The 113,950-nt window shown below is 39.0% G+C and overlaps 7 protein-coding genes across 12 annotated transcripts; 5 read left to right on the forward strand and 2 right to left on the reverse strand.

Annotated features, from left to right (window-relative positions):
• The first annotated feature begins 4,477 nt into the window (after window positions 1-4,477).
• On the forward strand, window positions 4,478-27,430 carry col17a1b (collagen, type XVII, alpha 1b). The gene is made up of 55 exons (XM_026937794.3): window positions 4,478-4,700; window positions 6,106-6,166; window positions 6,529-6,576; window positions 6,754-6,861; window positions 7,623-7,886; window positions 8,057-8,104; window positions 8,568-8,597; window positions 8,804-8,851; window positions 9,414-9,560; window positions 10,511-10,687; window positions 10,890-10,964; window positions 11,075-11,152; window positions 11,277-11,432; window positions 12,196-12,285; window positions 12,497-12,541; window positions 12,669-12,815; window positions 13,088-13,339; window positions 15,119-15,169; window positions 15,313-15,339; window positions 15,509-15,535; window positions 15,640-15,702; window positions 15,825-15,929; window positions 16,428-16,490; window positions 16,698-16,733; window positions 16,893-16,946; window positions 17,097-17,132; window positions 17,239-17,274; window positions 17,395-17,457; window positions 17,636-17,671; window positions 17,758-17,829; window positions 18,091-18,117; window positions 18,250-18,285; window positions 18,475-18,510; window positions 18,602-18,682; window positions 18,783-18,818; window positions 19,322-19,402; window positions 19,499-19,564; window positions 19,886-19,957; window positions 20,082-20,141; window positions 20,296-20,322; window positions 20,419-20,472; window positions 20,732-20,800; window positions 20,884-20,931; window positions 21,034-21,150; window positions 21,265-21,372; window positions 21,958-22,047; window positions 22,172-22,300; window positions 22,424-22,519; window positions 22,676-22,816; window positions 22,918-23,058; window positions 24,435-24,632; window positions 24,738-24,899; window positions 25,563-25,643; window positions 25,809-25,889; window positions 26,866-27,430. Exons 2-55 carry the CDS (start codon window positions 6,112-6,114, stop codon window positions 26,907-26,909), a joined length of 4,518 nt encoding a protein of 1,505 aa, XP_026793595.3. The 5' UTR covers window positions 4,478-4,700; window positions 6,106-6,111; the 3' UTR covers window positions 26,910-27,430.
• A 162-nt stretch (window positions 27,431-27,592) lies between these two features.
• Window positions 27,593-53,043, reverse strand: slka (STE20-like kinase a). Of its 3 annotated transcripts, none has more exons than XM_026937810.3 (19): window positions 52,066-53,043; window positions 46,157-46,321; window positions 45,024-45,072; window positions 43,822-43,971; window positions 43,500-43,572; window positions 43,106-43,300; window positions 42,566-42,647; window positions 42,338-42,469; window positions 41,030-42,205; window positions 40,819-40,949; window positions 40,095-40,218; window positions 39,511-39,690; window positions 36,011-36,082; window positions 34,087-34,216; window positions 32,914-33,038; window positions 32,208-32,396; window positions 31,984-32,109; window positions 29,736-29,849; window positions 27,593-29,589 (listed from the first exon to the last, which is right to left on the reverse strand). In XM_026937810.3, exons 1-19 carry the CDS (start codon window positions 52,213-52,215, stop codon window positions 29,443-29,445), a joined length of 3,510 nt encoding a protein of 1,169 aa, XP_026793611.1. In that variant the 5' UTR covers window positions 52,216-53,043; the 3' UTR covers window positions 27,593-29,442. The 3 variants fall into 3 exon arrangements, with proteins under 3 accessions (XP_026793611.1, XP_026793605.1, XP_026793619.1); XM_026937804.3 differs by lacking the exon at window positions 36,011-36,082 and adding an exon at window positions 37,435-37,527 and having other exon boundaries at window positions 52,066-53,042; XM_026937818.3 differs by lacking the exon at window positions 36,011-36,082 and having other exon boundaries at window positions 52,066-53,041.
• Window positions 53,044-53,874: 831 nt separating this feature from the next.
• On the forward strand, window positions 53,875-56,377 carry si:ch211-223p8.8 (dual specificity protein phosphatase 13A family protein). 2 transcript variants are annotated; one of them, XM_053232367.1, is made up of 4 exons: window positions 53,875-54,287; window positions 54,378-54,463; window positions 54,565-54,595; window positions 55,044-56,377. In XM_053232367.1, exons 1-4 carry the CDS (start codon window positions 54,136-54,138, stop codon window positions 55,252-55,254), a joined length of 480 nt encoding a protein of 159 aa, XP_053088342.1. In that variant the 5' UTR covers window positions 53,875-54,135; the 3' UTR covers window positions 55,255-56,377. The 2 variants fall into 2 exon arrangements, with proteins under 2 accessions (XP_053088342.1, XP_034158932.2); XM_034303041.2 differs by having other exon boundaries at window positions 53,879-54,287; window positions 54,378-54,595; window positions 55,040-56,377.
• Window positions 56,378-56,579: 202 nt separating this feature from the next.
• Window positions 56,580-61,164, forward strand: zgc:153981 (dual specificity protein phosphatase family protein). The gene is made up of 3 exons (XM_026941889.3): window positions 56,580-56,860; window positions 57,323-57,540; window positions 59,107-61,164. The coding sequence occupies exons 1-3, from the start codon at window positions 56,736-56,738 to the stop codon at window positions 59,316-59,318; spliced, it is 555 nt and encodes a 184-aa protein (XP_026797690.1). The 5' UTR covers window positions 56,580-56,735; the 3' UTR covers window positions 59,319-61,164.
• A 2,828-nt stretch (window positions 61,165-63,992) lies between these two features.
• On the forward strand, window positions 63,993-67,134 carry dusp13a (dual specificity phosphatase 13a). The gene is made up of 4 exons (XM_026943937.3): window positions 63,993-64,942; window positions 65,505-65,633; window positions 65,984-66,201; window positions 66,354-67,134. Coding segments are annotated over exons 1-4 (570 nt in total). The 5' UTR covers window positions 63,993-64,940; the 3' UTR covers window positions 66,575-67,134.
• Window positions 67,135-72,643: 5,509 nt separating this feature from the next.
• On the forward strand, window positions 72,644-76,829 carry LOC128318004 (dual specificity phosphatase 29-like). The gene is made up of 4 exons (XM_053232366.1): window positions 72,644-72,856; window positions 75,448-75,677; window positions 75,905-76,128; window positions 76,494-76,829. The coding sequence occupies exons 2-4, from the start codon at window positions 75,496-75,498 to the stop codon at window positions 76,721-76,723; spliced, it is 636 nt and encodes a 211-aa protein (XP_053088341.1). The 5' UTR covers window positions 72,644-72,856; window positions 75,448-75,495; the 3' UTR covers window positions 76,724-76,829.
• A 150-nt stretch (window positions 76,830-76,979) lies between these two features.
• kat6b (K(lysine) acetyltransferase 6B) lies at window positions 76,980-113,726 on the reverse strand. 3 transcript variants are annotated; one of them, XM_026943905.3, is made up of 17 exons: window positions 113,508-113,726; window positions 105,778-106,654; window positions 91,378-91,486; window positions 90,507-90,622; window positions 90,317-90,398; window positions 89,644-89,776; window positions 87,902-88,830; window positions 87,518-87,639; window positions 87,313-87,419; window positions 87,081-87,222; window positions 86,257-86,418; window positions 85,886-85,979; window positions 84,970-85,201; window positions 84,598-84,760; window positions 83,609-83,830; window positions 81,017-81,311; window positions 76,980-80,905 (listed from the first exon to the last, which is right to left on the reverse strand). In XM_026943905.3, the coding sequence occupies exons 2-17, from the start codon at window positions 106,396-106,398 to the stop codon at window positions 78,246-78,248; spliced, it is 6,189 nt and encodes a 2,062-aa protein (XP_026799706.2). In that variant the 5' UTR covers window positions 106,399-106,654; window positions 113,508-113,726; the 3' UTR covers window positions 76,980-78,245. The 3 variants fall into 3 exon arrangements, with proteins under 3 accessions (XP_026799706.2, XP_026799716.2, XP_026799701.2); XM_026943915.3 differs by lacking the exon at window positions 113,508-113,726 and adding an exon at window positions 112,379-113,489 and having other exon boundaries at window positions 84,598-84,757; XM_026943900.3 differs by lacking the exon at window positions 113,508-113,726 and adding an exon at window positions 112,379-113,489.
• Window positions 113,727-113,950: the final 224 nt, after the last annotated feature.

The following is a 113,950-nucleotide window of genomic DNA, read 5'->3' on the forward strand; positions in this document are numbered from 1 at the left end:
ATGTATAATCTGGTCCGCACCTGGGAGGGCGATGAGTGGAAAGTGGCCTTTAGCACCACCTCTGGTCACTGCAAGTATTGGGTCATGCCATATGGGCTCTCTTGCGCCCCCTCAGTTTTCCAATGTCTAATCAATGATGTCCTGAAGGACATGCTTGGAAGATTTGCATAGCATATATTAATTTGATTTACTCCCTTTACCTAGAAACCCATGTTCTCCATGTCTAACAAGTTCTCAAATGACTGCTACAGAACCAATTATTTGTCAAAAGGGAGAAGTGCGAATTTCATGTGCGCAAGATTTACTTGCTGGGGTTACCTACCCCAGAAGGGGTAACCATGGATCAAACCAAGGTGTCTGCTATGACTGAGTGGGCCACACCCAAAACAGTGAAGGATCTGCAGAGGTTTCTCAGATTTGCGAATTCATATTGATGATTCATCCGAGGCATTAGCTCCATTGCCCATCCTTTGACATCTCTCCTTAAAAAAGGGACTAAACATCTGGCATGGAAGAGCACTGCTAAGGAGGCCTTCTGCAAGCTCAAAAGATCATTCACCATGGCCCCAATCCAAAAGCATCCAGATCCTTCTAAACCATTTGTAGTGGAAGTAAAGCCTCTGAGATGGGAGTGCGAGCCGTCCTGTCACAGAGGTTTAAGGACAAGGCTAAGCTTCACCCCAATGTCTTCAAAACAGCCAAACGTCTTAACCCTAGCCAAGCCCATTGCGCTTTGTTCTTTGCATGTTTTAACTTCACTCTCTCCTATAGTCCCGGCTCCAAGAACACCAAAGCTGATTCTCTATCCCGTTTGTGTCCAGCTAGTCCTAGAGAATGAAGCGAGGAGCACATCCTCCCTCCTTCCTGCTTCATGGGTGCTGTCACTTGGGACATTGACCAATTCCATTGTCCATTAGCATGGACACTGACTCAGCAAATTCCCTATTCCCATCCACCAAGTGAGAAGTTTGTGCCCAAAGGTCACCCAAGTTACATTTAATGTTGTGGAATTAAGGTGAAACAAGTTAGTTTGTGTTATTACTTACATTATTGCAACTATAAACAGTCTTCAGGTCGAAGTGATCTGTGGTTCCTTTGTAGCATGACAATCTGTAATTCCTATCTTGAATTTAAGGGAGTGAAGAAAGAGACAGTGATAACAGGAACTAAATTGTTAGTGTTAAGAGTTGCGTGGAATAAGAGGGATAAAACAATTAAGGCCATGTTGTTATAGGACAATAATCAAATTCAGGGTAATAACAACCCTCCACATTCACACAACTCTATCACAGCTTATTGTCTTATAACAGTGTTGTAAAGTTGAGATTAACAAGTGGAGAAGCAGAAATTAGAACAAACATTATTATTGATAACCCATGTCACCTAAATCTAGCCTAAGCTTTATTTTATGCACATAGTCAAGAGTCAAAAAGTGACTGAATTTAAATAGTAAACCATGGCCCAGTTTGTCCTGCATTGTCTTAATGCTGAAACTATTACATTTAAAATAGTTCATTAAACTATTTTCTCTTATGCTCACCACTTACACGTCAGTAGAAATTGTAAGGACTATGCTAAAAAATTCATTTCCCAGAACGAGAGAACAAGGGGCTTCTAGTAGCAGCCAATTTATCTGTTAATATGATACTGCTTTTGTCAAGTCAAGTCAAGTCAAGTGGAGTTTATTATCATTTCAGCCATATACAAGTACATAGTGAAATGAAACAACGTTTCTCCAGGACCAAGGTGCTACATAAGACAACACAACAACACAGAGCTACGGGGACTACATAAATTAAACATAAATTAAACGTAAAGTGCACAAGTGCAAACGTGCGGACGCACAAGACTGTGTCTTCTTCAGGCACAAATAAGAGCAGGGATTAACATTACAACATGCTATGACTTGCCTATCAGATATTCACTGCCTGGAGGTTTTATAGTGCTTATGGTTTCTTCCAAAGCTACTATTAGAAAAAAAGTTTTCACTGCTGCTTGATGTACAGACAGTTGCCCCACATATGAATGTGTCTGTAGCTTATAGGAAAACACCCATATGGTAATATGAGAATGTGTATATATTTATTTAATTAACTAGTGTAAGATCGCAGTGGCAGAACACTGTTCCTTCTGCTGTATTGTGAATGCAGTCTCTGTGTATTTCTCTCTAGCAGAGTGAAAGAAAAGTTCTTTGGTGTCAGACTACAGCAACGGGTTGGTGTACACAATAGCCTAGATACAATGTCACCCCTAATGTTTATTACATAATGGATGCTGGGTGTGTCTTCAGCTTTATAGGCAGGACTTTGAAGTAGATAAAAAGGATTTTTGAGGATTGCAGAGGACACTCTGAAGGGAAAGTTAACCATCGATTCAAAACAGTTCATAGTGTTTTCTCATAAGTTTTATAGCAAGTGAAGTATGTTACATGATTTTTAAAAATATTTTTTATAATCCCCTCACAGTAATTATCCTTATCTTTTATCCTGATGTATGAAGTCAGTTTTACTAAAGAAGCAGTCATGGTAGGAAGTTTTGTCAGGTATGGCAACTTTTCTGCCAAAATTCACGTTGAGACTTTTATTTTTCTTCTGCATGTTTGCTGCTGTTCAAGCATTTACTTGCTCTCAGGAGATTCCATTGATGTTAGTTGTACTTCTCTGAATCACCTCCTGACTCCATTGTAGCAACAAACACATAAAATCTGGTCTCTCAATGCTTTTACACGTGACAAGGTGGTGCTTAGGCTCTTTCTGTGAGTCATGTGCACTCTGTGTCTAGTAGGTGTGGTGGGGTGGGTGTAGGTGATGATGGGGAAAGTGTATGACTAGAGAGGAACAATGCCTGCATTGCTTTGTGTATCATGTGTTTATCTGGTTGCCATTATAAATGTAATCCTGAAGCTGTTTTCAGATATGGTGATTAATTTTGACAGTATGTTTATTATTTTAATATGCATTAATGTTGGGGCAAGCAAGTTCTGATTCATGATTTTTACCTTCTAAATCTAATCTAAATTCCATTTAGCTCAAAGGAAATGCATGTAATAAAAATGTGTATTATCTTATCTATGTAAGGATCAGGTATTTTATAGCATCTGTAAACAGTCAATTTTCACCAGTCTCTCTTTTTTTCTCTCTCTTGAAGTTAATAAGACAAAAAAACACAGCTTGTTACTTTCTTGTTACCAAGATGTGTTACCAAGAAGTACTCCTGAAGTCCTCTGTCTGGAAGACTCTCTCCTGTCTGAAAACCTTTGCGCTATTGTGACTTTTGCAAAGTACTGACGCTAGAGACTCCTTCTAAAAAAGTTCAACAAATATCTCCTTACAGACACATCACCATATTAACAATTACAGGCTTTTTAACATCTATTTATGTGTTGTTACTATACAAACCTTAACATATTAGAGCAAGTGCAGTAATATAAACCTGTGATTTGAATTATAGCCGGCACTACTGTCAAAGTTTTAATTGCTGCTGTTTTAATTTAATTATAGCCGGCACTACTGTCAAAGTTTTAATTGCTGCTGTTTTAATTTCTTAAAAATTAATAAACACATTCTTACCAATCAGATTTGAGGACTGTGGTATAATTTACGATAAAATGTGCATTAATGTTGAGACAAGCCAGTTCTGATTCATATTTTTACCTCATATCTTAGTCCCTTTAGGCAAAAGAGGATGCAGGCAGTAAAAATCTGTTCTCTAATCTGTGGAAGCGTATGAGCCGACCCTGAGGGTATAGGAAGAGTTCACCTTAAATTACCCCAAATATCTTGATTATTTAAGTTTCTTTGAGCACCATTTTTTTTAATTTCTCAAAGTGACTTACCAGAGTCAAATTAAATAAATTAAATAAAAATCAGTTAAATGAAATAAAAAGTTTTGCTTGCGTGAAGATAATGTTGCAGTTATAAACACTGATAATATCAACAAAATGTTGATCACATCGTTAGAAACTCATGTGTGACAGTGTTCAAATCAGCGTCTTGCAATATGCACATTATTTATTCTTTAATTCATATTGTACAGTACTTAAGTAGAGGATTATATGCAGAGAAAATGTGAGATAGACCTTAAATAACTGCACTTTGGTTACATCCAATTTGTGAACAGTGTATTCACACTGATGGACTTATCAGTACCTGCATATCCCTAAATTAATGTAACGACACATTGAAAATCAGACTAATTCACTAACTTGAGTAAAAAAGGCTTGTTTTGTACCAGTTTACCTGTCTACCCAGACTAAATAAACTGTATAAAATTTAATATGTGAATCTCACCAAAGGAAGGTGCTGAGACATATAATATATTCAGCTCCACCTCTCTCATCTGAACATGCCTAGAGGCAGTGTTTCATATGATTATAAAGGCTGAAATTGCAACTCCCCAAGGTATTGTTTTTTTTTTTTTTTTTCAAAAGTTTGCCAGTCGGTGTGTGTGCCTGCCAAACACTTGGGAGTGGCTCGGAGTAAAACCCAGCCCAGGAGTCCTGCAGAGGCTTGTTGGTGAAAGTGGGAAGAAGATTAAAAAAAAGTTGTAGATGGAACAAAGATAAATACTTGATATCTGTGTGGCAGGAGTGAACTTCACACTTAACTCAACCACCAACTCCTATCTGGTCTTCTCAAGGAACATTTTACATTTATTTGTGCAAAATCAAAACTTTCGCCTGAGTTTCACCTGGACTTCAGGTAAAGTATTGCATATTTGTTTACTTCTATTTACATTAGTAAAACAAAAATCCTAACTGAAATGCAAAACTACATTTGTGCATAAAATATAACTGGTATGATTTAACATTTTATTAACACCAGATAAGATTTCCAACTTTTTGTGGCTGTGTTCCTATTACTGAAAGCCATGAATAGTCAAAACAGCTTTGGCACCATCTCTGGGTTAGATTTAGAAGACCTAGTTAAAATTTATGTTTTAATGATCATCATTTATGTTTTAAGTTACAGCAGCACTAGCCTTCTGGTTGTTTAAAGCCTCTCTGGCTGGATGACTTTACTGTGCAAGAAAACGAATGTGTAATGAGTAACTGCTGCGTGTGCAAGGTGTTTTTCTTATGTAATCCTTTCTAATGTTATTGCACAAGATTATACCTATTTGAATGTTTTGGAGTTACTTCCATAACTGTTACAAACCAGCAAGACTGACATTCACCATATAACATGGTGATATACAGTAATGTTTTTGTTATGAGAATTTAGCTTCTTAGGGTTCAAACTCTGTGAACGTTTTTTTTTTTTTTCAAGAGAGAAGAAAAACATCTGTGAGTCTATGGGACTAAATTTGTAGGCAGGTGGTATAGTGGGTGTGGTGGGCAAAATGTACAGCACTTTCAGAAGTCTTTTGTTTTCTTTCAAGCTATTGTGCACATAACATAACAGGTGCCTTTAAAATGTCTTCTACTCTACCTCTGAGTATGATTAAGGCTGTTTAAAAAAAAGATAATATTGTATTGTATGTTTATCTTATGTTCTTGTTAAAAACCTATCTCTCAATGAAACATGGGACCTTCTCCCTTTTATTTTCAAGAATTCAGACTCATATTGCACACTTACCTAATATTCTGGCAGATTGAAATTTCATTCTCTATATAAAACATGAGCTCCAGAAACATGTTGGCCTTATCTTTATATTATTAATATAGAGTAGTTGTGTATGGGTGAGTTTCTCATTTAGTGCAATATGTGTGAAAGTCCTTACAGTAAGCAGCCGTTTTATGTCTGCTGTTTATCACTAGTTTATCAACAGATTTTCTGCCAAAGTAAATGATAATCAATGACAAATAAGTGCTGCAGTGGATTTACAATATTATGAATTCCACTATTGTGTTTATTAAGTATATGTATATAAGAAGACAATTTACAATCAGTACAGTCAGGATGGTTTGTGAACAAAATGGCGTACAGGTTCATTATTATTATTATTATTATTATTATTATTTATTTATTTATTTATTTTTTTTATATTTATTTATTTATTTTCCAAAATAAAATTTGAATTTTCTGAAACTGACTTTTCCACAGCCTGTATGATATTTAAATATGGAGAGTTAGCTTAAATCTTTTTGTAATTTATCCTAATTAGCATGGAATGGATGTCTTAACGAGGCAAACAGACGATTCAGGAGGCAGTTCAGGAGAGAGAGGTAAGGAAGGCCAAATGCAAACGTCCAAAAACATATAATAGGGCAGGTTGCTAAATGATAGTAGACCTACTCTACTATATGTAACGTGGGCTACTATTCTGACATATATTTAGAGATGGGTTTTAATGAGTAAATGACCGAGTTCTCCTTTTATTCGCTCCCTGAGGACGCTGCAGTCTTCAGGTTTGTTTGTCAGTAAGTGAGTCGGCCATCTTGTGGCGGTGTAGTGTCACTGCATTACATCTATTATAAATGAGCCCAGTGGTTATTTAATAAATGTAGCTCTAATGCTAATGTGGTCCGTGTTCAACCGAAATTAAAACAAAAACCAGAAAGTATTTACAAAACATTTCTTCCTACAGTTATAACTGAAACAATTTCGACAACCAGACTCACATCATTACCACCAAGTAAGTAACATCATTTATTTTGACCCCCCAACCCCCCATTAAAGGTTTGGTACTAAGCAGTTTTCATAATTGAATGTATACAGAAACTCTGCGCACAAAGATAGTGTATAGTAAAGTGTATAGTAAAGAGTAGTGATGTGTGTGTGTGTGTGTGTGTGTTTGTTCTCTCTCCATCAGAGGGCTTCAGTGGATCTAGCAGTAAGAGCATGAGTAACAGCTCTTGGGGAAGCGGCTTCGAGAAGAATATTCTAAACCAAAACAGCAGCACCTCCTACTTGCCATCCTGTAAGACATTACACTAGTCTTTCCCGGTCTTAAATGAAGTCTTACTGTGTGTATAATAATGCAACGACACACTGGAGGAGATGACTCAGTACTGAGGGTGTTTATTTATTATTATTATTATTATTATTGTTATTATTAAAAACATTTTAACAGTAACTAGAGTTTTTAACACACCCTTATCTACTGTTCTTGACATTACCTGTGATGGAATCTGAACTTTGAGGGTGTTGAGTTTCCAAAATGTTCTGGAAACTGTGAAATTGTGTGTTATACTAAACTTTTACCACCTATAAGTGGAATTTTTATTTTACTGCTTTAAAAAAACTACATATAATTGCAAAAGGTCTATCTGGATCACTCTAAGCAATTCTGGAACACAACATATATTTGTCTGACAGCTGATTAATGCATAGTGTTAACACTTACATTATGAACTCTAAGGCAAATATGGACCTACAGTAGCCTAATAAAGACCTAATTTAGAGTCCCATCAAAATCTGAGAGTGTACAATAAATAAGTCCTTACATACAATAATTTAGGTACTTGATGGAACATTGGTGTATTTTTTTTTTTTACATTTGCAGTGTATTAATATTAGTATTAGTATGAGATTAATAACTGCATTCAGTGATAAAACGTTCAATACTGTACTATAGATAATATAGACTACAAATTCTATAGTCTATACAATACTTTAATACTATAAACTAATGTTTGGCATGTAGATTAGTTCCTAAAGTGAATTTCTCCTCTCCGTCAGCCTCAGTGGGTGTGAATGCAGGAGGATCAGAGTTAGACTATGCCCTGTTTCTGGGAGATGACTCCACTGGGACTAGAAGAAGTGGAGTGGGACGTGGAGGCACTGCAGGATTTGAAAGTGTATCTGGAAAAGACTCTGGGTCAAAGAGCAGGTCCAGCTCCTCAGGGGGCTTGAGACGGACACAAGGTTCATCCTCCTCCATTAGCCACTCCCCCATTTTCTTGGAGAGAAAAACTACCATCAGTCACTCAGGAGGTTATGACGGTGAGTGTAGCAAATTAAATTACACAGTGTACAGTCATGTTAAGATGTGAATTCAGTTTACACAAAACCATGAATTGGGGGAGGGGGGAATTGTCATTTTTCAGTGCAGAACAGAGATGTGTCACCTTTCTTTGAAAGTAAGTCCATTCTGATGATTTTATTATCTACAGGAAGTTCAAGCGCCAACTCATCACCAGAGCTCACGAGGAAGGACTATGGTTAGAAGCCTTTTATGAGTAATACATATTTTAATAATTAATAAATCATTAGTGGGGGCACACCCAGATTGCTGTAAGGGCACACTCAGTAAAGGCCTGGGTTAGAGTACAGTGGAGACTCAATCCCATTGTTCTCAGTACAAGCTTTATGGCCAGTGATTCATATGAACATAACTGAGAGTGTTCTCGTTGGGAGAAGAAGATAATACCATCCAAATATCTTCTGTTGCCATGTTACATACCAGCCAGATGGGCACTATCATAGTCAGTAATAAGCTTTATGGCCAGTGCTGTTGCATGGCCAGTATATTAAAAATGTGTGTGTAACATTTATGCATTTAGACTGGTGCTACAGTAAATTCATAAATGAGAATGCACTATACTGATTGGAACTGGTGGTAATAAATAAACAAATAAAAACATTATATCAAATAACTTTAAAATTGTCATGTCTTTTCCATAGGCTCATCTAGAGGAAGGTCCCAAACCAGAGGTAATTTTCCAGCATAAGTGACCACCATTACTGAATATCTTAGGCTAAATTTATTTACCTCTACAATGCAGTTTAACTAAATTGTATTTCTTTTTTAATTTGTCTGTTTAGATGCACTATTAGATGAGCAATAAAAGAAAAGGGACATAAAGAAATGAGTCTAATTTTCTGTCTGTACCTAATCCAATGATTGTCTTTTTCAACAGAGAGTGAAATCAGGGTCAGATTACAGAGTGCATCTCCATCAACCAAATGTAAGTTTATTTCCAAAATGTACGTGTTGCCGTTACAAAATTAGCAAGTTGTTTGACTCTTCTTTGTCAGTTTCACACCAAACAATTAATCTCTAAGTGTCTCAGACTTGATTGTTCCATTATTAGTCATTAGCCATTAGCCATTGGTACTTATGTTAACAGTACACACACACATATATATATATATATATATGTGTGTGTGTGTGTGTGTGTGTGTACTGTTAACATAAGTTTTTATATATTATATATTATATTATATATTATATATTATATATATTATATATATATACAGTATATATATAAATTGCATTTGCATTAAGTCTAAAGCTAAGTAAAGTTATACTCTATTCTATCCTGTAGTATTGTGGTTCTAAATCCCTACTGTTATTAAGACAATCATATTTAATTGTACAATTTTAAATATTGTTTTCTTTGGAAAAAAATCTCACTGTAAATTTCTACCCCATCATAACTCACAATGTGTAATGGGATCCCTGCTTAGTTATTTTAGAAGTTATTGACAGTAATATGGAGGTATTGGCTTTACACTGTGATGTTACAGGGACAGAGCTGGATGATGTGAAGAAACTTGTGAAGAGTGGACGATCGTCAAGTGTCAGCCCCACCCGCTCCACAGCCTCCTCCACCCTGCCTGTTCCACGCAAAGCTAAAGTCGAGACCAAAATCATTAAACAAGGCAGTCAGACTGGTATATTATCCCACATGACTCCAACTGATACCTACAGCATGCATTAGTGGAAAAGTAAATGCACAAGAATTAGATTTGGGAGAAAAAATTTGCAGTAGTACGTTTAGTTAACTCGACCTGTGTTTGAATTTGAAGACATCACAGTCCATCCATACGATATGCTGCATTAGGTGTTCATCAAGTGATGAATGAATGGTGAAACACTTTTCATCAGTTCAGTCAGTTGACCTTACAACAGAAGTAATCCAAAATGACCTGGATGTCTGAAAAACATTTTGTTCAGTTTATGATATATAGATATTTTCCACCACATAGCTATCAGTTCTATTTAATTTTATTTGTAGAACACTTTTAACAAAAGACAGTGTCACATAGCACCTTTACAGGAATCCAGATGTAGATTTAGATCCCAAGTGAGCAAGTGAGAGGTGACAGTGGCAAGAAAAAAACTTCCTGAGATGACATGAGAAAGAAACCAGACATGAGAAAGGAACCAGACTCAGAAAGGATCCCATCTTCTTCTGGGTGACACCGGATAGTGGGATTATAAATCATTATTCTTCTACAACTACATACTTTAAGGTCAAACAGTATTAAGTGTGTTGAAAGGATGTCCAGTATGAGCATATTTTGAATGAGCAAGGGACATCAATATATTCCAGTTTACTGAAACTCTCTATACTCATAAACCCCCAGATCTGCGACTTTACCTAAGAGAAAAGCTATTTAATAAAATGCCCTAACGAACAAATAGGTTTTCAGCATACATTTAACGTTTGAGCCCATGTCTGAGTCACAAACAGTTTGTAGGGCTTTGTAGGAAAAGTAGTTTTCATTATTCTAGGTACTGATAACCTGAACTAACACACTACCCTATCACACGTTGTCTTAAGTTAAAGATGCTTTATCTTATATTATACACACTTGTGCATAAAACTTGTATTTTTCAGTCTCAGGGCAGTATGACACCACTATTCTGGACTCGGCTCTTCCGTCGTATACATGGACCAGCTCCACACTGCCCTCTAATGCTTCCAGCACTACTGCTTTTGCTTATCAAAGCAGCACCAATAACATGTCACCAGGATCTTCTCTTTTAAACACCACTTCACCTTCCTCACTGTCAGGTCAGCATGAGTTACTCCTGTCTTCTTTATGTTTAATGATTGCTGACAGCAGGTGGCACCAGAAACCTAATCAAAACAGTAAAAGCCAAATCTAGTTGTAGGATTCCTGCAATTTGAATTGAATTAGCATTACCATTAATAATTAATTTTTTTCTTCTAACACAATACAAGTAACATGGATAAAATCTTTTTTTTTTCATAGTGTATGGCTTCCAGAATAATCTTGCCACGCCATCTAGTACACTTCTCACATCAAATACAGTTAACACACATTCGGGTATGGCACTACAATCAGTATCCTATCATAAGCAACTGTTATTAAAACACAGTAAACATACAAACTCAGCATATAGCACCTCTAATGATTTGAGTTTGTGTGTTCTACAGGATACGGTGTGCAGAAAAACATTTCTCAGAGCATCGGTAGCTCTGGTCTTGTTAGTACAGGAGTTTCTACTTCTACAGGTACTCATAATACTATTTATTGAATATTCTTAGACCAGATGTTTTTCACATAAAGTAGACATATATTGATAGATATGCTTTGGACCGGGTGCTGATTGCTAAATGAACCCTTTCCTCTATTCAGGCACAACTACACGTTCTGTTAATGATGACATGCCACGAAAATATATTATACTTGAGAAGGAGAATATTCCTTCAAAAAAGGAAACAGAAGTGCTCATTCTGTCAAAGGACAGTGGGAAGCAGTTCTCCAGCAGCAGCACATCTAATGGAAAAGGAGGTAAATGTGGGGATTTCATAGAGTTGGATTTGGACATTCAAAGAGTATTTAAGAATCAATTTAACTATGCAAGTGTGTATGTTATTGTAAATTCAGAACATGAGTACGAGTGTGGCTTGATAAATACTTTCAATGAACAAAATGCTCTATTTTTCATGAAGGCACAAATTGCTAATTTGGTTGGCCATAAGCCAAGTTTTGTTCATTTCACCAAGTTGATATATTTTTAGGCAGAAATGAATGCATCTGCACAGACGTGAGTAGAGCAGCACAACAGTGGGAGTAACATCCATAATCCGCTAACCCACTTTGGTCCAAAATTAAATGTTACTGCCTCTCAAGACCCTCTTTTACTGCAAATACAAGGCTAAAATTGTATTTGACTTTAAGCACAGGATTTCAATTCCTGTCCCATTTTATACAGCCAAGGTTTTTTTATGTATACTTTGTATGTCACCCCATGGGCTTCTTCACCCCACTACTAACTAAATACTGAATTATTTTACCTGTTACTAATTAGAATTGTTTTGGGGTAGAACAATTAGATGTTGCTGCTAAATGTAAATTAAATCACTGATGCATTATGAACAAGCCATCATATAACTGACCCCTTAAACTTCAAGGACATGGTCATAGAATATATGACAGCACAATATTATCTTTATTTGTCTGCTTGTACCATGATCATGAAAATGGGAGCCTAAAGTCATATATACAATAATGTAAACACAAATGTGGTCACATCAAATGATTTTCTTTAAAGGGTCTGTTTCGGATGTCTCACTGAAGAAGGAGACCATGGCAAGCAGCTACACTGAGACAGCTCCTGTCAAATTAAGTTCAAGCTCCTACTGTAAGCATTTCGTTTCAACCTGTCTGACAGTAATGCCTTTACTTAAATGTGTTTCCATTTTGAATTTTTCAAAGATAAGGCTAACTGTGAGTCTAGTCTTAGACAGTACTGTGATGAAAGAGTATGCCTGATAAGATTTATTGCATTGTGACATTTAATTTAAAAAAAAACAAAAACAAGTATTTGTTTTTCTCATTTTTCCATTTTGAAGATGGAGCTTCATCAGTCCCTACCAAAGATAAGGCTACATACGCAGGTAATGTCTCTCCTCTACCAGTTCTCTGTTTCCTCTAAAAAATAGGCTGTTGTAAAAACAAAAACTAAACTGTATGACGATGTGTTGCTTGAAACACTTTTGTTTTTCTTTGTGTGTGTCTTGTTAGAGATCTATAAGGAGAAGGGTGATGGAAAAGGAGGAGATGGCTGCTTTGGCTGTGGTCCGAGCTGCTGCTCCTGGTGGAAGTGGCTGCTTGGACTGCTACTCAGTCTTCTGTTGCTCCTCGGCCTCCTTTTTGGACTCATCGCTCTCGGTATGCTACTTCACTATCATGGAGGCTTTGCCTATCTTTCCTCGTTAGTTCTCCCATGTTAGATTCTCAACCACAAATTCATCCATATTTGTATTCATAAAATATCACTGGTGATGTTTTCTTAGGGTGAGCGGGGCAGCATGGGTTTTCTCATTGTCAGAACAGCAACGCTATTTATCAGAATTACACTCGATATATTTATTTGTGTATACAAATTAAGATGACCCAACTAATAATCAGTGCTCTGCAATGCTCTTTTTTTCCCTTTAAAGCGGAGGAGGTGAGGAAGCTGAAAGAACGCGTGGATACTCTTCACGACCTGGTTCAATCCAGCAGGGCTCACACTAGTCGACTGACTGGAAATAACCTTCACAATCAAAGGTCATCAGCATACATGGACAATGGTCTGGCTACTTCTGATAACACATTGAACCTGGGAGCTACTTCTTTCTCAGACTCTGCGGCCCTGCAGAGAACAATACATAGCCTCCTGCAAAGCGAGCTGCAGTCTGAGACATTCCGAGGTACCAGAACACATGCGCACACACACACACACACACACACACACACACACACACACACACTGGTATCCAAAGAACAGATAACTTTTATGAAGCATCATTTGGTCACATAAAAGCCTAGTGTTTAAAAACTAGTGTTAAACTGTGTGACTTAACATCATAGAAATCCATCCAAATCCAAAAATAACATCACTCTATAAAAATAACCAATTTATTTAGATCAGCAATATCAATGCCGTTATAGAATACCAGTCGCATTATCACTTCTTCTTTTCACACATGGTCAGAACTCCTCTCTTGTACATTTGCTGCACTTTCACTTTCTCTGTCTCATACACCTTTTGATATGCTCAGAAGATAATCTCAACATTATCAAAAGATCCAATGATATGGGAGTCAATTTACCCAAGGTATGTTGATATTTTGAAAATAGATGTGGCAGAGATTGCATTTTGCAAAGAAGCTATTTTTCGGACTATTAAACATGTGTTAGTTTGCAATGCCTATCATTAGCATTCAGTTCCGCTGATCAAATCACAAGAAGTAAGCATTTGAAAGAGTTTAACAGGTTTTGGCTTTTGCTTTGCGTTAGTCAGTCAAGCCCCCAAAGAACTCCATGTTCTGTATCTTGGTCTGGAAGTTATAGTCTGTCTAGTAGAACTCCTGCTGAATTTGCAATATTGATGAGTCGAATTCTTTCATAGATGGGATCAATATTTCTTTAACTTCCAGTATGACTCTGGGTAAAAGAGGATGATTTTTCATGTTGGATAATCAAGATGTAGTGGGAACTTGTTACTCTTGGTGGGCTTAGGGAGGGATGAATTTTTGATCCCATGAGTGGCTCTCATGGGATCAAAAAGCTGTATACAGAGGGTAAACGTCAGGAGTAGTGTATACTTGACTGTCTATTTAGGAACTTGAAAGACTGAGATGTGGTATGTCACAGTGCAGGAGCTATGGAGAGCCGGTGGAGTGAAAGTTGAGAGGGGCTGACATGAACAAGGAAGAGGCTGAGGTGAATAGGGGAAGGGGTTAGGATATGTGAAGAGGGATGTGATGTGTGAGGAAGGGGTTGGTATGAATGGGGAGGAGATTATGAAAAGATGCAAAGATGTCAAAAGTATATGAGACATATCCATTATATGTAACATATCCATTATTCCACTCATTTTAGGAGTTTGTATGGATCCACACCATCAGTAAGACTGATTGCATCCACATATCATTGCCTAGCATGATCCGCTGGAGTTTGTTGTGATATAACCCCTTCTCCTTTGACCAAGGCCCTATCATGCAAAAACCCTGTCATGGGTAGAGAAGGTGATAGATAAGAATTTATAGGAAGAAGATCGAACAAAATAGAAAGAAGGTGGAGTTTTCTCCCATTCCTCTCAAACTTCTCCCAAACTGCCCAAACATATTTTTTATTTTACTTTTTTCCAAATATCTGAATATTGTTTTCTAACCATTTGATTATTATTATTATTGTTGTTGTTGTTGTCGAATATTAATATCTTGTCCAAAGTATTGGTAATACCATTATATAACATCAAAACAGTGTAATTAGATTAACTTTAATGAACATTTGTTGAAACCTTTTTGTGTGCAAGCATGCTGTATTCTTAGACATAATAAATGTCCACAATATGATTACTTTTGTAATGCCTTTTTAAAATGTGGTGAAAATTATATTTATCTCAAATAACGTAAAATCACATGCATAAAAAGTGCCTCATGTAGGAATCTGCTTTATTCTTTCTTTTCTTTTCTTTTTTGTAGCTAGCCTTGCTTCCTCACTCAAAGGAGAAAGAGGACAGCCAGGGCCTAAAGGTAAGGCAGAGAAGCATGTCTCAGTAACATGCCTACAGTATAGTTATCTACATGGCATGTGAGTCTCCTATTCATAATAAGCCTTTTTTTAGTTTGTCATTGTCTTGTAAATCTTTACATATGATATTACTTGTCATTTTCAGGTGACGCTGGAGCTCAAGGACCCAAAGGTCTGTAGAAATTCGGGCTTATTGTAGGCTTCTTCTGTACTGTAAGAAATCAGTGGTTGAAATCACAGAGATGATTAAATTGAGGCAGTTTTAGTGTATGCTGTTGCCAGTATACTGTTTCTACAAGCAGTGTGTGCACCATGACTAAAATTATTTAAATGCTTTTCAGGGGATAGTGGTTTCCCAGGGATACCAGGTAGGAAATGTGATAAAATGAGAATTGTTTGAATTTCTTAACTGTTGTCATTTCGTAAATGTCTGTCATGGCATCAAATCTGGTCATGTAATATGTGCCTGTAGGTTCTCCAGGAGCAATAGGGCCCCCAGGACTTGAAGGACCAAAAGGACAAAAAGGAAATGCAGGTAAGTTCCCTATGTTCTCAAGAAAGAAATCCAATTGGTCATATTATCCCTCATATTGAATCACTGCATTGGCTCTGATATTTAGAAATAAGATTTTAAGCATTTTACTCTGTACTTTGCAGGCGAGCATGGTGCAGAGGGGGCACCAGGATTCAGGGGCCGAGATGGGTCACCAGGGCCGCGGGGAGAGCCAGGTCCTGCAGGCATTGGAGAAAAGGGTGAAAGAGGTCAGACTCCATGTGTATTAGTAATTTGGGCTGTTTTTATACTTGCATTATTTTTACAGATCCAACTCAGAGAGTTTGGTACATTCAGAACAGTTTCATGACCTGCTTGTGGTCCCGAGAACAAATTTGTTTTCACCTGAAAACAGTGGTTTGGGGTTCACTTCAGGATCGCACTTTGTGTGAAAGTGACCCACTGAGCAGTGATTAATGTGATTGGTTGGGCTTGTCATATTTATGGCAGTAAATGGCATTTTACAGCTGAGCACAGCTGAGCACAGAACTATACTAGTGAACAGACTTAAGTATCCAAATATTAAAAAGGCCTTTAGTGTAAACATATATTTGGTTGCTGGTTTCTGTAAATCAAATATAGTGCAGTCTGTAATTGTTTTGGCAGTGACAGTTTTTTGACTCTTTTGTATTGTAGTGCATTTGAAATTGGATTTGGATTTGACAAAATTTTAAATTATTTAATTATTCAATTTTTGTTTCTTTCAGGCTCTCCAGGAGAACCAGGAGTTCGTGGCCCTCCTGGCCCAGCTGGTCCACCGGGTCCAAAAGGTTTAGTCAGATTTTATATAGCATGATCGTACATTGATACTTGGCTGGCATATACTTATTCATTATTCATTATATTTATTGTTTTATGGGTTTCCGTATGACGTTGTAAAATGAATAATATGCTAAGGTCGATATGCATTTGTCTTAACATATATATGTCAGTAAAGTAAAATTGATTTTATTAATAATATCACATTTGCTCCTCAGGTTCAGCAGGTCTTAATGGTTTGTTGGGACCACCAGGTATGTAATATAACTAATATATATATATATATATATATATATATATATATATATATATATATATATATATATATATATATATATATATATATATATAAAAATTTCAGTTACTGAGATTTAAAAGAATAAAAATGATGAGCTGTACTTTGGCCTGCTCAGGTGAACCAGGTCCACAGGGTTTCAGAGGAGAACCAGGCCCTGCAGGACCTAAAGGTAAGCTACATGGCTGTGATCTAGTTTCAATTTAAGTTTAATTAGACTGAGTTATGAAAAGTCAGTTCAGTTTAATAAAATAAAACCAATTATAAAGTGGCTAATTATTGAAAGATAAACGTAATTTGATTCCTCTTTATTTTCTGCTAGGGGACAGAGGACCTCATGGACCACAGGGAATTAAGGGTCTGTATCTAATAATATTTCTACAATTTGCACAGTTCATAGAATAACATTTCTAATTCAAATTCAAGGACTTATAATGTATCCATGGATATTTGTTTTATTATAGGTGATCATGGTGAAAAGGGAGACCCAGGTGTACCAGGTGTGTGTTTGTGTCCGTACAGCCTGACTTTCAAGAAAATAGTATATTCGGAAATCAGTTTATTAACATCACTCTGCTTAAGCTCATGCGATGCTTTTTTTCCCCCGACTATTCCTCCAGGTTTCCCAGGGGCTCCAGGAAAACCAGGACTCAATGGTGAGAAAGGAACCAAAGGATCAACAGGTGAGCAACAGATATAGAGACAAACCACAACTGCACTGTTATACATGGCTCATTATTTGTCTGTAAATTTATGCCATTGTTGTGGATTAATCCTACCATGTTTACTCAAGTATAATCATGTTTAAATAGACTGTCAGAGCATCATGCAGTATTTATTAATATATTTTCACATTATTAGGGGCTTCAGGTGCAGATGGTGAAAAGGGCCAGAGAGGTGAGTGAAATACTAGCAAATTACTATTTAAACAGATGGACAACAAACACTTCATCATATTCATTTTCTTTTATTCTAAACTTAAGGTGACCAAGGTCCAATCGGGATGCCAGGAATCAGAGGCCCAGCTGGACCACCTGGTGATGCTGGACCTCAAGGTAATACATTATGCCAGTGCACTCATTGTCTTTCTCTGTCTTTCACTGTCAACGAGTCTTTCTCATTGAAATTAACTTTTTTCATTTAAAATGTGTTGTCTTATTGGGCAGGTCATTTCCGTTGTAACAAAAGCAAAAGGTTTTTTTAGCAGTAATACCAGATGGACGCTTTCACTGAAATCCACTTTTAAAAAGTGTTTACATTCAAATTGATTTTGATAGTCTTGGTTTAAACTGTTTCTACTATTTTTCTTTTATTAGGAGCTCCAGGGCTTCAAGGACCTCCAGGTAACTCAATAATAAAATCATTTTAATCAATAATAAAATCATTTTAATTAGCATTTTTGTTTCATGAATATTAATAATGCTATCTTAAAATGTGGATCTTGAATGTTAATGACAGTATTCTCCTTCCTATAGGCATTGCAGGACTTCCTGGACAACCAGGAGTTAAAGGTTTGCATTGATGCATTATACCTTTATACTACACATGTAATGAACAAAGCAGATATGTTGTGCATTATTGTATTTTATTGTTTCGTACCTTTCTATATGTGCATGCTATCACAAATTGTGCACTACATTTATATGTCACGATGCTTCAAACGATGTCATGGGTGTCCTAAATCTCAAAATGTTTTACAGGTGAACATGGTGAACCTGGCAGAGTTATCAATGCAGGTGAAGCCTTAACCTTATTGTATCATATGCTTGATTTACATTTTTACACCTTTAAGACTAATTCTATACTTTACATAATTTCAATCTACAGCAGGCTCCAGCTCTGTGGCAATTCCTGGACCACCAGGGCCGCCTGGACCACCTGGACCTGCTGGACCTCCAGGACTGTCAGGTGGGTCACAGAACACACTTTCTTCCTGCTTACAGTTAAAGTACAGTATATGATTCAAAAATAGTTAATTGGATTAATCCAATTTCTTCTATCACTACAGGCCCTGTTGGTCCTGCTGGAATTCCTGGACAACCAGGTAAATGACCATAGTATCTGCTATAGAAGATGGTTTGTAATGTTTATAGCCATATAGTGAATATGGGCAGTTTCAGATTTTTCTGCCCTGAAATTAGTGCCACCCATGGCAGGAGCAAAGCTGCTTATCCTTAGGCAAGGATACATATGGATTTTATTTTATTGTATTTCATTTCATTTCATTTTGTTTCATTTCATTTCATTATTATTTTATTTTACCTATTTCATTTCAATGTATTTCAATAAATCTTTAAAGATTACTACTTTAAAGATAGTGGTGCAACTATGTACCCACCCCTTAATCCCTCCAAAACCTTACCTACCACAAAAGAGAGTAAGAAGTATGAAGAAAGAAAGAATAGTAGAAAATGGTTTCTCTCTCTGCTTTTCACATACTACAGTGTGCCATGTAGCACTTGCCTACACAACCTTTTCCTGGGTGAGTATTGACTAAAGTCATCTTTCCAACAATCATGTCATCTGCACTTCCATTTGTCTGTGCAGGTCCTAAAGGTGATAAGGGTGATCAAGGAGAGGCTGGGATCACAGTGGAAAGATCAGAGAAAATTACCTCAGCTAGAGAAAGTAAGAAACTCTTCAAAAATGGATTTATAAAGAACATGATGTATTACTCTGAGAAGAATGCTAACATTTGTATGATGTACCTCTTTGGTTCTTTAGATTCTAATCAAGTTATTCAGGGACCACCTGGACCACCTGGTCCCCCGGGGCCTCCTGGAGCTCAAGGTATATGACTATCATCTGTGAATGCAAGATGACAAAGAAGTGCACTTTGATCATCATGGTTTCCTGTTGGTATTTAACTATTCCCCATAGATAAACCTGACACATCACAGTAGAGGCAGTATCATGGTAAAAATATGCAGATTGAAATTGTCAAATATTTTCTAGACCATCATATAGAATTTTTGATCTAGAATATTCAAAATCCATGTGAATTTAGAGATTGGGACAACATGATGAGTTGCTCTATAAATGTCCTTGCAATGACACTTTGTGCTGTCATTATCTATTCCTTACACTCATACTTTCAGTGTTGTTTTGTAGGATATGGCACACCTGGTCCAAGAGGAGAGAAAGGAGAGAGGGGAGAGCCAGGGAGCTTTGTGCCCAACTCAGGTCAGCTTTACTACTGTTTAGTCAGATTATGGCAATGTGGTGCTAATTTATGTAGTGTAGTGTAGCCTAAATAATGTAATGTTTTAATACATTTCTAACATTTGTGTTCGTAAACCCATTGCAGGAACATTTTTCGCTGGACCACCAGGACCACCTGGACCTGCAGGTCCTAAAGGAGACACAGGTGAATCTTTAGGATTGTTGTCAGGATTGTTTGTTGATTTAGACTGTACTTAATACACTCTTATGGTTTCCTTAAGTGTTCTTTGGATTTTTGATGATCCTAGCTTTCTAAGGGCATTCTAACATTTTATCATAACATTTTATCATTGTTTTAGGACCACAAGGACCTAGAGGATACCAAGGTATGTAGCCCTGTTAGCATAATCAGTAGTGGACAAAAATGCCCCATGCTCACTCATGGGCTTACACCATCCCTGTTTGTTATTTGTCCTCTGTAGGGGCTCCAGGTCAGCCCGGACTACCTGGAAGACCAGGGGGATCAGAAGTCAGATGTAAGTTTAGAACAATTTATTTCAGTTGTTAGTGTTAATCCTTAGCTATGTAGATCCATTATTCCAGAATATTCCATGAATGTAGATTATTCATAATCTGGGCATAATGCTGTCACCCATAACTAATGACCCCCAATAGATTTTTCCCTGTTACTGTTAATCATCACGAACTATCATCACTGTTGCAGCTTTATACATATTTTTGTTATTTCAATTATTGTGTATGTAGGTCTAAATGCATGCATGTGATATTTTATAGTGTCTGAGTATAGTGGTGCTCAAGGTCCTCCAGGGCCACCTGGACCTCCAGGTCAACAGGGCGCTAAAGGTAACATATCTATTCAAGTTTTTCTAATTGTATGAAAGTAACAGAAGATCATTACTAACCTATTGACACTTTGTGTTTCACAGGGGACAGTGGCATTCCAGGTGCTCCAGGGATCCCAGGAACCTCAAGAGGTACAATCTTTACTATAAATAAGCTTGACAAAACTCAGATTTACAGTATTTTCAAGTATTGCTTGCCATAACTGTAGAATTGTGTTCTTTGCCTATGTTCAGGATCTGTCGGGGCTCCAGGGCAGCCTGGACCCCCTGGACCTCCTGGACCACGGGGTTCTCCTGGACACTCTGGATCTACAGACGATTATCGCCGTTTCATTATTGACTACATGCAAAGTAAGTTAGATAGCCCAAAATCCCATATGAAATTTACATTTGGAGGAGGTGTTCTGTACTGTATGTACAATCGGGACTATCTTTATATATAAACAAATTGTGTTTGGCCTTCAGGTGACAGCATGAGACAGCATTTGTCTGGTTTCCAAGGGCCTCCTGGTCCTCCAGGGGCCTCAGTGTCTGTTGAGGAGGTGGCATCTCGGGTTATCGCGTACATTCAGCGTAAGTCCAGAACTTCTAAAAAATCTCACGTGACGCTGGAGAAAAACTTATTTAAAGCATTTATGGTGTGTTTTTTATTCATTTTTATTTTTATTCATTTCTCATCAATGTCCAAAAAATACTCTATAGTGGAACTTTATTTAATAAAAAATTTTAATATCAATTTTATGCAAGTATTCAGACCTTTTCACCTGTGGTACATTCTGGACATGATTTGGAAAGGCACAACTATGTCTAAACTCTGTACATTAGCATAAAAGATAAGCAAGGAGGTCAAAGAAAGTCCTAAACATTGACTGGATAACTTGGAAGAGACATGAACATATTGTTCTAGCAAAACTCTTTAACCAAAATGATATAGCATGAGAGGTTTTTATAGAGAGGAATGGCAGAAGAACCCCAAAATAAAGTAAATGTGATAGTCCCATTTTTTCAATAGAAAAAAACTGTATATGCTTTTTTTGTTAGAGTATTTGCTTGCAGATTAACGAGAAAAATCTTTATTCCACTTTAGAGTAATATAAGACTCTGTGTACACACAATAATATTCTCAATATTAATATTGTATAAAATAATTTGTTCCAGGCTCTGGATTAAGTGGAGCCCCTGGTCCACAAGGTCCTCCTGGCCATGCTGGCACTGTATCTGTTAGTGACATTATTGCATTATTACAAAGTAAGTGTTTTATGTCAGATTCTGTCTATGTCTAGGGCATATACTAAAGTAAAACTACATATAGCGTTCATAACTGTATTATAAACCTTGCTGAAAAACAACTGTTTTTTGATGTTTTTTTCAGGAGATGATGTTAGACGGTATGTAATTGGCCCTCCAGGACCACCAGGACCACCTGGCCCTTCAGGAAGTGTAAATCTAGCCAACTTTGACACACAGGAAGTGGCAAACTATGTTCTGAGAATAATGAATGGTATGTCATAGGATAAAAAGGATCTAACCGCCTAACTGCAACTGTCCTCAGTTATTCCTAAGGTCTTCTTTTCAATAATTACTAATCAGGTAAATATTAGAAAATGTTTCTCTTTTTATTTAGATCGAGGGTTGACAAGTAGACCTGGACCTCCTGGTCCTCCTGGCCCACCTGGCCAACCAGGTTCCACCTACAGTGACATCACTGCTTTGATTGAGAGTAAGTCTGGATTTTTATGGACTGTGCTCATGATTCTGTAGTGTTTAATAGTAATGTTTGTTTACAGCTTGACGCTGATGTTTATTCACTTCCTTGTTTTTTTTCTTTTACATTTGTTGTCCTAACTTTACATTTGAATCATATCTTTCCCTGAAGGGTCAGGACTTAGAGCAGGTCTTCAAGGTCCTCCTGGTCCTCCAGGAAGACAGGGCCCACCTGGTCCAATTGGTCCCCCAGGAGCCCCAGGCCCTATAAGCTCAGAATACAGAATTGAAGACATCCAGGCTTACATACAAAGTGAGTTCCTCCTTTTACCTACCCTTTGCCCTTGAAAAATATAAACATGTAATAATCATGCAAAATACTTGTTTGTTTGTTTGTTTGTTTTTAAATTCCAGATTCTGGCTTACGGGGTCCCCCAGGGCCACCTGGCCCTCCAGGACCTCAGTGGCCTGCAGGGGACTCCAGGGCACTTGCATCCTATGACAGAGCCAGTCAGAGAGCACACATTCGTGCTGAGCTTCAGGAGTATCTCAGTAGTGAGTCCATCAGCTGCCATATAGTCAGCTTATTATCTTTGTTCCTGGGTAGTGTAGGAAAGGAAATGATGATGAAGTGCAGTAGGAAATGATCTGTCAATATTAACCCTGAGAAACATTTCAGTAATTAAACCATATATCAGTGGCTATCTAAGACCCCATTTACACCTGATTATTCAGTGTTTCTCATATCTAAGATTTGCACTTACATTTACACTTGTGGGCAAATGTGTCTCTGATTAGCCAGACTGAAATCTAACTGTTCTATCAACCGTAATACGCAAATCATCACAAAACACTTGACGACCAACTGCTTCTGTTGTTTCTTGTTTCCAGTTAACATTAGCAAAATTCTAAGTAGTTCTATCCAGCTAAAGATGGGTGACAAATTACAGGTAAAGCATAAAGTGTTGTAGTAAAGTTTTGGTTCAACACAAGCTGCCAGAACAGCTTTAATGCATCTTTGGAACTGTACTGGAGGGATAAACACCATTGTTCCAAAAGATACTCCCTCAATTACTGTTTTGATGATGTGAGGTAGAGAGTGCCGTCTAACGCCAAAATACTGTAGGTGTTCAGTTGAGTTTAGAGCTGGTGATTGTGAAGGCCATTTTATATGCTGTACATCATTTTCATCCTCATTAAACAATTCAGTGAGCCCCTGTATCCGTTGGATTGGGACAGTGTCATCCTGGAAGAGACCACTCCTATCAGGATAGAAATGTTTTATCATAGGGTAAAGGGGATCAGTCAGATGTATCTTTGTATTAATTTACAGTGATGCTTCCTTCTAATTGGAATTGGACAAGTAGAACCAAATCATGTCACAGCATAACAGAGCCACTGGTTTGTCCTTTAATTTGTCACCTGTCTGTAGTTCTTAGTAAATATGAAAGATAGAACTTATTGTATTTTTACTAATAGTGGCAATAACAGATGTGGAAAAAAACTGTCACAAAAGAGGTATAAAAGTAGGTTAGCTACAAATGAGAGTGTGATCAATTATGCTAGAGGTAGTTAGCCAGTAACCTAGTACCCAGCTAATAGCAATACAAGTACCAGCTAGCTAACATTGTATATTCACTTTTCACTACAAAAGTAACATAATCTGCATGAGTCAACTGAGCCAGCTAGTTATTCTTTCTTACTGGATATAATACTGATACTCAAGGTGCATGAAACAACCCAGTTGGATAATAGACCAAAGATCCTAGTGGTATAATCTTGAAGACACTATTTCAAGGGTTTCATCAGTTCAGTCACGTGAGGTTCATTCAGATTAAGGATTATATCAGTGTGATCGTGTGATATAACTTTGTGAGGCTAGTCTTTTCAAATTATTTGAATGACTAAATTCTTGACATGGGACTTTTCAGGTGATGCTATGCGGCGGTTCACCTCAGGTCTTCCTGGACCCCCTGGTCCTCCAGGACCCCGTGGTGAAAAAGGGGACCGTGGTGATTCTGGATACAGTGCAGGAGGTGGCTACTACTATGCTACTGACCGTAATGGAGTCAGGTTGGCTGAAGCAGACTACTCCAGTGTTGCTCTGAGAGTCACTGACTATATTCGGAGTGAGTGAAGTCAACTTGCTCTTCAGAAAGATTTTACAATATATATGAATTCTGCATCACTGTGTCATTTCCTCAATGAACTAAACATTCCATTTTTCCCACCAGGTCAAGGTCTACTGCAGGAAATTAATGATAATTATTGGAGATCTCATTCCATGGGAATCCAAGGCCCTCCTGGTCCTCCTGGTCCACCTGGCCACCCTGGATACAGCCGTGTTTTTGCTGCCTATGGGAACGTCACTGCAGATCTCATGGACTTCTTCAGAAGTGAGCACGTTTACTGTAGTTATAACAAATAACAGACACTTTATGACTGAAGTTGTCAGGTCAGACAAGACCACACATATAAAACATCTTATGTGAGATGGGAAGTGTGGGAAGATCACAAGTTTGAATCCTGATGATGTCATAGTCATCCATGGCCAATAGTCCAAGAGAGCAAAAGTGTACTCACTGGGTGGGAGGGATGGCATTACTGTCTATCAGAGCAACACTTGAGTGTTGAGCTCATGACTACAGAAGACGGTAGTTACTGCTTTCTTCAGAGTGGGTTACGCTGCCCTGTGATGTAGCATGAGTAGCAGTTCGAAAAGATGTGGTGGCTGCCTTTATGTGTCTTGGAGAAAGGACATTAGCCCAAACACTCTTAAGTTGGTAACTGTCATGTGATAGAAGACAGCTAGCTAGAAGAAAGCTAAAAGAAGAAAAAACCCTGCCTGAAACTGCAAATATTTTGACTGAATTTTTCACAATAAGTATTAATGTGCACTAAGGAATCAGACTGTAGTCTCCATGTTCCGCTTGCATACTCTGCTGCATGCAATGATTAAATACTTTGGAGAAAGAAAGGCAAAAGGCACATGTCGGCAAGCTGTCTGTATTTATTGTCCATTTAGTACAGTGTTCTTAAACTACCTTTTATTTTTCCAGCACACGGTACTATTCCAGGTCCACCTGGTAGGGAAGGGCATAAAGGAGAAAGAGGATACCCTGGACCCAAAGGAGAAAAAGGTACATCAGAATAATATTGTCATGTTACTCTTATCTTTAGGCACTCACAGAGATGAGACAAATAAATCTGAAAAAAAAAAAAACCTTACTGGAGGACACAGAAATCCCTGCTTATCATGAGATATAATTGATTTAGGGAATTTTAATGTTATTTTTAATTCACAGGGGAGATGGGAAGACAAGGAATACCTGGTGTTCAGGGACCAAGAGGTCCAGAAGGGCCAAGGGGACAAAAGGGTGAGAAAGGTGAGGTATAGTTTTTGCAGCTGTTACTGTGTATACAGCAATTCTCTATCACGCATTTGATTAGAAGATTAGATGAACAGACAGAAACAACAGCATGTCAGTCATACATGCATGTGCCCCTTGTTCAAAATGATGTCACGGTCCTTGACTCACAACTAAATGCCATTACATAACATATGGAAATACACTTGCAACGGGACATTCCTTTTCTTTAAACTCGGCCATAACCAAACTAAGCAATAATACAGTAAAAAAGTAATTGTTATATTTTTCATAAAATTTGCTGGAGTTGCCCTGTTAATATTTCGGTTATTGGCTGCTGTTATGATATTGCTGTTCTCTTCAGTTGGAAATATTGCGTTTGGATAAAGGCATTGGCTTAAATGGCAGAATAATATAGTCACAAAACATGGTTGTGTGATGGTTGGGAGTAAATTAATTGAATATAGCAACATGCATTGTATGATGACCTTTACAAGTGTACACTTTATGGCCAAAACTTTGTGGACACCTGACTATTACACCCGTATGTGGCCTTTCTCCAAACTGTTGCCACAAAGTTGGAAGCACACAACTGTATAGGATGTCTCGGAATGCTGTAGCATTAGTTTCCCTTTACTTTTAACTAAGGGGCTCAAACCCAGGACAGTGTGGGTTCATCAGGACAGTATCACTGTGCACAAAGCGAGATCCATAAAACCTGGTTTGCCAAGGTTGGAGTGGAAGAATTTGAGTGGTGTTCTGCTTCATTTGTTCTTATTGTATACTGGTGTTATGTACTCCTGTGTACATAGCTCTGGTTTTGTTTTGTATATTATACCGTGCTCCTTGAGGCCCACCAACTTGTTGCATGTGAAGGGGTTCCAATTAAAATAAATTGTGTATTTCTGGGCTGGTATAACTCAAGTTTCAAGATACATGTATGATATCACAGTCATTTTGACTTATTGTTCTAATGTGTATCCATTTTACACAGGTGAAATCCAGATTGGACGCCGAAGAAGGAGTATTGGCGTGTAAAGGCTTATGTTTCTGTTTTGGTCATCTTTTTCTCTTCATGGTGGCTCTCAAGTATATAGTGAAGCAATTTAGAAGGAGAAAGCATGTGACATGTATCTTAGCCAAAGTCTGTTCAGCAGGCCTGATGTAGTGCAGTTTCTCAAATAATACACATTATGTAACTTTCAGCATGATATCGAATCCATATTACCCACATTTTCAGTCTTCCTAATTACAGATAAAACATTTTGTATTTTTCATAAATATTTTTGTTGTTTGTTTAATGTGGATGTAGTTGTACACTTTATTAGCCTACACATTTGGAACACTTAATATTCTTCAGCACTTTTTGAATTGTGTAGCATAAAAATGTTCTTGCACTCCTAACAAATAAGAATGTAATGCAATTTGGCACAATATAAAAGAGCTAACTTTCACAGGACTTTAATGTTTCAAAAAAATTTTATTCAAAAGTTTAATATGAACTAAATTTGGAACTTGTTTACCAAATTTAATAAAATATTCCATGATTTAAATGTTTAGCAGTTGGTGCTGTGATGTGATTGTCCTCTACCCACTGCCATTTGCTGATGAAACAGGTGAAATTGCATGCCTTAAGACTGGTATGATTAACCAGTAAACTGGAAACGAATGTACATAAATGCAAAAAAATACATTTACACAAAACACAAAAAAGAAATGGATAAAATACAATGGTAAGATTTTATTTACAGCATAACATGAGCTATTCAGTATATCAGCCAAATCAATTTTAAAAATGCTTTAGACCACCTAAGTGCCACAAGGTTTAAATTCCACTGTCCAGTCAAATAAAATCCCCAGGATAACTTGTTGCTATCCCAGTGGCAAAGATCCTGATCTGTGACGCATCATATGCAGCTCTAGGGTTTCAACCGAAGCCGTTACTAGCATAAAATGGGACTTAAAGAGAGTAAAGTCCATAGAGCTCCAGTTCTTAGTCAAATCCAGCATTCAGGATTCAGCATGCAAGAGTAGTATGGACACATATGCCAGCATTGTAAATGTTGTACAGAAAATGCACTGAATATGTATTTCTGACAAAAAAAAAAAAAAATCAGAAAAGAACAAAACAATAAAATAAGATGCATCTGCTAAAAGCACTGTTTCTCAGTGCAGATGTGCTCCTGCTGCTGGGAGTCTGGTACCAGTTGTTGGCTGCACACAGAGCATGCTGGGAACTCATTTTGTCGTCACTCTCCCCGTTGCTAAGCAGAAAACCGTCTAAAGCAGCCTTCTTGATCCCTAAATCGGAAGAGCTGTGTCAAGTCTGCATGACATGTAACTTGAAATGATGCAGGATTAGGCCACATATGCATGAGCCGCATAGCAGAATTTATGCACTAGTGGCATTCTTGCATGACAGAAATAGATACAAAGAAATAGTTATTCAAAAAAAAACAAAACAATGGAAGGCAATGAACATTCTCACACTGCTATACATCCAAATACCAGAGCCATCCCCATCAACAAAAAGTTCAAACGAACCATAGTAAACAGAGTAATATGTGCAAGTTTACACTTTGTATAATTAATTCTTCATAAAGAAAGCACTGGACATAACACATAGGTAATTATACAGTCACCCTCTTCTTCCTTTCTCAAACAGTGAAAAATTACATTCTCAGTTAACCTGCAACCTCAAGTTTCCTTTTGAGGCTATAACATAAGTAACCCACTTCCTTTCTTGTATACTTAGAAACTGCACAGCTGCTAGTTTAGAGACAGGTTTAATATTGTGCGCATATGAGAAGTTGCTTCTGATATTTCACAACATCTAGTAGAACTTGTACAATATGCTTTTATATCTGTATGTAGAGAAAAAGGTAGCCCTCATTAACATCTCACCTTCCCTCAGTTATGGCTGTTGTAAGGTCTAATGTTTATTATACTGGAGTTATGACAGGCCATAAAAATGCATTTGCTGAAACAACACAGAAACAATAAGAAACTGAAGACTCTCAAACAGTGGAAAACAGTGAAAAGCAAGTTATCCGAGACGTAAGAAAAGGCAGCTCAATTTGATACAAGGCATACATCTGTGCGTCATATACACACACAGACACACATACACACACTGACAAGGTTGTTGGTCTTCTACAGTTTCAATGATTCAGGGGATACATTACCAAGTTAGACCATAATCGTAGTGGAAATCATACATCATAGACCTTGTACAGACTTTAGTCAGCTGATGCTTTTTCCCAATTTCCCAAGACAAAAGTGTGTGTGTGTCTAATCTCTTCTAGTGCCATAGCCATGCAAAACTCCCAGCAGCCTACAGAAAAAGAAATAAAATATTAATCCATTGGATTCATAGTTTAAGAGTGGGCAATTTACTAATTAACTCGTTTTCCATTGCTGAAATGCTGTTTAGTCCCCTCCATATTCAGGTGAACTTCATTAACTTCAATCCAATGTTCCTCCAGTCACATACAGTGGAAGTTCAGACAGAGAAGGCGCACCAGGCTGATGTTGCACCTACAGAGCCTTCTGCTGCCTCATATGATCTGGGTTATGAACCAGAGGAATGGACACTAGGAATAGGGTAGAATTTAGAAACTCTGCTTTGGGCAGTGGGGTTCAGGCATTCTGATTCCCCACTCATTTTAAAGAAGACCTCCTGTTCTTGCATCTTCCGAGTGAACTCTTCTTCAAGAGCCTGGAGGACACATGAAAAGTACCACACGTGCATTACAGAGATATCCAAAAATGATCAAAGGCTTAATAGTGGATTTTTTTCCCAATATTAAGTGGTATTTCCACAGCATCTGTAAAAACATCTGTAAATCTCTACTTGGGCAGTACCTTCTTCCTGGGACGAAGTTTCTCTCTCCAGTCTTTAAGCTCTTGACTGTGCTCCTCATCCAGCTCCTTCAGCTTCTGAGTCTCATGCTCAATTAGCACATGGCACTTCTCATTCTAGATTCACAAATGAAAGAATATCAGTTATTTTGAATGTTCACACTGAGACACATAGCTCAGGACTATTAAGTCATTTTAATAATGAGTCTGCTTATGATACAGATAACGAAACCTGCTGTTTGCACAAATGAGAATGAGAGGGAAAAAAAAAGTCTTGGCTGTTTAACCCAGACTATCAATAGGTATCCATATTACTCAGTAGTCAGCACCCCCCCCAAAAAAAACAAAAAAAACACCACCCCACACAATCAATTATTAAATCGATATTTACAATGAGCAGACAGACAGGCACATGTTTTGTTTTTGTTTTTTTGCAATTCAATAACCAAAGGGTATCCTTTGAAGCAAAATTATCTTGGGAACTTTATATTGGCGTTGGAATGCAAGAATGAAAACATCAAAATACTGGTTCTGCTCAGGGTGAACTGACTGAATTTTTTTATTTTGTTTCTAAGCCCTGCTGAAGGCTACTAATAAGTTCTGGCAAAGCAGCATGTCTGCAGATATTGTTAAGTTCAATGCATTATTTTTCTGAAAGACCTTTTAAATGTCATTTAGGAATAAATTTGCAGTAATGATGCACCAATTACAAAAAAAAATAAAATTAATAATAATTAAAAACCTTCACTTACAGGTATTTAGAAAAGAATGAATAAAATGCTCTTACAATACGTGCCTATAATGGACGCCTTGACAGCTGCTACCCTAAGACCATGTCCTAACAGCAAGCACAGCAGGCGACAGGTGCACTTTTTTTTTTTTTTTTGATGGATGCCTGTTTCTATTTTGAGCTGAGCTGGTACTGTCACATACCAAAAATTTATGAAGAGAAACTCGTCCATGAGATGGAGAAAAGAAGGAATCTATATGACCCTTTCTCTAAATGTTACAAGGGCATTAACAGAAGTGGGGCAAGTGCACAAGTTCACTGTAGCTCTATAAAAGCATGTCATATGCAATAGGTAGAAAATAAACAGCAATTTTCTCAGTAATTTTGACCATGGCATGATTGTTGGTGCTGGTTTAAGTATTTCTATAACTGCTGATCTCCTGGGATTTTCACACACAGCAGTCTCTAGAGTTTACTCAGAATGGTGCAATTAAAAAAAAAAAAAAAACAATAAAAAAAAAAAAAGCAGCATTCTGCAAACAGAAACGCCTTGTTGATGAGAGAGGTCAATGAAGAATGGCCAGACTGGTTCGAGCTGACAGAAAGGCTACATTAACTCAGATAACCACTCTGTACAAGGGTGGTGAGCAGAAAAGCATCTCAGAATGCACAACATGCCAAAACTTGAGGCGGATGGGCTACAACAGCAGAAGGCCATGTCGGGTTCCCCTTCTGTCAGCCAAGAACAGAAAGCTGAGGCTGCAGTGGGCACAGGCTCACCAAAACTGGACAGGTAAAGACTGGAAAAACGTAGCCTGGTCTGATGAATCTGGATTTCTGCTGAGGAACACAGATGGTAGGGTTGGAATTCAGCACCAACAGCATGAATCCATGGACCCAACCTGCCTTGTGTCAACAGTCCAGGCTGTTGGAGGTGGTGTAATGGTGTAGGGAATGTTTCCAGTTAATACCAATCATCTCTTGAATGCCACACAATTGAGTATTGTTGTTAACTATGTGCACCCCTTCATGGCCACAATTTATCCATCTTCTAATGGCTACTTCCAGCATGATAATGCACATGTCGCAAAAGTCATCTCACACTGGTTTCATGAACATGACAATGAGTTCAATGTTCTTCAGTGACCTTCCCAGTCACTGGATCTGAATCCAGTAGAACACCTTTGGGATACAGTAGAACGGGAGATTCACAGCATGAGAGTGCACCTAAAAAATCTTCAGGAATTGTATGGTGCATTGTGTCATGTCAACATGGACCAGAATCTCAAAAGAATGTTCCCAACATCTTGTGAAATCCATGCCACGAAGATTTGAGGCTGTTTTGAAAGCAAAGGGAGGCCCTACCCAGTATTAATATGGTGTTCCTAATAAAGTGCTTGGTGAGTGTATATCTCAGTAGTACATCAAACAATTTTTTAAATGTACACCCAGGTTTACTTCCCTCCAAATTATGTATTTGTGTGTGTGTGTGTGTGTGTGTGTGTGTGTGTGTGTGTGGACCTGTAGCTGTTGAAGCTCTCTGATGTTGGAGTCACACTGAAGCTGAAGGTCTCTCATCTGGTTCTCATGCTTCTGGTGCTGATGAAGTCGCTCATTCTTCTGTCTCTTCTCCTCCTGTGCAGCAAACTAACCCCGAAAACCAGTGTGACAATATACACTAGTCCTGTGTACTTAGCATACAAATTAGTATCAACATTTCTTTCAATACCTTCTTTGTGCGTTACCTGCTTAATTTTCTCTCTGTCCTGTTCCGGAGTTCCTGTGCCAGTGATGCGCAGACTTTTCTTAAACATGGCCATACGAGTCTTTGCGTCACTGCGCTGGATCTTTGGTAGTCGAGCTCTCTCCTGAGCCTGCCTGTTTTTCATCTCTTCTATCAGGCGCTGGTTATAACCCTGCATCTGCTCCATCTCCTATTATTTAGCCATGGTATAAGAGGGACATCAGTGCACATACAGAAAACACAAGCAATACACAAAGCATTAGCAGGCACAAAAATAGAAGTGAAACTACTTAATTTGCTCAGAATCTTGATGCTGGATGGTTATGCAATTAATAAAGGTCATAAATTCATTGTTAATGGGACTTGGCTAGCTAGTTAGAATGCTGGCAGTTAAAACATTCCAGACCATTTGCAACAACTGAAATAATTTTACTATAAGGGACTCGCCATACAAATAAAAAAATATATACAACAGGCAAAAACACAAGGCTTCTCACAGAACTGAGTTAGAGTTTCTGCAAGGTATTCTTAAATGCAAACTAGCTTCAAATTTATATACCCTGTAGGTCTGCAGGATGTTCAATTTTGCTCTGTAGTCACATATAAAATTAAGCAATACCCTTAAGAACTACTAAAATAAGTGGAAATTAAGAATTTTCACTAATTTGTTAATGTTAAATTTTGTAATGCCTGCTTTATTCACCCACCTTGTCATGTCTTTTTAGGAGCTGGTGCCTCTGCATGAAGTACTGATCTTTCAGCTGCTGCTTCAGCAACTGGTGCTTCTCCTGCAGGTGGCGCTCCTCCAACTCCCACATGGCTGCCTCACGCGCTGTATGCAAGCATGTGATAAGATGAATTTGAGAGAGAGAGAGAGAGAGAGAGAGAGAGAGAGAGAGAGAGATGGAGCAAGATGAAATGATAAATAGACCGAAATCAACAGGAATAGAATAGACACACTGTCCAACAGTTTCAGCCAGAAAAGAAAGCAGGCAGTATACAGGTCCAGGCGTGTCAATAAATAGCCATTGCATCATGCTTCCGACAGTGTCTGACTCACTGCGGAGAATCACTCAATCACTTGCCAAGCCATATTTGTGTCACAACCCAAGGCCTAACACTGGTCTTTATAAAGTCTTAAATGTGCTGATGAACTGACTAACAGGGAAAAAAGAACTGATACTTTTGATTAGTTTAGTTTTATTGACCCTAATAAAAGAATATTGATAAGTGTTCTTTTTAATCAAACAGAACATGAAAAATAAAATGTGGTAAGAGCTGGATTGAGGAGATACTGCTACTGCCACATCACCACTTTGCTGCACAAATGTAATCTACATCAATTTTCATAGTGGTATTGGCAGCTTGTACATATTTATATATACAGTTGGGGTTACAAATTTACATATGCCTTACAGAATCTGCAAAATGTTAAAAAATATAAATAAAATAAGAGGGATCATAACAATTGCATTTTGTGGATCTGGAGGAGGTTTCTTAAGAACAGTGGGCAATTTAACTGCTCAGGACAAACAAGCGACTCATGAACACTAACTATCACAAAACATAAAAACAGTCGCTGATCATCCAGGTACAACACACAGTGTTAAGATTCAAGCGTATGTAAAATTTTGAACTGGTTCAGTGGTGTTAATTCAGTTATTATTTTGTCTTGTGGAATATATGTATACATCTGTTATGTGAAATAGATTATTCAGGGCAGTACTAAATAAAAAAAAAACTAAATGAAATTATGATCCCTTTTTTTTTTATTTTTTATTATTATTAACATTTTGCAGATTCTTTAAGACATATGTCAACTTATGACCCAACTGTATACACTTGCAATCTTCAACAGCCAATTAGTCAAAATATCTGACCTCTCATAAGCTGCTGCTTATGGTTGAGGCAATCTCTTTCTATGGTGGCGATCTCTAGTTTGTGCTGCTGGATGATCTTCTTCAGAGCGCCATCCAGTTCCTGCTGTTGCTTCTGCAGAAACTCCTGTTCCTGTTGTTAGGATTGAATAAGAGACAGGAGGGAATGCAAAGACAGACAACATCAGCATCAATTAGTACCTTAAACTGCAGAATGGCTACACAACCATTAGCAAACTGTCACAAAACATTACACACGAAAAACAGGTAAAAGACTAGCACAGACCATAGTACTGTTTGAAAAAGCATGGAGAAAAAAGTCAAACAAAATTACTAACAGTAATAAATGTCTTGTAGCAAGACAACATTTACATCTCGTGAAAAAAAAATGGTACAGTCCAGTATGGATGAATGGAGCATATTCTAAGTTATAACCAGGGCTCAAAGACAAAATGTTTTCAAAAATCTTAATTGGTTCGCTCTGACCACAATTAATAATTTAACGTTTCCATTCTTGCTTTCCAACCACAAAATAACGTTCCTTAACTGATTAGAATAAAAAATTACATTTAATTAGGTTCCATTTACTCAGGCTGTATGTAAGACCAATATGATATGAAAGCTATTAGACCCAGCAGCTGTGTTTGCATTGATAAGGTCAGGTCCACACACACACACACACACACACACACACACACACACACACACATGAAATTTTACTGTTTATGCTCCAACATATAGCTATAAAATAGCCCATAATAATTTACCAGAGATTGTTATTATTAAAATAAGGCCAAATGCAATGTTATACATTCTGAATGGGTTATTAAGGGGTTATCATGGGGTTTGCTTCTCTGCTGAACGCATACTTTAATATAATGAGGTTTAACGTTAAGAAAATACTTGCAGTAAATTTAAATTACATTGTTTCTTCATCCACAAATTGAAGCCATGTAACATTATAGTCTGTGCTGCACAGCTCATGTAAAAATGATACACTGAATGAAATCACGCAAAACACAATGTGGATTCAAAACATCCTGGAGTTTACAGGAGAGACATGAATAATAAGATAGTGGATTACACAGAGCAGAAAAATAATATTATTAACCGGTAACAGACATTTCAAATTAACGTTTCTGTTCCCGAACAAATAAGGATGACTTATGTTCTTGTTTTCATTCCTCATCATTGTTCAGAGCCCTGGTTAAAACACAGGTCTACATTAAGATAGAGTACAAAGTTCAGCACAATGAGTAACACAAATAGCATTTTTTAAAATCTGAAAATACGATTCTCAATAAATCATTTACTTTAACATTAATCATTTATCTAAACTCTTCACCAAACATTACACTGCAAAGTACATATTACCACAATGAGAGAATGTTTTAGTGTTGTTACCCTACGATACAAGTCCTACTGTAGCCACAGTGATGATCAGCTTTTCCATTTGTGAACACAGAGCCCAGTGGCACAGATAAAAAACAGTGAGAATGAAATATACAGGAACTCGAGTACATTTGAAGTAAATAACAGAGCACAGTATGTTGTGTTCAAAGAGAGACACTGCACCATAACACAACAGCGACAGCACTCCAAAACACAAGAGCACCACCCAGCTCACATGTGCCTTCTCCATCCTAATGCAACGCTAAAGTGTCATTAGTCAGTGGAACACATTACAATTATTCATTAATTGCTTAATGCAAAGATCAAAAAAGGAATACATTATATAATAGGAATATCTTTCTAAATATTACACAACAAAGCCATGTCAGTGGATGTATGTAGTTTTGTAGTGGCCTATACATCAGTTATTTAGTTAAATAAATGACTTTCTTGAGCAAAACGTTTAAATGTTTGGTGGTAGGCAGGCACATATGAGCAGGGGGGTTGGACAGGGAGAATAAGGGGCAAAACTTACATCCTGCATCTGAGCGTTGAACAGAGCACATGAGGACAACTGAAAAGACTGTATCATAACCTGGGCCACACCCTGTGGAGCGAAACACAGTGCACTCTACCACGTCAGGGACAAGTCACTCACACACTTGTGGCATGTTGCCACCCTCCAAAATCTATACACGCCCCACTCGCACACTTTCAGATTCTCACACTCACTCTCAGCTGCTGGTGGCTTAAGGTTCTGGGTTAAGAATGCGAGACTACCAGGTAGACAAGAAGCAGTAAACACAGATCCTGAAGGCTAAGAGGGAAAAGACTTGTTAAGCAGTAAATGAGTTTGAAAGTCAGCAGGTGATCTCCAGGCTGTTCCTTCATTAATTCAGTGTCCTTCACATGCTTTGGATTTGAAGCAAAAAAGCAACAGTAGTAATATTTAGTCAGTACAAATTAGTCTGTTAAAACCTGGTCAGTTGAACTCGGACATCCATTTGCTCCAAGAAGAGAGAAAAGAAGGGACTTTGTATAGTATCATCTTAACATGCTGCGTATGGAAACAAGCTCTGTTGGTGGAGCCGCTCGATGTCCCAGGGTGCCCTGTGTTACCTTCTGGCTCTCACTCTTAGTTATGCTATCATAGCAAGACTTGCAGGAGTTCCTGCTTGCACTCGGCGCACAATGTACATCTTCATCCATTACAGGAGAAGAGCATACCTAATAATCTGCGTTTTCTCTCTCTCTCTGTCAAGCTGCATGTTACTCCTGAGGTACGAGTGTGGATGGTACCACTCGGACACCCTAAAGATGGCTGTGGATGTTTTCCTTGGATAGCCTACTGACTGCAATTGCTAAGAAAAGTTTACACTCAAGTCTCGATCACTGAACAGTTGATAACTTCAGTTTGATACGATTGACTTAAAGGTAAAACTGGCGCACATATTCAAGGCCCTTTTAACAAAATTGATAATTTAACGTTTCCGTTCTTGACTATACTTGACTCTATAGTATACAGTTATTGAAGAGAAATGCTTTATAACACATAATCCGGTGTCACCCAGAAGAGGATGGGTTCCCTTCTGAGTCGGATTCCTCTCAAGGTTTCTTCCTCTTGTTGCCACAGAGTGTTTTTCCTTGCCAATGGACAGTGTCATTGTTAAAAGTGCTATACAAATAAAAGTGAATTGAACTGAATTTAAGTTTTGTGTTTTAGGTTTAAAAATGGGAACAAGTTTAAAATACAAGATAGTCACCTAAATAACTACAGAAAAGAGGAACAGTATGGTTTACTATTGTCTGTATTGTCTGTTGTGCCCTAACCACTGAATTCCCAAATGAAGCTACCTTTCAAAACTTGCTAATTGCTGGAATCAGTGTTGTCTGTATAAGAATGGCTGTGTCCACATAAATACACATGTAATGAGCATGTGATGACATATGAGTCTTTACCTCTTCTTGCTGAATAACAACGAGGTCTTCCTTTAAGCGTTTCATAAGCTCTTTTCTCATGTGTTTGGGGGACATGCCGATCTCCTGTTTGACCTACAGTGTACGAGTATGCAGATGGTTGGGAATTTTGCTGTGTTGAGGACTGAGCACAGCTGATATTATGTATTAGTCATGCAATAATAAAGTTTACCAGTCTGTTTATTAGTACCACTGAAGCGCTAACCAGAATCAAGCAGCTCATGGATGATTTAGTGCAGATTTATATTTGAATGGAGATGTCCCAGAAACCTTAAGAGTCAGTTCTCTGACTGGTAAGTCGATTCTGTTAATGAGAAATGGATTAGATACCACAGTATGTATAAATCAGACACCATGGTAGAAAACAGATGAGTAGCAGAAACAGAATAAACAAAGTTTTAAGAATAAGAGAAGGTTTTGTATGTATTGATTAACCATTACCCTCATTATATTATTGAAAACATTCAACTTATCTAAATCTCTAAAATGATGCACACTGCAATAGAACTGCAATTATATTCATCGTGAATACAAGAAAAGAAAGGAGGAGTGGTACTCAGTACTCTCCAGTTGTGAAAGTAGCCAATTAAGTCCTACTGAAACCTCAGCAGGCACATTTTGCACCTAGAACCTTAATCCAAGTTGTAGGACACATCTCTGCACTTTTATTGCATTTTTCACAACTTTTTCACGACTGACTGCTGCCTTAGCAGCTATTCTACAACAACAGAACCAGTCAAGTATGATCAAAAGGGTCCTGAGGTAATGATATAGATTTTACTCACTGAGGGAAATGGGCTGCTACAAAATGTGAAATATGGTAGCATGTTACTGGGTTTATTGCCAGAATATAGCCTAGTGTTACAGAATTCATTTTCCCCAATATAAAATTTTACAATATCGTTTAGTGAGCACCATTTTAGAGATCATATCTATTATAATTATATAAAAGTAGCAGGGGAGAAAAAGCATTTTACTATTAAACCATGAACCAGCTGAAGCCCTCCACCACAGCACCAAGTCCCAGACTTGCCCATTCACACAATCATCATCATTAGTAACAATTAAACATTATAAAATATGTACAATAAAACATTAACAATATATTAATAAATATGCAAAAGTAAACAGGGCATCTATTAAAAATAACAGAGATAATACACATTAAACATTCAAAATACTGTATACAGTTTGTAGATGACTAAAGTTTAAATCATCTCTTACACTGTTACAATAATTCGTAAATATGAAATACCACCCAAGCTGAACACAGTACAGTGCAGTTAACTGCCATATCTGGGTGATTCAGGAATGGCCATGCAGAGGGAAAAGGAGTTAAAATAGCAGCTTAATAGTGCATGCAGAGCACTGGCACTTAGATAAAACTTAAGGCTTAAAATTCTATTCACATGTCTATTTAACACAATTTTAGCATCATGCCAAGGCTATGGTGGAAAAAAAAAAAACAGAGCATACATGACCCAGATGGAAAACCACCAATGTAAACACTATAATAAAAGCACCGTTAAATATTATTCAGATAAAGCAAACTTTCCCTTTAGATGATAACCATGAAGAAACTAACATGCAGAAGAAGAAATGTTAAAGAAAAATGTTAGAGTAGTTAAACTCAAAACTGAGGAAGAGTTTATGTTAATAGCTTAGGCTAAAAGTGAACTGTCGGAGCAGAACAGAGCCAAAGTGTAAAATGTGTTGATTACAGTGAACCAGCATTTTGTCCTGGCTGAATAAAGTAAAAACACAAAGGCACACAGCAAACAATGTGCAAGATGACCTTGAAGACAGTTTCAAAAGCAGCTGCAAGAAGCAGTCCCTGTGATCTGAAACAAAGCTGCAAGTCTACATTCATTGTAGAAACATCCCATGTATGCAGCTTTTGTGACAGTCACACACCGAAATAAAGAATGTAGATGAAGCTGATTTATGCAGCACAGCCCCTCCACCATACAAAAGCAGACCAATATGGCAATAAGCTTTTAGAATATTTCTATACTGACATGCTTACAGTACTAAATATGACTGCTCTCTCCCACTTACCTCTTTCTTGCGATTCTTTAGCATGTTCTGGAACTTGGAGAGCTCCTTGTCTTGCTCAGATTTGATCCTCTTAGCCTCATCCCTCAGACGATTGGTGTGGTCTTGTTCCATACGCTCAACAGTCTGCTTCTGCTGCTTCTCTAGGTTCTCCACTTCTTGGTCATACTGACGCTTCTTTACCTAAGACAGAGAGAGAGAGAGAGAAAAAGAGTGAGAGGTACGCTAACCTGATGAAAGCCAGTACCTTCCAGGTAACCTGAGCTCGCTGAATTGGGCCTCTTGTGTAACTGAGGTCACCTGACAGTCTGTACTGCCAAATATAATGTTCAGAATATATATATTCTTTTTAATCTCTGAGTGAAGTACCCTTAGTCCTCTGAGATCATGTGACATGTTAATTTTCAAGAAAAAATATCTTTCCTTTAATTGCAGTGTGCCACAAACTCCAAAACTGCTGCAGTGCACAGTCCCGATTCTCTAGTTATGAAGGGAAAACACTGAATGCTATGGACTTTGACAATTTTATGTTAATGACCCTGCTGCAAACTAACTAACATGTACTGTAAAGATATGAAGGCACTGACTGTCATCTCCTGCTCAAAGCGCCGGAACAGTTGCTCTTTCTGCTGCTGCAGCTTATTGGTAAGCTGTTGATGGGCTCTTTGCTCCTCCTTCTGTAGCAGCCTCAGCTCACGCAGCTCCTGACGCCTACAGCAGGACCACACAAGACATCATTTCACTTAACACAACACAGTGCCAAGCTAAAACAAGTCAAAATACACCACAACAGCAGCACTAAAATACAAGATTTGACAAATGTATCTTAGAGCACTTTCACACCTATTAGTCTGATTACCAAGAGAGAAATAGATACTTTTTCGTTTGTTTGCGATTTAGTTTGGCATGTTTTTACACTGCACATAATTAAACAAACCAAAAAAGCAAAGTCTTTTCCTGAGAGGTGGAAATCTCAGAAATCTCAAAAATAAGCCAAGCACTGAAACATGAGATAATGATATAAATAACTTATTAAAGTACCTTCAAAGTCCCACATGAGGACAAAGCCCCAACCAAATTAACTGGAAAAAATCTGGATCAGTAACAACTGAACAAATCCACAATGGCAATACACAGTCACCCAGAGAGGACACGGTAGCATCATGTGAAATATAATCATGCACCATGTGTATATAATATTTGACAATATTCAGTTCTGTATTATTCAACTCTTGGAATATATAATTATGAATTAAAAAAAATTATGCCCAGATGCTTAATAACAGTGCTGGAGGTCGCTTAAAACATTACCTTAAAAACCGCAGTTCTTCATTCTTGGTGTCATTATCAGTAACTATTTTTGAAGTGGTGACGCTGACCTCCACCCCATCCACCATAAACTTGCGCGTCTTTTTCAGAGTCTTCTTCTGGTATTTGGCATCCTGTGCAAGTACAACCTCATGAACACGAGCAATTTCATAAAAGGTGAATAATCTATCAGGGCACATTGTGATATTCTTACCTGTACAGAAATAGATCCGTCTTTACTTCTGGACAGGAAGCTGGAGATAGAAAGGTTCATGTCAATGCTGTTGGTATCTGCTGCAGAGCTGCTTCCTGAATCAGAATCCTTCTCAATATCGGGTTTAATTGACACAGCTCTGTTCTGGTCTACCTCATCCTCTGTAGATGCTTCAGGGGATGCAGATTGCTCATTATTTGTTTCTGGGGTTTTCTTTGACATATGGTCTACCTCATCCTTTTCTCCATTAATGATAATGGCAGGTGACACATCCATAGAGGTCTTACTTTCATTCACCATTTTCTCTGTCTCAGCAGGTGTATCTTTAATAACTGTATTGGTCACTGACTCTGTTTTGTTTTCCACTTGTATAGACTCCTTAGCATCTACTTCATTTTTAGGTTGGTCCTCTTCAGCTTCTGGCTGGAGCTTCTTTTCTTCCACCTCTTCCTTTTCCTCCTCTGCAGGCATATCAACACCAGTTTCTTCTCCCACTTTCTCTTGCTGTACATCCTCTTTCCTCTTCTCTGTCACTCCTTCAGTCTCAACCAAGTTCTTTGTCTTTCCTGTGTCATCCATACACACCTCACCCTCTTCAGTAACAGCTTCTTCAGGGAGAGTGTTCTGTGGTTCAGTTATTTCCACAGGTTCAGAACATTCCTCTACTAAGAGTTCTGGCTTCATTTCCTCTTTCTTCTCGACCTGCTGATCTTTTTGTTCATCCACCATTTCCTTTTCTTCCTCACAGCTCTCAGTAGGTTCATTCATCCTAGTCTGCTCCTTCTCCTCCTCTCCAGTCTCTTCACTGACAGTCACGGTCTTCTGGACAGCATCTTTCTGGGTCTCTGGAACTTCAGGAATCTTCTCCTCAGCAGTGCTTTCTGAAGTCTGGATTTCTTCCTGGCTTGACACACTCTTGTCTCCAGCATGCGAGTCTTTAGGACTGAGGTCTGCAGTTGCAGCTGCCTTTCTGCTCTCTTCATCAGCATGGTCAGGATCAGAGGAATCCAGAACCACAGCTGAGCTCCTCTTACTGTCCTCAGCTGTTTTGGGTTTTGCCTGTGGCTCAGCTATCTCAGTGACTGATTCCAGCATAGACGCATTCTCAGAAAGCTTCTCGTCCTCTAAGCTGCCAGCGCTGATTTCAGACAGTGCACGCTTATGTCCCCGCACATCCTACATGCACAAAGAAGAAAAAATTGTTGTGAATAGTATTCTACATAAGACACAAGGCATTAAATGCATAAGACAGAAAGGACACCAGACCATACTGACAATAATTATTTACTAGTTATTGAATACAGATACCATCTGTGTGTCTGTCTCCTCTTCTTCCTCTTCTTCTTTGCCTTCCTCAAACTCCTCAAACACTTCTGCTTTAGCTTCAGCAATCAGCTCACGCAGAGGTCTGTTATCATTTACACTTAAAACAAATGGATGCTGAAATAAAATAAGATAAACCATTAAAATATGTGAGAAAATATTATGCCATTTTTTTTATGTAGGGGCCCTTTTGATGCTTTATGGATAAGTCACCTGTAGGAGTTGTGTTGAGCTCCATCTGTGGTCTACATTCTTATCCAGAGCTTTCTTCAGGAAATCACTGAACTCTGGAGACCTGTTCAATCCAGCACAGAGTCAAAAGAAAATGCATGTCTGAACAAAAGAAACTTGAATGTTTCATCACTCAGATTTAGAAAAACACAACAATCAAGTGAGCTCTGTGCACTTTCAGGCTCCCCATATGGAGGTGCTCTGGGTAGGCGACTGCTAAACTGATTCATCATTACTCATTTCAGCTGCCTGCAGCCTGCACACATCATTATGTCAGAGATTCACAAGCTCTTTGTTTTTAAAAAAAAAAAAAAAAAAAAAAAAAAAAAAAAACCTACTTGTTGGCTAATGCAACATTTCTAAGTTCAAATTGTATTCTACCTCACTTATAGTTGACTAAAAGTGTCTGGCAAATTAATACATGTATATCGTATGTACTATACATATAAATTAATTAAAACAAATATTTCAAAAAAAAACAACAAAAAAAAAAAAAATATAGCTGTGATTCTGCAGCCATACCATCGGGAGGGCTGCATGAGTGTAGGGGGCTCAGACTTGGCTATTTTGAGCAGGACTCTCATAGGGTTCATCTCGTGATTGGGAGGCTCAATCTGTGCCAACTCGATCAGTGTGATCCCAAGGGACCAGATGTCCGCTTTGTAGTCATACGGTCTGTCTTTTGATGTCTCACACATCACCACTTCAGGGGCCATCCTACAGACACAAGGGGGGTGAAACAAAAAAGATTAAGAGGGGAAAAAAGTAGAAAAAAAGATAAGACAACTAATGTCTTAGCAGAGAGTTTTATAATTGTTCTGTTTTTGTGTCCTTGGCATTACCACTCCTCTGTTTACAACATAAACTGTATTCAACAATATATTTGTCTTGGAGTTTTCGGGAACAGATGACTAACCAGTAAGGAGTCCCAATGAAAGAGTCTCTTCTTTGTAGAGTCCTAGTGTTTTTCGCAGACACTCCAAAGTCAGCTAAGTGGAGACATTGACCCAGATTAGAGATACACGTTTGATGACAGGTAAACTGGAGGCAACAAGACTTAAGAAAGGAGCCTTTTTCAGAAGCTGCTGTTGTATTCCATTGCACAATCATTGTCCAATGAATATTAGTCTCTCTTTGCAACCTTGATGTTGTCATATTTTATATATAAATGAATAATATTTGCTCAGTGGAACCCTAACAAATTATAAAAGTGAACGTAGCTGAGAAAAAACCCTCACCCAGCTTGACGTCACCATCTGAAGAAAACAGAATGTTTCCAGCTTTCAAGTCTCTGTGGATGATCTTATTCTCATGAAGATAAGCCAGGGCTTCTAGGGTCTGTTTACACACCACACGGATCTGTGGCTCTGTCAGTGGCCGCTCCAGCTCTGGATACATGTGCACAAAAATATATATTTTATTTTATGCAGTTCTATATAACTGTACATACTTATAAAAATGGTTTAAAAATACTTAATCATCTTGTTATTTCTGAGGTTTAACCTAATTTTCCAGCTGAAATCATGCCGACGCCTGGGCTGAAGTGGCAAGATGAATTGAACAAGAGGTTTTTTTGTATGTTTGTTTTGAATTTGGAACCTCTTATTACCCGCTCCATGTAATTTTTGACTACAAAATAGACTTGCAGAAAAATAAGAAACTGTTCTGTTTATTAGTTGAATGATCCTTTATAATAGTCTGTTGCCCTTGGGTAGCTGATAACACTGCACCCTTGTGAAAGAGCTGTGACTGAGTCCCTGATAAGAGGGTTAGTGAGTTAGCAACACTAAAGGAGTACACTAACACAAACTCTTGGGTCTACAGCTCAAACCAAGCCATTCCCAATAAACCTATACACTATACTACTTCACTAATAGCACCTACAAGCACTTCAGTTTCAGGTGATAGATGAAGGTGGGAAGATATGAAAAACATATGTGTGTGCAACTAATTGTACAATCTGAATTCTGCTGTTTATAAATTTTGTTCAAATAATGACCATAATTCACTACAGTACAAGTCAGTCTTCAGGCACAACAGAGAAATGACTTCATGAAAAATAAGAACATGATCCATTAAATGTGTTGCTGACTGTGACCGCAATGCTTCAGAGAGGCATAAGGAACAATCTGTCTTTCCATTTTTCAAGTATAATCTACTTCCAAAACATTTAGTGGAAAAACTGTGCACAAGGCTTTAGGAACACATCCAAATAATACAGCAGAAAAAGGCTGAATTGCAGTAACCACTCCTTGAAACTGGAACTGCAATAATTACATGCCTGGACCTCTTCAGTGCTGAAGCGAGCTTAGCCTACTGTGTGGCAGTGAGGTTCGGTGGAATGAAGCATAATTTATTCGAGAGTATTTATTTGAGAAATGATTCAACAGTTCTGAAATATCTCTTTAGCCTGGTATGAAACAAAGAAAATAAAACTCACCCAACATGACAGCATCGACTGCACCTCCTGCACAAAACTCAATAAGTATCTATAAACAGAGGGAACAGAAAGACAGAAGGAGCAGAACTAAACTTTATTACAAACTCAATCATGTTACATACACTTCCTAGAACAATGACTAATTCATCTAATCAGAAAAAATTTAATAACAGCAACGAATGGACTACAAATACTTAAAAGCTCTTGACAAAATGGATGCTCACAATTATTTGATTTTGACCCCACACCAAATTAAATCCAGAGAAAATCAGAGAAAATGGCCAGATTTCAATCCAGATTTAATTTATTCCAAAATCCAGCAAATTCAGACAGATCAGGTACTCTGGTGATTAACTGAGACAGCTACTATTCAATTATGCACCATTATATGGAATTGCGGTCATTTGAAAGGTATTAAATTGCAAGTGATAGGAGTACAGATTTTGCTCATATATATTTGAAATCTTTCTCACAGATACTCCATGCTATGGGAATAATTATTTCAGTGTACTTAAAGCTTTTAACAGCTGAGTGACTTGAGATCCTTCTCCCACCTTTAAGTAAACATGACAGTGTTGATGGGAATCATGCATTAATCTCCTCTGATTTGCCTGCAGAAGCAAACTGGACCAGCGTATAATTAATTCATAAGCACTTTCTCAGCTCATTTGTAATGGTATATTATCCTCCCATATACACTGAGCATAGAGGGGGCACCATCTGAAACCACCTGCACCTAATTGCTTTGGGAGTTCAGTGGCCAAATAGAAAAGATCCACACATGAATGTGTAGAGAGCAGATTAAAACAAACTGAAAAGCCATCACTCATTAAGAGCAAATTAAGCAGCAATGTGCATAGAACGTTTTTCAAACTGCAAATTCAGGAAAGAGAAGTGTTCAGCATGATGAGCTTACTTGTTGATTACTTACTGACTGAGGGCTTCTGCAGAGTGAAAATTGCTGTAAAGTTCTCTACTCTTACATCAAGTGTAACGTGAAGTAACATGGCTTTCTTCACATCTTGAAGCATGTGCATATTTAACTACGTCTGTATTTAGATTCACAGCTCAGGTGACTTGCGCATAACCACTCAGACTTAAGTGAATAAATCTAAAAGAGAGAAGCTGCTTACCCATAACTTGCTCTCAAAGTAGAATGCGTCAAGCAGTTTGACAATGTACTGATGGTCACAGGAAGCAAGGATATCTATCTCAACCATGTAGTCTTCCAGCTCCTCCTCTGTCTTGGTGTCAATCACTTTAGCAGCTGCAAGTACGCCTGTTTGCTTGTTCTGAGCCTGAAACAAAACGATACATGCAAGATGGTTCAACAGACAGCAAAGAAGTCCAAAAACGTGCAAATGATCTAAACATGCTAAGTCTAAACTGCATAACAATATGAAATTTAGACAGAACACAGGAGGAATCTTTCTTTAAGAACAAAAAACAGGTAATTAAAGAAAGCTTCGGTATATAAATTAATAGTATCTAGATCTTATGTACTCCAAATATTTTATGCATTATACTGCAATATAGGTGTACAAGTAAAGTTACTTAACATTACATATTTTGTTATTGACTCAGAAGCTCACCAGTTGCTTAACTCTGTGTTTGGTTGCCTGGTGTGATGGCTTATTTATTTATTCCTTTATTTACAGTCTATGTTCATGTCTCTATTTAGCATTCAAAAATGAATGTGACTAATGAACAGTCTGCATTTGATACAAAGATTTATTCATCTGTAGCCCTACTATAGCTTCAATTATTGTTCGAGTTGAAGGCACAAGGTTAGTTCAGTTTTTACCCTTTATGCGCTTTACAACAGGCAAAGTGTCAATGGGAAAGTTTGCTTCATCTGACCTTATCTAATCAAGTGATCTTTACATTTAATAAACCTGTAGTGTTTTCCACGGGAACTGGAACTAAAATCAACGGGCCATCTTGACATATATTTAAGTTGAAAATAAAAGTGCCTCATCAAAATGTGCTGCCCTAATGTATATAGCTTTGCTGATTATGTGTTCTAATAGTATAGACAATGTTGCGCTCAAATGTGGAGATAACCAGAATTCCTGTCCGAGTTTAACCCTCAGAGGACAATGGCTACTTTTCACGCTACGATATCTAGTTTTATGATATCTAGGTTCATGGTGTCAACAACCCATCTATGCTTAAAAAATATTTAAATATCACCACATATCTATTTGAAACAGGATCATATTTACTGACTCTTAAACGTAGGTATCAAAAAACAGGCGAAAATAAGCAGACACCTCTAAGGGTTAAATTGAAATAGCTAACATAACATTTCCTAATATTAGAACATTTAATCACCGGATTGTAAGGGTTAAACATGCAGTGAACCACAAACCAATTGTTAGTTTGGCTTTGCAAATAAATTTGTCTCTGTAACTGGTGTGGATTTAAAATAGCACCAATGTTCAAAAAAGCAGAACCAAAAAAGCGGAAACAAGGCAGTTACATCATCAAGAGGTGTGGCACAAACAGATAGCCGTGGTAACCCCACTGTTCACTGTACTCCATATTTGAGCACAGATTAATCATCTATGCTTATACAAAGATTCATTTCAGTACATTCAAATGAAGACTCATTTCAGATTAAGTTCATGTCCAGTCTCTGATAAAGAGTGTGTACCATTAGCAGTGTGTTTTATAGCACATCTATTTTAAGTCAGCAATGGGAGGAGTGACACAAATCCAATCACTAGTTCCTACACAGCTGGAAGTGCCAAGCCTATTTTGGAAAGAGCTTCAAGTGTAATGTTTATGGATACGAAAAAAAAAAACACACACACAACAGTGGACACAGAAAGGAAAGAGAAGTGTGTGTGTGGCTCAGCCTTTCTATTTACACAAAGCTTTACATCATACACTCTCTCACACTGCTTTTCTTTGTACTAGCCACCTCTCCCTTCTGTAATCTTTGAGGAAACGGAAGCAGCTTTTACACAACTTAAAGGAGCCGACCTAACACAATATTCTGAAAGCTACAACAGACCACAAACAGCATGTCCAATACAGATAATTATAGAACAGCTAATTTTCAGAATATCATTAGGTTAATACGGATAGTTTGTACATTGTCACTGCATGTTTAGGCAATAGTTTAAGACAGCACACAACGTAAGATACTAACGATAAACATCTATCATCACGATAAAAAATACAGTAGCCTATTCACTTTGATATTCATTCAGTGTTGCAGCTATTCTAGTTCTGAGCCTGGTGTTTGCGTTGAGGGTGGGAATGTCATATGGAAGAGTCCTCTGGTGTGACACATGCTCACAGTATTCTCCCACACCCATCCACCTCGCTCTGCTGTGATGTAAAGATTATGGGAAGGGACATTTACTGAGAGCCTCTCCCACTGATCCGTCTGCTGAATCACTATGTGCCTGTTCACACTTCACTACACCTCTATATGAAGATGAAACATTAAAATAGAGCGAGTGTGTTATAAGGTATAATGTAACAGTATCCTACTGAACTTTATTTAAATCCCTCGTGAGGATAGCACTAAAGCAATGGCACACTAACAGCATCATAAATTAACCACCAGCTTTTAACTCAAGGTTTTTTTTTTCCACCAGCTGTTTTTTGTTAACCAATATACAATTGATTAACAAATTGTATGGAGATTATTACAGTTAAAGGCTAAAATGGTTCCATCACTCATTCAATCATTATTTACTATACAGACCAGAGGTATTCAACTAAAATTTATAAAGGTCCAATTACACAAAATTCCTTGTTTACACAAGGTGCAGATAAGCAACTAACATGACTGAATGGTGACAACAGCTGTTTTAAAAAGCTTAAGCATTAGTGATTAGTTATTGGCTATAAATAGATAAATCATTGTAGTTAAGTTTTGGTGCGTCACATTACTACTTTCAAGGAGAATAAACGCGCGTTCTCTCTGTTTGCTCTTTTAACATTCTGTTTGCATAGTCAAGGCAACAAGCCATGCCATTAGTTTACTAATCAAAACAGACAGGGTAAATAAAATGAAAAATCTATTAAAGTCTGTGATAACGCTCCCCATTCTGAATGAACATCTTGAGTACAGTAGCGAGCCTCTGGTCCAATAATCTGCCTTCAGCTAAATTATTTACATAAATGTGCGTCATTGGATAAACTGCATCAGAGGATCTGCTACAGAAGCTGTCATGGTTAATGTTTAGAGTCGCTGAACAATGGCTAGTACTCAGTTATACCTGCCTAAATACTTTTTTTGGGACTGCATCCAGTTCACGGTCCTCCAGTTCACAGCCCCTGATATACAGTGTTGTATATGGAGGCAACAGTAAAGGAGACATGGGGCTGAACTCACACAACACTTACTAGCAAGCGCACCAGAACCACATCATCACAAGTCACCATTATTTAAACAGTTTGTATGTTAAATCAACTAGTAACCAGAAACCACAAAAATACACCAGTATTCAAAGTGATTATCAGCATTAAATACAACACTATTAATACCTGTTGGCTTTAGATGTGTTTAAGCAACATTATGAATTATATTTATATACATAGTTGCATGCTACAGTATCCAGCCTGACAACTAAATTTCAAGCGTTGTAGTACTTAGTGAGGAAGTAGCAATGTATCAGCTGTACAATGGTTTATAGTGCATTATGGGTAATGATATAGTGCAATATCCAGTGAATATGATTCCCACTGAGAATTCAGACATCACTACAAAAAAGTGCACTATTTGGTGAATAGGGATCAGATTCAGACACAACAAAAATTCACCCTCTGCTCTTGGTTATTATGTCAAAAAAAAAAAGTGACGTGGGTGGCATCTTAGGAACACCCAGTCAACTGTACGGCAAATGTATAATGCATTCCACGATAGGGCGCACTAACAAAGCATTTTAACTATGTGATTGAGAAGCTATCCCTGAGAGTACTGACATGCATGACTGAGTTTTCAACTTGTTTTGAACTGTCTTTATGCCCACATTTTGACCAATAAATTATTAGTGATTTTTTTTTTTCTTTCATTAGTGTGCAGTTCACATGTTTTTCACTTGAATGCGTATGGTTAGTTCAGTTTTTAACCATTACACACATTATAGCTTATCTTTAACAGGCAAGATGTCAGTGGGAAGGTTTACTTCCTACTTTAATACATATTTATGTCTACTCAATTTATATTTTTCTGCAGTCTAACAGTTTAGCGATTAAATGTTCTAATGATGTATGAAATGTGCTTAAATATCCAGCGAACCAGAAATCCTATATGGGTTCAAACATACAGTGAACCACAAACCGTTAACTAGTTTGAATTTGCAAATAATCTCTGTGGTGTTGCAGGCTTAAAATAGCATCAGTGTTCAAAAAGGCAGAAGAAAAAAAAAGCAAAAACAAGAGTTGTAGCACAAACCTATGTGGTCTTTATGCCCTTATGATCACGAGTTCATCTGTACCACGTATCGTATTCCAGATCCAACTGTTTTGTCTCGTAGTACAGTTGAACCCTTGTCAATAGTCTTTTGTGTCTTACACATATAATAGGGGAATGCTGGTAGCCTATTACATTAATGAATGCAGGAGTCATCAATACCAGTCCTGGAGAGCAGGAGTCCAGACTTGCTGGTGATTTCGAAAGACACACAGTTCCCCCTATTTCAATACGATACCAATATCAGAGCCCTGCATAGGCAATGCTGATCTGATACTGACATCTTGCTCTCAGAAAGCTTTTGTTGCCAGGTTGTGCATAATGTTAGAGGTGAAAAGGTGACAATCTGAGCCAAATCCAATCTGACTGTGATACTGAGGATCACACTGGTACATCCCTGGTGATTCCTGTGTTCAATAATCTCAGTGCTAAACTGTATATTTCCTTGTCGCTGGGGTGGTAACACTGCCGTACCTTTAGTATGTATTTTACTTGAAAACAAGCATATGATTTAAGGTGCATAATTAGACATAAAAGATCACTGCACCTTTAAAGCTTTGCACACCACATTAGGGTGTGTCAATTTTGTAAAAGTGCACATATACAATATGGGGGGTGCTAAAAACATGCATTTTGACATGAGAAACTCAAAATCACTTTAAGTTTTAAAATTATATTATGTCTTGCTTGGTAAATCATTACTTGAAAATAATAAATATTTTCAAATTTTGGCCCAGGATTTCACTGAGGCCTATATTTGTTTTCAAAGGAACATCTTTAATGAAATTAAAACCTATGCTCTATTTGCCTTTTAAGAGAATTTTGAAGCACAGTTTATTATATTGGATATTTTTATTCATTAATTTATTGATGTCAAGCAAGACTTGATGAAACTTGTGCTTTAAGGTCACTAATCTGGTAGTTTCTTAATTGACACTTCCTAATGGTATTGTTCTCACATTGTTCGTGTGAATAAATGTTATATTACTGAAAACTTGTATTTTTACTTTTTTTCACCTGTTATATAGTGCACAAAATGTTCAAATTTACCAAGCTAAAGGCAGTCCAATTTCAAAATCAAAAGTTGTTCTGGTATTTGTATACCAAACATGTTTTTCTAATAGTAAAAACTGATTTTCACCCCAAAATTGACACGACCTACACCACATGGACCTTCCCAGGTAAAAGATTACAAGTAGAACCCAGGTACCACCCCAGTGATGAGGAAAAGTACAGTGTGGTACCTTTATTTCTGAGAGTATAACACTCCTACCAAGCCTGGGAAATAACCTGTGTGTTGAATCAGGTGTCTTTGACCAGGGTATTCACCAAACTGCTCTGCACTCTGTTCCTCCAGGACTGGAATTAGGGATCCCTGCACCAGGCTGACATATGATCAAAATGATAAACAAGCTTGCAAACTCCTCCACAAATTCTGTGCAAGAGTATGTGGTGAGTCAGAATGATCAACAGACAGAGACAAAATGGCAAACGTCACGGCAAAACTGAGCTGAGCAGCTTAACAGCCATGTGGCGAAAAAGGTGGTGTCTCTACCTAGGACATTTTACTGCACTGAGGAAAACAAAAACACAGTCTGCCATCTTTACCTTGTAGACCTTCCCAAAGGCTCCATCTCCGAGCTCTCCCACAATCTCCCACACTTCCTCCGGATTCACGTCTCTGTGAACGTGTTCGTATTGTTTCTTCTTCTTGTCGATGCCAAGCTTAAATATCTTCCGCAGGTTGAAAAACGACATCTTTTTTACCGCTCGAGGAGAATCTGTTAAATAAATAACTAAAACTAACTAACCCTTAATTCAACTAAGTTTGCTAACTAGCTAGCTAGCTCTTGCCACGCATTTAATAATAATAATAATAATAATAATAATAATTACACTGCAGTTAAAAGCACAAGATAGACTTATCTCTACTTTATGTTGGATGTGCCGGAAATTACTAGCCTACTGAGAAGTGAGCAGTTGTGATAAAGTGTGTAAGCTACATCCATAAACATGTCCATAACGGTACTGAATCATCCGACCGTCGATACAAAATAGTAGTCCTCTCCTTCAGTTATTTTCTCGGGTTTAGCAGTAAAATGAGAGCTGGTCCTTCTTCGAGAAAATCCACTTTCAAAAGAAATTTCGCTTCACCTTGTCAGACAATAGGTGCAAATCAATAAAACCGTGTATTTATCAAACAAATATAAGGAGTCCAAACGGAAGAAAACGGATGCTGAAGTCCAAACTGCTCGGAAAGCTGCTACAGCTAGCTTCCAGTCAAGCCACACAGACAGTCACGGCCCAGCCGCGCCGCCTCTCTCCAGCCTGTTCCTGGTTACAGAAAGAGAAATAAAATAGGCCTAAAACAAGAACCCGCACTACTCTAGCCTATTACCAGACATATCACATTACTCCGCCCGGCAGAACAGGTTGCTGTGTTGATTCAAAGCGCCCATCCTCACTGACAGGAAAAGCTCAGTCTGTTTCAGTCTAACTTCTGAAAATAGATGAGGAGCCGTCGCTGGATGGAGAAGGCGCGCGCACAGCGGTGATGAAGAAAGAGTCTGCGCATGCGCACTGCCGCCTCATGGTGACGCTCTAGTTCAGCAGGAACTAGAGCTGTTGAAGTGTAGCAGTAATGGTGTGGAGGGAAAACAGTCATGTGGTACAACTATGAACTGTATATAACACTATATACAAATATATTTTACATCTCTCTCTCTCTCTCTCTCTCTCTCTATATATATATATATATATATATATAAAGTTGAAATTGAGTGAATTTGAAAGGATTTGGAAACTGAAATAAAGTAATGAGACTGGCCTGGACTGGAAAAGTCACTTTCCTATAGACAGAAAGACAGAGAGATGGAATAAATGTCATACAACAGGAACGCTAAATTAGTCATTCCCCATCTAGCTCATCCCCTAAACACCTCTCCCGTTGTGAGCTTCCACCCTAAACCAGGCTACAACAAGCTTTATTGTTCACATTTTAATAAAAATAAATTAATAATTTAGAACAAATATTTTTTAAAACTACTTGTTTAACTTACTTTATTGGCCTACATTGAATGACAGCTCTTTTCTAGACATAGCTGGCCCCTAGTGTTTCAGTGTGGGTTTTAACACACTCTTGTTGATATTTTATAATGATTAGGAATATAACTGCAATGATACACTTTCCCTTGCCAGAAAACACACTGCACTTGATGCAGTTCCCTCAGTGTCTGATAAAGTATATAAAACTCTTGAAATGCTAAGTACTTTATTTAAAGTCCCATCCAGGGCGTTCCCAGGACAGGCTCCAGATCTGCTGCATCTCTGATCATGATAAAGCAGTTAATGATGTTGAATGAATGAGCTTCACCCTCATTTTTTTCATTGTTTTCATTTTTTTTTTTTAGTACTTAGATCGGATCACAGTGGCTTTTGGGCACATTCCACTCCTGAAGTCTAAGGTCATGTTGACATAATAAATGAATGAAACAGTCATTACGATGGTGATAGTGATTCTCCCAAAGGAAAATGGTCAGGGGAACTCGATAAGGGCATGTTCAAAATGGCATAAGAACATAAGCTTGGATCAAATGCAAATACAGTGGCATCTACTGGAGGCTAGGAGTTAATGCAGTGATCACACACCTGGCAGTGTCATTCAGTGAGCCAACAAAGATGGTGGATTCTCCTAAAAGCACAAAAGAGAACAGTATTTCCAGTCTCCGTGACTCTCCCACTGTTGAGCAGCTGGAGGAAATCCTACATGGAGGTCAGTTATCATGTAACCATGTTGATGAAGTGTGGCCCAATCTGTTTCTGGGAGACATGTAAGTCTGTTAATGTTTGTTATATGGTTCTAAAACTTGCATTATCAGTAAACTCTTATTATATAATATATTTCTACAACCTTTCTACAGGTATATGTCTCATGACAGATATGGACTTTGGAGACTTGGTATTACTCATGTTCTGAATGCTGCTCATGGGAAAATGTGTTGCAAAGGTAGTGATGATTTCTATGGCACCACAGTGCAATACTATGGAGTAGCAGCTAATGACCTGCCTACTTTTGATATTTCACCTTTCTTCTACCCTTCTGCACAGTATATTCATCAGGCTCTCAGCACTCCCGGAGGTATAACACACTCATTTGTCTGTTGTACCACGTGGTAGTATTTCAGTGTGGTAAATTCTGCTGTGCTACAATATAAAAATGTTATTGAATACATAATAATATCATCATTCCCCTGTGGAATGCAAAGTATGATGAATTTCTTATTTACATACTTTTGAGCTTTTGAAATTGTTAATCACGATATAATAAATAGTTTATATCCTCTGTGAAAATATCCTCTTCTGAATTTTGCATCTACACAACCTTTGTTCCTTTAAATACCTGGATGCTTTGTAGCTTCCAAATATTGTATAATTTACGCAGCATAAGTTCATCTTTACTCGTGTAGACTTTTTTTCAATTTATACTGCTTTTCAACACTGGTTAATATCCTGTGTAAACTGTTCTGTGATACAAAGACAGTTTTCACTCATTTTCTAATATTTAGTATCACTTTTTCCTCAGCCAGAGTCTTTGTGCACTGTGCTGTTGGTGTAAGCCGTTCTGCTGCCCTGGTCTTGGCTTATTTAATGATTTATCACAACTACACTTTAGTGGATGCTATCCTGAAAGTTAAAGAGAAGAGGTGGATTTTTCCAAATCGAGGATTTCTCAAGCATCTTATAAATCTGGATTCTGAACTAAAGAGCAAATCTCAAGGTGACGTTCCTGTTCATTGAGAAAACTAGCAACAGATATATTAGTATGTGTAAAACAGAGACTACGCAAAGATGCTTGAACAGACAAATGACAGCATATTGAATGAGTACATTAATTTTGCCAAAATTCAGCCTAATCTGCAATTAATTCTGCAGTTGCACTTAACAAATATGTACATTATATGGCCAAAGGTATGTGGACACTTGACCATCACAACCATATGTGGGTGTTCCCCAAACTGTTGCCACAAAGTTGGAAGCACACAACTGAATAGGATGCCTTTGTATGCTGTAGTATTACAATTTCCCTTCACTGGAACTCAGAGGCCCAAACCTGTTCCAGCATGACAGTGTCACTGTGCACAAAGCGAGCTCCATGAAGACATGGTTTGCCAAGTTTGGAGTGGAAGAACTCGAGTGTCCCGCACAGAGCCCTGACCTCAACCCCACTGAACACCTTTGGGATGAATTGGAACACTGACTCTACCCGAGACCTCCTCACCCAACATCAGTGTCAGACCTCAGTAATGCTCTTGTTGCTGAATGAACAAATCCCTACAGCCACACTCCAATATCTAGTGGAAAGCCTTCCCAGAACAGTGGAGGTTATTATAACAATAAAGAGGCACTAAATCTGGAACAGGATGTTCAGTAAGCACATATGGTTGTGATGTTGAGATGTCCACAAACTTAAAAGTAAATATATTAATATATAAAATCTGAGATAAATCAGTGGTTTTGTATGTACTTCTAACATTTATTTATTTGTTTGTTTATGTATTTATTAATTTATTTACTCTCACTGTAAAATTATAATTGTGTGTTATTTATTGCCCTGTTTAGCTCCTTAATAACATGTTGGTGCAGTACCACTAACTGCCACTGGGGGGCCACAACTCATCTCTGGGTCTCATCTCTGGGCACTGCTGTTCCTAAACATGAAATACCCCTCATTATCATAGAAATATAGATATAATAAAAATAAAGAAAGGAATGAATAAATTAAACAGTACAAATACAAAATAACTAAGTAAAAATAATCAATAATTAAGAAATAAATCTATGCAAAAAAAAAAAGAATGAAAATGATAAATGCGTGCATTTTAATAAATAGAAACAAACTCAAACTACACTCAGAGTTGTGTGATTTTCCTAAAGGATCGTTGTTTCTCTTGTGTGGATCAGTTGGGTGCAGGGGTGCAGCAGGCTGTAAGGACAGGAATGCTCTGATGTTAGAAACAGGGCAGGACTGTGAGAGCACCGGGAGAGGGCGATGAGGAAGTCAGCAGTGCTGCAGAGGAAACAGTGCCTGTGCTCGGCTGGGGCTCTGCCAGCCTTGTTCTGCTCGGTGGATGTGATTATATATAACTTGAGCGGCTCGGATGACAGAGCGGCGGTGAGCAGCACCTGCTCGCGCGCGTCACACTGTTCCAGCACGCGCAGCTCGAGCTCACGCAGCGCTGTACCTGACCCACACTGTTTCATCGCTAATTCACACAGAGATGACATCCCAGAAACATAAACAGGGACTGGCTGAAATCAAAGCGCTGGAGAACATTCTGGACGGATGCAAACTTGAGCTCACCGCCGTCGATGAGGTCTGGCCGAACTTGTACATCGGGAATGTGTAAGTGTTACATAACAGAGGCGTTTCAGGAACAGTCGATCCAGTTCACTGTTATAGTCAGGGATTAGTCATCTGGGGGCCCTAGGCAAAAATATAGGAACGGGGCCCTCATTTCAGTTTTAACATCGATATTTAAATTTCCAGCATAACTTTTTTAGCATGAATAATTGAAAATATATATAATTTGCATTTTTAGGGGGCCCTTGGCTTCTGGGGGCCCACGGCAGTTGTCTGTCTTTGTCTAGTGCTAAGTCCACCCCGGTTATAGTCACCAACTATATGATACTTACCCATATACCACTTCTACTGAACCAACACAAGAACACAAGAACATCTATTGCTTCTTCTTCTGAAAGAATTGTGTGATTTATTTTGTATTTGTAAACATACAGCAGAGCTCTGATGTGTGATACGCTGGGTGAAGCTGAGACTAAATGTAGCCTGTTTTCTCTTTCTCTCCAGAGCACTCGCTCAAAACAAGAGTGCTTTAAAGAAGATAGGCATCACCCACATCCTGAACGCAGCCCATGCCAAACAGGGCAGTATAGGAGACGAGAGTTATTATGGTACTGAGTTTGTTTATCACGGTATACCAGCAGAAGACTCAGGCAAGTTTGACATCAGCGTACACTTCCGGTCAGCGTCTGACTTTATTCACAAAGCCCTCAAGAAGAAAAACGGTATGAAGTCTTTCCACTGTGGAATTTTTTTAGCTAAAGCAAAAACAACCACTGTTTTCTTAAGCAACAGAAAGTTCAACTATTGTCTTAGGTGATATGATTATTATTGAGTACATGTCTTGGACATATATAGTGGGGTCCCAATGTCTGAGACTATATGGAAAATCTGGGATTTTTTGTTTTTCATTTAAAATTGGAAATAAACAGAAGGTTTTTAGAATTTTGAAATATTTAAAACAAAGAAAGTAAATGTTCAATATCTTGAATGTTTGATATTCAAGATTATGCACTATTTCTAGGTCCCTGTTTTAATGTAAGCAAATGTATGATATTGACCATGTTAACTGCTTTGTACAAAAGTTCAGATTTTCCTCATGCCTAATCTCTTCTATTGAAGCTTGTGTTCAGATGCCATTCCAATGAATTTGATCTAAAATGGATCATAAGTTTTGCACAAACTTGTCCATGCCAGCTCGAGTGCACACTGTCATTAAAGCAGAAAGGAGACATACCAAATACTAAGAAACTCTGAAATTCAATTCAGTTCTACTTTTCACTCAAGTTGTTGTCAATAATATAATCTGTAATGAATATTGTTGTATTAAATTAGAAAAGAATGCAAGATAGAAGCATTTTCACTAGTGGTCTCAGATTCTTAGACCTCACTATGGATTCTGGTTCACCAAGGTAACAAACATTGTAAATGTACCCTCAAAGGCACAACAGTGGTATTTACTTTCACTCTAAAAATTGCTGAGTTAAAAATAACCCCATTTGGGACAATTTGCCAACCCAGAGCTGGGTACAACACAGACTAAGCTAGCATGGTTTGTTTTGGTTACTGTGTTGATTTTTTAACCCAAATTGTGGGTAAAGATGATTATTATTACCTAGCTAGAAGTAACATTAATAGTTGTGTAGCAGCCCAAAATGAAGTAACTTAATGTTAACCATAAATATAATTATTCAAAAATTTTATCTAATCTTCAACATGTTCTTAGAAAAATTTTTTTTTTTCTTATTTATTACAAGAAGCCAACTTCAGCCATATATTTCTCTCAAATAATGTTAACTATTGTATGTTTTGCAAGCAAGCTAAAACCGGCTCCTGAGCCAAACTACATGCTTAAAAAGTTTGACTATAATTTCTACAGAATTGTAATTTTGACAGGTTCAACAAAATAATAAATTAAGGTAAGTGTGAATAAAATCTACATTTCTCCACTCTGTCTTGATTGACACAGTGGATTCTTGAAGCAGTGTGCTGTTCCCCAGGTCCCCAGTTTCTCATTATCAATTTGACCCAACTACCTGCCCCAACAAGATGAACCCAGCAACTGAGTCGTAAAAATAACCCAGCGTTTTTTATAGTGTTCAATTATATTCCTCTACAGTTACATTTCTCTAGGGTACCACTAGAGTGATAGAGAGTGTAAGTGAACATTATGTATGTAACTTGGTACTCTTTTAATTATACAGATAGAAAACACAGTTAGGATGATGGTTTTCAAGACACTTTTCATGTTTGCCTGTGTACTACTTCCATTGTGTTTATTTTACCCACAGGAAAAGTGCTTGTGCATTGCATTATGGGAGTGAGCCGCTCGTCAACGTTAGTCCTGGCCTACTTAATGTTACGTCAGCATCTCACTCTCCGCGCTGCCATCCAACAAGTCATCCAGAGGAGACCGATTTACCCTAACAGGAACTTTCTGGGCCTCCTGGTTGAGCTCGACACACAACTGCAGAGAAAACGAATGATGTGTCCAATTCTCTGAGAGCACAGCACTGTCACGAACTCTCCAATGTGTGTTGTGACAAAGACTAATCTTTTTAAATTGTTTTTTAGTAAAAAAAAAATTCCTACACTATGTAGAAATAGGATTATTACATTTTAAAAACATCTAAACGAAATTCCATGTGTATATGCACACATACTTGTATGTGTATATGTGTACTTACATACAGTACATGTTTTATATGTATCTCTTTCATTTTTCATTATGGAAGAAAATGTTCTTCCAAGTAATGGAAGTTTGATTCAGATACATGTGGATATAAGAAACAGGCTGGATATTTCACTATATGGCACCATGGCAGGAGTGGGGGGCATGGGGGCTTAGTGGTTAGCACGTTTGCATTGCATCTCCATAGTTGGGGGTTCAAATCCTGCCTCTGCCCTGTGAGCACGGAGTTTGCATGTTCTCCCTGTGCTTCGGGGGTTTCCTCTGGGTACTCTAGTTTCCTCCCCCACTCCAAAAACAAGGCTGATTGACATTTCCAAATTGTCCATAGTGTGTGTGATTGTATCCTGCAGTGGGTTGGCACCCTATTCAGGGTGTCCCCTGCTTTGTTCCCTGGGATAGGCTCCCCTGCGAGCCTGTGTAGGATAAGTGGTACAGAAAATGGATGGACAATGCACAGCTGCAACCACTGAAGAAGGGTATCAGGTCTTATTCTTAACAGCAGTTACATTTATAGCAGAATAGATCTGCTTCCTGGTGAGGAGATATTTGAAGTATCTTCAGTAACTGCTTTTATCCTGGACTGAGATGGATCTGGAATCTGTCCTGGGAACACTAAGCATGAGGCAGGAATACACCCCAGACAGGAAGCCAGTCCACCACAGAGCCCCCACACATTCACAAGTAGGTGAATTTAGAAACACCAATTCACTTATCAGCCTGTTTACTTACCCAGCAGAAACACACATGGACATAGGGAGAACATGCATAGCAACAGTAATCCGAGCTCAGGATCGAACTGAGAACCCTGGAGCTGTGAGGAGGAGACAATGTTGATCACTGTGCCACCATGCCGTCCTTATTCAAGGCAGGTAGATTCAAGTATGTGCAAAGGACTCTAACTTATTAGAGACAGGCTGTGGTGGTGAAGCATGGCAAAGTCATTATATACAGTATATATCATCATGTACATTGTTAAGGACATTTACATTGTGGCTGTGTAATTATCCGCTATTTATTTATTTGTCATCATTCAGATTATGGATTCTAAAACGGCGGTATTCTCTTCAAAGAGCCGTCATGGCTCCAGGTTTTCATTCGAACCAAATAGGATCCTCAAAATTGTCATTTGAGAATCAAGATCAGCTGATTAAACAAGTGGAATCAGTGAGCCACACTGGCCTTTTGCAGAGAAATGTGAAGATCCCTGTTCTAGAGGCTCATGTATGAAATGCACTGTCTAGAAAGAAAACATAAGGATCCATTTTTGTACTTTATATTATAATCATGTAATTGAGTTGAAATATTTGTGTATATATAACCATTAATTGATGACAGAACATTTAATCTATTTCAGTTCATTCAGTTAACAGTTGTATTTTTTAAAAAAGGTTTGTGAACCCATTTCTAAGATCAGTATTTTGAACTGATATGTGATGGATTTTGATAGATGGACAAATTAAATTTTGATTAAGACTCTTAAAAAAACAGTCTAAAAATATCATTGATTTGTTAGATATAACAGAACTCAGAATAATTTGTCTCTGCTATTTCCAAAGGAGTAAAATTGCTACTCTTGTACAAACCAAGTGAAAAAAGGTTGTTTACACAGTTCAGAGACTGAAATATCATTTGTAAAATAAAGTCATTTTACGAGGAATATGATTTGGCCGTCTTTGTTGTTAGGATTAAGCCCCAGAGCTCTCACATGCCTGTTTTTCCTGACAGTGTAATATTTTGTTTCATAATGGGAGCACATTAATAGGCTATTAGAGTCAACATCAAGGTGGAAGAAAGACTGTAATATATTTAACACAGACACTCATATCCTGTTGGATTCATGCTGTTTGCGAAATGATCCTTGCAAGAAAGAACGGCCTCAAACAGGGTCGATAATGAAATTAGTTCTTCCTGTTGGAGACATTGACTCCATTCTGGAGTCCATCACCAGGCCTGCAGTAATCCTCAGGAGAAATATGTGTCCTAATGGGCTTTTATAATCTGCTCCCCTGAGGACTCTAATCCACAGGCAGATGACACAATATGAAGCAGAAATGAACACTCAGTTAAGTGGGATTTTCAGCACCATGAATTACTTACTGTGGAGTATTTTTGAGTTTAAATGCAGGAGAGATACGGCTCTCTGGTTTTCGTGCAATATAATATCCAATGATGTAGGAAATCTGCATTGCAAAAAGACTGATTGATTCTTATTTGACATCTCAATAGATATTTTCTTTCTGAACTCAGATGCTGTTTTGGTGCAGATGTGTGTTGGTAATTGCAGTTTGCTTTTCAGTTGTAATTAGAAAAGATGCTTATTGTTTATTCATCATGAGCAGGATAAATCCTGGCATCTCTGATGGCCAGAAGGTAATAATGTTCTTTAAATCCAGTGCACGTTGCACACTGAAACAGTAACAGTCTTGACCACTGCTCCTTGTGTTACTGTATATCTGCAGCAGAGGGCGGTGCTTCACTATAAACCAGATGTGAGTGGACTCTCCTTCAAAATACACACAAGGCAAATGAAGGTCTTGTGAGCTGCTGGGGATTATTACTTCCTCCTTTAAACTTCCAGGATCTGTAAGTGTGTTCAGTCACAGTCTACACACCTTTGCTATTAGTTTCATTGTAGTTTCTGTCAAGTCTATAGTAATTTCTAAATAACATGTTTTATAATGACTAACTGAATATCTGACCATGACTTTCAAGTGTTCATTTTTCTCATTGTACCTTACTCTTGTTAAACATGACCTTGACAGTAAAATACAGCTTAATGTAGTAAAAAAAAAATCTGCTGATGTAAAATGTTGAAATATATCGACTGGATGTTTGAGCAAAATGTCATACACTCAGTAGTTAAAGGAAAAATCCATCCTGAATGACTTGCATATCAATATTTAGACTCAATATGTCATTCAATGGTGCAAAAGATTTATTTTATCTTTAAAATAGACTTTTTAACTTTTTTAGTTTAAACATCTTTCATTAACTTACTAGTGAGCTATTTTCACATTATGTTTCCCACATTACCCTCAATGTCATTCAACTTCCAGCCAAGAGTGGTGCCAGGGGGAATTCATCTCTACCTAATGAGACCGATGCAGCAGTGCTTTAGTCCTGTCCAGCTCTCTCACCTCCTCATCTGTGCACTCTGCTCAAACAGATAATGTTCCAAAAGCTTCAACTTTTATGCTAATACTGCCATCAAAGCCATCATGCTCATCATCTCATAGATTAATAGCTAGCCAGGCTGAGTCTCTGCTGTTACTCTGGTGGAGACTAAACTACTTGAATTTCTCATTAATATGACACTGAAATTCACAGGAAAATAGTGACTGGGAAAAGAAGCTCTTCTGTTTTTAGTAGCTAACAGTGAAACCTGACCATTATCACTTACATTTGAGTTCAGAGGAAAATGTCTTTTCTCCTATTTAAAGCAATTGTAACTGTGCTAACATGTCAGAGCAACACAACCACAAATTCTCTCATGAATAGCAAAAATATAATACTAACCAACAAATTAGCAGCATATTGCGAAGCACATTATTTCAATATTAACATATTTAATGTGTTTCACTGTAGAATATTCCTTTACATGTACTGAAACTAATTGCAAACCAGCAGCATTCAGGAGCAGCAGGTGTGTGTTTGCATCGATTCCCACCATGATTCTGGAGTGTGATGGGGTAATATTAAGCAGAATCAGACGACACAAGCCAAGAAGCCAGACACACACCAGTCCTCAGACACACATCTCCTTTGGGGAACATCCGACTTCACTTCCTGATTAGTCGCTTGGCATTCGGTGCATGCTGATAAATCATAGTAGAGGCTGAGAAGTAAGGAAGTGAGGAGAAGACAGTAACTGCACTGAGGCATCAGCTCACTGTATCCCAGGCCAAGTTTTCTTCCCTGGACAGCCTGCAGGGGAGCAGAAGACACTGAAAGGACACAGATCATGGCATTAATCTCACTTGAGTACTGCTGGCAGTACTTTTGCTGTACTATTTAACTATTTTACTGCTTTAGTTTCTTTTTTGAAAGAAAGCAAATATTCAAATGTCACATTTTTCTACATTAAAACAAAGATGTATATTGAGACACAAAAACATGCAGATACGAAAATGTATGTATGCAGATACATACAGATATTTTTTCAATTTTATTCATCTTCAATAGTCTCTTTATCCTGGGCAGGGTCATGGATCCGGAGCCTATCCTGGGAACACTGGGCATGAGGCAGGAATACACCCTAGACTGAATGCCAGTTCATCGCAGGGCACCTTGCACACACATGTTTACACACTCTTTCACACCTAAGATCAATGTAGAGTATCCAATCCACCTACTGGCATGTTTTTGGAGGAGGGAGGAAACTGGAGAACATGGAGGAAACCTATGCGGACGTGCAAAACTCCACACAGACAGTAACCTGAGTTTAGGATCAAACTAGCGACCCTGGAACTGTGAGATGACAATGCTATGTGCTGTGCCATGCCATCCTTTAATTTTAATTTAATAATAATTTACTATTTTAATAAGTTTCTCTACTGCCCTCTGCTGATAGTGAATCCTACTTCCAGAGTGGCACTGTGCAATAATAGATACATATCGGTAGCATCAGCCATTAAAATAAGTGACCCATAATTGCTTCCTATGGGTTTATAGATAATTACTGCTTTGATATAATGTTTATATACACAGAGCTGCTATACATTGCAACAGCTCAAATAACAAATAAATGAAAAGATAGTACAATTATCATAAGCTACTGTTTAACATATCGTGTTACAATCAAAGCAGATCCTGAACAGAAACAGGTTGGTGTGGCTTTCACACCCAGGCTGTTAATTCCCTTTTATTGACTTCATAAAGTTGTAATTACTACAGACCTTCAAGCCTCCTGCACTGGCAGAAAAAGCTGCTCGTGGTAACAGCAGGTGAAAACACAGCTGTTAATGAGAACTATTTATCCCAACTGCTTGATTTGGGGAACCCTGCAATAACACAAGGAAAACTAAAGGCGTAAAATATACTAATGTATGGCCTCAACATTATACACAAACATTCTCATAAAGCTCAAGAGCAACCGGCCCTCGAACAGACATCTTGGCAGCAATACAAGTTCTACTGTATATATTTTGCACACATTCATGATCACAGAAATGCTCACAACGAGCTTTACATGCTAACACTAACATCACTGAATAAAGTCAGAAAGAGTGCTTACAAGGTTTCTAAAATCAAACCAGGCTGCCCGCTAAGAACTGCAAGGGGCTTTTGTTGCCAGGGAGGTTTATAATTATCCACCATTTAAAAAAGGAAGCAGCCTCCAGAGGCAGATCTGCGGACTGGCTGTCGACGACGTCCCTGACCAAGGAGAAAAGAGCTGACGACCTGAGAGAGGAGAAAAGAGACCGAAGCTGAAAAATGTAAGTTCACTCAGGTTGAGAATTTTTCAGCTCCAGAAAACTTTTAAAGAGGCCAAGTTGTGTGAAACGCATGCATTTTTTGGCATCCACATTTGCCTCTCCACACAAGCTGTAAACACAATCCGAATATGATCACAGTCGATGAATCTTGAGTGGGATGAGCTCCCGGAAAAAAGCTCTCGATTCACTTTGAAGCTGTTGAGAGCTGAGTGTCACCAAACACTCAGCCTCTCAGTAACAGACACGTTTCACGAGCCTTGGCCTCAGGTGGGCTTAACCAGTCTGAAATGTTAGTTGAATGAAAATGTGCCTTAGTGGAAAATCTATAATGTAGCAGGTAGACAGCAGGCCAAATAGGGTAATGTAGCTTGCCATGTCACTTGGGAAATAACTCATGCTGCCATAAGGTGCAATAAAGCAAAAACATACAACTTTATCACAGTAAATTTAACCAACACCTCTTGTGCACATACTCAATGAATCTTTGCATCCATTAACATTAAAGCACTAAAACATTAAAAGCCCAAATGGAAATATAAATCAATGTATATTTTTGTACTAGGTCGTCTCTTAAGGAGCTCTGCGCCTATGAAACACCATCCGTTGCTGAACTGCAGGACTTCCTGTTGGCTGACAGGCACCCCACTGGACATGTCAACCAAGTGTGGCCCAATGTGTACATTGGCAACGAGTAGGTACCAGGCAGCAGGCCGACCATTCATAAGGCAACTTCGTGGAGGAACAGGCTGAGCACACAGCTGAATACATGTGTGTTTAGTGTCACATAGGGCTATGAGTCAGCTGCTTTACAGACATGTTTGCACAGACTTGTAGAAGATTAGCTCCCAGTTCACTCCTTCTTAAGATGTTGAAAAATGAACAGGACCAAAGCATCAGTATAAAACTATTGAGTCAAGGGGGTACAGGAAAAGTAAATGTGGTGTTGCAGTACAGTCCTTTGCTTTTAGTAGTAAAGTTGGTGTAATTACTGACCATTCCAAATCTGTAACACTGGAAAATAAGTTTGTATTTTGCCTGCAGAGTTGCAGCCCGTGACAAGCCACTGCTGTACAGTATGGGGATCACCCACATAGTCAATGCAGCCAGCGGCCCCCCTCATGTAAACACCGGACCTCGCTTCTACAGAGACATGGCTGTAGATTATTATGGGGTGGAGGCCGATGATTCCACAGACTTCATCATAAGCATTTTCTTCTACCCAACAGCAAGATTTATACATGCTGCGTTGTCCAATAAAGGCAAGTCACACAGTAGTGAATAAAATAGGTAACAGCTGATTCCTAATGAATCCTAAATAATTAAAATTTCATTTCCAAATCAGGTGTCACGTCACCTTTTCACACCACAGATAAAGCGTTTTATTTACTACTGACAAACATTTCCATTTCAGGGAAAGTGTTTGTGCATTGCTTGATGGGAGCCAGCCGCTCGGCTACGCTCGTCTTGGCCTTTCTTATGATCTGCGAACAGTTGACCTTATGGGAGGCAGCACGAGTTGTTCGCCAACACAGAGACATTTGCCCCAACCCTGGCTTCCTCAATCAGCTCCGTCACCTCGACATGAGCCTCGTGCGAGAAAGGAAGAGGAAGCTTGAAGCTTTCAAGCTATGAAAAAAAAATCGACAATTCAACAATCTGACAAAATCTATTTCAAAAGTATGTACCCTCCAGCTTTCAGGCCTCATGTTTTGATCCATGGCAACAACTCATTTACTCATTTACCAATATTCCTTTCATGACGGTAGCAAAGTGGATATAGGAGGGACAATTGAAGCCTTTGCCCATAAATAGTTATTAACTTCCAAAGACTGCAGGGTTGCAAAATAAATGGCAGGTTTGTTTTAATTCCTTCCAGATGGCACGTGCTTTGAACTTGTTCCAAAAGGAGCCTATGAGCCTGTGTTGTTTTTTTTTAAACTCTTGTGAAATGAGATGGTTGTGGCCTGCGTTTTATCGTATGAAGGTGGAACAGGAGAAACATGCATGGCTGGATGTCTTGAAGTTCTGATCCCCTGCAGAGACTCTCTAATGGGTATCATATGCTCTAATATGTTTATAGGTTCCACACAAAACAATGTGATCTGAGCCATTGATTTTAGCTATGTACTGGGTAAAAAAAAAAAAAGCTTGCTGTCTGAATGAATGCATTAATAAAATAGATTATATACATTCACCATCCACTTTAATAGGAACACCTGTCCTTTCTTGACCTACTTGAGTGTGTTCCATTGTAAAAAAAGAAAATTTCTGTATCAATTATTATCTAATTTCTTATGAAAGTATGCACTCTCTCTCTCTCTCTCTCTCTCTCTCTCACACAAAACACACACACACATACACACACACAGCTGCAGCAGAATTTCAAAGCTAATTATATTGTAAACCCAGTCTAATCACATTTAGACTGTCTCACACACACACTCAATACTGCATTTCAATTTGAGGTTTTCAGATTCACAGTTAAGATCTGTTCCAGAAGCTCTACACACCAGACACAGTATGAGACAGCATCTATATCTGACTTGTGGTGTCTGCTGTGGACAAACAGCCTGCCTTCCAGACCTGTCAGTCATGTTTGGCACAGTGAGGGTGGAGGAGATGACTGAGTTATGGCCTATCACACAGTGTTTTAGTGTTCATCCAACCCTGTGCAAACAAACACATCTGAGCTTCAAGACTGTCCAGGAAAACACCACAGAACTCCTACAGTCATATTCATAGACAAATAAACACAGTGCCATTACAAGCTGAGAGGAGCAGGAAACTAGTTTGACATCACCATATGAAAATAAATACAGTAAACACAGTCAACTCCAGAATCATGGAAATGAATAACACATGCAGTGAGTGGTCATTTGAGCTCAAACATGAGGAGACGCTGTATACTTTTACTTAGGTTTACTTAAGTAGTGCAAAAAGTAGTGCTGTAAGTAGTGCATTTTTTCCTGTAAAACGTTTCAAATTTATTGGCAGTCCCACGTTTAATATTTCATGAAGACTTCCTTCGAGAGAATAACAGAATCTTTGGAAATTTGGTGGTGTGGAATAGCTAATTAAAAAACTTAACAAACAAATGGCAAATTCAGAAACTGTGATCTCAGTAGTTTTCTTTGCCTCACCATCCTCCTCACCACTCAGGAGCAGGGTGGAGGTTTACCCATATTCACGGATGACAAAGAGCTTGGGAAAATGGGAATAGGTGTTAACCGTTTTTCAACTGGCAGCACAGCAGGTAGTGTTCCCATCTTATAGCTCCAGGTTCCCTGGTTTGATCCTGAGCTCGGGTTACTGTCTATGCAGAGTTTTGCATGTTCTCTCCATGTCTGTGTGGGTTTCCTCCCATCTCCTAAAAAAAAAAAAAACGTGCATCTAGGTGTTTTGGATATGCTAAATTGGCCCTAGGTGTGAATGTGTGTGTGCATGGTGCCCTGCAATGGACTGGCATCCTATCCAGGGTGTATTCCAGCCTCACACTCAGCATTCCAGGGATAGGTTCCAGATCCACCATGACCCTGCCTAGGATAAAGCGTTATCTGAAGAATGAATGCATGTATTTGAACTTTAGTCCAGTGAGAGAAACAATAAAGCAAACGACAGACTGAAAAAATGCACTCTGTAATTTCAGTACACTGTGTGATAGACCGTGAACTGAAGATCACACACTTTGTTAATTCAGCTGATGGGATCTTACACATCATGTCTCTGTGGGCAGGGTAATAGTTGGCTCATCCAAAGTATTTTCACTCCTGAAGCCGAAGCTGTCATTAAACAAAACTGGAAAGTCTGACATATGTGACTTTCAACACGACTGTAAATCTATTGTGATTAGACAACTGAGTAAGACAGTGTGATTGAGCAATAAGCTATTTTGGTAAGTGTAAGAGTACATGATCTCATTCTCTATATATTTTTCCTCTCACATATAGGCCAACTTGCTGTCATCTTTCCTCGTGATGTGTTAGCGCCTCATCCGTTACATCACTGTCGAAAAGAACAGAGCTTTCTTCCAAACTTTCTGGCAGAAGTTGAAAAAACTTAAGGGAGCTAATTGAAAACAATAATTATAACTACTGACTGATAGTTCAATACACTTGACAAATTAATTTTGAGCTTTATGGAAAACTTTGGATTACAACTCACAGTTGGTGTAAAGAATGACTCAACTCCTCTGTACACTGTGGGGGCTGCTGTGGCCGCAATACACATTCTGGAGAGCGGCTGGCTATTAATAACATCTCCTCTAGGCTGTTATCTCAGGTGCAGACTATGAATAACACCTTCCTATCTCATAGCACGTACATTATCCCCACACATTCTCCACCACCCTCACGCTGGTTACATTTTATTTTAAAAAGCGCATAAAGCATTATGATGGAAGTGTGGTGTTAAACGCTATTTGTCCATAATGGTATGATTTTAGATTTATGAAAATTAAGACAGGATCTCACAACCGAAGCAGCACAGTTACATTATTTGGTGGATGGGGGGAGGGAGAAAGAAATTTCAAGGTTGAAGGCGTAAGTGAACCTGACAAAACAATAAAAGGAATCCAACATGACCAATTTAATGACTCCCCTGTCAAGGTGAGTGATGGCACTGAGCGAGGATGTGAGTGAGAAAAAAAAACACACACACAGTGCTGATGGCTCTGAACACTCTCTCTCCAGAGATGATTCATGTGTCCTTTTCACATATCTGGGAAGCGAAAAGCAATTACCATCCCATTTGCAGCGGCCAAGCTCGCATTACAGACACTCCGTTAAAGTCTGCTACAAAAAAAAGCACATTTTTGGATTAAATTACAAACCCTGCTCTGCTGAGATTTCCTATTTTTGTCAAATTGGACTCTTTTAGTCAGTGGGCCCCAGGAAGGACAGCTGCCTGTAGGAGGGCACAGGCGGTAGTGTGAGGAGGGAATAATTGGCTGGTGGAATTGAGCCCAGGCTGAGGCGTCTCCTGTGGGACTGCAGACACACTCCCTGACCTTTTAGCAGATTTTCCATCTCCATGACTCTGATTTGATCTGTCATAAGCCAAAAACATGATCTGCCTCAATGGATTCGAAGTACAAAGCCTTTCATATGTATACTTTGAGTGAACAAAACATTAACACCTACAATAACACATACAGATATGTTTTTATAGGAATTAGGAGCAGAGGTGGTAAAAGTATTTTAATCAAGGTAAAGTGCAATTACTCATCTAAATAAATACTTTGGTAAACAACGTTCAAGTGCAGGTTAAAATCCTTCATTCAAGTTAAAGTAGAAAAGTGTAAACTATTCAAATTTCTTAAGGTATTAAAGGAAATGTACAAGAAAATGTCTGCCTCAAATCACACACTGATTTTAATTACAGATTAGTTCCCCTTTCACCAAATGAACCAAGCAATGTGGGAAAACATTAACTAACTAACAACCGCTTCACTAACAACTTAATGTCTCAAACACATTAGCTGAATGCTAATAGCTATCTGTCACAGTATAAACTGCCCTGATAAATACAAAGTGTACATAGTAGATTATAGTGATGGGTATTAGGGCTCATTCTTGCTTTCATATGTTAAAGTTTAGCTTAGTGAGGAATATGAATCAACTCTCTTTAAGCTGATGCTTTATAAATTCATGATTACAGAGATTTTTCTTTTGAAATTCAGTAAGTAAAAGTCAAAAGTATTAGTTGAAAGAAAAACTTAGGTAAAGTACAGATACTTAAAAACCAAACTTCTACTTTCTTACTTCCTACCTCAGGGTAGAAGACTGCAGAATTCTTCTTGTTTCTCCTGGTCTCTTAGAGGAAATATTTGCTTACTCACATTTTAACACAATCTTTAAAAATCTTTATGCAACAATTATGAGAATTACTGGAGCATACATTAACCCTATGGAATCGACAGACGCGTCCCCACATACAAATCAGTCACGCCATTATGTGACTCTGGGAAAAATAAGGCCTTCATGAGATTTACTTTATTTGTTCATTAGAATCAATTACTGCAGCACAGACAATATTAATATCAAGTAGGTTTATGCAGGTAAGTAAAGCCAGGGAATATAACAGTATATTAAGGAGGAGAAATGAGATGCTTTTTTTTTTTTCTCAAAACAGTGATTGCCATGCAGCCAGGTCCTCATGTTATGCATGACACTGACACAGTTCATTTACATTCCTTCATGTGCTGACGCTTTTATCCAAAGTGTCTAACAAGTGAGGCACAGACAGAGCTTAAGCACTTAAGGGTTTTGTTTAAAGGCCCAAAAGTAGCTCTCTGGCAGTTCTGGGGTTTGAACTAACAACCTTCTGGTCATTCATGCAGAACCATAACCACTAGTCGTCATGAGTTATAAATGCTAGCATACACAGTGTGTTGCATAAGTATTCACCCACCTTGAACTTTCCCACATTTTGTAGTGTTACAACCTGGAACTGAAATGGACTTACCTGGGATTATGTGTCATGAATCTACACAGAAATACTCCACAATATTGAATATTGAAGTTTCCAAAATTATTTACAAATAAAAACATAGAAGTTAAAAAATGGTTAAAATGTGATTGCACAAGTATTCACCCCCTGTTGCTGTGAAACCCCTAAATTAGACCTGGTGTAACCAGTCGCCATCAGAAATCACATCCTTAGTTGAATAGACATCACCTGTGTGCAATTAAAGTATCACATGATCTCAATATAAATAAACTTGGACCAAGGAGCTATGGCAACATGTCTTGAGAAGAATCAGTCAGGTTTTGGATATAAAAAAAAATATCCTAAACTTTAAACAACCTGTGGTACACCATTACACCTGGGTGAAAAGAGAGCATTTGTCAGAGAAGCAGCTAAGTCCATTTCAGTTCCAGGTTGTAACACTACATGATGTGGAAAAGTTCACGGGGGGAATACTTATGCAAGGCAATGTAGTTATAAATGAATTTATGCAAGTTTATGCAAAACCTGCAGCACCTGCTGTGTGGTCAGATAGGTTTTTCATTAAAGAAACCAACAGAGACCTACCTGATTTGCACAGAGTGCGAGACACTAAACAGCCAACGAGCTTCTGAGCACCACTGTGGTCTCAAAACAGGTGTATTACAAGCCACAAATCTGTGCAGTACACGGGATGGCAGCCTTCATGGCATAAAGAAGCCATTCCTAATGTTTAGTGGACTTTAATGCAATCTGCAGTCTCAGTCATTTCCAAATATAGAAGCTTATCATCAAGAGACTACTGATCCTCTACAAATGCTGCAGTCAGCATGAGCAAATTGTTTCTGACCTTCTGACATCCTCCACAAATCCACGGTTCTATTAGCAACATGACATCATGCCTGAGCGACAGAATGACTACAGAACTTTGAGGGTTTTTTTTGTGTGTGTTGGCTCCAGTTTTTCTTGGGGTTTGATGTTGCACCTTCCTTGGCTCTCTCTCTCTCTCTCTCTCTCTCTCTCTCTCTATATATATATATATATATATGTGTGTGTGTGTGTGTGTGTGTGTGTGTGTGTGTGTGTGTGGTGAAATAGAGACAGAGTAAAGTGATATAAGAGTAAAGTGATATAAATAGAGGAAGAAGTAAAGTCAGTCACAGGCTCAAACAGCAGGCAAAATAAAATGCACTCTAACTCTTTGTACTATTTTGTGCCAGAGCTATTCTAGCTACTGGGGCAGAGGTCCTGTGCACACACACACACACACACACACACACACACACACACACACACACACACATACACGCGCGCACGCACTTCCACCATCAACCCCTCCTGCATGCTGCTAAGAGCAAAGCTCGTAGATCAATGGCCTAAAAATATAATTTGGGGTCTGGTGTGTGTTATGGACTGACCAGACATGTGCAGCGTGTGCTTGGAGTGAACATCAGACAGATTGGGTTGACGGTAAGCACTTAAATATGAATGTATATTGATTTACCATTTCCGGATTAAGAGAGGATCAAGTGTGGATTCATAACAGCAGTTAGTGTCAACCGTTATTGACTGTTACCAGAACTGGAAGTGTGTGCTGAACTGAAATCTGGGAAAGTGCAACAAAATATGAATTTAATGCAAATGTTTGATCTGTAAGAATTTCATGACTGGGATGCAATTTAGCCCTTGTAACTCATAAATAAACTTTTTTATTTTTCATTTTTCAGTATTGAATCTAAATGTGTTAACCCACCTCAGGCAACAATATGTGGTTTATACAAGATTTCTTTGCTGACAGTGGCTGCATTTTACTCTAAAATGAGAAACAGGTTGAAAGTAACTGAGTTTTTCCAGTGAAGGATTAGCAAATAGATGAAATGTGGTAACTAGAATCCATGCTATTGATTCATCAGTTTATTCCTCTTCACTATCCAATTCACTTTGGTCAGGGTCACGGTGGATCTGGAGTCTATCCCGGGAACACTGGGTGTAAGGCAGAGACACACCCTGGATCAGATGCCACACATTTTTCACACACTCATTCACACCTAGGGGCAGTTTAGCTTTACTTTTCCAGAGGATGGATGAAACCAGAGAACCTGGAGGAAACACTTTATTTGAAGTGGTCTTTATAACACATTCACAACCATTGCATAAATCTTTTCTAAAGAAATGCTGGAGAATTCATGAAAGGCTTATGAGAGAGAATGTTAACCATTAATGATCATTATTAGTCAACTGATAGAAACAGTGTTAATGTAATTCAGTGGTGGCTGCAACAAGCACTGTTAGACATCTATATGGGCAAACCGTTTTCTGTCCTGTGCTCACGCTATTTTTCTACATTTTCAATGGAGGAGGAAAGGACACAACAGTTAATTGATTGAACAGGTTCAAAATACTACATGGCTGCCAATATCTTGTTATATAGCTAATAATCTGAATGAAATGTAATAAAGTTTCATAAAATGGCAGTGTAAGAGCAGATACAGAGCAGAGCAGTCTGAAATACAGATAGTGTATACACTGATCATCAATAACATTAAAACCACTGACAGGTGAAGTGAATAACATTGATTATTTCATTACAGTGGCATCTGTCAAGGGGTGGGATATATAAGGCAGCAAGTGAACAGTCAGTTCTTGAAGTTCATGTGTTGGAAGCAGGAAAAATGAGCAAGCGTACAGATCTGAGCGACTGTGACAAGGGCCAAATTGTGATGTCTAGACGACAGGGTCAGAGCTCCTCCAAAACGACATGTCTTGTGGGGTGTTCTCGGTATGCAGTGGTTAGCGCCAAACGATTGACAGTGGGAGAGGCGGATTAAGGGGTGAATAATGTCCATACATCAGAAATGTGTTTAAAATACTTGTTTCTCTCTCAATGGTTGAGGAAAAAGAAGTAACATCTCCATTTTCTGATGCCCACATTTTTGGGCTAGGTTCAGGTATTTTGTGTGGTTTTTGAGATATAGTTGGGCTGGAGATTTTGCTGAAACCTGTTAACCCTGATTAAGGATATTACCTTGAACTTTTGAACCCGCTCAAAACGCGGCTAGCTGGATGTCTGTGTATTGTCTACTCTTAACTGCCTAATAAATTTCTCTAAAAATTTCTCTAAAAATTCACTAGACAGCAGCCTCTCGACTTAATACTGTTTGAGGCTGTTAAGAACATCAGTCTACCCCCCAAAAAAAATCTCTGGCCACAAGCTACTGCTGCAATTTCTTTTATCTGTATCTTGCAAGTTATTAGTTTGTTTATTACACGTTCATGACACTGAGAAAGCTGTAGAAGTTACAGTGCTTCAGAATAGTGTTATAAATGTAAATTTGACTACCACTTGACTACCACTGTGAGGGCTTTAAATTGTTCATTTGTCTGCCATATGGGTTTCATAAATAAGTTGTACTGGAATGGTGCTGCAAAATCATGTTAACGCAAATGGACCTCCCAAATTTGGGTTAAAAAATTACAGCCTAAAAAAGCTGACCCATAATGATAGGGTAAGATATGTCATAAAAACCTTTTAAGTCACCTCAAGGGGTCTGATATATGCCTTACATAAACCCTCCAGTATTGCTTTATAAAATATTTATGCAACGCTTAAGCATGTTATGCCCGATGTAGGTACGCGTCACATTGTGTTAAGCTTGAGACACTGCTACTGAGGGCAGCACAGCGGTGCAGTGGGTAGTGTTGCTGCCTCACAGCTCCAGGGTCTCCAGTTTCACTTGTAGCTTGGGTTTCTGTCTGTACTTCCCATGAGTTTCCTCCCACCTCCCAAAAACATGCTGGATTGGCTACGTTAAATTGCTCTTCGGTGTGAATGAGTGTATGAATGTGTATGGTGCCCTGCAAAAGACACTAGTCCTCAACCTCAGCGCTCCCAGGATAGGATCCGATCCACCACGACAATGACCAAGTGGTTACTGAAGATTAATGAACACTGCTATTTCATAACATGCAAAGACTACTTGAATTCCTTACTATATATATTAAAACACAACAAATTCTGATATTTGAGCACCTGCCAAACCCCTCTTAACTTCTCTCCAAAGGCAATAACTCAAGCTTCTGGCTGATGAGCACAGAGTCTTAAAAAGAAGATGAAGTCTAACACTTCAAAACAGAGCCAAATCAAGAATACACAAAAGCCAGCACAGTGTGACCCAGACAGTGAGTACATCACCCCCGAGCTGTTTGAGCTGCAGAAACTCTTCTGGAAAGGCACAGGAGCAGCTTACACCCACATCAACGAGGTCTGGCCCAGTGTCTACATCGGTGATGAGTAAGCAAGATGACTAAAAGAGCTGAGTTTTTTTTTTATTATTATTATTTTCTGCTTAATGAAATTCTGAACACTTGGGATGGATCCTAAGACTTCATCAGGAGAGACAACAGTGTTATTAATCTCCATTTGATTCAGCCTGTATTATCTGATAAATGCTCATGAACCCTAATTTTCACTTATTCAAACCTTAATAATATTAGACATATGGTACTATTATTTCACAGAAAGACAGCGCTAGAGCGCCACAATTTGGAGAAGATGGGGATAACACACATCCTCAATGCAGCTGAGGGAAAATGGAACAATGTTGCTACAGGTCCAGACTACTACCATGGCATGAACATTTATTACTATGGAGTAGAAGCAGAAGACATTCCAACTTTCAACCTCGCACAGTTTTTCTACCCAGCAGCTCAATTTATTGACCATGCACTCAGCAATCCAGAGAGTGAGTAAAGAGACCGACGAGCTGTGATACATATATTTAGATAAGAGAGCTTCTCTATCTCTCTCTCTCTCACACTCACACACAGACACACAGAGAAAGAATTCAAACGTTTTCTCTAGTTCTTGTAGAGAGCTGGTTAAAAGATAAACATTGCCTTTATTACATCAAAATTAGTTATGACCTTCTGTAGTTTATCTAAGTTTTAACATCCATTTAACTCCCTGAATGTAATAATTCATTTAAATTTATGCATTTACCCCAGAGCAATCTTGTCAAATTGCAAATCAGCAAAAACCTGCAGAGTCACTCAAAAACCATCAAACAAATGAGTAGCACCTCACACAGTAATTTGTTTCTTGTTTCAGGTAAACTGCTGGTGCATTGCGTCATGGGAAGAAGTCGATCAGCTACTTTATTTTTAGCTTATTTAATGATCTACAAGAATATGACTGTTGTTGACGCGATTGAGCATGTAAAGAAGCTACGCTGCATTTTACCCAACAGAGGATTTCTAAAGCAACTCCGAGACCTGGATGTTCAGCTACAAGAGCAAAGGCACAAGACAAAAACTGAGACTCCAGACAACATAGCCTGAAACACGCATCTGGATTCATCATGTGGCACATAAGTTTGTGCCAAACGGAATTAAGTACAGAACTTGGAAACAGGCTATTTTTGCCAGTAGCATACCTCAGGAGTTTTTGCCTAATTACATATTTAAAATCAAAAAGCTCATTTAAAAAGTTTGAATCCAATTGTGACTCCTACGACTGCTCTGTGTTTGGGAAAAGACTGAAATGATGCAAGCATGAAGTAACAGCACACAGGAAACAAACAGTCCAGAGCTGGGCTTAAGTCTGTCAGTGGCTCATCATAATTTATTTTCTGCTAAAATGTACAGCATTTAAGTGACTGACTAAAAAGGTAACTCATAAATACAGGACTGTTGCTCCATTAATTAGTATAGTCAGGATATCCCTCTTACATCAAACTGCCATTCTGTACAGGTACAAAGGCTATAAAATAAGCTATACAAACAGACACCAATACATTTTCTCTTTATACATGCCATCTGTTTTGTCTATTAACAAGGCTACTGTTCTACATTTCAGTAAAATATAAATCAGATGTTTTATAAAGATAAAAAAATTTACATGTGGAATGAAAATGCATGTTTAAAGGCATTTCATAAAAGACCAACTTTGGGAGTAAATTGACAATTTTCTGAACTGCCCTGTGAAAGGTTTTTTTGTTTGTTTGTTTTTTTTTTCTTTTTTGCATTCCCTTCCATTGATTTAGAATTCTACATGTACAAATACTGACATTTACTTCTCTATTTTGTCTGAAATTGCTTTAGTTTGTATAAAAACAAAGCTGCCTCAGGTAAAGAAACTTGTTAAAAAGTAACAAATTATACACAATTAGCAATAGAACCTTCGAAGCTGAACACCCAAAAACATGACAATGTTTTAAAATCTTTTCAGTATTAGAAACAACAAAAATATAGTTTCATTTTTCCTTCCATAAGAGGGAAACCTAACCAAGGCCATACATTTAATATAAAATTGCTTGCTTTTAAGCACAACACTGTACAGTACTACTTTGATGCACTGTCACTAACAAAGACATTATAGCATGCTAAGTTTCACCTTACACTTAAAAAAATATATAAAAGTAGACTTACAATAATTTAAATAATATGAAGGCATGAGTACAGACTTGGAAACATAACCTTGCGATTGTTAAACAGGTACATTGAAAAGGCTTACAATGCAGGCACATTTAAAGGTTCCATGAAGCAAGTCCAAAAGAAAATAAAGGGGAAAAAAAAATAAAAATCAATGCAATCATGAACTGCAATGCAGTTTGAAGAGATTTACATTTAAACGTTACATTAAATTTTGATGATGTAAGGCTTCCCATAAATATGGAAAAAGCTAAAGATTAGCCATTAAACACAACTTTTTTGCATTCTTACCAAGTGCTGGTTTTTTAAGAAAGAAAAAAAAATCCATAAAAGCGAACAATAATATTGAAAATTAATGCAAAAAAACTACCTCAAGTCATCAAGCTGACTTTCATTTCCTGACCCTAAGCAGGACAGGGGTCATTAGCGATTATCGTCTCATGTAAGGCCCGTTTAAGGGTTGTTTGGACATGCCAGTGTTCACGTAACTGTGGTGACTCGCTGGACTGTACATCATATTGCCGTGGGGAGGAGCCTGCATGGGCTGCTGCGGGTAAGGCTGAGTACCCATCATGCCCATCTGCATAGAGTACTGTGGAGATTGGTTCATGTACGTTGTGCTGCCATGGTAACTCCCATTCATCATGGGCTGGGTCACTCTGTACGTGTTCATTGCGTTAAGAGGCGCCATATTTACGTTCATCGAGTTGACGTTGTAACCTGGAGCGGGCATGAGGTTCACACCCATGTTCATACGAGGTGCCATGGCTAGTGTCCTACTTGGAGCCTGCATGGTAACGGCCTGTGCACTCCTGCCGTACATCTGCTGCTGGTGGTGAGGAGTCAGCGGCGCCGATTTAGAGCGAATTGACACTGGATGATGGTGGTGATTCTTGGGTGCAATTTGTGTCTGCAGTCTTTGGGAGGGGGGCAAGTTCATGTTAGGCGTGCCCATGTTGCGCTGCACCATCATAGGCGGAGGAGTCATGTTAGGGGGTGGAGTCATGGTGGCCTGCGTCTGAGGGCCTCCGCCTGTGACTGTGTGTGGAGGCTGGGACAGAGGCACCAGCGTGGGGTTATGAGGGCCAAGCTGCGAGGACAATGAACCGTTGTTGTTGGTGTAAGACGTGATGGGATGAGATGCAGAGTGGCTAAAAGGCAGAGGATGGTCCATGAGAGTATTGGTGAGCTGCTGGAGCTTAGCCAGGCTGAAAGTAGCCGAGGTCTGTGCATAGCGCCCGCCCCCATACTCACCCTGACCCATCCTCTCATACAGCCCCAGATTGGTGGAGGGGTTGTTTGACTCAGGGAGGTCAGGGAGTTGCATGGGCGGAGGGAAGCTGCCAGGCATAGAGCAGTGAGACAGAGGCTGCTGGTGGTGTTGATGCTGATGGTGTTGATGTTGGTGTGGGTGGTGATGGTGGTGGTGGTTGTGGTGGTGGCCATGGCTGTGCACGTGCCCATGCCCATGCCCAGGGCCATGTCCATGCCCGTGTCCAGGCTGCCTCTCTGGTACACAGCCTTGCGGGGATTTGACGCTGCAACCCTGCGGCGAGCTCATGCTGTTCTGCTGGAGCATGCTGCAGGCGCCAGTATTGTTCACCACAGGGCCGGCCATCTGCTGGGACACGGCACAGCTGCTCTGTCCATGGCTGCCACCGGAGGAAAGGTTGCCATAGGAACAGCTGCTCTGGGAAGAGGCACCGGCACTGGCTCCTGTGCCACAAATGCTGCCACCTAGCGTGGAGTCGTAGCTGCTGGGATTCTCATAGTTCTCTGTCGTGCTTTCAATGCTTCCAAGGTCACTGAAGCCACTATCCACTACCTGCTGTGAGTGGTCAGACACAGAAGGGACATCCATCATAGGGCTTGTCTCCATGTTATTATGTAGGGAGTGCACAGAGATTGCGCCTTGGTCTGGGCTAATCTGAGTGTAACTGTTCTCTAGAATGGACACAGCCGGGCTATTGACTGACCGCACCGACTGGCTCGGGTGTGAGTGAACAGAGGACAGTGGACTGCTGTGGTCTGACTGCTGGCAGTCATCTACTGGAGTCATTTGGGGACTCTGGTCCACATGCACGTATCTCTGCAGGCTCCGGCAGGCCTCCTGGGTCTCTACACAGTCCTGGAAGTGCCTCTCTTGCTCAGCCTCCTGCGTTAGGGACTGGACCGCTTGGGCAGTTTCCATGTCGATCTCTGGACAAATACTGTGGTCCTCCTTTATTGCAGGTGTCAGAGGACCAGCATCTTTTTGGTCAACATTCTGACTGTTCTCTTCTTCTTCCTCTTCCTCCTCATCCGATTCAGTGTCAGGCTGATGGTCTGAGTCCACAGGGTTGTCCTGTGTGTGTATGCTAATTAATCCGCTGTCTGAGACCAGCTCTCCTGAAGACTGCACAGGAGGATCCTGTTCCTTTTCATCATTACAAGAGTTTGGCTTGGGCTCAGAGTTATCTGGCTCTTTCTCAAGTACTGGTGTAGGATCCTCCTTCCTCACCTCACCAGAATCCACATGGCCATCATCCTCGTCATCTGCGTCATGATCCTCCACATGAGAAGGTTCCAGTTCTTCATCCTCCTCTTCCTCATCATCACGCTCATCAGGGCCCTGGGGCTCACTACATTTATGCTCCTCATCTGGCTCCTGGCTTCCTTCCTGTTCTGTACTTTCAGGGGACTGTTCATCACAGTTCACAGAACCTGACATAGTTTCCTGGCTCACTGCATCACAAGGAGAAACAGCCACAGAATCAGGTTTATCCCCAGGCTCATCGTCCTTGTGCTCTCCACTAGGTTCCAGTGGCTCGGTGATCAGGGTGTCCGAGTGCAGCTCTGGCTTCACAGACTCTGATTCATTTAGAAACACAGACTCCGAGCCTTCAGGAACAGAAACAGGACTGTCCACCTGCTCCTCCTCTGGTTCTTGCTCCACACTGACCATTGGTGTCTCAGGTGGTGTGTAGAGGTTGAGCTTAAATCCCATCTTTCGCTCTTTCTTTAGCCTCCATTTAGGAGGCCCTCGCTTCACTCCTTTGGGCCAGCCTTTCTTCCGCTTAACAGGCCGAGGATTGTCCTTTTTCACAGCATCTGGATTGATAAGATATTTTATTAAGAGAGAGTCAGAGTATGCCCTGAATAATCTTCAAGAAAGTGTGCAATTATTTCAAACAAACCTAAAAATGCACAACAAATAATTACCTTCAACTTGCTCTCCATCCTGTTGATTTGAATGATTGTCATCTTGTCTTTCCTTCTTTCTTGGTCTACCAGGCCTACGCACAACTGTTCTTAGGCTGCTCTCTTCCTCTTCCTCCTCTTCTTCACTTCCTTCCCTCCTGACAGAATGGCCTAGCTGTGGCACAGGGCTCCCCACATCAGAGTTTTCAAAAGGCTCATCCAGCACCTCTGTTCTCTCCAAGATGGTTTCTGTGGTGACGCTGCTGTTGATGCGCACTCTCCTTCTGCCCCTTTTTCTCCGCAGTGGGCCTGCTCTCTGTGAAAATAAATATATCCACTATGAGAGCTTTGTTTATTAAGGCACTGTTCACACTTTGCATTAATATCTGTCTCAGGTGATTTGATCACAATTGGACAGTGAGATTTGATCACAATTGGACAGTGAGACAGATAGCCGTTAATCTGGTATTATCATGTGTCTCGAATGTGCCTACTTGTAATAGCAGTCTCATTCACTTCAATCCCAGCTCCCAAAAAACTAGTCCAATAGCAAAACTCAAATAGTGTTTATATTTAGTTGGTGAGCGGTATTTCCTAATTAAACAGTCAGGAGCTTAGTCAATAAAAGGTTTACTCTCACTATCAATGGCAGACTGCATGGCATTTTGTACAGCTTTTGCTCTTTATGCTTTCAACAACCACACAAATGAAAAGCAGCCCTTGGCTGAAAGAGAAGGAAGTAAAAAAACTGAAGTAAAACGCGAGTTGCAGACAAATTTAGTCACCGCTCAGCAGGAGCGTGGGCACGCACTGTCAGAGTTCAAGTTTAAAAACAGTCCTTCCTAATCCACACCAACGTTAGCATTGCAGGGAATTTTTAACATCCTAGAAATATTGGAACTTGTTTACACTGTTTATTTGTTTCGTATTAATCTTTCATTTTTGCAGATACACCGCTCATTAACCTGTACATATATACATATACAAGTTATATACATCACATTTATACAGTCTACAGCTTTAGAGTCAACAGCGTGTGTGCCTGTACTGTAGTTAAACTTTTGGCATTTCTATAACATTTCCAACAGACAGGCATTTCTAAAGATTTATTTGTTGTGTTCCTTCTCACTATTTGACCCTACACCTTTAATGACAAATAATATAAAGTGGTATAATAATGTTTTCTTTAGCAGCCATCATGCAGAATGGTTAATGTAAAATAAAAAAATAAAATAAATTTAAATAAATAAATTTTAAAAAAGCTCCTTCCAGATCTAATCCTGTTCAACATCAAGACCACCTTTACAAAATGTGTTGAAATATTCAAAATCATGCAATTTGTTAATGAAGCATTATTAATGCCATGCTATTTCTTTAAGCATATTTTTCACAGAGATCACAAAATGGTATTTTTATTTAAACTTATACTGTTAAAAATAAAGAACAGCTATGAGAAAACTTGCACAAATACATTTATGTAGTAATAACCAGAATGGTAAGAAGAAGCGGTCATGAGATAAAACTTTGAGTGGCTGAAACATCAGTGAATTAAAAAAAGAAAAAAGAAAAAAAAAAAAAAAGAAAAAAGAAAAAACAATCAACCTCTTTCTCATACAACAGTGTGACTGGGCAGTTCAAAACTAGCCTAGTCCCACTCAAAAAGCATGAACTTGCAAACACAAGTGACTAGGCAGTCTGTTGATGGTGCTGATGATGCACTGCCATTCATAGCACAAATGTAATTTGGTCAAGTAGTCTGAGAGATCAGAGCACAAGATACATTTGAACCAGTTCACACCTGTATTTTGGCCTGTCTGTATATAACACAATCACTGAAATTCCATAACTGAATGAAGACTATGGGAGAATTCAGCATATATACAGAGTACAAGTTAAAGAGAGATGATGAAGCTTGTTAGACATAACAGTTCATAGGAAGCATGGAGATTTTTTCCCCCCCAAATTGACCCCAGAGCACTCTAAACCAAAAAGCAGAGGTTTGGATGAGGAGGATGCAGTTAAGGATGATGCTAAACATAGGGAAATGTGACCACATTCTGAATGGCATGCCTCATGATCTAAATGCAAAGCTCCATCATTCAGACCACAGTATCTGAGCCACAGGCCATTCAATTGGAAAGCTCTGCCAGCATGAAACCCCAAATGAGAGCAAGCAGGACCCAGATGACCACACATCCCTCACAACATATTCTTTACTTGACTTGGCTGACTCTTAGGAGACATTCTGGGGTTTGCTAATCCTACTGCAAATATCTCAACACTGCATAAAAACAGTGTTTTGTTTTAATGAGGACACGTTTACTTGAGTCACACACTGATCTAAAATTTAATATTGCCTAAACACAGCTGAATGGAAAACTAGACTAGCTCTTGTGAACTAAATAAATAAATGGCAAGACTATTTCCTAAATAAACAGACATGAATATTTCTCATTCCAAGGGTGTCTATTCACAGAAAATATTTATGCCTGAGCATATGAGGCAATGGTGCCTAGTCAATGCCGCAGCTGGTGTACGCCATAAAAAGCAGTGTCTAGCGAAGTGCATCGGCCTGATGACATTAACAGGGATTCCCCACGGTTGAATGCTTACCTTTCGCTTGAGCCCTGGCATAGACTGGGATCGGACCGAAGTATCGTCATCACTGCTGCTATCCTCACTGACGTCCAAGACCTTCTCAATGGTGCTAGTCAGCATTTGCTCTGGGTTCCGTCTGGTGTAGTTGTTACTCTTGGTAAGAGGAGGTATTCTACTGCTCATCATTCGTGCTCGCTTCTCAGTGGTTGAGTCACTGCATACCGCAAGATTTGCTTTCTAGTGTTCATAAGAAATACAAGCAGGGGTGTACATTAGCCCAGTTTGCTCTGATTGCAGTGATACTGAATAACGGAGCGTTTCTGCAGTAAAGAGTTTACCTCCTGATTAGTCAGTGATCTACAAGCATTTATTTTTAACTAACTGTGAAAAAATTAATTTCATGGAACAGTGGTGTTAATAATGTAGAGATCTGATCTGGGTCACTCTGGAAGCTCAGTAGCAGTCATCTATGAACTCTGTTTGAACTCACAGAACTCCAGCTGGAAACTTATAAGGCAGAGCAGCATAGTGAGTGACCCACAGTTATCAGCAAAATTATAATAATCATGATATTACACAGCTATATAACATGCATGGCTGGTTTGCACATTGTGCAGCCATACCCTTATAATGCGTTTCAGGCAAGGTTAGTGGGCTATCAAAGAATATTGTCGAACAGTGCACAGACCACACAGTAACAGCTGACCACACTGGAAACAAGCACCAGTTTGTGGTCTGGGGGTATGGGCCAAAATAGGTTCCTCTATAGGTTTGGCTTGTTATAACAGGTAAATTTTATACTCTGGTTCAACACGGGTTGTTTAAATAAAAACGCTGTTAAGCCTAGCCAGACAAAACATAATCCAAACCACCAAAGTATTGGTTCTTTGTGAAAAGCTACATTGCCAGCAGTTAATGCTACACCACCAATAACAACTTTGTTTAAAATAACAATAATAAAAAAATTCATAAAAATAAAAGAGAGGCAATGAGGCTATATCTACCTCTGCTCCTATTCCATGCTGGCTCTCTGAGGGTTTTCTGTAGAATGATCTAGCAGGAGTCCAGACGAGACAGTCCGGGTCGACCTCATAAATACGTGGTTTCTCTCTAAGCCTCATCATGTGCTTTTGGATCGTCTGATGCTTTCGAATGATCACAAATCTACTAAAGAGAACAAATCAGTGAGAAACCAAGAGCAGAGAGAAAAATACAGTCAACACACATAAGCAATAACAGCTAATAACAGTAAGCATTGGCCCCCATCCCAGTAGGTTAAAGGCTGGTGTTGTGTGTTAAAAAGACTTGAGCTATGGACTAGAGAAAAGCCTGTCAAAAACTGTGTGTGAATAAGACAGCAAAGGAGGCAAACCTACCTGCCATCCTGCACATCAATCATGTTGAGCTGCTGGAGTGTGGTGGCAATGTCATGTGGACACATGCCTGTGGCTTTGCTCATTCCCTTGATGCTCACACTCTTATCCGGGTGATTGTGCAGGTACTCCAGTATGACACTTTTCCAATACGCCAAGTAGGACAGACGACCCAGATCTGATAGAGGCTTCTCCGGGGACCCGGCCTGGCCCTCCCTCCTGGAGAGTAAGTAACCTGGCAAGAAATGGGGGGGGAATGTCAGAAAATCTGATGTCAAGACTAGTCTCACACTATAAACAAGACATGTTGCTTCTTCTGCAGGACATCTCACAGGTATACAGAGATCTACATTTATTTCTCAAAACCTCATATGTTTAAAAGCTCCCCAGCCTCCTCAGACACTCTGATGCATGCTGTGAGGTGCGGAACACAATGCTGGCCTGCAGAGAGCTCCCCTGAATCAGGCTGTGGTGACTAAACAAAGAGAGATGGGCCTGATTAAAGAGCTGCTTTAGCCATGATTAGACAGAGAGCTGCCCTCACGTGGTACTCTTTCATTAGCAGCCATCAACTTCATTAATGCAGCCACCTGGGAGGAGCTCTCCGAAGATAGGCACAGAGCGCTCACACCCCAGTTTCATCCTTAGCCACCATGGAACGATTGCAAGGCACTAATAGTTTAATAACAACCACTTACAGAAATTTACATTTTCATCTTTGAAATCTAAAGAGCAACAACCTGCACTACTAATCAAATGTTTGATGGGGAAAGACATTTATAATCTTTCAAATATTCAAACTCTGTATTCAAATACATGGCCTTTTGACTGCATCTGTGGGCACAGAGCCGCAATGTTAGTTTACGATACCTCATGAAATACAGCAAGCAAGATTTCAAAACCAGCAAAAATAACTTACTGAAATCAATAAGGAACCTCCCAAATCCTTGCCTTTGGTACTGGGGCATGATCATTATGCAGGAGACATTGTACTTCTGCTGGCAAAGCTTTTCCTGAGGGAGGAAGAAATAGATAGTGTATGTCAGAGCACTGCCAACGCAGGCAATTCACTGCACCTGCCGCTGTCCTCGACTGAACCAAACTAAACATGCAGAGAGAATGCCACTGTTCTCAAATACAGAAAAACATGGATGTACAATATTGGTCAGGGCACAGCAAAAAATGGGTTTGAAGCTCAGGGTCTCACCAGTTATTTCAGAGTTTTACAATTTTTATGTCAATAACTACAGCAACATTTTCATAATTAATGAACAGCATGCATTCTAGTACCTTTGAGAAGTATCCTATAAGATGGCAACCTTTTTCATCATTTTGTGTTAAAACATAGAAAAGGAAAGGCTCCACATCATAGTACAGCGTCTTGTGGTCAAGAAAAAGCTTCGCAAGAAGACAGAGGTTTTGGCAGAAAATTTTGCTTACGTTTCCATCAACCTAAAGAAGAAATAAAAAGAGTGAATACATTAATGCGACACCTTTACATGTTGCAGCTCTTTTTAAGCCAATAATGCCAAGTCAACATTGAAATTTCCTATTAGTTCTATTCAGAAAACAGACTCATCATATTTTGGGATCCAAAGACATAATCTGCTGGATTAACAGACTTGTGTTTTATTTAGCACCTTTGCAGGCACATTTTTAACACTGTCTTAATATACATCAAACACCTTTCAATTGGATACCAAAATTAGAGAAATATCTGAATTAAAAGGCCTCTTATGCTTTTAAACACTTCAGAGATTTTTCATTCTCAACATCTGGAAAACAAGACAGCAAATACTACAGTGTAAAATTACAAATTCTAATTTATGTTGATTACAGACCCTGCAAGCATCTATGGATTTTGGTCCATATTTAAAGAGCTTTCTAAGTGCTCAAAATGTGCCTGGTTGATTAATAGCAAGTGTTAACCAGAATTAGTTAATGCAGGCAGACCAAGTTGCCATCCAAGCTCTTGAAAAATAGGGAAGCCTGGAAGATCTATGCCCTTCATTTATGTATATAGTACTCTATGCAGCATTGCTAATGAAGATTTGATTAAATTAAGATGCACACTCTTAAGAGACTGCGCATCACACTGAAGATGCTCAACTGACCTCAAACACAGAAAGGTTATCTTTTCTGTAGATCTCATTAGCTGGTGGGTGAAACCAGCCACACTTCTTTGAATGTCTTTGCAGAATGTCCTGGCTTTTCATGTACTTCAGACAGAACTCACAGAGATACAGCTTCTGTAATCTGAGGAAAAGATGGAAACTATATTTAAGTAATGCAGATTCTTCTCTGTTGAATTGTTGTAAATGTAACAAGACAGAACAGGATAATTACCTTGAGTATTCTGGAGGATAAGGTGAAGAGTACCATGTCTGTATTTCATATTTCCCAAACTCTATGAGTGATGGTCCGTGATCACCACTGCTTACAAGTTCAGTCCTCTGTTAGTGAAGTAAAATCATTAAGTAAGTAAGTAAGTAAGTAAGTAAGTAAGTAAGTCAATAATTACAAGACATGTTTACAAAAAGACTCTACTCACCTTTGTGGTGAGCTCCTGGGTATGCTTGAACATCTTAATGTCCTCTTCGGTTACTTGGTCATTGGACGAAGGCAACCTTGTTTCCTGAACTTCTCTTTTTAGACATCTCAAGGAATTTAAGACTATAAAATAAATTTAAAAAAAAAAAAAAAAAAAAAAAAAAAAGACACAAGAGAAACATTATTAAAAATAAAGAACAACATGATGCTTTGTAAAACTCCCATGCAATAGCAACCTCTCTGGGATCTCAATATTGTTTTGGTGTACATTTTTGTAACTGACTACAAAAAGGCAATGTATTGCTCAAAGAACATGTACAGAAGGTTTTTGCATTTAAAAGAAAAAAAACGTCTTAAAGCTGATTAGCCAAGACCACCTGCTTACCATGATTTTGGTCAGACCATGTGCCATGGTTTCGCCCATGTGCCAGGCTGCTCCTCCCTGGCGTGGGGCTGCCCCTCTGCGGGGATGCCTTAAACCTAAACCTGCCTAACAGCCTGTGCTTCTTCAGGAAGGGGGCTCGCTTAAAATGAAGTGCCGTCTTAAAAGGTCTTCCTCTTTTAGGTGGCCAGCCAGAGTCTGAGCAGGATACAGACGCTAGTTTGCTACTGAACCCGTCAATGGGCTTATTACCATGGAGTTGCAAAGGCGTTGTGGGTGAGGAAGAAGCGTCCCGGGTGCATTGGCCTCGTTTAGGTGGTGCATAGCTGGGCAGTCCCTTCTGCCGGGACTGTCCCTGAGTTGCGTAGATGTGAGACAGTCCATCAAATAGTCCCTTCAGCTGGCTGCTGCTTGCAAGACTGCTGAGTGAGGGGCCACTTGACTGGGACGAGGAGCTCTGAGGAGAATCAGACTGACTGGGATTCAGTGATGTTGGGCTGTGTCCTGATAAAGAGCCAGGGGTAGGGAGTGCACTACACAGGGCAGCTATCCTTTGGCTGGTGCCTGTCACCGCTGGGATGGAATGAGGATCGCACAGGCGTTTCCGGTAAGTCCGTTTGTTAGGCCTATGTGGTTCAGAAGACGTGGACGCGTCAGCACGCATGCGTCGGCCCAAGGGAGACGGCGTGAAAAATCTTGAGAGGCCATCGATGAGACTTTTGGTTTTCTTGTTGTACGGAGGCAGTGTGGGCGAGGAAGTGAGAGAAGCTGGGGTGGATGTAAGGGGAATGCCGAGGCTCAAGCGGCTCTGCATGTCTGTGCTGTATGAGACGGTGCTGGATGCGGGTGAAGTGCAGGCTGAACTCTTAGGACCCCGGCCATGTTCCTCTCTCTCACACAGCTCAAGGGTTCGCGCAGCACCACTGTCATTCCTGCAAGAGACAATACATACTGTAAACACAATACCAAACAGACCTGAACACTTAAAAGTACAGCAAATAAATGCTGTTCAAAAACAGTAGCTATAAGAGACTTAAAAAAAATAAATAAATAAATAAATAAATCTCCAAACAGCTCATATCATCCTAGTAACACAACTCCTCACATCCATGATGTAATAACAGATGTACTGTCTGTCAGTATTTCTCACACTATTTGTAGCTAGGGACCCCTTTAACTGCAAAATAAATTCCACAGACCCCCTTGGTACGGATTTATTTCATAAACATTATTTATAACCAATACAATAAAAATTTTGTCTATTTATTAGAGCCAGAGAGTTTTCTATTCCAGAACTTTTCACTGACATTTATGGGCTTACTTCTTTTACTACTTTTCAGAACTGTAACTATAAAACACACACACCACCCAGCTATGCTTCACAGACCCATGGGGGTCCATGGACCTCACTTAGAAAAACCATGGGTGTACATAATACTACTACCATAAGTCTATTCACACTAGATACTTCAAGTGCAACTGTTAGCATACCCTCTGAGGCTCAGTGCACACACCACAGTTAAAAATAGAACAGAATAAAATGCCCTTGGCTAAAAGTACACTGTTAACAACCTATAACTAAAGATGGTGTCCTAAGAGCGCTGGTGAAATGAACGTGGCTGAAAAGGCTTTTATCTACAAGAAAAAGGTCACAGATTAGCAAGACGGAAAACACAAGAGTTATAACCCTAAGCATCAAACTAAGAACAAAAGAAAAGCAAAGTGTGAGAAATATTTTATCATACATTATTTGATGCATGAGATTTTTCCTCGGCCTTCCTGGCTTTGCATATCGCCTCCTGATCTGGGCTGCTGTTTTGTGCAGCAGTCGTTTTTCCTCCTGCTCCTTTGGCCTGCATACTTGGCAGATCCACATTCCTAGGGGAAAGCCAAAAGAAGAAAAAAAAAAAAAAAAAAAAACAGAGGAGGGAGAAAGACAAAGGAGAAAAATAAAGAGAACAGGCCTTTAGTTAAAGATCATGAAAATTCTTGAAAAAATTCTTGAAAAAAAAAATAAATTTTTTTTTAATGCACTGCTGACCCATGGATTAATTTCTTTTTCTATGAGGAAAACTTAATAAGTAGTACAACAATAAAAATATTTTTATATTCAGCCAACTCGTCATTAATATGAAACAGTTGGTCTGAATCTACACAAGCAAAATTGCCAGTTGAAAAGAGACTGTGTTGGAATAAGAGAGGAAAACAGCTACATCAGGAAGAGCACATTTCCATCTTATTTAGCCACAAAGCTCTGTGTAAACTGGTTCTTTTAAACACCTTTAATGCATGAATGTTAATGCACTCACTTAACAGAACAAGCCGTGGGAGTGATCAAACTGATCAGGCATGATTGGTGTTTTTTTTTAACTTTTTACTTGATGCAAAACGAGCAATTTGGAGAAAAGATTCTCGTACCTTTTGGCATTCTGGAGAGTGGTGGGTCACAACACTCCATATGAAACCCCCGGTCACAGGAGTCACAGAACAGCATCTCATCCTACAGACGATGACAGACAAGCTCAAGCTATAACAACTGGCAACTTATTGACATAGAAGGAATACTAATAATTACACTCGCACAACCGAGAACATAATTCACACTTACAGCATTTTTCCCCTGAACTTGACAGGAACTGCACGTTTTACATTCGATGCACTGCCATCGTAACGCCTTGACATTTGCAGTCAAATCGGCTGAAAACTTCAGACAAGATGGATGGCCTTTGGGAAGAAAGACACAAGCACTTCAGTGTAAGAAGCCTACATTTAATGAAGTCTTATTTCATTAAATATGAGACTTGCTTTTGGCAGAAGACCTAAAAAAGTACTCAGTCGTGCATTTCAATAGATTTAAAGTCTCCAAAAAGTCAAGTCATTTATGTCAAAATTAATCGAGTCCAAACCTGAAACCCAGGTCAGTCTGTGATGGAAGATAACTTAACCTTAAATATTTGCACATGAATAAACAACGCAGAGTTGTGTGTGAAGCCTTGGCAAGACTGGTGTGCAAATGCACAGTATTATCAAACACTTCTGAGTAGGTAATTAAAGATAATTTGATCTTAACGAGGCAGAAACATTGTGCGCACACAACGTAATGGCAATCAATCCACTGCAGTCATGTAAAGGCATGTCTGCCTCGATCTCCAAGGACTGCAGGCCAGCTGTGTTTTACAGTGTGAACATATATTCTGTACTTTCATGAACACTTATTGAAAATCCTCCCATGCTGCTCAGTCAAACCCAGCCATACAAATGTCACAAGGAGCACGAGTCCACAAGGCTTTACAGAATAATTGTTCAATGCAAATTACTACACAAAAAGAGCATGTAGTTTATCAGCCAGCAACCTGGTAATTCTGATCATGAGAAAAGACATGCAATCTACCATGGAAAAACATCTTATCTGCCAAAATGACAGTAAAAGATCACTTTCACTGCTTGTAGTAGTCAAAAACCTATTAAAAAGGTCTTACCACTGCTCCCACAGTCTGCACATGACAGCAGTTCTTCTGGTGTCTTATCTCGATTAGACTCCTTTGTGCCCAAACAGAAGCTGCATATAGGTATCGGGTCAGCGCGAGGCTAGAGACAAAAGACAAGGAGAAACACAGTTAACACTTATTTATTCAGGGTTCTTTTTCACATTTCAAAAAGCTTCAGGAAATTATCCAAGCTGTACATTTACACACACCTTTCAGAAAATGTACATCTGATAAAACATAATGTCAAATGAGCTCTGGGAGACGCTGAAAATGTCAAATGCCCAAGCTGAAGTGTAATTTAAATTCTCATGTAAAGCAGAGGCCCATTCATGCTTCATAATAACAGTCAAAATGAAGATAATGAATAATAATAGTACAGTAATATTTATGCTACATTGAAAGGCAACACTGAAAAAAAAGAATTCCGTTTCAGGACATTAAGCTGTAAACTCAGTGATATCTGCTTGTCAATATTTTTAGCTTCACCATAAGCTTTTAACTTCGCATAATGTAAGCACCTGCGTGAGGCATTGCACATTTTGCGCACCTGCGTGAGGCATCGCACATTTTGCGCACCTGCGTGAGGCATTGCACATTTTGCGCACCTGCGTGAGGCATCCTACAGGGTGAGCATCTTTGGGATGATTTTCACTGTCGCCCTGACAGATCGAGTCATGTAGTGTGAGCAGTAGTAAGATGAAAAGATTTCTCTCATCGTATAGCTTTAAAAGCTGCCATGGCTGCATCTGACCACTTGCTGGCTAGAACAGGTGTTTTGGGCCAGGGTTTATATTTTAAACAAAATGTATTGTGCTCTCTGAAAGTCATGTCAATCACAAATGGTTTCTTTGAGAACTGTTTCATCAATGTACTTTAGTTGTTATACTATTTCTGTCCGTTATAAATGGCGTCACGTAACGTTGCGCTTAAGGGTTTAATACACAATTCAGAGGGGAAAAAAATGGCTAATGTTTTAATTTCTTAAATTATGCACAGCATCTGCAAGGTATTACAGAACATTCACCTGGGTACTAAAACAAAACCACACCATTCACATAGCCTCAAAATGTTTCTTCCCCAACCATCTTCTACACCAGTTAAAAGAATCATACAAGTTTAGCCCAGCCTGAGGACCAACTGAGACAGACTGGGGAAAAAAAAATAAAATCTCCCGAGACACAGTGTCAGAAGTTGAGAGCAAACATTCAGTTCCATTTTCTCCCAGAAGTCTTTTCAGCAAGAGGCAGGCTGATCCATCAGGGGACTATAAATGAGATACTGATCAGGCATCAGAATTACACACCACAAAGTCCAACGCGGGGCTGCCATCTCTGGAGATCCAGGCAGCCTCAGCTTCCTGCTGTGCAGTATTTAGCCTATTAATATCAACTGTGTTCTGGTGAGAGATCTGTTGAGAGTAATGCAAGCCTAATTGTTTTATGCAACAGGCAACCAACCCCCTTAGAGATCTATTAATAAACCTGGCAGATCATCCATTTTCAGATGGGTTATGAATAACCAGGCTGGTTTTCATTCAAGTGACAGTTGAGGAGATGTAATCAATGCTCCCTCAATGGGACATGCCCTGCTTCATACAAGTGAAGAGTGTTTATTCGACAGAAATTAATCTTTATTCATTGTTATAAAAGCTTAACCCTCCCCAAGGGCTGGCATGATCAAATTACATACAAAATAAACCCAACATGCACATTACGCATAACCTCACCTATTGCCTTTAATTTTAAAGCATTAATGTTCAGCCAAAAGTTATACTAGGGTTAAAAAAAAAATAAATAAATAAAATTCTGGTTTGAAAAGCTCTAATATTTCCTTTGACTTTAAGATAAACTACTACATCATGTACCATTTTACAAAGCTTTTTGATTTTTAAAGACAATCTTTAAAAAAAAAAAGTCAGTAAAAGACCCACACCCAAGGCTCTTCTGCAGTACTCACAATGTCCAAACAGCACCAACATCTTACAGTTTACAGTAAACCACACAGATTTGGACTGGAAATATCAAGTATGGCAACCCTAAAAGTCATCTTCTTCAACCTGCATCTTTCACTAGATTTGCACTGCACATTTTGCATCATTTAAATGTACACAGATTGTGTGTAAAAGCAGCCTTCTTTGGGTGAAAAAAAGCATTTGTGCAATGAAAACCTTTCCCTACACAAAGCCCAGTACCAGTCATCGACATGAGGAAGAAAAGGCAAGGATGCTGAAAAGATAAACCTCCAAACTAAGATGGTTATTCTTGGCCTAAAATGATAAACGGCTAGGATGGGATGGGATACAGAGAAGCGAGAATAAACTATACCAAAGACTATACACAAAGAGTCTCACAACAGCCATCACAATCAATATGAATGAAGATACAAACAATTTAAAACCATTACAGTGTTTAAGTTGAAGAATGTGTATAAACATCCATTACTGTCACAGCAGAATATCCACTCCAACCCGGTTGGGGTGTTACACATGACCCCTTAATCCCATTTTATACTAGAACAGCTTACATGTGTCAACGAACGGAGTGGAGCAACCATTTGTGTGAAATCAAGTACTGGTTTAGGAAATTATAATGTGTAAATAACGGGACTGGTATGTGAAATATGAAATTAAACATCACAGTTATGTAATGCAGAAAGATTTCTATTTCTATCCTCCATGACTGTATTTTAAACACCTGAGAACACGCTGCTACCGGCTGATCTATAGCTCTCGTGCTGTTTAAACTATTGCCATAAACTGCTGAATATAGCGTGAATGTAGTATTTTTGTAGTGTTTCCAGCTAGAAACCACGTCAGCCATGCTACCACACAAAAGGCAACACTGATTAATATGAGCTTTACTTCATACAATGCCCAAGACACAGTCTTTCCAGCAGAAATAATTTCAGCAGTAAATTATAAATGCTCTCTATAGCAAAATGATAGATGCTGTGAAGAGCGGTCTGAACAAGGCTGGCTACTTTTCCTTTCAATAGATTTATCATCTTCCTGGGTGTCTGAGAGTTACAAGATTCTGAGAGATTTTTATTTCAGATTTCTCCATTTTAGAGTGACTATACAAGAGGGAACATCTCTCAATATAGAGGTGCCAGTATACCAGTAGAAATGGGACACTGCCTAAAATATGAAATACTCTCTTTGATACAGCAATAAATAAATAAATAAATAAATAAATAAAGTTTCTAATTAGAGCTGCAACAAGGGATTATTTTTTATAACTGAACAAACAAACTTGTTTAACAAAAATGATTATTTCCTGTTGCAAGAACAAAAAGCAATTTAAATTACAAATTAGGTATTTGGTAATTTTACATAATGGTGTAACATTTAGATGGATTCCTCCCCAATCTCTTTATCTGAACTGTACTAAATCCATAGCCTACACACAGACATGTTACCTAATCAACAATGTAAACAAGCCAAAATTAAACAGGGTTAACTTAACCGATCTCCTACAACTATGACATTTCTACATCTGTTTCACTTATTTTTATCAGGGTACGGTCAAAGTAGTAAAATATCAAGCTCCCCACCATGAAATATTTATGCAATATCACACAAGCAAGACTGCAGTTCTACTGAATATTCGGCTGTAGGCACAAGCCTGCAGAGCGAGTGCTGGAGGTAATCACAGCCAACATTCAGCAGAACCGCACATTCGTGAGCGCAATATTGATTTTATTCAACAGTCTTATAAACAAGAAATTAATATCAATTTAGTGACATATTGGACACAATATAGTCAGTTCGGTTTGTTTTTCAGTTTATTTTTGCTCCGCTAGCAGAAATAGATCCTGAAGAAGCTTAGCTAGCTCACACTGGTTTGTACATTCCCGTTAAATGGTGCTTCCAGTGAAACTGGAGTCCCTTATTCTTTTTCTTCTTCATCTGACGAGCTTTCATATTTTAAGTCGAAAGTATTGTTGTCCGCTGATAATGTTGCTAATTTTAATGTAGTAATTGTTTTGAACTAGGAAGTGAAATTTTATGCAACACCACTTGTCCAATCAAAATTTAGTGGACTGGAACGAACTGCTGTATAGCATGTAATATCTAGTCTAGCACCAATAGTTTATTATTATTCACTTACTAAGTAAGAGCTCTGGTTTTAAATGTCCGTGCATCATCAAGGCCTTGGCACTGCATTGCAGTTTGAGTGGGAAAAACTCCTTAAGTTTTAACATTTAGAGCTTGCTTTCAATGGCTGCCCTCTCATCACTCAAGATTTGTCTGTGTGATGTGTGATTACTTCATCAGGCATCAGGGTGCTTTGCTCTTACGCAGGCGGTAAATGAAGATTGCAGAGCAAAGAGAACGAGAACACAGCTGATGTGATGACTACTTAATAACATTCCCTCATTTCACTTATTTTCCCTGAAAGAAGGGAGCACAGCTCGATCATTTCTATCGGTCACACTTTCATGCGTCAAATTCACCTCGATTAACCTTTTTGTCTGCGTTTGATCTGGTTGCCTCTGGCTAGTTATAATGCGAGTGAGAAACCAATGCGACGCAAGTTAAATCCGATGGTCTGTTTCTTGAGTCTATAAAAAAGGAAAATAAGTCTTAACAGTGTTTAAAGACATACCTCTTTACATTTGTGATAGCTGTCTTGCGCACAGTGGTATACGGTGCAAATAAACAACAGAAGAACTGTAGGAACTTTGCCAGTGATATAACCTCTAAAGTATATTTCCTACATAATACAAACCATACCAAAACATCGAATCTGAAACCTGTTTAAGAAATTCATACTCGCATTTTTCATACACGTTGTCGTTTGAGTGACAATTGCATGCTCAGTGATTGTGTAATGCCTCCTTTTTCTCAAAGGCACAGAGACCTCAACAACTAAGTAATTTTTGGAGTCATATGCATTGTAAAATCATGCTTGTACCACCCACATGTTTCCACCCCCACTTAAACAACAACCAATCAGCCCCACTGAATGAGGAGAGGCAGGAACACTGACCTGCCTCATCACATCTCATTACAAAGAAACTCACAAACATCTGTTAGATGGGCATTAGATTTTCATCCACCTGGATCTCTGATCATCTGAGTTGTGTTTTCTACTCTTAATTCTGGCTGATCTCGCCTTGTCTCTACCGCTGCAAGACACAGCCTCAGGAGAATTTCAGCCCTTTGTGTCGCACTGTGCAACTGTGCTCACTGAGTCACAAAGGTCTTGTCCATGATCCCTGGAAAAGCTAACTAAACTAAGGTTACAGTTGGACCTTCTGCATTATCCCCGCTGAAAGCTGCCCTACACAGAATCATAAGCCTTCCTCCACGATTCCTGGAGAAGCAGACGCAACGCTACGGCTAGAAGTTCAGAACGATCTCTGCTGAACTGTGCCACACTGACGACTCTTTCTCTGCGAACCTCCACTGATGCAACAGCTGACTAGACTGAAGTCACTTCACAGATCAGAACCACCAACGAGACACCATCGGAGTGTAACTATAAAGCTTCCCTACTTACCTTCTTAAATATTGATATGGAAGTTTAGTTGGGAATTAGTACGTTAAGTAGATCTACTCACATAAGATACTAACAGCTGTGTAAATCTGCCTTTAAGCTTCATTCCACTCAGCATCCGATGGTCCATCAATTACTTCCACTATATTTAAATACATTTTCAAATGTCATATTTTGTATAGCATTAATGCATACCTTTCTTATTAACAACTTTGTATGTTTTACATGTGCGTGATTTTCTCTCTCGCCACAAAAGAACGGAAATTATTACTATTTCTTATCTTGATGCAACCATCAAGTCATCTCATTCAAATATTATTTTGTCCATTGGACTGGTGCCCCATTTTATTGAATTATTATTATTATTGCAATTAATAATCATTTTTAACATTTAACTGAATAGTAATAATTTATCCACCTTACATACCTCATAGCACACGACCCGCAATAGCCTGAGCTATACATTACACTCGAGATATAAATAAAGTCCCGTGTGCTTTTACAGTATGTTTTTGTTGTTAGTTAAGTACGTGATCCATTGACAATAAAAATCCACGTCGATATATTTTCATTAAAAAAAAAAAAAAAAAATCAATATTGTCTTTTTGGTCAACTAAACATTGTAGCCCTAGTTTCTATCAAGGTTCAGCAAAACTAAAAAAACAACTTTAGCATTTCAGAAAGCAGGTTATTCCATTTTAAGTCAAGCGGCAATCAGACAACACATCCAACCAGCAATCTTACGTCCATGCGACAATCAAAAAATTGAAGAGCTGTTTAGGGGGGAAAATGGCACATTATTGGTTTTTACATTGGTCTATTATTAAACCCACGCTTTTATAATGACACTTCAAAGAGGAGTAAGATTTCACAGCTGCTGCACTGAAGAGGGAATTAAAGCAGAGCTCTAAACACTCTGAATACAGAAGTCTGATAACTAATGACAGAGACACACACGCAGCCCCTGCTGCCAACGGCTCAGACTGCTGAACATTCATATTCAGTGCAAAGTTCACAAAAAGACCAAAAGAGGAAAGCAGTGAAGGAGCATGCTAAATGAATAGTAGCACTACATACTGCAGCTTTATTAGACACTGATGTGAGCCACTGATCTGGTGGAAAACAAATGCGTGAAGCGAGCCACATGCTTATTCTTTGAAATATACATGAAAGTCTTCATGGAAACTTTTTTAAACCAAAAAAAAAAAAAAAATTGTGACAGCAGGCTGCAGCAGGAAGTGACAATATTACATAAAGAATTTTTTTTATTTTATTTATTTTTTTTAAATCAATCTGCGGGCAGAAAAAAGTACACAGATATCTAACCTATTTTAATTTTGTCGCTTGCATTATGTTCTTGTCTATGGAAACTTATGTGGTTTTTCACCCACCTCAGAGTGTTTCTAACTGACCTGTGCTCAATTAGTAAGGGGTTGTGCAGCTCATGCTGCTGAAATAGTTACTCTGCCATAAGAGCCATGATTCTGTGCTGCTATACGTGTTGGTTTAGATTTTCCCAGGATCTGTATGAACTTAGTTTGTGCCCATACGCTAGTAATGCAGCTTTGCCTCCACTCTGGAACAATCAGAGGGAATGGCAATTTATTTTACACAGATCTTTTACACCACAGACATAATGAATTCTTATAGCAATATATGAAAAATTAAATATGTACCCTGAGACCTCTGGGGTCTGGGCCGATTCCCAGTCTTGCGCCTATACTGACTTCCTCTTGGTAACCATGACGATTCTCTGCACACGTCTGTTGCTTAGTTATGCGAAACATCAATAGCAAGATGGCAGCTTGCTTTAAGACAAGTTGTGTCCTGTCGTACTGCGTAATGTCTGTATTGTCTCAGTCAACAGTGAAGGCTTTCACAGCTCAGCGTATGTCAGTGGATCTGATCGGAAAACACACCAAATTCATCTCTATAAATCAAAATCTTTGTGACAGTAATACACAAGGAGCTTCCTGAGAATGAGTGAAGAACAAAAACCTGCTTAAAGATTTTTAAATGCCATTTTAACAGTTGAGTCCATTTCAATAGCAGGTTGTTATGCCTTGTTGCTTAAATGTTTTAAAAGTAAACATTCACAAGCTCAGTCATGTCAAGCAACACTGTAAAGCACAGGTAAAGACAACTTTCTATGCTCGCCATCAAGAACAATCAAAAGTATGACAGGTGGGGGAATGAATGTGTAGGGACAAGCCATTTTTTGGTTTTGAATACAAGATTCTACAGGGTGAATATTCTGCTTTCATTTGCTCCTTCCGCTTTTTTTTTTATTGAAAAAAAAAACCTGACTAGAATTTGGATTCAGGAGTACATGCGAAAGATCAAATCAGTCTCTCTCAGTCATTGAGAGATTCTGGCTGAACATTATTCAACGAACCAGGTGACCAGGTCTCTTTGCCATGTTAAAGAACTGCTGGGGAAAAAAAAGATCACAGCTGCCATGACTTAAATAATCGATAAGTTACTGCTACTAATGCAACATTGCAGACAAGGTGAAAATAAAATAGTAGGGCAATCCGAAAATCTCAATCATTTATTAAACAGTTTAAACAAAATTTCAGCTAGCTGAGCCAGTTAGGGAGTATTTTAGGGCACTTATTAAGTTTCGTGTGTTTACATTCACTGATTTTTCTGTGTGCTTCTTGGCAAAAAGCTTACCACACAACTCTGAAATATATGAAATGCATGTAGGTTTGATTAATAAGGCTCAATAACTCAGGAACAAACACACCCCAAACAGGTTACAGAAAGTACGTGGAGACAAACCACAGTTCTCTATACGGATGTCACGTGAAAGCTATAGCCATAACACACCTTCAAGTTAGTGTCACTTGGTCCCACTGATGAAAGGGTAGAGCAAGAGATCCTTGGTGATCAACTGCTCATTAAGAGAGGAGAAGTATTTGACTAAACAAGTTGTTACACCTTGTACTGACAAATCTCAGGCATCAGTCAGTGCGGGTCAACAGGGCCGAAGTAAAATTACTTCGCTTCCCACATAAAACTCGGTGTTGTTTTGCTTATCTTAATATAAATTCCAAGATTATAGTGCAGATAAAAGACTGGGACTGTGCCCAGATGATGTTCTGGCTCCGTCACAGCTATAATACCAGCAATAAATGGTATCGACCGTATGAAGCATGGGAATGTCTCATGGCTGACTGTGAGAGAGGAATGTAGAGCAGATATATTCTCTTCCTGACCCGGGTCTTGTCCCATTACATTTTCCAACAGCTCCATTAGCTCATCCAAGCCTCAACAGCACAAGAATTAACAAGGTCTGGAGGCCTATTACATTACCATTACTTGATCCAGGTTGGTCTGCCTGAGGATAAAGCACACTATTGTATTAGATGCTCTAGCCAATTTAGCGACATTAACACTGATTCCACAACCTGTAACTGGGGCGGCATTTCTCTTCAACACATTACAGCATGTTTACATTAGAATGGTAAAAAGAAATGCGATTACATCACAGTGCTGACGCAGGAAATAAAATACCTTCATTTACACAGACATTTTTCTTCACTGAACCTAACTGAGTGCCATCTTTGTGATGCTCCTGCCACTCAACAAGCCTAAGGAGAAGAAAGTTCTGTCAGAGATCACTGACCAGCAAAGTAAATGGTTTGGGACACATTACCCTGGACTGAGCAAACTATGAAAACCAGTTCACTCCAAACCTGCTTATAATGGAAGTCTTAGAGCAGCTGATGAGGCAGTCAATACGGATTACATTTACACATACATTTTTGTAAAGAATTTTCATGAGTGTAGGTATTTGTAAATTACGCTCTAAACTTAGAGATCTGACTAATTTGTGGTTGTGCATTACCAACGTAACCACAAAGTAGATACTGAAATGCCCAAGTTTCCACCTGATGGAGAGCATAAAAATTTTAAGTAACAGGAATTAAACAAGTAACAGGAACTCTCACACTCCAGTGTTCCAAATTTGTTTTACAAAACTATATAAGAACAACTTAGGATATTTCCCATCAGTCTCATCCTAAGACCTTTATTGTTTAATGTTTGTTTCATATTCTGTAAAATTGTGCATATTAAATGATTTAGAGAATTCAACACCTGCTGTTAGGTTTCCACTATAAATGAGTATTGAATGTTTCTGTTCTTGTCTAAGTAAAGGGAAATGTCAAAATTATTGTCTGTGATACATACATTACACATACACACTACAAATGTGACAGAGTTTAGGAGTGCATATGAAAAGGAAACAAAACCTCCTGCTCAGGATATAATAGTGATTGATAGTTTATTCCACCAAACGTAACTACAAAGTCAAAACACAAATGTTTGCCAAAAAAAATCCAGCTGCCTCCATCAGTAATCTGAAAAGTAAATGTACAAGTGATCTGGACTGGTCTATATGAGTTTAAACTCAGAAACCATAAAAAATTGAAAATGAGAGTCGAAGTGTGAAACCCAAATTGTCAAACAGCTCGTAGAACCAAAGAGCCTGCAAATGTGGGGTTTAAAGCTATTTAAATAGAGAAACAGAACCAGTATCATTAGAGCTGCTCAATCACATTTATAATGACAATGCCACACACTGGTTTATCTACTAATCAGGTCTACGTTTAGGCCTGATTACCAGAAAGAACTCTTACTGTTTGTCTGTTAATCCGATTTAGTGCACTTACAAAACTTTCTACTGCATCCCACAGGTACATGATGTACCAAATAATATGAGCATTCTGTTTAATTTTTTTTGGATCTCAAGTGCGCACTACAAATCAACCCTATCTTTAGCCACATGACAAATTTTAAGGTCATAGCGATGTGTTTAATCATATGGTTTAGGCCTTCATTGTGGTTTACGCTCCCAAGAAAACAATTTGACACTTAAATGGAGTGTGTGGAAATCGCACATTACAGAAATAACAGTCGTAAAATAAAAAGATGACATTGCATTCAACAACTGCGCATTAAAGCCATGTACAACTCAAAACTATTCAACAACCAGCACTTTACATTACATTACAGCACTTTTCCATTAGACTGTGCATATCAGTTTGGGAAATTACCCATAATCCTCCCTGCTGTCATTATTTCCACCACTAAGCGAGCCGTACTAGTGCCATACTACAGTACCTGAGGTAAATTTGGTTGGTAAAATTAATTACAGTTTGACTTCAAAGTCAATATGAAATTTGAGTAGTATTTCCTGCTTATCAAGTCACCATCAGATAACCTCTAGAGAAACACCTACTCTCATGGGTAGAGTTACGTAAAAGTGAGACACACACTCGGCCAGGAAACAGATAGTCCTGCTCACTTTTGTTGAAGAGAGAGAGTAACAAAAACCACCAGTAAATGACTGATCACCTGCCCAGTAATAGTTCAATAATAAAGTAGGTGCTGAGCAGCTATTCCTAAGTACATTCCAAAAACCTTGTTTTTGCTGTTAGAAGCCCTCACCTAAAACAGCACCAAGAGCAAATACACTCAGCAGCACTGACAGATTTCTGTTTTATTGTACGCACACGTTTGATAGGTCTGTGTAAAATGTGTGATTGTGTAAAAAGAAACACATCTGAAAAATTACTTCCATCTGAAATAAAACAATGTCTGGTGACTGACAATCTGAAATTATATCCATCCAATTAAACAGTGTGGAGAGTGGAAAGCACAATGATGCAGTGCTGCCAGAGCGTGAAACAAAACTGTCTTCACGTGTTGTTGTTTTGCATACTTATGTATACTTGTGAAAGATACATATGCTTTTGAGAGATTAAATAATTATGTAAGGACATGATATTCTACCAGACAGGCTGCTAGATACAAAAGTGATAAAGTGATACTACATAAAGAAAATAAACAGCTGATGTAATGGGCTGTATTGGGAATCGAGAATTATCTTTTGTCACCATGATTCAGGTCTAGACCTCCGGTCTGCTCATGCTTGCCAGAAATCTGATTACTTGAGGCCTAAGCCTCAATAATGCATTGTGTAACAAGTAGAGCTATTATGGTAGCCACAGCTGCAAATCAGTGGTCCAGCATTCTACAAAAACACTTTCCCCCAAACTGATATAATCAGCTTTACTTTAACAGACCTTCATTCAATTACTGTGTTTCATGCAAGAGTTTTAAGAATGTCTAAAAGGAAACCAGCCAAGAGATCTAATATACCTTCATCACTACAAAATCTGATCCTGCCAGCAAATGGCACAAAAGAGGCCAGGTTTGGCCCCTCTCCTTTCTCAAATTTTAACCCCTAGCAGCATATGATAAAGAGGCCTGGAGCAGCTGCACACTGACCAGTCCCCAAGCACACAATTAACAACAAAAGAGCCCTTTTAACGCATTGAGCTAATCAGTGGCCGGCCCACCACTGCCGGCTCCCTAAACCATCTGCGAGATGGCAGACCTTCTCCCTGATTGTGAAAAAAAGAGGACTGGCACTATGCTATCATGTCCTAGTGTCAATGAAAAACACATCGCTTAGCAACAGTCAAGCCCCCGCGCCTGGAAACCAAAAGCTTTTGCTTTCAATGAACAACTCAACAAGGAGCAGACGAGGGAATGTGCTCCAAGATTTGATTACCAAATGGCCTCCCATTGTTAGTAACCCATGGCAAAAAATGAGCACTAAGAGCCAGGGCCAGGCTAAACACGACTTAAATGACCAGCAAGATCAGAACAGCTTTAAATAACAATCCCTTGACATTCTGACCAGTTTAATATTCAGTTTAATCTAGAAGAAAATGACTACTTCTTTAACCACACTTGGATAAAGCCATTCTACATATTGAAGCAATGTTAGACTGGTGAAGCTTTTCCTTATTATACTTGAGACCTGTCTAAATTAAACACAAAAAAACTGAAATGATCATGTTGGCAATATTAAAGGAAAGAAAATTATAAGCCTAATAATTATAGCCTAATGAATAATGAAATTACTACAACTTCTAATTCTTCAATAAAACAGCAGGCAGACCTCTAAAAACCTGGGTTAATCCAGACTTCCTGTCCCATGGTGAGCTCTAGAAGCGAATATAATCGGTTCGCTTACAAGACCTCCCTTTCTCAACTTTGTCAAAAAAACTCAAAGAAAAATGATGGATCAATCATTGCATATTCCCTTAACATATGGAAAAAAGTTGAAAAAAAAACAATGGGAGGACCTTTAAATATCAAGACAACACTCCTTTGGCACAATAATAGCATATGTACTGGGAACAAGCCCTTTGTTTTGAAAGCTTGGTCTGACGGCAGCATTCACACAATGAAGGACATCGTCTGTGATGAGGGCCTTAAATCATTTCCGAATTTGAGTGCAGAATTCTCTGTACCTGGCTTCTCTTTTTTTCCTCAGGGTTAAACCTGACTGGGATGTGGTATGGGCCAGGCATTTTACTACCTCCAAGAACCCTGCACACCAAGTGATCCACTATAAACTCATTAATAGGGCATACATTACTCCAAGTTTATTGCACAGAATGAAGATTAGAGATGATCCTTACTGGCATCTTTGCAATAAATCTACAGTAGGCTCTCATACGCACATGTTTTGGTAATACCTTTGTATGCACTGTTCTCTCAGACATTTTACACTTGGAGATCCCCAAGGACCCCTTGCTCTTCCTGCTATTGGATGACTCCACACTCAAGCTTAACACATATCAAAAAAGGACTACTGGCAGCAGGTACTGCCGCCCAAAAGACCGTCTTAAAGCTTTGGGTGGAACCATCCACTCCTACAAATTCCACTTGGCTAACATACTTCAGGGACATTGCCTTGTTGGAGGGTACAACCGCTAAGTTCAATGGTGCGAAGGATAAGACAAGCTGGGCAGAAATCACTAAGGTGTTGTTGGACAAATTAAAGTCTTGATCTCATAATTCTTTATTTTACTTACCCACTCACTTCTATCTCAGTGTGAGTAGTTTTCTTGGCATCTGTCTGTACACAGTTTAGTAGATATGTATTCTATATTTGTTTAAGTTTGGAATTAATAAAAATACTGATTAAAAATAAATAAATAAAACTTTCTGATGAGAATGTGCTATGATTTCCAAAAGCTTAGTTTACATAAATCAAAACTCTGAGTATCATACAAACTGAATAACAATGCCATACTGAGATACTCATAGTAATCAAACCAAATTCCCTACAGCTCTCTCTCAATTAACATCATGTGTTTCACATTAGAGAATATGGACTGGATCAGAATATGTCTAATCTGAGCCGTTCCAGATCTGTATCAGATCACCACTACACCCTGAGTAAATACTAAAGATTTACAACCTGTTGGATTGGACTAGGCCAAGAATTCACATGAAATAAAACTCAAACAAAAAATGTATTTTTAGTCATAATGCTTGTCTGTAGAGAGAACAAGCACACACTTGGATAGAGACATGTAGCCATGCCTATACCATTAATGTTCCTTGTCAAATAATTTGTTACATTTACAGTTAGTGTGCTGCTGAGGCACCAACAATATTGTGGATTTGAAGGTGCATCACAGTACTGAAAAAGATATAACCATCACTTAGAAGAGTGGTGTTCAATTCCAGCCTTGCAGACCACAGACCACCTGCTCTGTATATTTCAAACTCCATACTCCAATATTCAGCTAATTATTAAACTCAATATAAGTTAATTTAGGTGTGTTCAAGAAAGAAAAAAAACACTACAGTGGAACAGAGACCCTTGGGCACATGCACTATCCAATACTCCAATGCTCATCACACATGAAAGATGTAAGAAAAATAGCTTTCATTTCCTGAAGCTCGATGGACTACTAGATCTATCACTACAACATGCTTTTATAGAGGCAAAAATGTTTTGCACAAAAAAATCTCATGTAAAAAAAACAGACAACGTCATCTGCGATATCCATACCTGATCCTTCTCGTGTGGTAGAAGCGTTACAGGTGGGAGGTCCAGCGCCAATCCAATGCTGCTCCTGAAGCCGGTCTTTCCACCTGCACTGCCATTTCTCATCTTGTAAAGTGGCCCATCCTTTAGCAGCCTCCCATTATTTACGGCACGCTTAGCAGCCAGCCTCAGCCTCTGCTGGAACCTGGGGTTAGCCACCACACTGGCCAGGTCATCCTGGCTCCTTAAGAAGCGCTCTATGTTCCTCAGAGATGAGCCAGCAGGGACACCCAGGCCCTCGATAGCCCTCCTGAGGACCTTATTCCAATCCAGATGTCGCAGATCCCCTGCAGGTACCACAGATCCCACCGATGAGGGAACCGGGCCTCCAGGCCTGATCGCTGCAATCCTCCCTGGGTTATCCGGATCTTTGTACGAAGCGCAACCTTTGCTAGTGACCTTAAGGATGGATCCATCCTTTACAGCTAGCTCCAACTGCTGCAGTACGGTACTCTTGTCTAGTCCATGCAAAGTAGATACAGCATGGCAAATTCGCTCCTCCGAAGGCCGCTGCTTCTGCCTTTTGATCTTCTGAATAGCCTCAAGAATCCACTCTGTGTACAGGGGATTGGCCAGTTTCACCATGGTGAAATTATTTGTTGCATTAAGGCATAATCCATGAATACATTCCTTCTTTTTATGAGCAAACAATATGCATCCACAAGCAAAAGTCAGCCATCAGTACACCATGGTGTGTAAGATTACTGACAGAAATCCTTATGCCAGGCTGTGTCTACATTTCCTCAAAATTTCCTCAAGACACAGTCAAAAATACAACTTAGTAAATCCAGGCAAAGTTTTTCCTTGCAAAATCCTTGCAAACTTCACATGCGAGTGAAACCTGGAAGAGAGAAAAAACAGCTGCTTTACAAACAAGCAAACATGTATGCATACATTTAGTTAACAGAAGACATTTCTAAACCTTCAGACCTGGTATGAACAAGTCTCAGGTGGACAGTGCTAAATACAAGTCTGAACACGGTTAAAGGCATCTTGTGACTCATTCAGACCACTTGCACAAGTAGCCAGATTACAAGTGTACTATGAACAGCAATGTGTCCCAGTGCATCCTCAACATCAAGACCAAAGACAGAGTCACTAGTATTTGGAATTGATTTAGTCTGAAAAGTAAAAGTCAATTCAAATCTTTGAGTAAAGACAGGTCAAAACACTAGCAGCTGAACTGGACACCCAAGATGTACTACTACAATGGAAGAAATTGTTTTAATTCTGATTTGATTAATAACAAGTATATATAGCCAATTTAAAGTGTCATTGGTCTCACTTTTATCCAGGTACGATGAGCAATAACTGTACTAGGCAGATTCCTGTCTCAAAATTAGTCCTAACTTGCCCTGCGCCTTTACCAAAAGATGGACAAAGTCAAACTGTCTAGTCTCCAAAAAGTTGTAGGACACACTGGACTGGACAATTCAGTAGCCCAGGCACCTGAGACAAGCAGATTTTGTGTCCAGGTTATTCATTTTTCCATTTGCAGTTGCCTGGAGGACAAGTTAGCTCAGTAACAGCAGAAAGTATAAACTCTACTCCCTACCGACTTTTGCAGAGCTAAGGTTTTCATTTGGTGTGCATGTTTAAACATAATGAAGTTCACAGTGGTGTGATGCATCTCAATACTGTAACTACAGCATGAGCTACTTGCTCCAAGTCCTGATACCTGCTGCACTACACACATCAGCCGAGGATCTGGTTAATGGTAGAATGATGTAATAACAGAACACCACAGCGCATAGCCAAAATCCTGCCAACAATTTACTGAACTTTTTGCCAGAGCTGCACACACTGCATAGAAGACAATACTGACATTGCTATTGCCACACAGAATCATCTTCTCCCTGGGAAATCATATACTTATTTATTTTTTAAAAAAATTTCATTTATTTTGCATTTATTCCTTGGTCTACATTAATGCAAGTAATTATCATGCCATACTGAAACATGCACCAAAACAGGGCACTGGGCAGCATATTAGAGCTGTTAGTTGCTTGGTGGTCTAGCTAATAGATTCATCATTTGTCCACCCCCACTACATCATGAACAATGGAGCTTTAAACAGTTTGTTATTAGTAAGTTATAAATTAGATCTAATTGAGCTGAATATCACATTAAAAAGTCTAACGTGCTCTAAAAGTCTCTTGGCACTAGGAATCTTTATTTTAAACTGAGTATTAAAACTGCAGTGGCTAAAATTAGATAAGAAATCAACTGAAAAGTGGTTGCTGACACTAAAGCAAAACATAATGCTAGTCTGGAATAAGCACAGAAACAGCGTGCTGTGACAAGAACAACACTAAGTGGCATTTTTGATGAGTTCCGAAAAGAAACGAGCTGCCCTGGAAGAGTGCACTTTAACTGTTTCTTTAACCTTTCTACTCAACTTCAGTAATTTGGTTACAAAGATATGTAGTTAAAATGTTATGCTAAATGTTTATCTCATATATGGCACTGACCGAGGCTGTGATCACTACCAAACACCAGAACATTCCTACAAGTTCCTATTCTAGTCAGTCACATATGTTCCATCTATTTGTGATTTTTTCTGAAAAGCCTTAACCAGGTGTTTTATGGGTAGAAGTAAAATGGTGTGCAATCTCAGATTTAAGGGGTGGTCTGGGGCACAGCCAAGCGAACTTCATAGAATCAAACAGCACAGCATGACAAACCCACAGGACCAATGAACAAAAAAATGTGGCTGAAACTTTGGGAACAAAATCTGGTATACATACGAACAAAATGGACAACAAATGCCTGTAAGTAGGCAATAAAATGAGCACAAGAGCAAAGTGCACACCACTGAGTACTGATTGCATTATTTGATTCAGGAGCATGCTCGTTCCTCATAAAAATCAATAAAATAATAAAATCAAACTTAAGTGTCCTGGCAGGATGTCAGACTTTTAGTTCAACTTTTTCCACGTCTAACATTTTAGTGACAATGACACAAACTTTCCTGTGTCACACATAGAAGTGGGTTAAGCAGTCTGACCGCATGATGTCCCTGCTCATATATCAAGAACTATTCAGTAGCTACTATCAGGTAGCTACAGTCTCTTGTGACTGACTCGGCTGACAGCGCTACCTGTTCTGCAGCATCCTCGCCAGATGTTACACTTCCACTAACAGCCGTTACCATTAAACCGTTTTTTTGAGAAGCTTCAGGCAGATTTTCTCAATGTGTTCATTTACTCTTAGAAGGGCTGTATACATCACATCAAATTAAAAACACAGGCATCTATTTTTATAGCACTTTATTTCAGCAACCTTAAGTCTAGATGCAAGTGCACTGGCAGTCTCGCTGACATTGATCTAACCTCCTGGTGCACAGGGAGCCAATAATAGGTGTATTAAAAGGTCGTTTCCACACATACTCAGAGATCCATAAAGAAAAGAAGAAACAAGACTAACCTAACACAAACACTAGAACGGCTGCTTGGATTTGTGGCATTACAACTGAAAAGTCCACATCTGTGTTACACCAATGTACATAAAACCAATTATTAATCATTACTGTATGAAGTGAACTCAATAAAATCTCAGCCAAAATCTACAACAGGCTGCGTGAGAAGACGTGTTCTCCAAGTCCGAGCATATCATGAAGATCCTCTAATGAGAGATCTGTGATTAAAGAATATGACTATGGGGCCATTTACACGACAACATTTTCAGCCAAAAACGGGAAACTTTTGATGCGTTTTGTCTGTTCGTTTACACGACAACGGCGTTTTGGGGACTGAAAACGCTTATTTTTGAAAACGAGTTTCAAAGTGCAAGTTTTTGAAAATGCTGCCGTTATCGTCTCCATGTAAACACCTAATACGGGCATCTTTGAAAACGGTTACGTCATGCGCGTGCGTAGTACGTGTTAGGTATGTAGACATGCGCAGTACGTGTCTATTGTAAAGGCAAGCGCGAACAAACATACACAACAATGGCAGAGTACATGGTAGTGTTGTTGCTGCTCAAGAGTTTGCTAACGCTTCTTCAGCAAAGTGTGGATTTACTTCACCAATATTACAACCAAGGTGACAGCGCCAACTACTGGCCTGGCATACGTAATACGGCATTTTTGGCCGTTATCGCGGATGTGTGTAAACGCGACTTGTTTTGAAAACATTGTTGTGTATATGTTAAACTTTTTGAAAACGCAAGAGAAAAACTTTTCGCTTTTCACTACATCGTTGTCGTGTAAACGTAGCCTATGTTCCCCCTACATCATCAATCAGCGAGATCTGGGCTAACGCAAAAAATGATGTCCCATCAACAGAAACATTCTTTAAATTGACCTTGATTTAAGAAGGATTTTGTTGCCTGTGCATTAGTACCATGTTTGTAGCTCTCCTGTGACTTTTTAAACATCTTATGCTGTCCTTTTATCAGCAGCTTTGTAATGGTCAGTATGATCCCAACTCACGACCAAAGAATACTTGTGTGATTTCTGTTTGTGACAAAATCGTACAGTGTAAAGCCATCTTAACATTCTGTAAGGAATAAAACATGATGGGAGCGTGCTGTTATAGGAAAATAACCCAAGCCCAAAGTGGATTCGTTTCCTATAACAGCATGCCCCAGTGTTTTATTCCTCTTGTACCACAGGGATTTGTCAATGATTACATTTTTTTTATTTATTAATGAATAAATCATACTTTTTAACCAGTTCCAGCTACATTTAATGTTGTCGAACATCCATGAGACAAGTTATTGTTATTAGCTACATTACAGCAGCTACAACGCATCTTTTCTCTCTCTCTTGAAGTTAATAAGACAAAAAAAAAAAAAAACTCTGCCTTGAAGACTCTCCTGTTGTGGAAAACATATTGACCATTACAAGCACTGACTCCAGAGACTCTTTCCATAAACATTAAACAAACAAACATCTCCTAACAGAAAACTCCATGTCAATGATTAGGCCTATACGGTTTTCTTTGTTTTTTTTTTTTTTTTTTTTTAAACTGCTTATTATTAGCCTTAGATTCTGTAGATTGTCCGCCATCCCTGCGAATGAGCTGTTACTCGAGAAATGCTAACAGGTTGTTAGCACAACCTTCTGACCAATCAGATTTGAGAATTCAATCAAGAAAGAAAGAAAAATCAAGTCACATCTTGTTTTATTTTGACTGTAACTGATAAACCATTGCAATGAGGAAAACAATCTTGTTTTGATACTGCTTGCACACAAAAGAAAGGGGGAATAAAACGAGACCAGATACTGTTTGAAACTAGATGGACCAGTGCAACAGGGTTAAAGATGGACAGATTGAGAAATCATTTGGACATGCACAACAAAAACCATGATGGACTGGCAATACTTTTGTTATACTGATGTCACATGCAGATACAAAAAGAGACAAACGAGTTAAATAAGATTTACATTCAACAAAAACAGTTAGCAGATGAGCTAGTAATGAGGGAGAGAAGTGACATTATTAAGGAGGTAGAATGGGTAAGACAGTGAATAAGATGAAGGAGGAAGAACAGTGCAGCGAGCAGCCAGCAGGTGACACGCATTGTACAATTTCTCCAGAATTCCTCTGCTCTCAGCACTGACAGCGGCTCACACACTCTCACACACACACACACACGTCGATCAGAGATCTAAAACAAGCAGAAGAGAAAAACAGGACTGATTTAATCCTCCGACATCTATCGAAATCAGAAGCAGGCTCTGATCGTGCAAGATGGCAGGCACATACCGGCAAAACACTCCGAGCAAGTAACATTAACATTCATGCGCCAGGTGGCGAGCAAAGTTCTTAACCAAACAAGTGTTAAGTGGGAGGTCAGGGCTATAAATTTAAAATATATAAATAAATAATAATAATACGTGCATCTCCACGAAACTGCACGTTATTAAACGCTCAGAAGGCGCTGCCAACAGAACACAGCTTCACGTAAAGCAGTGTTTTATACCAAACTGCCAGTCGGTCAGCACGCCTGCGGTCACAGCAAGAGAAACCAGCGCTAAAACTACAGAGAAATAACCCTAAACGCCTGCTGGAGCGGCCAAAAAAAGTGTCCAGCTATTTATTTACCAAAGTATCACGCACATATCCATCATCCGAGACTTAACAAGCTTGGCTGCACTTTTGCAACGAGTTCAGTCTTCTGAAAAAATCCCATCAACTACTGCAACCGCTTCGGGAATATAATGCAAATTCCCGAGACTGTCCGTCTCAAAAAAGCTCAAGTTTTTCAAGACAAGAACACAATATTAGCGAACGTGCTAATATGCTAAGTGCCATTAAGCCAGCTAGCTTAGCAGCATCTCCCCATACAGAGCTAGGCAGCAGCTGGCTAGCCCTCACACACACATACACACACACACCGCTAGTCGATAGTTTTAGTTCAACGCTAACGTTAGCCTGCTAGCAAAGAGGCGCTCGGGTTGCTAGCGGGCTAGCAGGCAAACTAGCTAGCAGGCTAGGTGGCTAAATTAGTCTGTGTTTTATGACTACTTCCGACAGATGACTATCGATAATTTATGATGAGAAGCATAAGCTTCAGTTAAGATAGCTCCGTGCACAGAGAGTAAAGTCAAAATACACACCTCACTCCTCAACTCTGCGCGCTCTTCAGAGGACAGGTGACTGCGCTGCTGCCCGGTCGCGTTACTAAACAGACGCCATTTTGTTACAATGTTGTAGTTTACATGAATCCGACATGACACTGATTACAACCCAATGGAGCCTCATTAAACCTCGCCTTCTTATCGACGGGTCCTCCCAAGAAACTTTAATATTGGTTAGAAAGGGCAAATGCCGATCTCTGGTTTGATAACAAAAGTGTCAATCAAACAGAAGGCGTTCAGCCCCTGGAGGAGTCGATTGGCTCCATGATCTGTCAATAATCACTTGACCCGCCTTTTAAGGTGACCACTGTTCCCCGTTCGCTGTCTGCGCGTGACATATCAAATGGCACACCTGCAATTCTCCACTGTGCGTGCACAAAATCGGACGTGAAAATACCACTCGTGGTCACGTTATGTCTTTTTGTTTTTTTTTAATCGACCCAATTAATCGATATTGAACTTAAATCACAACACGCTCACGTTCTACCTTTAGACAGTCCACTAATCAGAATTAAACTGAAGGCATTAGCGCACATCACCAACAGCAAGACATATTTTAGAAATGTAATGATCATGTAATTAACAAAAGTGTAGCCTGTCTGGATGATTTGTGGCATGTCTCATCATGATATCCAGCCCACAGCATAGTCTAAACTCTGAAAACCGAGTTTGCGTGTAGTGCGCGAGCACGCTGTTTAAACGCTCTCCTTATGCACTATTCGGATAAGGTTAGAAATTCCATTTAAAATGCACAATGAAGTCAAAGTCCTACACTGCAAGTCAGATCTGCGTTCAGATCGCGTCTAATGTTTTCCGATCGCCAAATCAAAGCGCTTAAAGTGCGCGGTGATGACTGCGCCCTGCATCCAGTCTTAAATCAAACCAGCACGAGCCCTAAGCTAACGTCCGCGCGCTCGACATCAAGCTGCTGAAAATCGGTGCGATCTGGAAAATTCCATTTATGCGTGTCGAGCACTTGATCGCCTCACTCCATCAAGTCACATCACTCACACAGCAAGTTGAACGAACTAAAGCCTTTCAGAGTAATTAACAACTCTAAACACAGCTCGGGTATCGCTGAGCCTTAAAGCCAGAACGTTTCCGTTACCTCAAGTTGCTCGGCGCTCGCTCCGCTCCTGGCGGAAGCACTTAATAAACCGGTTTATTTGAAGCGGCGTAAAAAATCGCGTAAAGGGGTCAATTAAAATCCAGCGGGTCCCGTTTGATCCGGCGAATAAAAAGCGCGGCGGAGGCACAGGGAACCTGATATAACAACTAATTGAAAGGTTAATCTACATGAGAGTGTGTGGCAGAGTAGTACCTCCCCTTTCAGCACTTCCATCAGCCACAGAGGAGAGAGGACTCGCTGCGAGCGCCATGTGACATCACATCGGTCACTGTAAAAAACAATGTACATTACTGCACATCACACACGCCATGGCGCAGAGGAAAAAGAACAATCCATGTGGAGATAAGCGTATGAAAGGAAACCATAAAACAAGGTTAACTTTCAAGGAAGATGTCCATAATTCAAATCACGACATTGCATTA

This window comes from Pangasianodon hypophthalmus, chromosome 3 (genome assembly GCF_027358585.1).
Source record: "Pangasianodon hypophthalmus isolate fPanHyp1 chromosome 3, fPanHyp1.pri, whole genome shotgun sequence".
NCBI classification, from domain to species: Eukaryota; Metazoa; Chordata; class Actinopteri; order Siluriformes; family Pangasiidae; genus Pangasianodon; species Pangasianodon hypophthalmus.

What these genes read in the sequence shown, in the direction of transcription:
- col17a1b (XM_026937794.3), top strand. Translation starts at nt 6,112, where the DNA reads ATGGATGTCTTAACGAGGCAAACAGACGATTCAGGAGGCAGTTCAGGA. An exon ending in GCAGTCTGAGACATTCCGAG is followed by an intron (nt 13,340 to 15,118) that starts GTACCAGAACAC and finishes TCTTTTTTGTAG; the next exon opens with CTAGCCTTGCTTCCTCACTC. An exon ending in TGGAGCTCAAGGACCCAAAG is followed by an intron (nt 15,340 to 15,508) that starts GTCTGTAGAAAT and finishes AATGCTTTTCAG; the next exon opens with GGGATAGTGGTTTCCCAGGG.
- slka (XM_026937804.3), bottom strand. Translation starts at nt 52,215, where the DNA reads ATGTCGTTTTTCAACCTGCGGAAGATATTTAAGCTTGGCATCGACAAG. An exon ending in AGTCGATGCTGTCATGTTGG is followed by an intron (nt 43,972 to 45,023) that starts GTGAGTTTTATT and finishes ACATGTATCCAG; the next exon opens with AGCTGGAGCGGCCACTGACA. An exon ending in TAAGCAGCAGCTTATGAGAG is followed by an intron (nt 33,039 to 34,086) that starts GTCAGATATTTT and finishes GCTTGCATACAG; the next exon opens with CGCGTGAGGCAGCCATGTGG.
- si:ch211-223p8.8 (XM_034303041.2), top strand. Translation starts at nt 54,136, where the DNA reads ATGGTGGATTCTCCTAAAAGCACAAAAGAGAACAGTATTTCCAGTCTC. An exon ending in AATCTGTTTCTGGGAGACAT is followed by an intron (nt 54,288 to 54,377) that starts GTAAGTCTGTTA and finishes ACCTTTCTACAG; the next exon opens with GTATATGTCTCATGACAGAT. An exon ending in GGCTCTCAGCACTCCCGGAG is followed by an intron (nt 54,596 to 55,039) that starts GTATAACACACT and finishes CTTTTTCCTCAG; the next exon opens with CCAGAGTCTTTGTGCACTGT.
- zgc:153981 (XM_026941889.3), top strand. Translation starts at nt 56,736, where the DNA reads ATGACATCCCAGAAACATAAACAGGGACTGGCTGAAATCAAAGCGCTG. An exon ending in AACTTGTACATCGGGAATGT is followed by an intron (nt 56,861 to 57,322) that starts GTAAGTGTTACA and finishes CTTTCTCTCCAG; the next exon opens with AGCACTCGCTCAAAACAAGA. An exon ending in AGCCCTCAAGAAGAAAAACG is followed by an intron (nt 57,541 to 59,106) that starts GTATGAAGTCTT and finishes TTTTACCCACAG; the next exon opens with GAAAAGTGCTTGTGCATTGC.
- dusp13a (XM_026943937.3), top strand. An exon ending in AATGTGTACATTGGCAACGA is followed by an intron (nt 65,634 to 65,983) that starts GTAGGTACCAGG and finishes TTTTGCCTGCAG; the next exon opens with AGTTGCAGCCCGTGACAAGC. An exon ending in TGCTGCGTTGTCCAATAAAG is followed by an intron (nt 66,202 to 66,353) that starts GCAAGTCACACA and finishes TTTCCATTTCAG; the next exon opens with GGAAAGTGTTTGTGCATTGC.
- LOC128318004 (XM_053232366.1), top strand. Translation starts at nt 75,496, where the DNA reads ATGAAGTCTAACACTTCAAAACAGAGCCAAATCAAGAATACACAAAAG. An exon ending in AGTGTCTACATCGGTGATGA is followed by an intron (nt 75,678 to 75,904) that starts GTAAGCAAGATG and finishes ATTATTTCACAG; the next exon opens with AAAGACAGCGCTAGAGCGCC. An exon ending in TGCACTCAGCAATCCAGAGA is followed by an intron (nt 76,129 to 76,493) that starts GTGAGTAAAGAG and finishes TTCTTGTTTCAG; the next exon opens with GTAAACTGCTGGTGCATTGC.
- kat6b (XM_026943905.3), bottom strand. Translation starts at nt 106,398, where the DNA reads ATGGTGAAACTGGCCAATCCCCTGTACACAGAGTGGATTCTTGAGGCT. An exon ending in AGCATGGAATAGGAGCAGAG is followed by an intron (nt 83,831 to 84,597) that starts GTAGATATAGCC and finishes TATGAACACTAG; the next exon opens with AAAGCAAATCTTGCGGTATG. An exon ending in GGATGGAGAGCAAGTTGAAG is followed by an intron (nt 80,906 to 81,016) that starts GTAATTATTTGT and finishes TTATCAATCCAG; the next exon opens with ATGCTGTGAAAAAGGACAAT.